This window comes from Numenius arquata, chromosome 15, assembly GCF_964106895.1.
Source record: "Numenius arquata chromosome 15, bNumArq3.hap1.1, whole genome shotgun sequence".
NCBI classification, from domain to species: domain Eukaryota; kingdom Metazoa; phylum Chordata; class Aves; order Charadriiformes; family Scolopacidae; genus Numenius; species Numenius arquata.
The window spans coordinates 8,148,842-8,291,509 of NC_133590.1; the positions used below are offsets into that span (position 1 = coordinate 8,148,842).

General features: G+C 41.3%; 4 protein-coding genes across 5 annotated transcripts; 3 read left to right on the forward strand and 1 right to left on the reverse strand.

Moving 5' to 3' along the window:
• The first annotated feature begins 1,798 nt into the window (after positions 1-1,798).
• Positions 1,799-24,082, forward strand: HABP2 (hyaluronan binding protein 2). The gene is made up of 13 exons (XM_074159182.1): positions 1,799-1,867; positions 10,258-10,294; positions 15,317-15,445; positions 16,545-16,655; positions 17,093-17,209; positions 17,585-17,704; positions 18,458-18,629; positions 19,069-19,163; positions 19,293-19,536; positions 20,417-20,559; positions 20,909-21,043; positions 22,541-22,686; positions 23,906-24,082. Exons 1-13 carry the CDS (start codon positions 1,799-1,801, stop codon positions 24,080-24,082), a joined length of 1,695 nt encoding a protein of 564 aa, XP_074015283.1.
• An 11-nt stretch (positions 24,083-24,093) lies between these two features.
• Positions 24,094-77,896, reverse strand: NRAP (nebulin related anchoring protein). The gene is made up of 42 exons (XM_074159183.1): positions 77,360-77,896; positions 76,999-77,093; positions 76,209-76,296; positions 73,040-73,144; positions 72,391-72,495; positions 71,636-71,743; positions 70,659-70,763; positions 70,055-70,162; positions 68,395-68,499; positions 65,551-65,655; positions 63,756-63,872; positions 61,908-62,012; positions 60,862-60,969; positions 60,062-60,166; positions 57,513-57,611; positions 56,891-56,995; positions 55,190-55,297; positions 54,528-54,629; positions 53,826-54,023; positions 53,498-53,602; positions 51,088-51,186; positions 50,355-50,459; positions 49,772-49,879; positions 48,834-49,145; positions 47,678-47,782; positions 45,410-45,508; positions 43,480-43,584; positions 42,978-43,085; positions 42,069-42,182; positions 38,811-39,008; positions 36,859-36,963; positions 35,715-35,813; positions 34,819-34,923; positions 34,347-34,454; positions 32,370-32,681; positions 30,338-30,442; positions 29,555-29,653; positions 29,334-29,438; positions 27,683-27,790; positions 26,757-27,068; positions 26,363-26,515; positions 24,094-25,141 (listed from the first exon to the last, which is right to left on the reverse strand). Exons 1-42 carry the CDS (start codon positions 77,429-77,431, stop codon positions 25,040-25,042), a joined length of 5,214 nt encoding a protein of 1,737 aa, XP_074015284.1. The 5' UTR covers positions 77,432-77,896; the 3' UTR covers positions 24,094-25,039.
• A 7,847-nt stretch (positions 77,897-85,743) lies between these two features.
• On the forward strand, positions 85,744-108,774 carry CASP7 (caspase 7). Of its 2 annotated transcripts, XM_074158926.1 has the most exons (7): positions 85,744-85,856; positions 86,658-86,660; positions 102,946-103,094; positions 103,966-104,094; positions 104,583-104,758; positions 106,441-106,579; positions 107,193-108,774. In XM_074158926.1, exons 1-7 carry the CDS (start codon positions 85,744-85,746, stop codon positions 107,414-107,416), a joined length of 933 nt encoding a protein of 310 aa, XP_074015027.1. In that variant the 3' UTR covers positions 107,417-108,774. The 2 variants fall into 2 exon arrangements, with proteins under 2 accessions (XP_074015027.1, XP_074015028.1); XM_074158927.1 differs by lacking the exon at positions 86,658-86,660.
• A 4,232-nt stretch (positions 108,775-113,006) lies between these two features.
• PLEKHS1 (pleckstrin homology domain containing S1) lies at positions 113,007-130,930 on the forward strand. Its single transcript, XM_074159108.1, has 14 exons — positions 113,007-113,037; positions 114,060-114,151; positions 114,257-114,363; positions 115,744-115,878; positions 117,017-117,092; positions 117,760-117,867; positions 118,553-118,636; positions 122,177-122,287; positions 123,305-123,420; positions 124,712-124,921; positions 125,032-125,133; positions 127,023-127,158; positions 127,951-128,039; positions 129,726-130,930. Exons 1-13 carry the CDS (start codon positions 113,007-113,009, stop codon positions 128,017-128,019), a joined length of 1,377 nt encoding a protein of 458 aa, XP_074015209.1. The 3' UTR covers positions 128,020-128,039; positions 129,726-130,930.
• Positions 130,931-142,668: the final 11,738 nt, after the last annotated feature.

Genomic DNA, 142,668 nt, shown 5'->3' on the forward strand with positions numbered 1-142,668 from the left:
TCACCCAGCAGCTTGAGAAGGTCAGTTAAGTTTTAAATAGCTCCCAGGATAACAGGGTAAGATGACTATGTGCCTTGTAACATTTTTTTATGTACCATGAGTTGTGCGCAAGGGCATATCTAAATAAAATGCATAGGAAATAGCATCACGCAAATATGATCTACATTTTTTCTTGATCAAAGAGGCTGAGGGGAAAAAAATAATTAAAAAGTAAAAGCCTTATGCAATGAGATTTAAAAGAAAACTTTGGAGGCTGACAAGACGCATCTGGCACAACTTCAAAGTCCATCAAAGTACATATAATCAATGTTTGTCAATAGCAGTTTTGCATCCTTTAATTTATCTTTCATGGATATAAAGCATGATGTTATTAGGATCCAGTCCATACCTTAATTCTGTTTGAGATTTGATGAATCAGGGCTCTATTAAAATTCAGTGCAAATCAGCTTACTCAAGGACACATTACATAAAGTCGTGCGTTATCTAACTCCTTTTATCTTGCTGTCTTTCTAACTAGTTAAAGAATCTGGAATCTCTTAAACTTATATGTGTGGCCACCAACATACTAAATCTCAAACACGTTTTGCTTGTAAGCACCTGCTTAAATTATGCACATGTGGAATAATTAGCATACCTAAATTCTTTGTGTGTTTTTTCATGTATAAAATCTCCTTTAGGATGTTCAGGCTCCAAAGTGAGGAATCATCAGAAATAAGGTTCGCTGACATCCAAATTTCAGCACTTGTCACAGAGCCTGTTATCAAGTGCTCACATATTATATTTTTTCATGAGAAAATCCCATTCAGGATGGGAAATGATGAGGCCCTTGTGATTTCACTTCCTTGTGATTTCACTTCCTTGTGATTTTCTTCCTCATATTTCAACATTTGGACACCCCACCCATTCATTTTATTTACGGTACACTATTCAGGTCCTCCTGAGCAGACAACCGTATTCATTTTCCTCCTGGCATTGTGTAATGTGCTCAGCACTACCCCATTTAACTGTTTTATAACCATAGAGAAACCATATTGCTAGGGACTTCCTTCTGAATTTGGGTTGTGGTGTGAAAACACTGTATTTCCATCACCCTCTTCCTTCTTCCTACTCAATCTCTAAACTATCTGGGAGAAAGAACATGTCTTTTCACTTGTTTTCATATTAGGTAGCACAAACAAGATGTGATCAGTAAATGTTTGTCAGCATTTCCGCAACAGAGGGTTGTTTATTCTTGCAATAATATTGTGATTTCCTCTGTTACAAATGCTTCAGCTTCTGGAGACTGGGGTTACTCAAAAATTTCAATTTTTATTAAAAAAAATATTCCAGGTTCTCACATTTGTGGACAAACACTTGAGAACATGAACCTTGATGTCTGAAATTTAGGAAATAATAAAAATCACACTTTCATGTTTTTAAAATCTTATATTTTATAACTAGATCTCAGTATTTTTTCAGGTGTAAGGGCGAGAAATAAGTCTGATTCATACTTTTTTTTCAATTGACAATAATAGTAAAAAAATAATTCTAATACAAGGAAAATCCTTTGTTTCATTGTTAATTTATGTTATTACCATCTTTGATACTTACTGATTTGAAACATTTACCAGCGGTCAATGTAGTGATTATCTGGACAGGATGCGCTTGTTTGATCAGGGCAATCTGTTGAACATTAAACAATATTTGAAGCACAGTTAATTATTTGCGCTGAATTAGCTCACCCTCGAATGATTGTGGCTCATCTGAAAAAACGTAGGCAAGAAGAAAAAGCTAATTTCAAGAAAAAAAGAGTGTAAGGATGGTTAACAGTGCTTCAACCCTTCAGGTTCTTCCACTGCTCATTCTCCTAGGGAACACCCATTTGTGCGTGAGTATGTTTTTATATATTACTTTTCTTGCCATGTGCCAGCTCTGCTCCTTGCTGAGCCCTTCCCAGGCAGCTGGAACATTTAGCTGAATATTGGCATTTCAGGACAGTGAGGTTCCCAAGTGAAAACTGCATTAGTGGGAAGCCTCATGGTTTTTTGGAGAAGATATCTCCAGTGACAAGGAACGGCCCATCTGGGTGGGCTTGGTGGCCACCCATCTCCCAGCAGTGTGCGGTGGGGAGTGCAGTCTCTCCCCCAGCCCTGGGTCTTTGAGCAATGCTGAAGGGACTAGATATCAAGATTAAACAGGTCAGGGATATGCACTGGCTTGGTGGTTTTGCAAGCTTTTTCGTCAAAGGTAAAATTTACCCTGGCCATATGTTTTGGATGGGTGAATTATCATTGCCACTTACGTGTAAGGAAGGTTAACAGCAAAATATTCAACACAGCTAGAGAAGGCCAGAGCCCTGCTCCGGCAGAGTTTGATATACTTTCCCAAATCTCAGGGGATACCTTATTGCTCTCTACAACTACCTGGAAGGAAGTTGTAGACTAGTGAGGGTTCATCTCTTCTCCCAAGTAATAAGCAATAAGACAAGAGGAAATGGCCTCAAGTTGCGCCAGGGGAGGTTTAGAGTGGATATTAGGAGAAATTTCTTCACCAAAAGGGTTATCAAACATTGGAACAGGCTGCCCAGGGAAGTGACAGAAACGCCATCCCTGGAGGTATTTAAAAGATGGGTAGACGTGCTTAGGGACATGGTGTAGTGGTAGACTTGGTGGTGTTAGGTTGATGATTGGACTTGATTACCTTAAAGGTTCCTTCCAACCTAGATGATTCTATGATTCTATCTTGTTTTTAAAGAAGACTGAAAGAATGACTTGTAACCAAAGAAAAGTTAAAAGTCAGTTTTAAAAACATTTCTTTTGTTCCTCCAAGCACTGCAATCAAGTAGATTGTCTTATGAAGGAATTTGAGGTTCTTTCAAACCTCTGCTTTCTTAATGACAGTTCCTGTGCATGCAGGTTCATATTTACTGAAATGCATTGCAAAATTTCAGATGTTGACATCTTTAAATTGAGTCCTTTGGGAAAAATATATAGTAAGGGATTTTAATAGGCTATAGATCTTGTTGAAGAGCTCCGTGAACTTACAATCAGTGATTTTCAAAACACAATAGGGTATTTATTAATTAGTGTATCATCAGGACTATCTGTCTGCCAACAGCAGTGGATGTGGCATACTTGATCCACTGGCACACTTGGCAGCTTACTGGGGGGATCAGTTCTAGGGTAGACCAATGCCAGTTTTACAGACATTGTGGGAACCCAGTCTAACGTAAATAAGCTCATAATGAATCAGTTGTGTTAATTGACCCTCAGTGAGGAAGATGTAGGTGCAGTCTTAGACAACATGAAGTCTTGCACAGACTTTTCCTGGCTAGTCCTAAGTGTTAGATTGATTCATTAGCTTTGACAATCCTAATCTGAGTTTGCTCTAAATATTGCTGTGGAAAATGTAGTGTATATCTCCCCCCCGCCCCTGAAAATTCATTAACATTGCTAAAATGCAAAAGCAATTCTGCTGTCACTGAAAAGCAGCATGACAGAATATTCAGCAGGCTAGTTTTTAATAAAACATGTTTTTTCTTCATAATTAATATAACAAGGTTTTCTGGCTTAGCGCTTGGCATGGATCCCAGAAAAAAAAAAAAAAAAGAGGGGAATGAGTCGCTGTGACGTGACCATTGCATGACAAACATGTTATGAGAGGACATTTTTGCCTTAATGATTTGTTCCAAAGAAAAAGTTACACTGAAAGTTTAAATGAAAAAAGAACAGACTTTGCACTTCTCTGAAACTGTGGCAAACACTCTTAAATTCCAATTTCCATCCTTTCCCAGAAGCATTTATCTTCATCATTCTCATTTTTATTCAAATCTGGTTTTATAAGTTTTTATAAGTAATACTGATTAATAGATGTTATTGGTGAAATATAGAAGTCATCAAATGGAGTTTTAGGCAGTAGCTCATATCTTGGGTCGGTCAAAGTGGAACAGGAAAGCATTCAGACATTCATGGATCAGGTGGGTTTGGAGCAGGACCTTAAGGCAAAAATTTCCATTCTGTTCTTTCATATTACCTGAAAAGAAACTGATTTCACCCTCATGAACTCAAACTATTTCCATAAAAGGCAGGAAGCTGCATGACGGCTGCAAGCGAGAACAAAATTTGGTCCTTTATTTTAGCATATATGATGCAAGTGCACCAAAGCTCGCTTTCAGACATGAAGTCTTCTCAGGTTGGGTTTTCTGCTGGTTTGTTTTTTTTTTGTTTTAGTTACAGTAGATCCTCACTGTGTGATACACACATCAGCGTTGTATGAAGAGCAACTTTTAGAGAAATCAGTATGCTTTTGCTCAGCAAGATACTGCAGTGGAAATGTGCCTGCCATAAGGTGTTGTATCATTAAGTATTCCTTATTTTGCCAGAAAGAAATCCAAAGGGCTCTGCTGCAGCAGGTTGTATCAACATTCAGACACAGCAATTCAGCTGCCTGTGCTCCCTGGCTTGGGCTTGTACTGAAGCAACTTTTCTGAAATACACATAGATTTAATGGTATGCTTAAACGCTGTGCTGAGTCGAGCTAGAAAAATACGCAGCAGAATGAGACCAATTCAGGTCCCAAAACACTCCTGTGATGGAGCTGCTCATAGACCAGGATCGAGCTTCCGTTTAACAACACTCTAAAGTGCTTCAAATATGCTTGCAAAAAAATTTAAGAAGGTGATTTTTAAATCAACAGATGTCCAGATTAGGCTCTTTTGTTGCATCATTGTTCCCTCCAAACCCAACACCCCCAGCAGCGGAGAGGAAGAAATGCGGGAGTCAGAGCAGCAGAGGTGGCTCTTCAGTGAGTATTTTGGAACTTCAAGAAATTGGTGTCCTTAGTTGTGATGGAAAGTGTTTTGAAGTCACTAGCCATGCCCAGTCCAATATCCAAGTGCACTTAGTAGCCGAAAGAGAAGGATTAAAGTATCCCATTAAGATCAAACAACTGCATAGAAAAGTTATCACTAGCGCCTGTCTCCTAGCTGGCTGCAGCAGATATGAAGCTGTTACCAGCAGTACAGGTCTTTCCTTGCCTCAGGTGCTTGGAGACCAATGTTTTAGGGTGTCTTAAAGTCAACTCTGTCTGACGTCTTTTTCTACCCACCAACGGATCTATTCCTGTAGTAAACTCCCACTTCTGCTGCACTGCTCACGCGAGGGCTTTATGCTCTGCTGCATCACCAACCCATCACTGCAAAGAGCAGTGAATCCTGTCAAGCCCCTCTCAATTTGTGGCCCATCAGGTGTAATGCCCTTCTGCAGCACTCGCCTAAATTTGCCTGATGCAGCAGGAAAGCAACAGAGCCCTGGGAGCGCCCCCAGCTAATTGTGCACCGCGCTGGCGGGGAGGGAAGCGTTCCTGGCTGACCCCCGAAGGCAATCAGCTCATGCCCTGAAGCGTGCAGGTTGGTATCCCGTGTAACTAAAGGGACTTAATGACTTTGCATAAGCTTTAAGTCTAGCAGTATAACCCGCATTCCCGGCACCGGCTGCAAAAGCGTTTGATAGCCCGGCGCAGTGGCGTTCCTGCGACAAGGCTGGCTCCTGCTGCCCCCATGAAACAGATTTTGTAGCTTCCCCTTGCTGAGGCATCCAAGGCTGACCCCATTTTCCACCTGGGAGCACAAGCACACCTTATCCACCAGCGAGCGACTTTAAAAACAGCCAGCTGCTACCAGGCCATCTCTCACGGTGCAAAGATTAATTTAGAAACTTTGATCTCTTGGAAAACAGGAGCAGGTAACTCCTGTGCAGAGAACCAAGCTGGTTTGAGGAGCACCTCCAAGGGCTCTTGCTTTTTTCCTGGATCCCTGTGGTTTTTGTATCAGGTGCTACCATGGGAAAGGTTCACAACTAAATAATCAGCAAAATAAAGCCTTTAAATGTAAAGTTCTCTGGGTACCCTGGAACCAGTCAATAGGGAGCGTGTCATTTGCTCTGAGGCACACATTGCTGTTCAGCGTGGAGGCAGGAGATGTCTTGCTAGCAGAGAGGTGAAGAACTCAGAGGTTTTGGTGGAATCTTTTCAGAGAATGGTTTCCCAGGCTAAAAATACAACGTGTTGCATGTGTGCTCCAGATGATAATATGCCCTGCTTTCATTATACTGCAGCCATGGCCTTGGCTGAGAAATACAATGTCATTGCTAGAAAAGCCACTTTCCCTTGAAGTTCAAAGACTGTCACTACCCAAGATGGTTGCAGGCAAAAATCTGGCCGATTGTAAGAGCATCAGAACTGTCGATTCCCTCCTCCTTTGGCGAGAAGCCCAGACAAAGGTTCCCACTGAGAGCTGTCAGCAGGATCAAGGGGTTCACTACGAAAAGGCAGTAGTTGTGTCTGCCCTCATGGCTCCTTCATGCCTTATGTCAGCCGTGGATGGAAGTTGATCAAATATCCATCCTCGTTCTCCAGTTCATCCCCACCCCACCTCCTTCTTGGCTGCAAAGCTGTGACTGCACAGAAGAACAAATGAAAGGGGTCATATTTGTTTTGCTGCCGTAGAGGCTACTTCATGGCAAGTTGCAGGAGAATTTGCACAACTTGGTGCAATTAAGTGAACAGGCCAGTTCCTACCAATGCACTTCAATGTTTGAAGTCCCCTAGCACTTCAAAGCAAGGTGTGTGTATGTGTAGTGGGCAATTTTCATCCCCGTGCTCCTCTGTCAAGCCAGCTTGAGTAGCTACACTGTTTTGTCTGGAATTACTTGTTTTGCACACATGTAAATTCACAGCCTAACCCTGGATTGTCGCCTTTGTGCTGCCTGTTTCCTCCTGCTTTTGTGTTTTAATTATTCATTTTGATTGTAATAAGGGGTAGCAAATGTACCCGAGACACAATCAACAGTTCAGCTGCAGAATGCCCTTGGCAGATGTAAATAATTTCCCTTGAATTTGGGGTCAAATCTTCCTGTCTTTATTCAGAAAGAATCACCAGAGATTAACTGGACATTTTTTTGTCTGAGAAAGAGCTGTAGGATTCTGTCCTGAGACCAAGAAAGCTCACGGTTCTGGCATGACTGTTTGAAATCTATTACATTTCATTAGTCTCCCTTTCTTGAGGAGTTGAAATGGAAAAATGGAGAGTATCATCTATCTGCAGTGTTTAACCTTGGTACAAAGCCTAATTAGCAAAGTTTTGATGGTTCTTTGGAGAAATGAAGCTTTAGTGAAGTGCTAATCATTACGATGATGACGACAACAAAGGTCAGGTGAAATTAGGATATTTTGAATTTCAGCCATTCTTCTACTATTTTTTCTAAGAGCCGTATAAACGCAATCAGCTCCACACTCAGCAGTGCACTGGTACCCATGTAAAATGTCTCTCCTAGATTTTTTTTTTTTGCAGTGTTTCTTTTTTATGACCCTAAAGTAATAAAATTCAAAATTGCTCTCCGCAAATTCTTCTAGCTTCGTCCCCTGTCTCTGCGGACCTGCAACGAACAGGATCCAGCGAATTTATTCCCTCTTGAGAGAGCGCACAAAGTGTCGGTGTCGGGCTGCAGCAAGGAGACTGTTTGGTGAAACCAGCCCCACAGTCTAATTTCTTCTTTCCTCCCCCCCATCCTCCTCCTTTTGTTTGAATCCTGAGCCTGGCTGGGCTCAGTATTGCACCTCGTCGGAAGGACAAGATCCTCCTCTGCTGGCCATGAGCAATACGGCACGGCAGGCAGGAGACCCTGCCTTCACTGCCCCTGCCTGCACCCTCTGCCTGCACCCCCTCCTGCAGTCCCCCCACCTCCAGCCCCCTCCTGGACCCCCCCACTCTGTGCCCCTCCTTCTGCATCCCACCTCCTGCATCCCGTGTCCCTTATCCTACATCCTTCCTCCTGCAGCCCCTCAAGGCAGGGTGGAAAGGATGGGCTCCCACATCCCCCATCCTGCATCCCACCTCCTGCAGCCCCTCATGGCATGGGAGGAAAGGACAAGCTCATACTGGCAGAAGAGGCTTGAAGGTGGCATACCCCCATGGAAAGCTTCCTGCAGGGAGCCAAAAGGCTAAAATTTGTCCCTGTGCTGGCTGGCGGGGGTGAAAAAGCTTCAAGACCAGTGTGGTCTGGTGGGTGGTCCAGTGGATGTCAGAGTGGAGGAGAAAAGTCTCCATGCCAAGAGGTCAGCTCTGCCTGGGGTTTTGTCCCCTGTGGCTCTGCTGTTGCAGCTTGTGACAGGCACATGAGGGGTAAAAGCCTAAATGTTACTGGAAACCTGCACGTTTTCTAGGGCACCAGTTTATCGTTAGAGCGAGTTCAGGGCATGTGCCCTTTTGCAGCCAGCTCTGCCCATGGAGGAGTGCGTGGGTGGGAGGGGTAGGTGGGTAACCTGGAAAAGAAAGCAGTGTAGCAAAGCGATAGGTCTTTCATCTTTCTTCTTTTCTTGGTGTGCAGGCCATCGCCTTGGGCGTTGTGAGACTATCATGTCTGCTCCACAGCTAGGGGAAACTGAGGCACAGAAGAGCAGGGTGCAGTCATGTCCTGCACCTCCCTCAGCCCAGGCTGAAACCCTCTGGCATTCCCCTGTGGTGCCAAGGGCTGCCCTGAGTGCAGGGAAGGTTTAGCAACCTACTGAAGTCAAACCCTTCTGCCCCCAAACCCTTTCCAACCCCATCAGGCAAAACAGCACAACGGGGCACAGCAGAGACCGGGGAGGGAGCTGGAATATTTCTTGCTTCATCCTGCCACCGTTGCTGCTTCCTTGTTCTTTGTTTCATCTATTCCTCCAAAAGAAAGGAGCACACTCGCAGGGTTTGTTTTGGTCTGTGTTTATGGATGAATGCTACCACTAATTGTAAGTGGAGCAATTAGACCTTTTCCTTCTACAGCCTCCGTTGGGGTCTGGCAAAGGATCTGACAAACCCTGTACCTGCTCTCAGGAAACATATACACCCAGGGCAGAGCTTTTGCAGCCTTCTCATTTACCATCATCTCTGCTCTCATTCAGGAGGGGCAATCACGGGAGCGTGTGTGTGTCCTTCCAGCTGCAAAGGATTTAGTTATGTGTGTGTGTGGCTCACTTAAGTGCACCTGGAAAGGGGCTCCGCTGAGCGGTTCAGGGGACATCGCTCTCATTAAAGTCAGTGGGAAGGGAAGGGGAGTGCTGGAGAGTCTGTTCTCCCCGGCTCAAACACAAGAGGGACGCAAGCATGCCTGAAGCAAAAACTCATTTATATATTCCAGATAATATTCGCAAATGTGAATTCCGAGCTTTTTTTTGTCCTGTTTCTTATTCATTGCTTCTGATTCATCCGTTCTTAGTCACAGTGTTAGCTGAGAATCTCTTTCTTCTATATACTGTTTCTATATATATTGTGCAACTAAACAGGGTGTATATTTACAGTTAATTGTGTCTGTTGCAATGCACAGGTGCACACAATCATATGTGAGAGTGTGTGTGTATACTGTCTTGATTGGGAGTGTTAAATTGTTTGGAAATACATTTCCTTCTGACAAATCATGTGAGGGATGAAGAACAGCAGCTCTAAATCTCCTTCTTTACACCCGCTGTTAGCACACGTATTCTCGTCACAGGCAGGTAATCCTGGGATTTAGAGCAAGAGGGAAAGCAAGCTGAAATCTTCATCCCGGTGTGGAGTCAGTGCGTCTCCTTTCAGACCAGCCTCACTCACACTCTTCTGAGGCTGAGAGCTGGTTTCCTCCTTCTTCTGTTCCCCTTTGTCGCTTGCCCTTGATCGTGAGCCAAACAGGAAAGGCTGGAGCTCCACATCGGAGGTCGGACCCACAGCATTTCCTCATGGGAAGAGCTAGAAATGTTCTCTTCTATCCAAAGGTTGTTGACAGCCTTCCAGCTCAGAGGTCCAGATCCCACTGGCTGGACCATGCATAGGGTCCTGGGCCAGGCTGTGCTGCCCAACCTCCTCTGTGCCCTGCCGGAGCACATCCCAGCCTCCTGCTTCGGCAGCCAGCATTGGCCTCTGCACCTCTCTCCGAAAAGTTAGACAAGTAGCCAGTCTGTGGTCACTTAATAAGCAAAGAGGCAATTTAACCCATTCAGGACAGGTTTTTCCCAAAGGACAGCAGCCCCATGGCTTGGGCTGGATGCTCAGAAAAGCCAGAGCTCCCACAGGGGTTGTTGGGAGCAGTGGATGTTAATTTTGTTAATCTTTGGAAAGATCTCTTAAAATCCAGCCCAGAGCTAATAGCTCTGAAGTGGGTAACGAGCTGATCTGGATGTCCAGTACTGAGCGCAAACGGAAACTTTGTGCCATAAACTGGCTTTTGTTTTTCCAGAAACTGACTCTCTGTCCTTTTTTATCTCCTTCAGGCTTCCCATTTCTTCTTCCTGGCTGACCTGCTGCATGGTAAGTGGTTTCAATTTCTTCATTTTAACTTCTGCATACAAAACTGAGAGGCTGGCAACCTGGTCCATCAAAAGCCTTCGCTAGTGCCCAGAGCTGAGTTTTATTAACTTCATGCGTGGCTTTGCTGAGCCTAGAATAAAGCTTGTGATCAAGCAGAAAGTCTGTTTGACTTCAGACAAGTAATACGGTGAGCACTTTCAGACCTCCACGTGTGCTCTGTGTCGGTGCAGGAGACAACACTGCATTGGGTCCCAGCCAGGAGCATCTCTGGCAGGCTGGAGCCCAAACCAGAGGTAAAGCAGCAGCACCAGTTTGCAGCTGATCACGGGGTACTCCTAGACCACACCTGCAACTCACAGCTCTCTTCTAACCCAGGACCTTTTGGCCACTCTGTGGCCTCATGTGCTCAGCACAGCTTTGGGGACCCATGGGTGACACAGTGGGTCACGGGCTGGAGGACAAGTCATGGTGCTGGGCTGCAAACCTCACGGGAGGATAAGCAGAGTCTATCTGCGTGCCCAAATCCAATAAATGAAGGGTAACTTTCCCTTGCAGCATACAACTAACTGGAATTTATTTCTATAAGGTTTTCTCCTAAGTGCAAGAATGTTCAAAAAGTGTTTGCAAGCCCACGCAAGTAAAAATTATTGAAAGTTATGTAGCATTAAGATGTTGATAAGAGAAAAGCTGTAATGCATGTTGTGTGAGGATCTGTAAATATTGTACAAGGATTTTTACATCCTTTCGCAGCTCCTTAGTCCACGTAAAGGATTATGGTTTTATTGCTAAGTTTAGTAGTTTAGGTTAAGACCTGGTCCTCCTTTTCTTGATTTCAGTGGCTTTTAGATCTGAGTTTATAATTTATAGCTAATAGGTATTAAATTAATTTTGCTCCTTTTCCTGAAAAAAAAAACAAACAAACAAAAAAAAAAAAACAGACTGTGGCTTTTACTCTGCATTCGTTATTTAGCCACATTCCTGTTCATTCCAGTGGCGTTCTGGCTTCCAGGTCAAACCTGTGAGTCTAGCAGCCTTGTAGCTCGTACAGCCCTGCTTCTTTCCCCAAATCAACGTTGCTCTTCTAACACAATGTGTGCGGAAAACAAATTTCCAAATCATTTATGTATCTGAGCTCAGCATTTAGCTTCTGCAATTATTTGACCACAGAGCCGTGCACCTGGCTTTAGGCACCAGCCTTCTGCAAACCGGCTGATTTGCTTTTTTAGTGGTGGAGCTTTCACAATTTCTTAATTCATTCCCCCTCCCTATGCTTTATGGTCCTTTCCTCTGTCCCTCCGCTGTCCCTGCAATCTCCTGCTCCCCATCCTGCAAGTCCCTCCTCCTTCAGCCATCATCGGCGCCCATCCCTCCGAGGAAAAGGCACAGCAAAACTTCTTTTAAGTAGCAGCCACAAAGCTATTTGAAAGGCTCGCTGCTCTCACTTCTTTTGCAATTTCTTTCTGAAGCCGCAGATACTCCCAGCCACAGCCCGCATGGAAAGGAGCAAATACCATGAGGTCTCGTCTCTGCAGAATTAAACGGAGGACAACTCGTTATTTAAAATACAGTCAGGATTTCAGCCTCATAAAAATAACACTACGTTATTCTCAGAGCTGGAGACAAAAAGTATTTAGAAAGGTGGCAGGAAAACTCATCCTGCTTAAATTAGGGCAGATTTCAGTCAATCCCCAGAGGTTCAGAGAGCTTGAATAAATGCTGGGTACTTTCTGGCGCTCTTGATGTGTGTTGGCAATAGACTTTAACTTTGTACATCACTCATCTTGACAACTGCAGTCCAACAAAGTTACCTCGCAATTCAGGTCACTCGATGGCATCCTAATGCATCACTTTCCCACTCGGAACATTAGTCATGACTTGATTCAGCGAAGGTTTTGAAAACAGTGTGACTGCCGGTGTTGGGGTATCTGTTCTCTCCGTAACAGAGAAGCCCGTGGAAGCTAATGAACAAGGGGATATTGATCAGAAATCCATCGCTTGATTGACAGCTCTTGGCAATGTGAAAAACTGCAGATGAAAGCTTGAGCAGTTTAAAAGATCACCCAGACCTCAAAGCTGATTTGAAGCTTTAAAAGTCAATCTCTGCCTATCAATTATGGGGGGATTTTTTTGTACTACACAGAGAAAAGTTATTCTTTGAAAATTTGCATGCAGGATGTCTAATTTAATTTCATGTAATAGTCACATTTCAGTGACAAATGTCAGATCACTGCTTTTTTAAAGCATGTTAAGGTTTTCCAGCACTTACAAAGAATGAACACTCTGATTTAGTAATATGTTTAAATCAACCAGTGTATCAGACTTTGTGCGTTAATTATGTGCTCAGATAAAAAAAAGTGTTGTTTTTGCTTTACTAAACCTATGGCTTGTTATGAATAATTAAAAAAATGGAATGGGAGCACTTCTTAAATAAGAGATGTGGAAGCCAAATAGTTATTTAGTATCGAAGCAATGATAAATAAGAAGACATCTTTTAGTTGGATGTCATGTACCCAAGTCAGGGTTCTCTGTTCTTTGTTTTTCACTGCTTCGTGCGGCTGGGGAGGACACAGCGTAGCTGGGAGATGGGAAGCATCACTCATGTGACCTGTAGAAGACATTTCCCTTCCATAGTTTCATAAAGAGGGATGGTGGTGGAGAAAGGAGGGACACTGGTGATTTCTCAGGTCAGCTGCACTCCCATGTCACCTTGGCTGGTCTCCTGGCCAGGCAGCTCAGCTTTCCAACTCCCACTATTCACATGGGGGGCCAGGGTACCCAAAAGGCTTTGCTGATGTTTTCCGAGCCTTTTCTGCATGCGTCCTTAACTCCACAGCTTGGTCATAAAGTTTCACCTAATGGTACTTGCCAGCCCATGAGGGGGTTGCTTGCTGCCACCCAATTGACCTCAGCCTTGGCCACCCAAAAGTGTCCTCCTCGAGGGCTGCCGGGTGCCAGCCTGGCCTCAGGTGTGCATTAGCCTGTCCCAAAACTGCCCGGAGGTCATCTGCCTCCTCAGGGCAAAGGGGGGTTTGTGCTCCTCCACCTCACAGAGCTGCCAGAAGCAGATGTCCTGCAAAATGTGCATTGCATCTTGGCCAGCTTGGGTTTTACCACAGAGATATGCTTAAAATAGCCCACAATGGATCAACAAATAATTTTATAAGCATTGTTAATAAACAATTAATCTATTGCTAAGAAGTGATGGCAATGTAACAAGATGAAGTGACAGTATTGTCATTTCTTAACACCATACTTACACTTAGCAGTTGATTTAAAAATCATGGCAGGTGCTTCTACAATGACATAGCTATTTGTGCTCATTCAGAGCACTTGTTTTTCCTCTGTCGACTCAAGACAGTCCCCACCGGCCTCTGTAAAGCACGCTGGGTGTGTTTGCAGTCTGCTTTTGGCAGCTGTAACTCCCCCGTTCATCCTTCGTAACTTTTAACAGGTATATCTTTTCTATCCAAAGGGCTACCCCATCCCTCAGAATACTTCTATAAAGCATCTGTGGAATAAAAGCCAACACTCCCCACCAAGATTTTGAAAATAAACAGGGGAAACAAAATCAGACTCCTTCAGAAAATTCCCTCAAACTCAAGTCCATTTGCAAAATCTCCCCTCCGACAAAGTGAGCTTGCAGGCTGCATTTCAGGCAAAACCCTCTTTTTGTTTTCCTTTCTTAACTACATCACATTAAATTTAATTTTGTTCACTGTAGACAATGTCCTTATCTTCCAGCAAGATCCTTCTGTTCCTCAGCAAGGCACACACTTCTGCAACACTTGCACACTGTCGAGACTCAGCTCCTGTGGAAATAATGAGCTGAGGAAAAGGAGTCTTGACTTGACATAGCAATAAATGAGGTGAAACTTTCCTCTTTTTTTTTTTCTTGGTGAGAAACGAGAGTTGGCATGTAGAAAAAAAAAAAAGAAGAAAAAAAGACGGTTCTATTTTAATATGAAATATAAAACACCCATTGTACAAAAGTGGAATTTCTTTTTTTTTTTTCCAGAAGCAAAGAAAGAATAAAGATAAAGGCTGCAAGCGTATGAATGAGGAGAGAAAACTAAGATAATGCAGTCGATAATCAGTTCAAGGCAGAGCATTATCCATGGGGCCATCGGTCCGGCCCTAGGGGAGAGCTTTTTAAAATGTCTCTGTACGTAGCTTAGCTTTGCTCATTACCATAGCTTGTCTTTGAAACACCAGAGTGGCTTCCACTGGCAGCAGCCGTACCTGTGCGAGGGGCTGCCAGCCCACTTTAATCAACCCCCCCCCAAAACGCGGGCTGGCAAAGCTGCGGGTCCCACCGGCGCCGGGCTCCGGGGAGGATGCTGGCTGGGTTTCGGCAAGGATGGGCTCTTCAGCACACGTCTGCTGCGCCGGGCCCTCCATCCTCCAAAGGGATTTTGTGGATGGGGAGCCACATAGGTCTGCAGGTGCCGTGGGCCTTCATGCCTCTCTGATTTTCCTCAAAACGGGTTTCCGTGTCCCCACACGCAGCAGGTACCCACATGCCGGTGAAGGTCATGTTTCGCGCTGCATCAGGGGTGATGGTGGGGCTCAAAGCAGCTGGACAAAGAAAAGCCGCCTTCTTGTAAGGATCCAGATCTCCTTTTCTCACTGTGCTGGCAACAGCCATCAGCATCCCCCCAGCTGTGGTACCATGCAGGGAACTTGTGCCCATGCCGACAGAGCCCCCCAGCTGTGTCCCCTCCAGGGTGTCCCAGCTGCCACCGCAGGAGCTGGCTGAGCCCTGTAGGGGCTGGGACAAGGCAGAGTGGGGCCAGTGGTGCTCAGGGGTGGCTGTGCTGGGCGCTGGGTGAGCTCTGCCCACGCCAAGGAAGAGCTGAACAGCATCTTTGATCCCCAATATGATGTGAGCTCTGGACCCACTGACGTCCAAGCTCAAGGAGAAAAGGATTGTCCATCCCAGGGAATAAGTTCTTTCGTACCTTCTCTCCTTCTAACACTTTTAATTCCTCTCTTCTTCCACCCTCTTCTCACCCCTCCCTGCAGATGAGGCTGATGACTACGAGTACTATGACGAGTACACGCAACCAGAGCAGGACCCCATCCTCCAGCAGCAGCCCTCAGAGGACCCTGATTGGTTTGAGGCATTTTTTGGCTACAGCGATACCAGGAAAGGTACCACTGAGGGGTGGGCAGGGAGGAGAGGAAGGGGTAAAATCCCAACCCTGCACTTGCAGCCTCGGCTGCCAGCCTGCTCTCGAAATGCCTGCATCAAAGGGATGAGTTAGGAGGATTGTTTGCAGTGTTCTCCTTTGTATTTCTCTTGTAAGGAGCCTGTGTTTTATCTCTGGGTTTCACAGGATGGATTCTGATCATGCAGAACATTTCTGATTGCTACTACAAAAAAGCACAGACTTATTTGTCTATAGACACTGTAAGATGTAATTGCTGTTTTCATGGGATATATGTTCTGTATTTATGCTGGGAACCAAATGTAGTGCAGGTTTCCTTTTTTTTCTTCTTTTTTTCCTCAGTTGCAGGGTTTTTTTTCTTTTCTTTTCTTTTTCTGTTTTGCCAAACTTCTGGAGAGCAGGGAAGCATCCTAGAGATTGCTCAGGGGACACAAAAGGAGAGACAGGGAAGTTGCCTGTAACATCCCCTGGTACAAAGAAAGCAGAGCTGGAATGGGGCTGCCCCCAACACCAATCGCTCCTAGCAGCCAGGAGGGGAGTGGAGAGGTGGAGCATGGTGTGAGGAGCAGCACTCAGGTGATTACCAGCAGGTGCCTGCTCCCTTGAAACAATAGCCACCTGGGGGTATTATACAGTATAATGGTGGTGGGTGGCTTTTCCAGGGGAGATTTAGTGCCACTTTGCAACCAGGGCAATGCCAAACCCAGACCCCTCCACGCTAAATGCATGAAGGCAGATGCCCAGGGCCAGCTCTGGCTCTTAAGGTTGCTGCTTCTGCTGCTGCTATGGAGGCAAATCTGGCCCTGAGCAAAGGAAGGGACTTGCCCCATTACAGCTCCATCGGAGATGCAGCAAAGGGAGCTGAGGATCTCCAGACCCAAAGCCATGAGCTGTTACAGCTTGCAAGAGACTCTGCAGCAATCCTGTGGCTGCTGGGCTGATGCGTAAATGAGGTACCTGCTACAGGGGATGCTGTGGCCAGGAAGGCAGCCTTCTGCAGTCAGCAAACGCAAGAAGAAAAAGCAGGTGATGGAGGTGGAGAAGCTGAAAGTAAAACTAAAAGATCTCTGTCCTTACCCCAGCAGACTCATGCTCCTCCAACCCCTGCAAGAACAATGGTAGGTGTGAAAACAAAGGAAGTGGCTTCAGCTGTCTCTGCCCCGAGCCCTATGCTGGGACTACCTGCGAGGAAGGTAATGGCTCTGTTCCTAAATTATACTCCTTATTTTGGTAACTAATGTCACTGTCACAGCTCTGCCAGTGGAAGTAAGCACAGGGCTTTATAAATCCAAGGTTTGCTGGGGTGAGGGTTTTGGCAGCCCACCACAGTCATGTTCACAGGTCTCACACTTAGCTCTCATCTAGGCCAAAGGCTGTCTGAAGTGGTATCCAGTAAAACAGACTTCAGGCGTGCAGAAAGTGCTCCTCTGTCCCCTGCCAGGTGGGCAGTGGTGAGCTGCTCACTGGTCCTGCAGATTTTTTGCCACAGATACTATGAACAAGAAGGGAAATCCCACATCCATGCCAGCCAGATGAAAGCTTCCCCAAGGTGCTGGGAGAAAACATGTCTTCCTCTCTCTTGTGCACAAGCAGACACTGATGAAGCACCTCATATCTCTGTTTTCCACAGTGAAGGACATGTGTCTGGAGAAGAGGTGCCACAGGGGAGACTGCCTGATTACATTAACCCCACCTTATTTCCAGTGCAGCTGCAATCACCCCTACAAACTACCTGACTGCCATCGAGGTGAGCATGGCCCCATCAGAAAAGGCTCCTGCTTGGCAGGGTGCTGAGTAAATTGTGGTGGGAATGGCACAGTGAGATCACCTCACCGCAGACAGCCAGCAGTGGGAGACCACATGCAGGCCACCGCAGAGGGTGGTCCTGCCCTGGTCACCCAGCCTGCGCCGCCCATGGCTCCCACCTGTGGGGCTGGTCAGTGATGAGCCGTGCTTGATTTTCAGGGTGGTGGTTCACTTGCTGGTGAGACCTCCAGTGTTTCTCAAGAGTTCATAAGAACTTGAAGCCAACAGGCTAAGTGGGAGCTCTCCCCAGCTTCCATCAGGCATGTATAGTGTTCAGCAGAGTGACAAGGCTGTTTTGTGTTTTCCACCCTGGCAGCATCTTCACCGTGCAGACCAAACCCGTGTAAAAATGGAGGCACCTGCATACGGCACAGAATCAGATCCAAATTCACCTGCGAGTGCCCTGAACCTTTCAGAGGGAGGTTCTGTGAGATCGGTAGGTCACAGCTCCAGGGGACAGGGTAGGGGTGAAGCCTCTAGACAGTTCCTATGGAGAAGGAACATTAGGCTTTATCCTTAGACATCTGAAAGCTGATGTGGTGAAGATTTATGTCCAGCTGCCTGTGACTCCTCAGGCTTGCGGGGACAGCCACTGGGACATGGATGGGTGGCCAAGGGCATGGGAATACCCCAGGCTGCATGGAGACCCTTCTGCCTCTGCAGCACCACCACGGTAACCGCATCCCACACAAGTTTCCAAGGAGAAGGATTTGTTCCTTTCTCTTTTAAGAGTTGGTTGCACTTCAAACTCCATCTACCACTAGATGCTTCACATTGCAGGTGACTTTTCCTCCATCTCGCCTACAGGTTAGGTTCACAGCCCCACAACCTTCCTTTTGGCACATCCCTTGCCCTAGCATGATAGCAGCTCTGTGCCAACTTCTGTCTAATCCTCCCAATACCATTTCTTGCCCAGGCCACTGAGAGGAGAGGTTCTGCTTTGGCATTAAGACACCTCTTGGCTGCTAAGTCTTTACTATGCAAGTCAATCAAGCTTCAAGCTGCACACATGTTGAGACATTACTCTTATTTCTGGCCTATGCAGGATAAGGGATATCATTATATGACCCAGTAGGTCCTTCTGATCCTCCATAAAATGAACGTAGGGCAAGGAAGGGAAGGAAGAGGAACAACTTTGGGCAAGGAACAACACAAAAGTAATTTTCATATCAGCATTGTCTTCCTACAGGACCGGATGATTGTTATGAAGAGGACTCCTCTACATACAGAGGAAGAGTGAACCAAGCAGTGAATGGCAAGACCTGCCTTCACTGGAATTCCCACATTCTCTTGAACCACCCTATTAATGCCTTTATGGAGGATGCTGACTCTTATGGCATCGGTGAACATAACTTCTGCAGGTAATATTTTGAAGAAGCAGCTGTAGAGGTTTATATCAAAGAGAGCACTGAGGACAAACTGCTCATGAATTTAGCAAACTGACGGTGTTAAGATCTCACACCTTTCTCAACACTGCCTGTCTAAAAAATACCAGGATGTTCGAGGTGCATTCCCTAAGTCACTGTACTGATGTGAGGCTTCCAGAAGCAGCCCTCCTTTCCCTAAATCAGTTCCTCATTTTTCTTAGGGTTAAGATAGATATGGGGATAGTAAAATGGCAGAAGCCCCACTCCCCCATCTCAGGCATGTTCTTTGTCAAATCTTATGAAAGAGTGTCTTTGGAAGTTTGGCTCTCATATGGGAGCATGAAACTTCTCCCCTCAGCATCCTCAGCTCCTTCGCTGTTTTCATGGAGATTTCCCCATTCCATTGGCTGACATTCTCAACCGTTCTCTTCAGGAATCCTGATGAGGACAAAAAACCCTGGTGCTACATCAGAAAAAATCACAAAGTGGAGTGGGACTTCTGTGACATTTCACCCTGCTCAGGAACAGGTAAAGAATTAAAAGTGAGCTGTTTGGCAGTGTGTAGGAGGTCCAGAGCAGCAGGTGACCCCCTGTGACTTAACTTCTCCAATCTGATGTTATCTCTGCATTATACATCTGCTGTCCCTTCCATTGCAGCTGAAAAGAGCCCATGGCCAACAGACAGCCCAACGCACCCACCTGGATCAGATGACATGTTCCAAACGTGTGGACAACCCGAAATTCAAACACTCAAGAGAATCTATGGTGGAGCTAAGACTACAGCTGGCAAACATCCCTGGATGGCATCTCTGCAGATAAAGACTTCAAAAAGGAGCAGGCATTTCTGTGGTGGAGTGCTAATTAAAGCATGCTGGGTTCTTACTGCTGCGCACTGCATTGAGTAGGTGCATGTCCTGTGCCTCGGGTAGATAAACCAGGATATAAAAATCAAGATGGTTATTAAAGATAGCTCGGAATCCAAATTATTTGCAATCCAAATCATTGCTGGGAATCGAATTGAAAGGAAAACATATATGTGAAAAAATGAGCACATACATGAAAATACATATACTTAAAATTGGTGCTTGCTGGAGTAACAAATTAAATTTACCCCCCCACTCACCTAAAATGAGCTAAAATAGTTGTTTGAGAGGAAAAGAGGGGGAATGTAGCAAAGTTTTGCAATGTATGAAAGAAGGATGCCATGAAAACCTCAGGGGATATTGGGATACCATAAGCAATGCCACATATTGCATCACAATTAAGATCTCCAGAACAGCCAAAATATGCTTTTCACTTTCAATTGTTTATATGCCTGCAAGCTCAGAATACAACATTTCCTTCAACATTTTTATCGAACAGGTTGGAAACCACTATCCTTGGAAATTAATAAATTACACACTGGAGATGATTCTAGCACAGATGGTTTTAAGTATACCCAGACAATGGCAAGCAACTGGACTCCCATTATTCCATGACTCATCATCCCAGCCACAGTAACAGACTGTGTGCACACTGCTACTCACCCCAAAATGCAAAGAAAAGAGTATTCATGCAGCTTTAAATCATTTTATTCCATGACTGCAACAAGTTAAGAGCACATGGATTGTCCTACACCACCACTTCCCTGACTAAGCCCTCCTTTAACAATCTTAGGGAATCTTCTGGCCATGTTCTACAAGAGGAAGCAATCTCTTGACTTCCAGATACTAAAGACGCAGGTTTTCACCACCGCTAATAGACAATGTTTGCATGTAATTTACTTTTGTTTTTTTTTGCAGACATCCAGCAGAAAATCTCCAAGTAGCCCTTGGAAAGCAAGACCTCAAGAAGAGAGAGCATCAAGAGCAAATATTTGATGTGGAGAAGACCATCGTACATTACAGATACAAAGAGAAGGACAGTGTCCCACACAATGATATTGGTAAATCCCTTTTATTGAATATTCATGTGGCTCACCTCCAACCCCAGTTGTCTGAAGCTCCTCTCTCCAACTAAAACTAGTGTGAAATTTCCATTTAGACTATATCCTGGAAATAATTAGGCCAAATTGTGGTTTAGACCCATTTGAATCTTTGGGATGTGAATTGTGATGGGTAGGCAGAAGTTCCTGTGTGGGGGGAGCAAAACAACAGGGACAGATGCAGCACGTAGTGCAAAGAGCATGACAGGTGTATGCAGCTTTGCAGAGGGTGGGGTCACAGACTGGTGATGATGGTCAGGGATTAAAATCAGCTGCAAACACTGTCTGTTCTTGCTTATCTTCTCTCCAGCACTACTTAAACTGAAGCCAGTTGATGGTCATTGTGCCATGGAAACGAAGTATGTGAAAACAGCGTGTCTGCCTAACTCCTTCTTTCCCACTGGGACTGACTGCTTCATCTCAGGATGGGGCACGACAGAAACAGGTATTTACGGGCTAGCTGGATTTTGGTGGGTACTTCTGTGGCAAGGTGGGCTGGTACTTTCAGTAGCTGGTACTTTCAGGACCAAACGTGGACCTAGGCACTTAGTGAAACCAAGACATGGAATTCAAAGCTAAGGATGGCTAAACCCTGCCATGGAAATTACTCATTAGCAGAAATCTCCAGCTGCTAGACCAACCAAACCTTTCAGAGTTCTGAAAAAATCCCCGACGTATTTTTTTTTGCTTGCCATCTGACACACCATGTCATGGTTTCATCTGAAGCCAGAAACAGAAGCAAGACGGTATCAAGAGAGAGGCTATTGTATAGTTTGTGTGTTTCAAGACAGGACCAAGAAAGACGGGAACTTTCACACGGTTTTCCAGCCCATTGGGTCAGATAAAGCTTTTAAGAAGCAGCATCTGGATCTTCAGATGCACTGAAAAATAAAAAAAAATCCAAAGCTTTTCAAGTTCAACCAGCTCCATCCAAAACCTTTCTTGCCCGCGGTAAATCCTAAGGGGAGAAATTACTATGCTTAAAAAAAGATAATGGCAATTTTCTGAAAAATGCATTGTCTCATGTTCTGATTGATGTGTTGCTGTAAAGCAGCAGAAGGAAAATGTGTCACGGAGGCTGCAGTAGGTGTCCTAGTGCTTTGTGACTGATACAGCCTGATACGATACATAGGACCAAATTCTCCCTTCTGATGTAACTCTCATTGAAGTCCACAAGAGACAAGCGTGTTCATTTGATCAGAATGCACCAACAGAATTTAATGGACATTTTTTAAAAGTTCCAAATAAAAAGTCTCTCTTAAAAAGGGTACGGGGAAATTTTTTTTCCCCGACAAAGAATATCAAGTACCCTGTACGTGTTCAAACTAGATGGCTCCTTCTTTGAGCAGAGCTATTATTAGCATTTCAGGAAATCATTGCAGAAATGGAATATTTCCTGAAACTCAAGCAGAACCAAACTTATAAACCACCTTTAATTAGCTGCAGATGTAGTGCTTTGAAATTCTGGCTATTGCCTTTAGATGTCAAGTTATGTCTTTAGATTCACTATAATTAATCATTGCCCTTAAATATTGTATGATTTTCAGTTTTCATCTGTTTCATTAGCCCGCGTGTTAAAACATCTAATGGCACCAGCCCGAGAAATGCTGAGCGGCTCTAAGTCCCATTGGGACCCGGGGGAGCTGCAGAAACCAGCACCTTTGAAAAGCAGGATGCCACGGGTAGAGCTGATCCGAACCAAACTCTTGACTTTGTTTTCATTCAGGCAGCAACTTGGTGTCCTGAGTGAAGCCTCCACACTCCAACTCTAACCCTTATTGTTTCAGACAGATACTTCTTTTCTTCCCAGGCTAGCCCATGCATCCCCCCTGCTCTTCCCCCCTCCCATCCAAATGGCAAGCGGGCTCCTATTTTGAACAAAGACAACCTGTAACAGGATTGGGAGGAAGGTGACTCCATTTTTTTGGTGCACATCCCGTAGATGATCTATCCCGTCAGCTGTTAGACGCCAACGTCAAGCTGATTTCGCAAACGAAATGCAACGCACCCAGGGCATATGATGGCAGACTGGATGAAAGCATGTTTTGTGCAGGAAATCTTCGGAGGCACGGAGTTGATTCTTGTCAGGTCTGTTGCTTTTTCTGGGTTTGAACACTAATTTTTTTGTGTAAACGGTCAGGCTGTGCAGGGTAATAGCTTTGGCAGGCTGCTGCACAGGTATCTGTTTCTCCCATCAGTGTGTTTCAACAGCCATCGTCCTCCTCCTGTGCCGTTTGAGACGTGGATCCCCAGAGCTAATGTTGTCACTGTCAGCCACGGGCATATCTATGGAAGCTAGAGAACTAGCCTGGAAAGTTTGGCTTCTGAGGCAGTTTGTTGCAATAACTTGACAACTTGCCTTTTTTTCTCTCAATTTCATTATGGCCTCTGCCATGAGCACCAATTCTAATCTGATTTTCACTATCGGAGTTAAGACTTGCAGGGAAAGTCAGGGTTGATACTTCTTTTCCTTACAGCTAGTGCAAATGTGAAGCAAGTTCATATCTTGCTTCTTCAAGAAGCATACTCTTCTCTCAAATCAAGAGAGGGAAGAGTTTGAACAATGCTTCCTGAGATGCTGACTACCCCTGCAAGCATACTTTACAAGAGAAATCGCCAATAAAACAAAAAATGAGACCAACCAGTTCAGAATAAAGTTATTTTGAGGTGTGTGGGAGAGATCAAGTGTTTTTATTTATGCCAAGGATCACATCTTCAGATTTCTGAGCTCAGGCTGCGGAATGCCTGGTACTTTCATGCCTGGGAAATTGCATGTGACCTTGTCAGATATATGTCACAGATTTGAACAAACCAAAAATTTCACCCAAAAAGTTTGGTATCATTTGACCTGGTTCCAGAACTGCAAGCCTACGCAGGAACCGAGCAGCACCTGATGGTACATCCAAAAAACCCATCGTTAGCTTCAAAGTCTTATGATGGGAGAGGAGCGTTCTTATCACTGTTTATCAGGGAGTGTAGTGAGAGGATGGGGGGGGTAATGGTTTTAAACTGAAAGAAGGGAGTTATTAGATGAGATATTAGGAAGAAATTCTTTCCTGTGAGGGTGGTGAGACACTGGAACAGGTTGCCCAGAGAAGCTGTGGATGCCCCATCCCTGGAGGTGTTCAAGGCCAGGGTGGATGGGGCTTTGAGCAACCTGGTCTGGTGGGAGGTGTCCCTGCCCATGGCAGGGGGGTTGGAACTAGATGATCTTTAAGGTTCCTTCCTACCCGAACCATTCTCTGATTCTATGATTTTGGTTAACATTTTTTTTCTGGTTTTGAATACGTGTAATTTTTCTCACCAGGGAGACTCTGGAGGCCCACTAACTTGTGTAGAAAACGGCTCATACTACGTATATGGCCTTGTGAGCTGGGGCGAAGAGTGCGGGTTAAAAAACAAGCCAGGAGTTTATACCCAGGTGACAACATTTCTCAGCTGGATTAAATCCAAAATTCGATCTGAGTCAAGGTCACTTCATTAGGAGACAGCTTTGGAATGACAAATGGTAAGCTTGAGATATTTATTTACATTTATCATTTCTCCGAATGCCTCCTTTTTGACTAAAACATCATTGATACTTCCTCATGGCCTACATGGGACATCCCTCATCACCATCTTGAAAATAGAGTTAGAGCATTTGCTAGAATGTCGACGACAGTTTTCCTGTTGGGGACTTTGAAATAAGCCTACATTTCGTAGGCAAAACAGATCAGAAAGAAAAGCAGCTCCAGTTCTTCCCCAAATCAATCAGAGCTGCAGTTGCCAATGTTTTGAGTTCTGCTCTTCAAGCACTGAAAATTCTGCAGGCTCAGCTGCTGCCACCCTTTCCCTCTTCAGCACTTATTGGACCCTGACATCTTAAAGCTATTGGTGTGTGCTCCTAAAGGCAGTGCCATTTTTCACATATGTAAAAATTATCATGTGCCTATGTTTGCAAGACTGCAGCCATTGGAATTACCTGAGGAGCGTGCCCTTGGTTAGTCAATGATAACTTGGCTTCCACTGGCCTTTGTCTTGTTCATCTGTTAAGCCACCTGAATCATGCTTTTGTGTTTTCTTAGGTCAATGGTGCCAATAATCCAGGAACATAAAAATCTACAAAGATTACAAGTATGGAATAAGATTAATTTGATTTATTCATTACAAATTATTTTAAATTCTACCAGTCAGTTTCATTCATCTGTAGTACAAAGCTGAGCCTGCCAGTCACCTAGTACTAATTTCATTTACAGCTTTAAATAAATATCATATCCTGCAATACATACAGTGATAAAATATCCACACAAAAATAGAAAGATGTTGTAAATTGCAATGTTTAGGTTGCTTTCTAAAACAAAAAGTTCTTAGACGCCATCTATTGTGCTTCCCAGAAAACTGGAAAAGCTACAGGATTTGCAGGACAATATGAAAATCTATTTGTGTTATGTCACGTTCCTGTTTACTTCTGATACAGCTGCATTTTCCTTCTCTTGACTTGCAGAATTTCTGAAGCATCAGGGTTTACTGTGTCCTGCTGAGATCCTTCCGTCTCCAATTGGTCCTGTAAAATCAAAACCAACTATATTGTGAGCACAGCCAGTGGACAGGAGAAGGTTTTAACAGTTATTCTATAAAAATATTTGCATATTAAAAATTACCTCATCTGGCAAACAAATGAGTAAAATCTTAATCACTGCCCTGCACTGAGCAAATATCTACAATGGAAAAGTGCAATGAATGGAGCCATTCATCTTTTAGATACTACACATATCGAAGAACTGAATTTGCTCAACTCCTAATTTCTAGTTTGAGCACTAAATAAAGAGCAAACCAGCAAACACCTGAGTCCCAGGTGGATTGCACACCTGTAGATTTCCCTGGGACCATCAGATCATTATCATAGGTAGGACTTAAGAAGATATTGCCTGCAGTCCCCACTGCCTGCATTCCTCAATCACAGTCATAATTTATTTCCTGAGTAACTTTTCAGATGGGAATGTAAATCATGGATAAGTTCTGTTTTTCTTGGGCTGGCTTATTGTTTGACTTGTTGCCAAAGTTAAAAATTAAATGAAACAAATATTTGAAGTGCAGAACCTCTCTTTTATTGTAACTTAATGCTTCCTAACTGTAGGGTCTACAAAGTCCCTGTATGGACTTTTGCTCTCTTGTGCTGGGACACTGCAGACTGGGAGTCATCCCTGTGGAGGTCAAGAGAAGGAAAACATGGAAGACCCCAACTTGTAATCTCTTGCACCTTGGGCTGGACAGAGATGGAGGAGGGTAGACCCCTTTGCAAAAAGCTTCCCACAGCACACGTTACTCTGTTAGGAGTCTACACCGAGCCTGTCAACACAGTTGCTAGTGGAGATTACACAGCAAAACAGATGTCTCTTGCTGAAATTAGGAAAAGAGAAGGGGAGTTGTACAGAGAGTCCCTTCCTCATCTACTTCTGCTTTCCATGGAGGTATCAGGACACTAGGAGATCTGACAACATCCACAAGTTAAGGGAAACACATCCCATAGTATAAGTAAATCCTATCCCATGGTACTTCCTGATCCCTCCAGGAATTCTTCAGCTGCTGAATTCTCTTGAAAGGTTCCTTCAAATTAAGATGTATACAAAGCATCATGAGGGAAGTATATATATTCTGTTCAAATAATGGGGAGAAGTGTAGACTCCAGGGAGCATTCAAAAGCATCAAACAGGATGTGTGCCTGTCTGCCTTCTAGAGAGCAGAGCTGTTGGGATTTGTGAGAAGAATGGTTTACTCTACTTACAACTCCAGGTCCATACTGAGCAGAAGCACCCTGCAGTCCCATTTCCCGAAGGTATGCCAACTCAGCAGCTCTTCTTGCCATTTCGACTTTGTGAGAACCCGGGGGAGTCCAGCCAATGCCTCTGAGCCAGTTCAAGTCAGACTTGTATTTTACCTGAGAGAATGAAACATACACCAGTGTGCATTATTTTGTTTGGCTCTAATCAAGCCACATGCCCTGGGTATTCAAGAGAGAGCATATAAAGCGCAACAGAGTCCATAATAAACAATTATTATTCCAGTTCAGCGAACAGATTAGTTCTTGCCAGAATGTGATTTTGTTGATAGGTAAGGTCTGAGAAGCACATTTCCACAAACGGCTCCTTGGAAGGACAGTGTCACTCAGCTATACTCACATCACTCTGCAGCTTGTAGGCCTGCTTTGCATGCTTCACGTTCAGCTGCTCAGGATCACAAGTGTATTGGTGCAAAGGCTGCCTGTAGTTAACATTGCTTGCAAGCTGCTGGCTTCTCTTAGCATGGAGGAATCCTGGCTGGTTGAGGTGGCTCTGGAACTGTGCCATGTTTTGGGCATATCCACTCCTGTATTGGTTGTCACTCTGGAGTTTCCCCACTCTGAGGACATGCCTGATTTTGGGATCATCATTTGCACTGAGGAATCCAATCCGCTGGCCTCTGTCTCTCAGAAAAGCTTCTCTGTACTTGTACTGTAGGAAGCACAGCGGAAAATCTCATTTTCCTATTCAGATGATCTCCAAATTCAGTTATGAAATAACTTACCCTCCCCTAGCTATCAATAATGCATCCTGTAGTGCACAAAGACCAAGGGTTTGTTTGATATCAAATTACATCTCTTGACCTTACAAGACACTTTAGAAGAATGCCCTTTGTGCTAATTTTTAAAGGAGTAGAAAGACTTAGGGAGCCCAAAATACTCATCTCTCAAAAGCAATCAGAGGTCCTCTTATTGTTGCTCCCTCGTGTGCACCCGAAACACAGCTCAGGCAATGAAGCTTCTCCATCTTCAGCTTTCTTGGTGACCCATTTTATTCTAGACTATGCTTTAACTATTCATAGCCTAGTACCTATTTCATTAAACACATCATAATATGCTTCCTTCTCAAGAATAACTCTTTAAAGTGAAACAGAGCAGCCTAGTATTGGACATTAATCTTTCCACTTAATTGGCATTTGGTTTCACTGGGTCACCAATTTTCCAAACCAGAACAAGGTTCACTTATGTCAGAATTCACCCATTTTTACAGGGAGGGGGTGACACGGGAAGAGGGTTGGGAATTTTTTGAAATAGAATAATTCTTACATCACTAGCAATCTCTCTTGAAGCCTTTGCTGTCTGGAATGGGATGGCGTCAATCCTAAAATCATAGCCAGATGCCCTTGTCTGTTCCCAAGATGTTTTATAAAATTTCTGTGTTGAAAAGAAAAGAACAAAACAGTCATTTCCCCCTGCAGTTTCTTAAACGCAGTCCCATAACTGCAATAATAAATGTTTTATCCTACTGGGTTTATTTGTATCAAGAGTCATCAGTACCATCTCTAAGGTTTTGATCCAGTTCTACAGCACTTCAACTTCTTTTCTATTCACCATAATGATAAAATGCCTCATCTGAAAAGTGCCACCAGGGTTTCCTTTTGTACTTGAATGTGGTTGTTTTTGATGTGACTTAATTTCTATTAGAAACTGTGATGCATCAGTCACATCAATATTGCATTGATATAGCCCTTATTCTCTCTTTTGATGCATCCAGTTGCAGTGTCTTGGGTTTCGTGGCATCATAATTTCAACACCAGTTATTTCAAGCTTTTGAAATGATCCCTGTCTCTATCCCCAGCCACATGTGGCTTCATTAACTCATATGGAATAACAGCCGGTTCTAACATATTTAATGTGACTTTGAGGATTTGAAATACATTTACATCCTGAAAAGAATTTGCTCTAGATTTGACTCTTCTTCCATTCTTCCAATAGCTTTTTTTAAAATAGCTTCCAGGTCTTGCTATACAGCCATGGTACCTTAGCTGACACTTTTGGCTGTCCCTTTCTGATCATATTAATTTGCTTTCTGTAAGACTTTGATTCATCCTTTCTGGGGTTTGTGACCATACGAAAACAAGCACAAAATCCACTTCACATGTTAAGAGATAATCTTCTGTTTCACTAGTGTGAATTTAGTGATGGTGGTGCTTAGTTTGAAGGTAAACTGAGATGCCAGAAATCCTGCAAGACAGCCTGCAAGCATTACCATAACCCTGCTAACAGGTCTGGGTCTGATCTTCCATTTGTGTGAAAGCACCCCTCTGCCTTTTCACTTTTTCCTCTATCGCTTCGAAGAATATAAATCCTATTTATTTCTTTCACCTACACAGTACCTATCCCCAAACAAAGAACTAAAAGCTTCTTATAAACTAAGGTCACACTGACCCTTAACTGTAGTTAAGTTAATCAGGGAACAGTAGATTAGGAACAGACTGAGTGCTTCTGTCTGGGATAATGTGGAAACAAAATCCCTTTAAACCAATTCCACTCACTGATTCAGGCACAGTTGTCATCAACCTGGACGCAACTAAAGGATCTGTTCAACACAGCGTTGCAGCTTCAGGAAGATTATATAGGCCAGGAAAGAGGACCTCTCCCTCCTCCCCTACCCAAGTGTAGATATAAATTTGTAATTAACCATATCTAGACTGAAGGACTGAAATCCTTAATAATAGCTTCCTGCCCTAAAACACTGAACCAATTCTCAAAAGAATAATCAACAGACTTCTCCTGCTGCCTCCAGCCCAAATATAGCAACATGTTGGCTTTTCCACAGCCTCTGCCTATTCCAGGTTTGGTCAGGCTCAGAGAACCTGGCTTTTACATACACATGAAAGTTTTTCATTCCAAAGCAAGTTTGTTTTCCTTGATGACAGTTACCAAGTCAACTCCCCAAAGTGAAAGGCTTACTTACATCACTGATGTGAAGTGCATTCTGGCGGGCTCGGATAAAATCTGGATGATCAGGAGGCAGGGTATACCTGTGCCTGGCTTCGGGGTCTCCAGCCTTGTACAGTCTCTGTGGAGTCAAAAGTCATTGAATGCAACTGATACTGGAAGCAATGTTGAGATCATTTCTTTTATGAATTACAGTACAATAAAAGTTAAGATCACTTATAGTAAATTGAAACCTACGTCACTGCACTGGAGGTAGCTGGTTTTAGCGTGAATCAAATCTGGAGAGTCAACCACTGCAGTGAACTTCAAACTTTCTGGCTTCTGACGGTACTTTATCTGAGGGGAGGAGGCAACAAAAACAAACAAAGGAAAAAAAAACACAGGATGTTTCTGTTAATGATATATCACAATTCCAAGTGTGTGATAACTGGAGTAAAACATAAAGCCACCTTCCTGAAACCACAGTATTAAAAACATTACTGTTCTGCTTTAGTCTCAGTTGCTCTTTCAGCTGGGGAATAGGGATGCTGCTGTATCATTCTGTGGTGCCCAGGCACCAAACTTCTTTTTTTTGAGTGTGTGCGAGAAGGACTTCCCACTGAAAATTCACATGCAAAACACTTTCAAACACTACACTTTTGACAGCTCATAATTTTGCTCCATTAATGCATGATACTGAGCAGGCAAATGCCCCTTCAATGCAGTTGTCAATGCTGTATCCTTCTATATCACTTCCATAACCACCTGCTTAGAATTTCATAATGGAGTTTACTGCATTTATTTATTGCTACATGTTTTGTTTATACTCTTGTGTTTCATTTGGAATGGAAAATATTCAGCAGGTGTCACACAGTGGACTTGCATCTCCCGTACTGCTTCCTGGTAACTTACACCTTGTATAAACAGGCTCCCACATCAAAAGGAAATGATAAGCTACATTCGTAAATGTCATGTAACGAGGAGCCTTGATGGTAAACAATTCCTACAGACGTGCTATCCCATGAAAGATTTATCAGTTACCTCACTGATGAGCTCTCCAGCCTTCTTTACACTTTCTATCTGCGGAGATCTCAGAGCCATCCAACCAACTCCTTTCATGAAGTTCAGGTCTGATTTATAGCGATGCTGTTAAAAATGAAAATCGTTAGCTATCAGTTTTGTATCCACAGCTATTAAGGTTTTTTAAAAAGACTCCCTGATTCATATTAACATTTTGAGGTTTTTCATTTGCCATGCACATATCATATCGTAAAGCCAAACTGTTTGCATTTGTTCATTCCACTAGGAATTAAATAATGTATCATATGCAAGTTACAAGAGAAGGCCCCATGAGTGAATTAGTATGACTCAAAGCAGTAAGTAATAACCTGTTTGTACTGGGCGTAAAAGAACCCCTTTTGAAATAATTTTCTGAGGTGAGTTCAAGTCAGGAATACTAATTATTTTATCTGGTGCATGCTTCCTCATTAACCCCATTTCTAGGAGGACCCATTACTCTTTCTCTACTCACGCTAAAGGCTTGCTCTACCTCCTAATCCAGCAAAGAAAACAAGGCAGACCCAATAAAAAGTAAAAGCCAGCAAAGTACCCCTGGTCCCAATAATTCTGACTTCTCCTTCAGAGTGACAGTGGCTCACTGTGTGACTTTAATCCAGTCATCTATTTTTTAAGGTTGTTTTTTTTTTTTTTTTCTCTATATGCAAAAGGACTAACAGCCATCTAGCTCAAGCATGCAATATGTTACTCTCACTAGACAGTGAGAGTATTGGACAAAACCACCTACATAATTTCTCTGGATTCTGAACCGGTGGGGTCTAAAGGCAAAGAGCCAAGTGCTGAGGTTCTTACTCATCTCCTGTCCCTTGCAGGCAAGCTCTGAAGCACATGCCGTTAGGGTCCCAGGACTAGGTCCCTGGAAATGGCACTTTCCTATCAGGTGAGTCACCATCACGTATCAGTAAATTGTAAGGTAGCCTGCCTGGATCTGACTACCTGTATGCCATCTGTTGTTAGCTATTTCAGGAGAAGGCAGGAATGGGAGCTGGAAAAGCAAAAAACTGCATCTAGCAACAGCTGCTGTACCATCCCAAGAATATCCAAAAAAAGTTCTGGCAATGAAGAGTAAACATGGGATAACAGATAGCAAGTACACTGAGTAAGAAAGGATACAAGCTCTCCAGTGCTTTGATTGCTGCTCTGATTTTCATAGCTGGAATATCTGTTTATAACTGCTCATCAAATCTGACTAAATCCAACAAATATCCCATCACTTTGTTTCATAATAAAATCCAGCTCTCTAAAGACCTATAAGGACTTAGCATAACAGTCTGTACAAAATTTTTTCACTTCCTTGCTGAAACACTCAGTCAAAACAAAAAAACACCCAAAAAGAAGTTCCTGCTACAAAGCAGTTAATGACACTAGATCCTAAATTGTCAAAATCCAGCTACCTGAATCCATGCAGCTTTATACATGCACTCAATATCTCCATCTGTTTGAAAGCACATGCAGACAATGGCTCATCCCTGAACAAAGGTACTAAGGCAAAGTGAGCACGGATGTGGTCCATGCTGAGATTCCATCATTTCTGTCATCAAAGTTTGTCTGAACTTGCATTTGCATAAGCAATTTCTGTGAACACATCTGGGAAACTGGTTATTTGATATGACCACTTCTGTTTGCAAAATGACCTACTAACATACCCCAAGTCAATCTCTGAGCATTTAACATTCTGCTCAAAGAATTCTGCATGAAGAGCAGAGGCTGTCAAACCACTGACTGGCTGTGATGAGATGACTGTGTGTATCCCTCGGCTCTAGAAGAAGTAACATGGACCACAGTGATTTTCTGTCAGGTTCGTAACATAAGTACCTCTAATTCACATATATTTCGTATGTCAGGAGCAATCAGATATCTTGCTGCTGCACATACATAAGTTTACAAATGGTCTTTCCAAAAACACTGGGCAACGTCAACATAAAATTTGTGGCAGTCACTCAAAGCTTTGTTATTGCTAAATTCAATTTGCCATTAACAGCAGGAAAGCCTTTACCTCGCTCTGTAGCATGTGGGCTCTTTTGGCCCACTTCATCTTCATGTCTTCTGGGAGTGCTGTAAATTCATGGAGTCTCTTTCTGTAATCTTGATCACTCGCTAAGGCCTGGGCTTTCCTGGCATGGACAAGATTCACCATGTCCATGGGCAGATGGTACTGAGACCACACTTCTTGGGATCCCTTCTTATACTCCTGTTCGCTCTGTAATTTGGCAGCATGCAAGCAATGCAGCAACCTGGTGTCATCCAGAACACTTCTGGCACCAATGTGCTTTCCTCTCTCCATCACAAAGTTGTGTTTATATTGGTACTAAAAATAAAAAAAGGGTAAAAGTGAAAAAGCGCCAGAGACTGGCCGCTCTCGCTAACTAACTTAGGATAAGTCACTGAAACATCTATGCAGTCTGTAAAAACAGCCAAGGCATGCAGCACTAGAAAGTAATTGTTCAAATCTCTCATTGCTCTCAAATTTAAATACCACAGTAGCTGCAGCATTACAGTTAAGTGCATCTCAATACATTCTCTGAATATGCCCAAAGCATTGACCATGTTTAACCTCAGATCATGTACTTTTATTATCTCTCACAGAATTTTATTCCCTTCACTAGGAATGAGAACATAAGAGAAACAAACAAAAGGCAGAAGAAGAAAAAAAAAAATCTATACAAAAGAGAAACATCACGCACTCTGTAGCCTTCAGATTTGCAAATGCCACCCAGCTATTTTAAAGAGTAAATTCAGTTTTCTTGGATCAATAACCATGTTGAGAAGCCTAAGATGGTGGTCTGAGCACAAGAATAAGCACCAGCAACCCCTCATTCTCATCTTAGCTGGGACTGTGACTCTCCCTATGATCTTGCATTTATCCTCTCTGTGAAATAGTGATGATGATGATAATGATTATTTATACAGCATCAACAGGGTGCTTGGAACTTTAAAGGGAAGGCCTGGGCCCTGAAGAGTTCATAATGTAGTTGAAATGGGATAATAACACTTATCTACCACACAAGAGAGTTGTGGGGATTAAATTACAGTAGCTAATGTTTATAAAGTGCTTCCAAGATGAAGGGCCAAATTCAGATCTGTTGTAAGTGGATGTAATTCTATTATGGACTTGTACCCTTTAGAGCAGATCTGAAGCTGTAACCAAAAGCACTCTGCAAAATACAGTTAAGTATACATTATAAATTACAGCTGGAAATAGTTGCTTCACAAAACAAATACACATGAAAGATATTCATATTTTATCACAGTAGAGATAAAATACGCAACTAAATACTACACAAAATGAAGACTTTTTTACTAAATTTAGCTTAATTGTCATTTTTTTCTAGAATTTATTAAATTTCTTGTGAGGAAGGGATGAACTTAGGCTTTTCTAAGAAATGGATACCATCGTGTCTGAGCATTTTGCAAACAACAACGGAAGTGAGGAGATATTTTTCAGGGTAAGAAGATTTGTATCCTCTATTTCGGAAATTAAGGGGACACATATTTACAGGAGCATCCACTGCTTTTCATTTTCTAACCAGACAGGCAACTCCTGATTTTCAGAGATTCAACGGACGCTCAGCTACTTCTGATTTCATTTCAATTCAGGAGCACTAACCACTTCCAAAAGTCAGCTCAAAGCAGAGTGGACGGAATTAGTGAGCACTTTATACTATGAGGAGTTGAAAGCCTGGAAAAGAGCAGAATCCCCCTGATTTGTCTATCTGCAAATACTTTAATTCACTAGCTATTTCCCACTGGAAGATGTTTAACCGAGCTTGGTTCCCGATTAGCAGCGATTCTTCCTCTTCTTTCTTTTTTTAAATTCACACAAAGAGTCTCATTCATAAGTAATATATTCTGTCTCACACTTGTCTCACATGGTTATGGAGTTGCTTTAATTCAGTAAAATCTGCTTTAGACATTGTTTTACATGAAGTTAACAGAAATTAGGCAAGAAGGAAGGTTGAATCATTCAACTCACATCACTGGCAATTTCTCTGGAGGCCCTGGCAGTCTGGAACGGCAGTGCTTCCGTTGTCAGCTTGTAGCCTTGAGCACGTAGATTATGCCAAGATTCCCTGTATTTTGCCTAAAGTAGGAAAGGCACATGTAGATTGCTGTTTCACTTTTAAATGCACAAAGGAACAAACAAAGGAACCCTCTTTCATTTGTTATTCTGCATTACAGTCTCATTCTTCACAATCAAAGGATTTTTTTTTAAATTATCTTTGGGAAATCCTACTAACTCAGACAAAACATGTCTCGTTCTTTATGTAGATTTAATTTACTCACAACCGTATATATGTTAATGGAGATAAATATCATTATAATCAAATCAGGGAAAGCATAAACAGAGTAGATCTAAAAAGTACTCTACTTATTCGTCTTCCTTGCCACTGCACAATTCATCCTCCATCCCAAATATGTATAAGAAATACAGAACAAATTCTTACATCACTGAGGTTGGCTGCATTTATTCTTGCCCGTGTAAACTCAGGCAGACCCAGTGTCGGTGTATAGTGATGCTGACTGTCCTCTCCTGCTGCTTTATACAGGCGCTAGGAAAGAGATCAAAAAAGACAATTGCCATTAATTTTCTCTACTGTTTCAATAATATAACAGCAGTACTTAAGTTGTTCATGGTTATGACAACTATAGTCAGCCAGCACAAAAACCACCTATGAATATACCATTGCAATTGCATGGGGTTTTTCTTCTGGGCGTAAAAAAACTTGTACGTTATTTTTTATACATATATCATGATGCCAACCCACTACATTCGGAGCCTTGCACTGATATGTTCCCAGCAGGCTAAAAGTGGACTTAAGAACCTTAAGGGCACCATGAATGCATGTTAAAAAAAAGGCCAGGCATTTCTGGTAGACTGGCCATATTTTCTAGCTTGAATTTTTCCTCATATTATTACAAATTATTTTGATAATTCACTTGGGTTTTGTCAGTGGGGTTTGTCTTGCTTTTCAAAAATTAGAAAACTGATTCTTATTTTAGGAGCCCTCTAAAGTGGACCATACTATGCAAATGAGCTGCCTCAAGAACACGCCGCAGACCTGATCTTTTGAGGCTCTGTTTCATGTAAAAAAGCCTGATAACGGGACTCTATCATATGGGCATTATTCAAGCTTTTCAAAAGAGATTGAATTGAAAATGGTATTAAATGTTTGGAAATAATAAAATGTGATCTAACTGGGAAAAAGCACAAATCAGCGATGCTTTCTTTCTTTTTGATGCATTTTGCTTTCAGAACAGGGTTGTCTCTTTCCCACTCCTCCATCCCTTGCTCTCTGCATTTTGAAAAGCATATTTTCTGATTCACGTTAGGAGAGCCTACCTCATTAGCAATCATATTGCTGAATTTTGCATGAAGGAGGCCAGGAGAGTCTGTCACCGACGTGTACTTGAAGGAATGTGGCTGCTGACGATATTTACTCTGAGTTCACACACAAAGAAAAACGAACAGAATAACTAAATTGTCTTGTCAGATAAGGGACTTTTTCCAATACCAGTGGTCTAGTATTGCTTCTTGTGCTTAAAACTCTACTTTGCAAAGGTTAATGTGTCCATTAACCATTAGACTAATTTACCTTTTGCTACTCTGAATTTGATGCATTCAAGTCTCACAGGGGAAATGAAAAGTAAATAAGGAATAAGGTTAAAAAAAAAAAAAAAAAAGTGCTGTTCTGCTGAATACAGCAATGAGGTTATTTCCCTCCTTGGTGTCATTAATCCTGGCTAGTAGAATTACAGCAAAGGCAATCTGATTGAGGGATATCACAAGCCTGCTGAACTTTTTTGGGGGAAAAATTAGATTCCACATGGCCCGTGATCCTATGCCAGAATTGTGGGCAAAAGAACTGCAAGACCACTGCAAGCAGGGATCCATTCACTAGCATACAACTAGGAAGAGCACTCTTATTTTTCTTAATTTCACATCTATGTGAATATGGGCAATAGATCCAAGATTTGAAACTAGCAGAGACTGTAAGCACAGAACACAAGAGAGAAAATAAAAATCCAGTTACAGAGGGGGAAAACCAATAGCACAAGAAGGCAGTAAGGAAAAAACAGACCAAGACTGTAAAGCAGGAGCAGAGCTGAGGACAGTGTAATGTATTGGGCACTCCGCAGGTCAGTCTAATTTTGGAGAAACAGTACAAGGTACTTATTAGAGATAGACCCAGACTTATTTTTAGTTGAAAAAAAAAACATTTTAAATCTAAAATAAATAACATTAAAAACAACCTCCTGGGTCTGAAACACAGGAGAAAAGATTTACCGAAACAGTTAGCAAAGCCTGCAAAACCTTGAACTCCATCAGGTTCACCCATCTGCAGTTAGGGCACGAATGGAATGATCAAACGCAAGGGGAGGGAGCCTAGCATTATCCAGTGAGTCACTTTGCCAGCCCAGTTTAATAGAAAGACATCTGGCAAACCCTTGTTTGTAGTGGAGAAATCAAAACCCTCTTTTGTTACCTCGCTGATGAGTTCAGAAGCTTTCTTCTTTCCTTCAATCTCTAGGGCCCCTGGAGTAATACATCCAACTCCTCGCATGAAGTTCATGTCAGACCGGTATAAATTCTAAGGAAAACCAAGCAGAAGTAATTACAAGTTTGCATTTGAGATGCCCTATATTTATTCATCAAAAAATACACAATAACAGTATTCAAATAAATCCATTAAAATTAGTACCTACCACAGACAGTTCATATACATTACCCTATGTTCTTGTGTTTATGTATGTGTCTTTGTGCGTACAGCCCTGACAGACCTACAGTACAGATGTAAGATTCCCAAAGTCTCAAGAACACTGAATGATACCTGGGCTCCTAACTTCCATTCGTAACCTTGAAAAAATTTTTCCTAGATGCATGAATTTCATTCATATATACTACCTAAATCACAGCTATATATTATTTATTTATAAATATATATATAATAAGACCAGTTTAGAAAAGTGTATTAAAATATTTTTAAATAAAAGCTGGTAACTTTTTAGTAAGTAGAATTATGGACAAAATACCCTTGTTTGTAAAAAGTTCTGAATGGTCATAATATAAGTAGGGAACACTAAAGGAAAAATAGCACTGCAGCACTGTGCAGATTTTGTTTAAGTATTTTCTAGTCCACCAAATCCAGCAGTGACTCACTGTAAATATTGAAATTTTTTTTTTTTTTTCAAAATTTACCAACTGGTTAAGGGTAGATATATTCCAACAAATATTTGTTTTGATGATGAGAATAGTGAGGAGGAGGAGGAGGATCATCTTATTTTCTGCTTCAAAAGAATTATAAATGCTAAACAACTAGTAAAGAACAGATATGCCTACGCAATGGATATGTGGAAACTGCTACCGCTTACTGAGGGAAGAACTAGCTCTAGTTAATGAGGCATTTTGGTTCAGCCAACCACTTATAATGGAAATGGACTATGCCTTCATTTCATTCAGCCACCTAGGAGAACAGAAACAGCTCCTCTTCTATTCATGTCTGTCCAGCGCTAATCTCTAGTCTCAAAGGCATCACAGTGTTGTGTACAGGAAATATCCTTTGTGAGTCAGAAGGTAAGAGAGGACAGTGCTAGAGTCTGGTCCTCAGCCCTTGCCAGCTATTAGCACCAGCTGGTAAGAGAGTTCAATTCCACACTCTGAGATGTGTTGCTGGCAACCAGCATTTCATTCCCAATTCAGAAGAGAGGCACGGATGGAAACCTGCCTCAGAATCACTGATTACATGTGTTTTCACCCAAGTTAGGGCAGCACAACTGGCGTATGATATTTACATTTGTTTGAGCACAGTGTGCCATCTTTAAGACTGTTGGCTGAAAGTATTAAACTGACATACAGTAGCATTTTGGGGCGAGACTTGTTTTTAAGATACAGCCCCTCCTGAGGTCTCTGGAGGCTACAGACACAGCCTACCCTTGAATTTGTAAGGCATTATCCAGTTAATTTTACTCAAGGTTACATAGAGAACTAAACTTGTCCTTCTTAGAATTTCAGTAGATATGTCTTGGGCCAGAGTTTCTAAGTGTCCTACAAATCAGTTTTTAACAATAAGCATCTTTCTTGTGGAAGTACACACAAATTTCACCCACATGCAAACCAACTCAAATACCAGTTGGTAAATATTTAGCAAGATCTTAAAAGGGTATTTCACCAACAATGCAAACATCCTCACTTGCAAACACTTCTCTGCCTGACCATCAAAGACTACCATACTTTATATCTTGGTATAGTGTGATCACACACATTGTACAACTGCCCAATAAGATAAATGTCTCATTCTTGAATGTAATCAAGAGGGAACAGTCATCGTTCATCCCTCAACTGCGGCTCAAATACATACTGTCAGCTGTCATGATTTGGAACAGAACTATCTTGCACCAGAACCAACGGGGAAATATCACTGGGATGTTTTGCAATTACCTCACTCTGTAGTTTGTACGCATTCTTGGCACACCGCAATCTCACATCATCAGTCAAAGAAGTGTACTGGTGCAGCAGCTGCCTGTATTCCTGTTCACTGACCAAGGACTGGGCTTTCCTGGCATGTACCAAGTTGATCATATCCAGCGGCAGGTGAAACTGAGTCTTTGTATCCTCAAAACCTTGCTTATATTTCACCTATCAAATTAAAAACAGATCACATAGATATTACAACATAGTAATTAGAATTCAGGCTTTGCTCAGAAGTGATATTCCCTATATTTCTTCCCTTTTCCAGTATAAATTATTCTTTTTAAAAGTAAGTTCCCTAACTTGTTTAAATATACTGTGAATGATCAATACTTATAATGACAATATGTGGCAGTCTATTCTTCATCAAAATAGTAGCCATCTATGTTATATTCAATTAGGCTGAAATATTATTTATATTTTTCATGTTAAAACTGGATACATTGAATCTATAAAACTGCCAAACTGATAAATGTATCCTTAATTGACTGCATTTCTAGAAAGCACAATAAAAAAGTGAAGCTACTGCCTGAGGATAAAATGCAAACAGACATATTTACACTAGAATTAGTACAAATCCTCACTCAAAATACTTGTTGGTCTCTATTGATTTGTCCAGTTTCATTTCATAGTTTTAAATGTTATTTTTAGAGCTGGGTTGGTGGGTTTTTTTCACTTCTTGTCTCCATCCAGGAAAAGAAAGGCACAGAAATCTTCAAAGAATGTTTTTTCATGTCAATTCCCTATCAGATTATGCAAATTTGAGATGTTCAGGCTGTTCATCCAGATAATGAACACCCAGAGTTATTGATGATCGTCAAACTGACTTAGACAAACCTGACAGATGGATGAATTCCTTAGACACTTCTTATTGTTACTTCTATCAGTCTAAGCATACCATCACACAAGAAAGAATCCCAGTACAAGCCCAGCACTCACTGAAATCCATGAACTCTCCCATCTATATCCACAGTCGAGCTCATTATGGACAGTTTAGGTAAGAAGACTGGTAAATTCTTAGATTATTCATGTGCTTCAAGTCAGGCAAATATTTCAATGCTTTCTGGATCAAGCCACTGTGTTCAAAATGCGCTGAACAGTTACAATTCTTATTACAAAATGCTCACATCTTCTTGTCATGGGGAACTTAGTGGGACAAATCCCATGACTGGAATGCAGCTATTGATGGCCACAGGCTGTTCAGAAGGGACAGGTGAGGAAGGAGGGATGGAGCCATTGCCCTCTACATCAAGAAATGAATAGAGTGTGAAGAGTTGTCTCTAAAGAATAGCCATGAGCAGGTTGAAAGCTTATGGGTAAGCATTAGAGACCGAGGCAACAAGGAAACCTTGTGGTTGGTGTGTACTACAGGCCACCTGATCAAGGGGAGCCTATTGATGAAGCCTTCTTACTCCAGCTACAGAAGGCATCACACTCACAGGCTCTTGTCCTGCTGGGGGACTTCAACCACCCTGACACCTGCTGGAAAAGTAGCACAGCAAGCTCTAGGCAATCCAGGAGACTCCTGCAGTGCACTGAGGATCACTTCTTAAGCCAGGTAATAGACAGACCTACCATAGGGGATGCAATACTGAACTTGTTGGTCACCAATGCAAGCAAGCTCATTGATGACGTCAAGACTGTAGGCAGCCCGGGCTGCAGTGATCATGCACTGGTGGAGTTCAGAGTCCTGAGGGATATGGGTCAGAGGAACAGTAAAGTGAAGACCCTGCATTTTAGGAAAGCGAAATTCCAGCTCTTCAAGGAGTTAGTCAATAGGACTCCCTTGGAAACTGCCCTCAGGGACAAGGGAGCACAACAGAACTGGCAGATCTTTAAGGATGCTTTCCACACAGCACAAGAGCTCTCGATGCCCTTGTGTAAGAAATCAGGAAAGGAAGGCAAGAGTCCAGCATGGCTGAGTTGAGACCTGCTGGTCAAATTAAAGGGCAAGAAGGAAATGCACAGGCAGTGGAAGTAGGGACAGGTATCCTGGGAAGAGTATAGGGATGCTGCCTGGTTGTGTAGGGATGGGGGTCAGGAAGGGCAAGGCACAGCTGGAGCTGAACTTGGTGAGAGATGCAAAGAATAATAATAAGGGCTTCTACAGGTATGTCAGCCAGAAAGGAAAGGTGAAAGAAAGCATACGGCCCCTGATGAGCAAGACTGGCAAACTGGTAACAACGGCCGAGGAGAAGGCTAAGGCACTCAGCAACTTTTGTGCCTCAGTCTTCACTGGAAACTCTCTCCCCACACCTCTCAAGTGGACGGACCAAAATGCAGAGACTGAGGGAGCAAAGTCCCTCCCACTGTAAAAGGTTCGTGACCTCAGCAAGTTTACAGATGACCCTGACTAGTGCAGTTGACAATGCCTCAGGAACAGGATGACATCCAGAATGATCTAGACAAGCTCAAGAAGTGGGCCTGCGTGAACCTCACGAGGTTCGACAAGGCCAAGAGCAAGGTCCTGCACCTGGGTTGAGGCAACCCCTGGTATAAATACAGGCTGAGGGATGAAGGGATTGAGAGTAGCCCTGCCAAAAAGGACTTGGGGGTACTGATGGATGAAAAGCTGGACATGAGCCAACAATGTGCACTTGAAGCCCAGAAGGCCAACTGTATCCTGAGCTGATTTAAAAAAAGTGTGGCCAGCAGGTTGAGGGAGGTGATTCTGCCCCTCCACTCTGCTCTCATGAGACCCCACCTGGAGTACTGCATCCAGTTCTGGAGCCCTCAGCACAGGAAAGACCTGGAGTTGTTGGAGTGGGTCCAGAGGAGGGCCACAAAAAGGATCAGAGGGAAGGAACACCTCTCCTGTAAGGACTGGCTGAGATAGTTGGGGTTGTTCAGCCTGGAGAAGGCTCCAGGGAGACCTTATTGCAGCCTTTCAGTACTTAAAGAGGGCTTATAAGGAAGATGGGGACAAACTTTTTAGCAGGGCCTGTTGCAATTGGACAAGGGGTAATGGTTTTAAACTAAAAAAGGGTACATTTAGACTGGATATAGGGAAGAATGTTTTTACAATGAGGGTGGCGAAACACTCAAACAGGTTGCCCAGAGAGGTGGTAGATGCCCTGTCCCTGGAAACATTCAAGGTCAGGTTGGACAGGGCTTTGAGCCACCTGATCTAGCTGCAAATGTCCCTGGTCATTGCAGGGGGAGTGGACTAGGTGACCTTTAAAGGTCTCTTCCAACCCAAACTATTCTATGATTCATTCTTGTACTTACATCACTCTGCAGCGATGCTGCACGGACTGAATGAGCAATATGAATATCACCATCCAGGCCATGTGAGCCAACCATCTGTCCTTTCATCTTCTGGAATGCCTCCTTATACTTGTGCTAAAAAGGAAATAAGAATAGAAATGTGAATAGGAGTGAAGAGGAATAAGTATTAGTCAGATTGTTAAAGCCTGAATAAAAGGGTTTTCATGTTACAGAAAGAGAGCCATGGACAATAAATTCTGGCTATACTCAATATGACAATAAACCTGAATAAACCTTGAGTGGATGCTAGGAAGATCTCACTTGTAAAAATATTTTAATATTTTTATCCTATTTAGAGAAAAACAAAAAAATCCACCAATGAACACTTAGAAATAGCTTGGGTTAGTTACCTGCTATTACACAGGTGGTGGAAGAGAAGAACCTGGTGCAGGTGCTCAGAATCAACCTCTGAGGAGCCTCTCTCCAACAGCTCTCTAGCAAAGTGAGAACAACTGGTCTCCTGAATGCTTGAAATTAATCTGTATATCTCTACAAACTTTAAAGCACACCCAAGAGAAACCCTGAATGGTAAAACTTCCTGAATAAGCTCTCTCTTCCAAAGCTTGCCTAGCTAACAGTGCCTGACAGCTCCTGGACAATCCCTGTGATTGTCCAGTCACTACAGCAGATAAGTTGGTCAGCTTTGCTAACGGATGTTTGCTTTCACAAACCTTCCTTTGCTTAGTTACCAATAACACTTAATTGTGGCTGCATCTCCAAAAGCACAACTAACTAGACCACGGCCAGATGTCTCCCAGATGTAGAGCTGGCTGGACATGCTGTTTCCATCCAGAGTCACTCAGCAAAGCAGAAACAGCCTGGCGTGACTGACATATCCTACTGGACAATATCAGCAGTAAGTTCACATACATCACTTATGATTTCACCCGAAGCCTTTGCTGCCCGGAAGGGAATGGCATCTAGTTTCAGTTGATAGCCACCATCTTTCATCTTTCCCCAGGACTCCTTATAGCGAATCTAGGAAACATGGAACAGGATTAAAGCAGACTTGCTGTTCAGAGGGTTGACACCGCAGCATTATTGCCATTCAAGCAATGTTACCACATCAGTTTCATTCCATTCTAACGCAGAGGGCTAACATAATTGAAACTATGAATACACAACAGGAATAACTACATGACAAGTGTCCATTATAAAAACATATTTGTTTGTTAATTCTTAATCTTTCTAACTTAGGAGAAGTTTGATAAGAAGTTGGATTTCTCATATTACTTCAGAAACATTTAGACCATAGAATGATTGTATACTGGGGAAAGGAAAGAAATTTAGTATGATTTCCTGTAGAGGAGAAATAGCAAAGTACTATCAACTTTTCCACTTCACTTTAAAATATTAAAGGTCAGATTTATACCTCACTGATATTCATAGCATTTAATTTGGCCTGAAGGATTTCAGGAAGATCTGTCGTTGGTGTATACTGATGCTTTACACTCTCTCCATGTTCCTTGTACAGCCTCTGTAAATAGAGATGAATTTCAGTAGCAAGTACTCACTACACATTCAATCACTAGTTCAGACAAAACCATTAACAAATAGGTTTATGGAAAGCAAAGACTACAGAAAAGTGACAGCAGCATTAATAAATACAGGCAAATGTATTAGTCACAAAGTATTCGGGAAGAATTGTGAGTCTGATACACCTATCAGCTAGAGTATGCTAGAGAGGAACTCCTTGAAGGTTTGAGTGTATAAAACAATGTATATGAAAACTCAGATATTTGAATATTAATCTGATAAGACTTCCAACACATGTTAATAGGGAGAATAAATAGCATTTATTAAGGATGTGCAGTCATGAGTGGCCCGCCAACATTTTGAAATTCCACAGATATCTGGGGAGTTGAAGTTCCCCAAACACATCTCTCCAAAGTTGTTCATTTTTAGCAGATAAATGTGATGGTAATTATCTGTGCAATTACTCCAAATTTATTTCCAGAGCTAGTTGCAAGGGGGTGCTCAATAGTCAATGGCAAGACACTAAAAAAAACTCAGAAAGTGACTGATCCCACCATAGAATGGTCTGATCCCACCATAGTCTACGTGGGCTACTCATATCAAGCCTTGGAGAAAGAATATAGGGTTGGCCCAGGACGAGTTAACTTCCAGGTGTCTGCAGATAAGAGGAGTTCTGGGGACAGTTATCTGGAACTTCCCCTACAATAACTATGCAGAGTTCACCTCTTTCACATCATTTTTCTTTCCTAGCTTAGTTTCTTCTTACTTTGACACCATAATTTTCAGATGAATACAGAGAGTCACCGCTTTTTTGGCCTTGGATATGACCCATGTCTGGACCACCCAACTTGCCTTTCCCAGGCTGTAATTTCTGTGTGAGGGTTTGAGACCTTCTAGATTAGAATGAATCTCTCCATTTGACCCTGCTGCTGCTCTCTTTAGCAAGTTGGCCCACTTGTAGTGCAGATCCAGAAGAGGAAAATTAATGACAACCCCATGTGTGAAGAAGTAGAGCAGCAGACTGATTTTGACTGTGTCTCAGTGAAAGACACTGACTTATATTTATCCTGCCTGAGATGTAAGCCTTTTGGATCTTATTAATTAAACCAAAGACATAGACACTATAAGTATTACAATAGCATGTGTTTTACACAACATCTTTCATCTTCTTCTTCACTTTAAAAATATCTATTTTCACAATAAAACATCCTCTCATGTTTGAAACTTGTCTTTTTTGAGTGACTTTTGCTTATTATTCTCTTCTGTATTATCCCAGTTAAGTCTACAATATTTTTAAATCGCTCTTCTATTAAAAATAAACATGTTTAAACACCAAACAGCCTCAATTCTTCCCTTTAAGGTTTCCCCTCCTGGATTTCTCTCTCAGCAGGATGACAGCTTGAAATAATTTATTTTTTCTTCCTTGTCATGCTGCCTTACATTTTGTTTCCAAAAAATATGAAGAAACTGAAATTTGAAAGATCTGTTTGACAAGGGAGAAGAACCCCAAGTGTGTTCTTTCTCAATGAATCTCAAAAGGCCAAAAGACTCAAAGGTCAGTCTTACTCCTAAATTTTACTTCTGGAAAAAAAATTGGTCAGAAAGTCATTTTTACATGAAACTCCCATTCACTGCAGTGGGATCTCTATGACTTCCCATTCCAAGTTAGAAACATGCTCTTTGTGAGATGTACCACACCAGAACACAGAAATTTCATGGTTCCCAAGGATAATCTCAGAGAGAGAGAGAGAAAGCCAGTGCTTCAATCAGGTCGTTCAAAGAGGATACCACTCTTATAATCATAATGTATATACATTATAACTTACATCCACAGCCTGGTTATAACTAATTCTAGCCTGGATCATCTCAGGAGTGTCTTTAATACTGGTAAACTTCAAAGCATATGGATGCTGACGGTACTTCTTCTGTTGAGCAGAAAAAGATCAAAGCTGTGAATTTTGTGCTGCTCTTTCATGCTATTTGAAAGAGAAAAATCATAGGTTGCTGGAGATTAGAGTGAATTTGTGAACATAATTATTATTCCTCTTTCCTCATCTTTATGTCCTAGGTACTTTCAGATTAATATTTGTTTCAATTTAACAATAACCTTTTGCCGATTAATATTAAAGTATTTCTCCCTAAATATAAGGAAAACATTTCAAAATCAGATTCTGCCTACCTAAATACTCCAGGACTCAGGATTTGAAAATCATTTTCAGACTACTTCAAATACAATATGACTGAATATATTTTTTTATTTACAGTTTTTTTAAGCAAGAAATTATATACAATTGCAGTGTGTTAATAATGGAAACTGTTAAACTTACTGTTTCATGTTTTAGGTTTCCTCCTAACACCTATAGTAAATCTGTGCAGCCATTAACACTGTGACTAATTGTTATGGTATATCTTCTAGAGAATGATATTAATTCTGCTTGTTTGAAAGGACCCATAGTAGCTTCTGAGAGATCTTATTATACGTATATGATTAAATGAAGAGTGATGGCAAAAATGACACTTTTTCTATATGGCCAAGTCATAAAAGCTTCCCTTCCTGCGCGAGTTGTCCTATACCCACCAATATTCTTACATCTTCTCCAGGTTGTGCATACTAAGTTTTCCCAATGCCTCTGATGAACTCCCAAGTCAATAAGTATGTTCATGGCTCTTCCAGAAACTGTTTATATCTCAGTGTTCAAGTCTAAAGGCATTTCATTCTCCTTTAAATTGAGCTGTGATCCACAGAAGTTTATTTGAGGGGACATCTTGATTAGTCAGGGACTCAAAACTCCGATGTAAAAAATGTTAACTCTTTTAAGGTATTACAATCTTATGAACAATGTTTCAGTTTCAGAAAGAAATCCCTTAAGAGTGAGCAATCTTACTGAGTTTAACTGGGGACAGAAGTGGCTTATGCTTTGCCCTGATCAGCTGTAGAGACAAATAAGAGTTGACCAGAACATCTCTACATAAAATTCCTAGACATTATATTCTGGCAATTGCTTTTTAGCAGTATTACAAGGGCTAGTCACTGTGTGTATGTAAGAACAGAGGAGGCTCATAGCCACCTGAAATAATTTAGTACTCACAAAAAGGTTGAGATGAACAACCTGGCAGGTCAAATTTCTACTGGGCAGTTTTCACTGCTATACCATCAAAATGCTATACCTATACAGATTCACAGTGACTATTCGAGCCGGCAGTTCTGTACTAGCTTTTAGTAAGCTACCTTGCTTTGCACTAGCTGAGGATCTGGTTTATTGTGTCTAAAAAAATCATCCTTCTTCACTGTAGATGATTGCCTGGGAAAAATGTAGTGTTAGCAATCAGGCCCATGTGAACGGATGACCATATTTTTCTACAGACACTACACCAGTGGTTATGCTGTTGTTCTCATTGAGTGAACGGACAGACGATTCCTATATCACCAGTGGTTATCTAAAAAATCACAATATTCAGTCTCCTACTGCCCCAGATTTGGCCAGTAGGACTCTCTCTGAAATAACACAAACAGAATACTATGAAACTTTTAACCATTTCCAGCAGAACCTCCTTTGAAGGTTTCATGGGACTGACACAAAGGATTACAGAGTTCATCTTTTTCTGTAAGTGATATCGGTTATAGGGAGAAGTAAGGATGAAAACTACTTGGGCCAATAGATGGCTACCGACAGAGATACCTATATGAATTTCAATACCTAACGTGAATATATATGAAAAAGGAGCAAGGAAGAACGTGTATCTGTTACAAAAGAAGGTTCTGGGTCCAATAACTGCATCTTTTCATCATCTCTCCTGTTTTGCTTCATTAAAAAGGTAGGCTAGTAGGTAGCAATTGAGCACTGTTTGATTGCCATTATTATTCATAATATCATTTGTCACCTACTTTGTTTTTGCAAAGGCTATATGGACTCCTACTGGTGTGTGTTTGGTATCCGGTTTCCCTCTAATTACCAGTCCTATCCCTGGTTTTGAGGGCTTTCATGTGGTATGCCTTTTTCTTTCCCCTTTGAGTGGAAATTATTTTAATTTTATACAGACATTTTGCACACATTATGCAGCAAATTCTGTTACATGCTGTCATGAAATCTCACCTCACTAATGAGTTCTCCTGCCTTCTTAGCCTGCTCCACATTTAATGACCCAGTGGCTATCCATCCAGCTCCTTTCATCCAGTTCAAATCTGCTCTGTATCGGTTCTGACAAAGAAAAAAAAAAAAAGTCCTATTGTTGGTGTTCATACACTTAAAATGCCATTAAAGGATTCAGACATCTCAGGAACATCCACCAAGTCAAATTAGTGCCTGCTTTTGTTTTATTCACTATTGCACACTTGCAAGGGAAGCAAAAAAAACTACAGAATGCAACAGAAATATCAGGACCCACTAGCACTTGTGCAATATGCTTTGCAAGGTAATTTTTAGAAGTGGCCTACACCTTACTGTCATTTGTAATTTTTACTCTAACGTGGCAAAACTTCAGTTTTATTGCACTGTTTAAAAGATCATTAATGATTTGCAATGATAAGAAAATGATACCTAGCATTTCCCAACCCCTGTCCTTTTGTTATACTGGAGGGAAAGCACTTTGGTTTGTTTTCTCCATGTGTCTTTAAGGAGGAAGAGTACAGGATTACTTCTCGCTTTCCTCACAAAATCTCTCCTATGAAGTCTACTGAATTCCAAAAGCTTATACAGGCACTACAGCTGGGCTTCTCAACGAAGACAGAAGGGTTTCAGCACCTATACCTCAACAAGACCTGAACACATATCTATCTTAGTCTCCTTAAAAAGTTTGGACTTAAAACCTCAGAATGGAAAGTCTGACTTACAGTAACCATTTACAGTATCAGGTAGTTCATCTTATGGTTACAGCTGAGCATGTGGTCTCTATATGGAATTTTATCACTATAAATTATTTAACATCCCTGCAAATTAGGTAAAAAAAGTAATTCTATATCATACATGAATTCTGGTGTTTTATTAACATTTTAAATAGGCTTTGAAGAAGCCGTGTTCATAAACAGGATTATAACTCCTCTCAAAAACACTACACACCTCAAATATATCTCTCTTGAGCAAATAAGTGGTTAATATTTACTGCTTTAATATATAGCTGTTTAATAGTTGAAAAATCAGGTGTATAACTATGTCATGGTATTAAAACCATAAACATCTGAAGAAACTGAGCCCTATGTGTCTGAAGGGGTTGAATGAAAGCGTGCTGAAATACATTAAGCTCTGGACTTACATCACTTTGCAATCCATAGGCCCACTTGGCCCACGCAACTTTCATGTCACTAGGCAGGGCTGTGTAGTGATGGAGAGCTGTCTTGTATCCTCTGTCAGTGGCCAAATTCTGAGCCTTTTTGGCATGGACAAGGTTAACCATATCCATGGAGACCTGGAACTGATTCTTCGTGTCCTCAAATGCCTTCTTGTACTCCAGATCACTCTGCAACTTGGACATCTGAAGGGAATGAGCCATCTGCGAATCTTCCTCCACAGCTTTTACTCCAATCATCTTACCCTTCATCTTCTCATAACCTTCCTTATACTTAATCTGTGAGGAAAAAAAGTAGACCACAAGTAAAATGATCTAAGCTGTCAAACTGACAGCTCTACTAGTAGTAAAGCAATGGTCTATCACCGTTGTGACGTGCTTGATCCTTGATACAAGCAAGAATGTCCATTTGCAAAAGAGAACCGGAGTACCTTAGAAATTAGTAACTGTTTATAAAGAATAAACCCTCTCTCAATAATAACATGTTCACAAAAAGCTGCAGGAAATCTTTTCCTTTTTGTTCTTTCTAGGAAAAACAACATTCTTTAAACACTGAGGTCAGAAGGTTCTTTCAGGAATTTTCTGGCCAGGCATAGATGTATTAAGTTACCGTGTTTCACAGGAGATTTCCACTTAATTTTGAGTTCTAAAATTCACCCTTGGGTCAAAATGAGAATAGGAAAACACAGTCATCATGTGGGGGAAAGCTCTGAATTGCTCAGAGGAAACCTGACTAATTACGGAACGCCAATCATGCAGACAACTCCTCCACTGCTCCTTAGCATGAATTGAGTGGGGGTGGCTCAGGGCTCCGAGACATATGTGACACATCCCCAACACTCTGGTAGCAACCTGGACTGTCAGTTGTTCTAAGGATAAAGAAGGTTGATGGAGTCCATACTCACATCACTTGCCAGATCCCGCTTTGCCTTAGCTGTCAAGAATGACAAAGCATCCAGACGAAGCACAAATCCTTTTTCCTTCTGCTTCTCCCAGCTACTCTTGTAGAGTTTCTAAAGAGATGACAATAACACAGTCTTTTTATTACTATCAATATATTCTATTTGTTTTATAGTCACAGGAAAGCTTGCAAGTAACATCAGACCAGTGTACACTCCATGCCCAGCAACAGTATGTCTAAGGATAAGATCCTGGTGTCTTCACTTACATACTGTTACTGTGGATATGGTGGATAATGTGTAACCCCATTATCTCACTGGTTCCAGTGAAACTGTCAATGTGCCACTCATCTGGAAACATGTGGAAAATACACAGCTTCAAACTCTAAAAGCAACAAGTCTTCAGAACAGCAGATGTGACTCATATTTGAGAGCAGGTAATTAAATTTAGATACAAAGTTTTTACATCTAAAACATTTGAACCTTCTCAGAGAAGGAACCTAACTTTTACCTACAGAACAAACATTTCAACAGCAGCTGTAACCATTCACAGGAGTGAGGGAACCCAAACCTCTGTCTCACACAGTACCTCACTGATGTTGGCAGCATTCGCTTTGGCCAGTGTGAAGACAGGATCATCTTTGCTGATGGTGTACTGATGAAGAAACTGCTCTTTTCCTGACCTGTAGGCAACCTGTCCGCAAAAAGCAAAGCATGGTTAACAAGCAGATGTCTGTGGTTAATGTTAAAGGAATACTAATTAAACCATCCGAAATATTCAAGGATTTGTTAAGGTTAATTTGGTGAGTTACCGTCTTCAGCATCATGACTGTTTTTTTGCCAAATTTGATTAATCCCTCCAGCTTGCTTCCCTACTTTTACTACCTCATGGATAACCAAATTTTGTGCAGATGATAATACTGTCTCAGGAAGACTCAGATGTCCTCTCATGAGTGCATTTCAGTCATGCTTGAATCCAGCTTGCACAACCTACAAGTTTATCGCCCAGACTGTCTTGCAGAGACATCCCCCTCTTTCTTTCTGGCCTTTGACATCATTTATGAGAAGCCTCACTTGCATATTTCCATTCCCATTGGGGTTTGATTTTTGTTGTTGTCATTCTAGTTCAGAGAATTCAATGAGAGAATTCATCAAGTAAACAAATAAAACCCCTCAGAAATAAATGTCAAGAAATTTTATATATCGAAAGATTTCATGACTAGGTTCTCTTCCACCACCACCTCAATGCACATATCTCAGGCATCACCACATTATGAGTAAACTACTTGCAAAGAGAAAAATTCATTCAGTCAAGGACTCACATCACTTTGCAGTTCCTGGCACTTCTTGGCATGCTTGATCTGAGAACTGTCAGCCACACTGGTGAACTTCAGAGCATCAGCCTTCTGTCTGTATTTTTTCTACATCAAATTAAAGCAGGTTACACAAAATTTTCCACAATATACACCTTCCCCCCAAAACGTAGTGCTTTCAAAAAGTACATGACTGATAGAGCCAAAAGTACGTTGTAAATTCCCCAGAGAGTTTTAGCACAGGTATCAACAAAATAAGCTTCCAAATACTACCCAGTGCTCGTATTTTCTACTGGGAGGACCCCAGTGGCAAGGAGGGTAGTGCAAGACTATGCCAAATGCCTTGTTGCTGACACTGCAAGCAGGGATACTCTTTGGTGCCAGATGTACTAGCTACATATTTTACAAGATCTTGGTTGCACACCAACAAGAGTGTCCTTCACAAACTGTGTATAACTTAAGTCAGGACCCAAGAGAGCTCACAAGCTACACAGGTACCATCTCATTTTCTTACATGAGACTTCTCAAGCACACGCACGTGCTGTTCAAATTACCGAACATATGTTACTGAGATAATTTTAAATTATTAAGATATTTCTCAATTATCAATTAAATTACAACAGGCAGTTTCAGTGTCCTGAAAGTAACTTAAATTCAAAATCTTCCCCACCATCTCCCAGTTCTTTTCAAAGCAGAGCTCAGCATAGACACTGCAGTCAAGCCCTCCTGGGAGCAACATCTATGAGAGCCCTCCACAAGGCTCAGGCCTTGGATGCGTGAAAAAACATCATGCTCCATTCATTCTCTGGTACCAGTACTTCTATAAAATCTATTTGAACTGACAAATTTGCACAGAGTCTAACATTTCTAGTTTGGTAAATAAGACTGCCCTTACTTTCATTCCATGTTATTTTTTGGTTTTCCTCTGAAACACACCAAAGTGAACGGAAAACTTCCATTGACTTCATCAGGCTTTGGATCAGGCCTGTTCTGAATCAATGTCTCTGCCTGAGTCTTTTGCATCACTTATTTAAGAGCAAGCTAAGTGTCTCTTTTTATCTTTGAGACAGTACAAGGAAATGCAGCACCCTATTTCAAGACCACAGTATGATAGGGCAGCCCAAGCAAACACTTCCTGTATACTTTAGTCGAATTCTTATTCTAACAGTTCAGCCACGAAGTGGGGCATTCCACCTAGCAAGAGTGTCAATGCATTTTTTCATTATCTAGCATTTCAGGAGAGAAATCCTTCTGTTTGAACTGATGGGTGAACAGATCAGTTTACACTGTGTCTCTGCTAGGGGAACACAAAATAGAAGTTAAACAAGCATGCAGCACTTCAAAGAGGTGCTCATCGCTTTATTTTAGGAACCTGGAAGGGAGGGAGGCAGATTAAAAACAGCATGTTTTGTCACATTGCATGGAACACAAAGTAGTGACATTTTGCAAAGAAACGACAAAATGCCAGGCTCTGTATGGCAATAAAGATCTCTAAAATAATATCCACCAGTCGCCAGTTTAAGTGACTGTCAGCCATCTCTTGGCCTTACACAGCACTGGAATGAAAAGGTAGATCATTATGAATTAAATATTTGTGGAAATGATTATTACTACAGCATACCACAGCAGCAGATGTCAGTCTATCTCTAGCAAGACACTGGATCTGAGAGTAGCTGCTCCTCTTTTGTTTCTAAGATGTATTTTTTCCCCTTGCAGGAGCAGTGAGAGGATGTCAGAGACCCAAGGTATCAGAGAGTGTGATCTCCAGTAACTAGCTGGCTTCTGTTCCTTCCTCCAGCACTAAGTGGGATTTTATCCTTCTTGTCAAAACCTCTCCTAATTTATTCTTTTCTCTGTCCTCTAGTTTTCCTAGCATTAGTGAGACAACTCAACCATAGCTAAGCAGCTGAGGAAGTGTACTTCCATAAGGTTAATGGCAGTGTGAAACTGTGAATTAATCAAGGGAAAGCAAAGAAAGGCACCACAAGTTGAAGTTGCCAGTAAAGTCGCAGCCCTTATTTGCCAAAGAGCAAAGAAATTTCCAACATGGCTAACAAATGTCTAATTTTTCAGCACTGTTCCTTAAAACTCTATGCACTTCATGTACTATAGGAATTTCTGATTCTTTTCAATGCTACTCTGCAAAATGGGCAGGTGAATGAAAAGAGGTGGAAGCACAATTATAGGGACTTCTCCACAAACTTGACAGAAATTAATAATCATATAATGGGAACACATATTTTTAACCTCTAACCCAGGATTTCCTAAACTGTATAATACCTAAGCAATGTCCATCAGTTCCTCCATTTCTCAGATTTTCTGAATTAGGAATTTCTTACTGATTCCCCATAATGTAGCGGAGTAAGTGTGCATAAGCATTTGAATAACCAACAGACAGAAGCCTGAGCACTTTGCTTACCTCACTGACCAAATCTCCTGCCTTTTTGGCTTGTTGTATATTAAGACTTCCTTCTGTGATACACCCAGCTCCTTTCATCCACGTCAGATCTGCCCTATATCGAAGCTGTAGAGGAAAATGACACTTATTGGCATGGGGAACGCAGATGCAATGTTTGCATGTGAACACGTGCACACTTTCCAGTTTCAAAGACATTTCAAAGACATTCTGAAAACTCAGAGTGCAAATCAAGCACTGTCCATATGAAATAAGAAATAACGTCAAACTGAAGAAGTTTATAAACACTTTTACTGCTTGTAACAGTTAAGCTGAGTATATATCATCTTACATCACTCTGAAGACCATAGGCCTTCTTTGCCCATTTGGTCTTCATGTCTTCTGGAACCACGGTGTATTCGTGGAGTCTCTTTCTATAGTCTAGGTCACTAGCAAGCGCCTGGGCTTTCTTAGCGTGTCTCAGGTTTACCATATCCATAGGCAGGTGGAATTGGGTCTTACTCTCCTCAAAACCTTTTTTGTACGCAATCTAGAAATAGAAGGAATGAAAATAAGTTGTCTGTATCAGTGTATTGCAAAGCCAAAACTATCTTAATTCTCTACTCTTGTTTGGATCCTTATGCAGATTAAGCAAAAAACACATGTAGAAATCAGTTCCTACCAGGGATGAGCAAAACAGACGGAAGGATAACTTTTGCAGACTCTAGAGACATCTTCTCTATTACAGTACATCTTACCTTTGACATACTTTTATCTGCTTGAAAGTTTTATGTAGAAGTGTTTATATTGGGGTTTTAATAGGATGTTATTTTCCTGCCCCAAAATAAGGACCATCAACCCAAAATTCCCTATGAGAACAAAAATACTGTGCAATCATTGCAGATTAACAGACTGAGAAAGGAAACCAATTTTTGTTAAATGCTTCCAAGAATTTCTTCTAGTGAAAGCAGTAAGAGTGGCAGATCACATGTTGTTGCTGTAAGTTTAATAATTATGAAAAACACCTTTTAAGTGAAAGAAATAAATAATTTACCTCACTACTCATCTTGGCCACCTGCAGAGAGTGCAAGAGTCTTGAATCTTTGGTTCCAGTTGCTTTTCCTTTTGTTTTTTCATATTCTTCTTTGTATTTAACCTGTGAAAAAAAATAGTTTAAGTCAAAGAACATTTCCAATTACCCACAAGATAAGAAAAATGTTTTTGACTGGGGATTTGGATGGTCAAAATTTACAAGGGCTTAGTCTGAGTCTCACTTTGTCACTTCAGATTTCCCAGATTTTCTCAGAAATTCCAAAAGGTGCCCGGTTGGTTTCATTTATGTTGTCTTTAACCTCATTCTTTAAGGCTCGTTTCTCAGAGGTGGATATGCTTATAAATTTAAAGTCTTCTGATTAGCTAAATTATTTGGTTCTTACAGAATCATGGAATGGTTACAGATGGAAGAGACCTTAAAGAGTCATTGTTATCTTGCAAAATTTGCTTCCTTTTGTACACTTGTATTTAAAAAAATAATTTTCAGAGAGTGAAATTTCATAGCAGAGTCTGAAAAAGTTTCCAACTGTTCATCAGCCATTGAGAAAGATGAACAGCCAAACGCAGGACTTTAAAATCCAGGTGAAGTGAGCTAAGCTTTATTTCCCTGTGCTATAGCAACTTATATGAAGAATAATTCCTAGGTAATTAAATACAACATACATCACTGGCAAGATCCCTTGAAGCTTTGGCGGCAAGTAAAGGCAGAGAATCAAGTTTCATTTCAAAGCCCCGACCCTTACTCTTCTCCCAGCCTTCTTTGTACTTAATCTGAGAAAGAAAAGACAGCAACATGTCACTAACACATAAACACACAAGATTTTCAAATTAACATGAAAATAACTAAGAGCAAAATAGAACTATAAATATGCTCAGTCCGTAAACTGGAACCTTCTTAAGTCAGAGTTCATTATCATTTTGTGCTAATTAATTGGCCAGGATTGAGTCAAGAATTTTATTCTTGGCGTTTACAGGCACTTTAAATCCCAGAACATGCACCAATAGCTCTCGATTTTAAACAGGCATGGGGGAGGGAAGGCTTTTCAAAAGTGACTGTGGTTATGTCTGCATACGCAAATACTGTAGATCAATGGGAGCTGATCTGTAGGGTGGAACAGCTGGTGCTCAGAATCAGACACCACACCACTCATTTCAGGATTTTTCTTCCCCCTCCCTGCCAAACTAGAGCTAGTCAGGTCCCATGCACTGAATGCCTATTTGTAGCTGCAGTTTTTTTATGTGAGCTGCTGGAGAGCATCTTTCAGTTTGGCTTCATTCAAAAGGAATCCAGCTCATGTGCTCTCAGACCACCCCACAAAGTGAAGCAAAGCTCAGTGAAGCAACCCTTATGATCAGGAGATTTGCTTCAAAAGCACACTCATGAGCCACACAATATGACAAACGCAGATGAAATGCATGAGATTCACATGCTTAACTTCTGAAAGTTAATAGAAGTTAAAGTACTAGTTGTTTAAGCTCTATTTCAAGGTTCCACTTGAAATTCTGTTAGAGCAGGATCAAGTATGCCTTCATGCCTACTATGCATGCACCTAATGAAGTACCCAGGAAACCTCTATTTCTGTATTTGGCTTTTTGTGTGGTTATATCTAACAACGAGGGTGCATCCCAACACATGAGAGCCACAAAGTGCTGGTCCACAGCACTCCACCGAGGTAACTCAAATGAAACTTAGGGAAAGAACACAAGGTATAGATATCCCAGGAAAAACTTGCAGTAATGCCAACTCAAAACCATGAAAAATTATGAAACTGGCTCAAAAACAACAGTCACACCAGTAATAAGTCTGGAGGTTTTTCTGGTTTTGCATTTATTTGTCCTGTTGGGCTTTTTTTCCTCCAAAACCATCTACAACAATGGAAGCTTGAAAAGTACTTTAAAAAAAATAAATAAATTAAACTTTTCCTGCAAGTGCTTGATTTTCACACCCAGGTCTCTAAGTAAATCTCTACCTATTGTGAATTACGAATGGCAGCAACAGTGGGCTTGATCCAAGCTCGCTGAAGTCACTGGGTTTCTTTCCATTGAGTTCAGTGAGCTGTGAATTATTAAGACTGTGCAAATGTTGGTTCTTCACACAAATACCACCTCAGAAGCAGTTAATTTTGTGAAGTGAACACTGATTTACTAAACAAATTCAAATAATTTGAAAAGGTCTTTAAAAAAACGTCCAGCAGTTTCACCGTACTTGAGATTGTAACCCTACCCATTCGGGTTACCATACCTCATACTATTTAGTAAAGACCGATGATAAATGTTAAATGATTTCAGAAGCAGTGTCAGGATCTTCACATTAATTTCTCTCAATTAAAATGAATACCAATACTTCCACATCGCTTGACTCACCTCACTGTATAGCTCAGCATTGGCTTTTGCCTTGACTAACTGAGGTACGTCCTGAGGTAGAGTGTAATTTGTTTTTGTCTTCTCGTACTCCGCTCGGTAGTTCAACTGCCATATATTGAAAAAGTCAACAAGAAACTCAGTTATTTTTAACTCACTAAAAATATGACCATTACACTGATTGACTGTTGAATTTCAGGCTATTAGTGCCATATGTTATAGATACACTCCTAGGTATGGCTGACATAAGTATAAGGGCAATAAAGCGATTATAACTTTTACCTAGGTACTAGGAAGTAGAAAAATTATTATATAAATAGAATAGTTACTGATTGCCTAAAAGTAGAAAATATCTGATTAACAAAACATGCATTAATAAATACACAGAAGATAAATGTCTAAAAAAGCACACTAATACAATTCTTTAAAATGAGGAAAACATGAAATCTACTGGTATGTTTTCCACATTTTTGGAAGTTATTTCATTCAGTTTGTATTCTTGTTTTGGTTGTAAATCTGCTGTTGAACAATCAACAACAAAAACAGTGAAGTGCTACAAATGCTATGAAATAAAATTATCTCATAATTCTAATTAACAATGATAGCTAATGATGACAAAACTTACATCACTGAGCTGCTGCGCATTTATTTTGGCTTGAGCCATTTGTGGAGTGCTGGCAACAGAGCTGTACTTCAGCTTGTCTATGCTTTGCCTGTAGTTTACCTAATATAAATTAAAATAATAAAAAAAAGATTTAATAAAGGAAGAAACATTCAGACTGGAAAATGAGAGATTAAGTAGACAAAATTTTGTTAGTTAATACTCTGGATAAATCTTTACTTAAACCATAATAAGTTGAGGTGAGGAAAACCGCCAGGATCTCTTGGATGAGATCTGAATTAATGCTCTGAAAATTTCCTACTCTGAGGTCACAGGTTTTATCCCACTTTAAAATGAATTTCACTTATAACTCCTTCCCCTCAAAACCATCAATTCTTAAAAAGATGCAGTTTCAGCTGGTGCCCAAAGCATTCCTATAAAATGGATATCCTTAACCATCACTCAGCCTTTTTTTATGTTTATCAGATTATTTCTATAAAGGAACATTGTAACTGTCTATTAAGAGGTCTGCCCATCGCAATGCTGTGCTGAGCAAATGAAATTTCTTACATTTTAGTTTTACTGAGTTTTAAAGTAATAATTAAATTACTTACAGAATTTCCCTGTGTGGTAAGAGTCTTGTGTAGATGATGAGAGAGGAAACATATATATTTATGGTACAAAAAAAGTCATTTAAATGTCAGCCATTGATAGTATTGGAGCCCACTAAATTCCTAATTCTAAATTCCTAAATTCCAAAATTACCACATTATCATGGTAGCAGGAATAATAAGCTACGAAATTAATATATTGAATCCCAAAATCACGCAAGATAAATCATGGAGAAGCTTTCTTTCAAAACTGTTACTGCCAAAGGACTCAGTGCTACATTGCAGGACACAGTCATTATTCTCTGTAGGCATTAATTAATATTCACTGTAGTTAATCATCAGTTTGCAAACATTGCACATTGCTTAAAACTAGTTTCTTAAGAACACGTGTTGGTTTGTTTTTTTTTTCCCAGTAAAGTGGAGTATATTTCTAGAGACTTTGAGTTACTGAAACCATTTTAATGTGGCCTCTCTTATCTCAGGTACCCTCCCATAAACTTCATTCTTTCTGCCAGAATCACAAAAACTGGGAAAAAAGGCCTGAATTTTCTCACAAGTCTAAAGTGATCACTTTAAAACAGTGTGTTTACTTCTTTACAGAGAGAATTTTACTTCCACAGTAAGGGATCATTTCTTTCTAACCGAAACTCTGTCTTTATTGCCACTTGTGATTACCTAGTGTGTGAGAGGGTTGTATTCTGAAAGAGTTCAAGGTAAGCGTGTGGTTAGCAGTGAGCAGACGAACCCTGGGACTGATTCAAACTACTGGATGATGGTCATGACTAGTGCAACCGAGTCTCTGTGGCCACTAGATTTACTCTAGAGGCCACTAGATGCTCCAAAACCAGATGCTGCCTATGAATTGTAGAGCCACAGGTAGCGCTGAAACGTTTAGAGTTGATAGAACTAATTCATACATTTTGGACACAAATTTGTGCTTACTTTGAACTCTTTTAAGAATACAACTGTCTCACACGCTAAGCAATCAAACAGTGAATGTTTTTTAAGCTTTTTCAAAGACAAAGCTGAAATTACTGCTCAAGAGGCAATAGCACATCTCACAGTCAAGGTATATCAAGTACTTTCTCAAAAACATAAGGGTTCTCAATTCTACCTCTTCACGCTAAAATCTTTTTCTTGGAAGAGGTATTTAGGCCCAGATAAATCTCGTATAATGCTAATGGCCTCTCTAAAGCATCTTACGCCTGGTTTCTTGCAATCTCAATGGAAAGACAGGTTATCTACATCTTAGGTAGTCAGAAATGCCCTGCAGAGGTGCTGCTCTCTTCCTGTTGATTTTATAAATACTGCCTGGTGACTGTGCTCCTAACTAAGGCACAAGTTAAGTTCCCAAAGGTAGATGAGATCAATCAAGCCTTTAACACTTGCGAGAGGTGAAAGAATGGTATCCTCTACCATCTGATGTCCTTCATTTATCTGTAGAGCACACGTAACCACAGCTGTACACAAATTTCTTCACATTGTTCCATCAGTAGCTCAACCCCAAGCACGGAGGGCACCTCTCTCACATGGACCACAGGCATAAGGAAGTTTATGTAACCAATTAGTTCCCCTTCAAAGGTGAACACCTATCTTCAGGGAATTCCCAAAGGATGAGAAGCCTATTTAAGTCTCCCTGTTCTTTCAGTGCTTGATGCTGCTGTTGAAGCTGCCCAGGATGGTGAGAGGTTTTGCAACACAGACTAGGGATGGGGCAGAACTCACTCATTCCACATCACCGTACAATCCGTGCTGAACTGAAGCCAGTGACAGGAGGTGGCAGCACTTTCCATTCCCCTGAGCCTTCTTGACTCCCTGCACTTTTTTGCTTTTTGTTATCACTGGCTGTTTTCTCCCATGATTAAATCATCATTTGACACAAGCAATCTACCACAATCTTTCCACAGAGAGATGATGAGCCATGCAAGTCATAGGAAAAAAAAAATCCATAAAATTATTTACATCTTTCAAAGGGACCAACTTCCTTGTTGTCTGATATGAAGGAGTGAGAGTAGCTGGGTAATTGTAGTCAACACCGTCATGTTTGTAATCAGATTTATAGGCTATCTGAAATACAGGGAGAACAAAAAAAAAAAAAAATCATTCTTTTTTTTTAAGCTGTCATTTGTTTGAATAATTATCAGTCAAGAGGAAAGGAGAAACAATAATATTAATATTAAATGCAGGAAACAAAGTAAGTTCAATGTCATGAGTGACAAAGAAAATGAAATTATTTGCATAGTTTAGCCACTAATTGATTCTTTTTCAGCTCCTCAATTAATCCAATGCCAACAGTGGGAGCATTAACTTAACTTCCACCTATGACACATCTCTTTTATCTTTCTGCTTAGTTCTCAAGCTTCTTACAGATTTGTAAATAATGTACTTGAAGGAATGGTATGTAACAAAATAGCTTCTTGACTAACCCAGTAAATTAAATTGGAATCCAGAAATCTTCATTAAAGGCTGTTTTTTCAGCAAAAGTCTGACCCTGGGGGTGGTGGCAAGCAACCTTCAGCATCCTACTGATCTCAAAGGGAGTCAGTATGTTGCCAGATCACTGAATTTGCTTATTTTAACTTCTTCCACACAGTAAGCTATAAATCAGTACAAAAGGGTCTCCAGAATTTCCCCTCTTCTCAACATATTTATCCCTCAGATCCCCAGTACAATATGATCTAAAGTTTTCTATCAACTTAACTCTGGAAAAACTTACAAACAAGAAAGCAAAACCCATACAAGTGTGATTAAAAAAGACTTACATTGCTTGCCAGGCTGCCAACTTTCATGGCATGTAGCATTCGCTTGTCCATGCCAATACCTATGTAATGGCCTTTCATCTCGTTCTGGTAGGTTTCTTTGTATTTAAGCTGTACAAAAAAAAGAAAAAATACTCTGAGAAAATATATTTAGGTTTTCTATGAGTTTCCATATGTTATAGCAGTGAGATAAATTATTACAGCTGTGGTCTACTACCGTTTCCTTACTTCAGAAATTCATGACAACTTTGGTGCTTAAAAAAATAAAAACTAAAACCCTCTATGAGTTTCCCATTTTAAAAGATGTCATTTACATATTATTCAGATCACCTGAATGCCACATAAAGGAGATACCTCCGCATTCTATTGCTGCATATTATTTCATCAGATATAAATATTAGAATGAAGTTGCAGGGAAGAGTTATTTGCACATAAACAAATGAACACATAATCATCTACCAAAACTGGACTGTTTAGGTGCAGCTTTCACCAAGCCCAGAGTAGGGAATTCAACAACAAGATAAATTAACCACTCTACCATCTCGTCTGTATGGCAAGAGATTTACCTCTCCTGGATTTCACGGAATGATAGCAAGCAGTATAAAGATAAATTATATTTCCATATCATGAGATACAAGCAGTAGAATTATTAATATTGATTACTTTCACACAGTAAACATGTTCCTCTGACATTAACTCTGTTAAAGGATCTTCTGCCTACTTATCCAGTCACAAAATGGATATATGCAATGAAATAAATAATAATTATGATAGGTAACAGTAACAGCTGACAGCTACTTGTCTAGATTAGCAGTCCACTCTAAGTAACCTCTCTTTCATACATCATAATAGTTCTTTTCATAATCCTACATAAAATGAGCCCCAGCTATCCATCAGAACAGACTAGGGCACGTGCTGTACAGACATGGGTTAAAATCAGTTATAATCAGATTCCAAGCGCACGCTTATCTTAAATACATACACAGATGACTTGCGATTCCAGCGGCTACCAGGCTAAGCAAGCCACAAACTACATACTGAAAACTTACATCACTGGTGAATTTTGAGATCTTGCTCACATTCTTGAATTGCGGAGTCTCACAGTAGTTCATGCTATAGCCTCTGTTGTTTCCAAGATCCTTCTTATACTCCACCTTAGCGACAAAAATGCACAAAGGAAAGATATGGTGAAACCTTAACCTTCACTGTCAAGTTCTCCCCCACACTTTTTATTTGCCAGACCCATTGTTCAGCAATTTTGATACATGGCTTTCATCAGATGGCATATGATGAAAACTAATATGAAGATGCTTTTCATATACTCAGTTCACATTTCATAGGCAAAAGAAATGCAATCACTTTCGTCCATTTGGACCTATGAGACAGTGCCATGGGGAAAATTATCAAACAAACAAGGATCTACAAAGGTATTTTGAGGTGAGCGTGGAGCAAATGAAAGCAGAAAAAGCAATGGGTGCTTTTCAACAGGAAGGATTGAACAGGGGGAAGTTTACAAGCAGAATTCTTCAGAGTAATTTTAAATACAGAATTGGTTTAATGTTTTCATTAAGTACTTTTGCTCTGAAGTAGAAATGTTGGGGGTGATATTAAAAGGGGTAATAGGAATGGGACAAAATTCAGCAATGTAGAGGTTAAAATACGTGGGGACTAGCCATCAAAATTTAAGCTACAAGAGCTCATCACCTGCAAAGGCTAAGAAAGAGAAAACTGTTCATGTGTAGGCTGACCACAGTAAGATGGCCAGATGCCAAAGTAACGCAGCCATGAGAAAGGCAAATACAGTCCAAAGCAGAAGCAAGAGGAGACCTTTGAGCAGGCACCGGGAAGCGTGCGTGCCATGTACCAGGTTCCAGCAAGACCTCATCAAGAACTTATGTACTCTCACAGTTACTCCTGTTTAAGGAACATGCACTCAGCCTGTAACAGCTGCAATGAAAGACTGCGAGAGACGAGAAGAATTTGGCTTGCTTAGTCTAGGTAAACAAAGGCAGAGAAAATGATAGCCGCTTGTACACATCTCAGAAGGTAATCATGCAGGAAGAAGAACTTTTTAAACTAAAGGGCAATGTTGGCTCAAAACACAATACTAATAAAGTGGATAGGAATAAATGTAGGCTAGAAATTAGAAGAGGAGGATTATGTGATACTGTGCCGAAACAGCAGGAGCCAGGAATCATTGGCCCAGGAGGCCCCTTCCAGTCCTATTTCCAGGGGTTTTTCATTATTGAAGGTTTTATACTTTGACATCTCAAGAGTATAAGTTTTTAAACTGCCATGGGGAAGCTCTAGAAACTCACATTTATTAATAGCTTTATAACTGATATGACACTATAAATAAATTAATAATTCAGAATCTACTGAGAATTCCCTAGCAATCTTCCCTTGGCAAGCAGAAGAAGAATGCATTATCAGTAACTCACAGGCTTTCACATGATGGAAGAAAACAGAAATCTGCATTAATAGAATGGTACAAATTTTGGCTCTGTTGGTGTTATATTTTAATTATCAGTAGAACCTTCTTTGAAACACTCTAATGTACATGCCCAAGTCATCCTAAAGCATTTATGGTTATAACTTCATAGCACATTAGCAGGACAACTCAGGGCAGGGGGTTAGATTTCTCTTCTTCATCTGGACAGAATTAGAATTACTCTTCTAGGGTTAATTTCCCACACTTTCATACAGATCATTGGAAGTGTCAAATAACAGCACCCGAAGATCTACTCCCATACCTTTCTCTCCAGTTCCAGTGCTACACACAGATCATCATACAGGGCAATAAGAACAACAGCTTTTTATATTTGTAGTCCTTACCCATCACACATGTTTGTACGAGCTGCTCTCAAACTTGTTAACAGATCGATTCAACCCCTTACCTCACTGACAAGCCTGTTAACACTTTGGGCTTGTTTAAGGACTAAGTTGTCTTCAGCTGTTAGGGAGTGAAAGTGAGCTGCACCTTTCATCTTGGAAAGATCTTTCTTGTATTTTATCTGAAAAGAAGTAGGGAAAATTATAAAATAGATGTCTGCATTTTCATTATTGCTATTTAGACTGGCTTCATGAATAGGGTTAAGATTTTTCCTATTCGTGCTTTGATAAGCAAATAGAACTTGCTAACTTGAAACACTGCAAGCTGTTACTTCCTGAAATAAATCACAAATAAAAGCAGAGCCCTAACAATCCCTGCTAAGCCACTCCACTAGGCAGCATTTTTTTTAAATTCAGTTTTACATAGATTGAACAGCACTGGTTGTTGTTCATAGCCTGAACAGATAACTAACAGATTCTTGGCTAGTGACTGGTTGGAGCTTGTGTGCTCTTTTATTACTGAAGTTAATTCTCAGTACTTTAATTTTAGACTTCTAGTCAGAGTATTAAAGATAGCCAACAAGTGCTCTGCAAACCTTTCCTTTTGTGGAAAGCAGCTTTTTGAGAAAGCTATATATTTTTGCATTTATAATGTTTTAAGACAAGTATATTTCTCTACCAAATCAAATTGAAATAAGATAAAGATATGAAGCAGCTTGATATAGAATCATAGGCTAATGATCATTCTAATCATAGAATGGTTAGAGTTGGAAGGGACCTTGAAGATCATAAGTACTCTAGTATGTTAAGGTTACTGCCATGTACCAACACTTCTCCTTGCTCCAGGTATTATAAATTAATAAGGAAACTGTTGACCATCAGCACTTTGAAAAATTACGAAACTGCCATCTTTATCTGGAAAGGTTAAATATTCCATGTTTAAACAGGGGATCAATGAGTTTGACACCAAAATAGGGATTGGTCTCAGAAGGTTTCAAGTTTTTTATAATCTCTCAGTCATAAGCTCAAGCAACAGAGCATGACTGACCCTTTCACTCTAGTTTACTGCTAGTGTCTAGTCCAGGCTAGTACAAGCTGAAAGACTCAACCATCTGTAAGCTCCTCAGAAAACAAACTGAGCCCATCAGCTCAGATGGCCCCGTGGAGGACAGGTGTCCACTCTACAAAGGTTGTGACTTGCAGGAACCTTTCACAGCAGCCACAGGGTAGTGACCTACAGAGTGACCCATTTTTTGTCACTACTGGAAACCATCTCCTCAAATAGGACTGAGCCTCTATAATCAGTGGGCTGCAAGCAAGTATCGAACATCACCACCTTTTTTGCCAATTCTTTAGCTTGCCACCCAAAAACGAAAAACCCACAGCCTAGAAATAAGCTGAGTGTTGCAAAGTGACAATGTTGTACTTTATGGTATCTTTTCCTCCATATGACTTGCTTTGTGCTAGAGGCATGATACATCAAAATATCAAAACCAGTTCAGCTCATTCATCCTCCATTTATTCGCTACTGGGAATACCACAGTAGTCCACAGGATGATTAAGGCAGTTGAAGGTTTCATTAATAATACAGGTGCAGATATGCCAGGAGGGTTAACCTAACAGTAGGGATCCCCATTAGTTGCTACATCCATCTCCTCCCTCATGGAAGTTGGAGCTGTGTCCCCTTCTATTAATGGATATTATTAATCCCCTGAGCCATCCACTTCCCAGCAATGCAGTGAAATGTCATTGTTGTTTACTTCTCAAGTGTAATTTTAGCATTCTCCTCCCAGGCACTGCTCTGACAAACTGCTGGTTTTAATTGTTTATGAATTGTATTGATTCAGGTTTCATACTTACATCACTTGCCAATTCATTTGCTTTCTTGGCATTTTGATAAGCTGGAGTGATCATAGCAGGAAAGCTTCCTTTCCCTCTGCGTTCTTCGTACTCATCCATATAATCCTAAAAAAAATTCAGAGTGTTTACTCATTGTATATGAGCAGGTGGGGCCCTGGGTGATTTCACAAAGCCCCATAGTCCTTGTTAGTAGGAAAGTTCATTGCTTCATTTCATTATTTTTTTTTAATGATAAAGAGAATAAAATGACCAACTGTAAGAATAAAATCACCCATTAAATAAACTGTGCCTGTAATACTACTTGTGTTGCATTGCAAGACAAATTTAGATAGCAATTAGCTGTGGTCAAGATAGCATGCAAGTATACAATGATATACATCCTCCTAATCTCATCTCAACTCTTACAGAGATGATATCTGCTAGCCCCTCTCTTTGTCAGTATATGTTTCCCTGGAAAACTGTAAAAAAATCTAATGGTTTGGGCAGCCAGGAGATTTGCTTAAACTGTCCAAGTGTGGCGTATGGTCAACCTTCCTCTGTGAAGTGACAGAAGTCTCTTGATCTCTCCATGGCCATTTCTCACATCATAACTGACCAAAAATAATATTATTCTAGTGTAGTGATATACTGTGAAGGGATTCATTAATATCTAGATATTTCTGCTTCATTAAACTGATAAACTCCTAAGGGAACAAAATCACAAAATTCCATTTGCTTGATTAAAAAAAAAAAATTCTTGCAGGATTAATGCTCTTAAGTCTATCTATAAATAAGTTTATGTGTAAAAGTTTGACAATTTTAAAAGACTTTTGATAATTTGGTAACAAAACACTGGAGCTTTTTTAAAAATAGTAATAGACAATGACCATGCCAAAGCTTTCTATGGCAAGATCTGGGGAGAATAGAGTAAGTATACAAACATGTAAGATATGGTGTAATGTGTCTTCTCTGTAATATTTTGTAAATCCTTTGTAGTAAAGAGCCAGTTTAAGTGAAAAAAGAATGTGTGGCACGTCAAGAATGTCACAGAGAGCACAGATAGAAAGGACTATAAATATTTGGGGTATTTCTCTTGTGACTTCTCAAATGCAAAACAATCCATTGTACATCATTTTGTGCACCATCAGTGACACATGATGATATGTCATATCATAAGTTTGTGAACAATATAATGTAATTATAGTTATTGCATCTAAATTACTCTATAAACAGGCACAGAACATAAAAAATATCCTTGACTAATCTGCTGAGTTAGTTTTTTAAAATGCCATTCATGAGTCTGACTTCTTCAGACTAACATCATTTTCTTTTTCTGCTTTCTCAAATACATTTTTATATTGTATCTAATATTGCTCATACTACAAAACAGTATTTTCAAAGTTCCAGATAATTAATTTTAGCCACTTCTAGGGTTTTTTAAACATGAACAAAACAGGTGTTCAGCACACAGGAATTTTACAGTAAGATTCTTTAAATTGTCTTATGTTATATAGAGATCTGTATGATGTACCCTCATGATCTCAACATTTAGAAATCTAATGCATTTACCCATGTTAAGTCACTCTTGCTTCACTCAGAAAGCTCCATTAATTTCAGTGCCTCTATTTTATTTGAATAAAAATATCAGAATACAATCTATGAAGATTAAAACTCAAATTAAATTTGAAGTCTGTGACTGAAGTTTCAAAGATACTTTCAAAGAAAAAAAAACTTAAATTAATTATAAAGATAGCAGCATTCCAATGCTTGAAAATGCAATTAGCACTTTTTCAAATTCATTTTATTTGTTTATTCTTACTAAAACTTGTAGTAGTTCAAAAGACAGAAACTAATTGAAGGCTTCAATGCTACATATTCTAGACTCATATTATTCAAGGATGGTTTGCTTTTCACACATTACAAGATGTAGGTTTGGACAGAAGAAGCGAAGGAACATAAAACTCCCAAATGTCTTAGGACAATATATTCCCTGTTCCTTCATTTCTCCAAAGTATATGGGTCTCATGAGGAGCTAGGATGAAAAGCCAAAGACTAAACATACAGTTTTGTTTATACAAAACCACTATTCAATTCCTTTTAAATTCCCTTTGGCTGTATTCAATTCTATTTAACTGTACTATTTCCCTAACTTAATTAGAATAGAACTTTGGATGCATTTTGGGAGACCAGAAAAATAATTGCATTCCCTTAACAATTAAATAAAAGCAAAATTAATACCACAGACCAAAACAGAACTAAAGCCTATTTGGTTCCACAAATGCAGAACTACAACTTGTCTAGCCTACAATGCCACTTTAGTAGAAAAGCTGAAATCTAAGAGATCGTGTATGATCAGCCGTGCCACTTGCATATATTTAGAGCTGCAAAGCCCCTAAGATTTCTAAAAATACCGGAAGGAAAAAGACACTTTATCTACTCATTTTCTACCATTTCACAGCCCTTTCACTTTTTCACCTAACTGAATTTACATTTTCTTTCTCATGGATTGGGAAAGTTTCCACAAGTAAACACGTCAGTGTGATATCTAACAACACCCCAATAGAAATGTATAGTTCATATATGCACCCAGATAAAGTTTGCCAGGGTAAGGCTTACCTTTTGGAATGATACTACCATAAGGATCATGCAGCAACAGTGCATGGACCTTGTAGTCTCATCCTGTAAGTGGCAATTCCAGATATATTACACATTCAGAGCACGGTGCTGTTGCACACCATTTTTCCCTTTGAAACCTTGCTTTCTTATACAAAGTGAAAATAGGCCTTACTGCAGTTTCTAAAGTCCTGAGCAATCAGCCATATTAATGATCAACATCAGCACGGGTATCTCTTGGATGTTGCATACCTGGCCACATTGATCTACATTTTCTCTTGCAAAAGTAACATCTGTTCCAGCTGTATGGCTTGCTTTTCCCTTGATCTCTTTTTCATATCTTTGATGATACTTTACCTAACAGGAAAAAAGAAAAGGAAAAGAATCATCTGGATGAGTTTAGTCTGGTACACAGATGCTGCATAATAAATAATAATCAACAACATGCACATGTTGACAATAAAAGATTGCCAACATTCCCATGGCCACTGATCTACAGAAGTCAAATATGCCACTTGAAGATATAAAAACAAAAATAGTATTGTACTTTTTAATAATGCACTAGGAACATGGGACTTGCCATTTCAACCCAGACCATTAGTTCAGCGTGTTCAGTACCCCCTGCTCATCAGTGGCTAATCCCTGATGTTCTAGCAGGTTAAAAAAACAGAACTGATTGTAATGTAAATTCACGGTTACCACAGAGCATTTTTTTTTACCACAGGGTCATCTGAATGCCATTAATAAATGGGCTTGTTTCTGAAAGATGCTGATCTCCTCAATGATCAAGGGAATTTTAGACAATCAACCTTCAAGTTTAGACCAAGATTTGCACTACTTTTGCTGAAGTCAAAATAGCACCTATGACCTGATCCTGCCCTTTAATCACCAGCTGTGTTTGCTCACATAAATGAAGTTTTCCACAGATCAAAGGCAAACAAAAACATTTAAATGTTTTAGTCAGCTGCTTTTGCCTTCAAAATTACAGATCTCTTCCTATTTTCTTCAGTGACTCTTAATAATATTTTAAATTCAATTCCATTGAGTTAGCACAATATGTTATCTTCTCCAACAAAAAGAGCTTTCCTTTCAGCCTCCAAAGACAAAACATAATTAACTGTACAGTTTGAAGCAATACTGATGTCCTTTTACAATGCTTTTTAAACAACAGAGGGGTGATGTGGTTTTGCTATGTTTGGAGAGGAAAAGAAAGCCAATAAAGATCAGTACACCAACTGAGTTAAAAAAACCCCACAACAGTAAGGAGAGTAAAATGAGTAGAATAGAAAGTTATATTTATAAATCTATACCTATGTCAAATGTATGCATGTATTTATTTGTGTGTGTATATACTTTATATATATAATTGCTATTCAAGAAGCTAGTTTCTTGCGTTCATAAAAGCCTCATCCTGCAACAGCACAAAAGAAGAAATAGAAGAATGAACCGCAGGAACCCACTGGGAGCATGGAAAGTCACAGCAAAGCTCTGCAAACACAGCCCTCCCCTGATACAAGGTCACCCAGAAATATTGTGGCTGTGTAAATCAGAGCAGCACTTCAGCCCCTCTAATTCATAGTGGGTTGGGCAGAAAGAAATCAAAGACCTCCAGCTGACTCCTTATTGTCTTCCTTCTCGGTTCTATGCAACAGGAGGCTGGGTAAAAGGGTTGCTTTTGCCCACAAAACTCCACAGTGTTGATTCACAAATAAAATGTCTTATTTTCTCTTTGTGCACAAAACTCAACTTTGTCCCTGCAAAAGACAATCACTTGAAAATCTATGTATGAAGTCCACTGCTAGCATAACTCCACAATGCTCATGGAATTTCTGCTGGTAAACATTTTAATCCAAAACTTGTGCAAGAATGTACTCTTTTCTTCCCCAAAATGGACTTTGCTTTGGACACTTACATCACTGGCTAATTCATTTGCTCTCTTGGCTATTTGATAAGCTGGAGTGATCATAGCAGGGAAGCTGCCTTTCCCTTTCCGTTCTTCAAAGTCTTCTGTGTATTTCAACTGTAAAAATCCAAGACAGTTCAGGATTAATTAGGTTAAATGTATCTTGACTGCACACATAATCGATTCTTAAAGTTGCAAAGTCAGGGGTTCGATTACTGTCATCTGCCAAAAGGAAGATAACTATGAAGTCTGAATCTTTACAACGTAGTCTTTAACTACATGATCATGTTATCTTATGTGGGACCTCTGTCTCATTCAGGGTATAGGATGGATCACAGTTGTTTAAGAATTTATATTAGAGTCAGGTAGCTTCCTCCTTTACTGTGTGTGGCACCCAATTGCTGCGTATAGAACAGACTAGTTCTCTGCCTTCAGTTCTGACAGCCAGCTAGTCCCTAAAATGGCCTAAAACTGAATACGGTCTTTATAACTGGAAGCATTAAATATTTTGATTTTTTACTTTTCTTTAGGTTCACATTTTTAAATGATTTATAAATGTCCTAAGAGTCACTCACGGAGTCAAAACCAGGTCAACCTATTTTGTTTTACTTACATCACTTGAAAGCTGTCCTCCAGCCTTTGCATGAAGTATATCTGGAGTGTCTACAACAGAGGTGAACTTCGAAACTCTCTCTTCATGTCCCCGCTTATATTCTACCTGAGGGAGAAAACATATAAAATACATATTACAAACAATAAGCAGCAAATATGCATTTTCTATCAGAAGACTTCCAAAAGAAAATGAGCAACAGCAGTCAGGACACTCCCCACTGTACAGTCAACGCTATCAGTATACTTAAGGCCCAATTTCCTTAAAGTGGATGCCAGAAGCAGACAGAAACGGACCCAGATAATCAAATTTTCAAATTATACTAGATTTATGTGAGTCAAAACATTTGATTTAAATATTATGAGAATAGTCATTAATGGCCCCAAACGGTAAGACCATACTGCAATGACAATGCAGACAGTGTTTGCAGAGAACAACGCAATACTTTAAAATCATTTCCACAGGATTTATTTTTACTAGATCTTTCTCAGTTGAATTGTTATTTTTATTAATAAGCAATTTTCAGTGCATATATTTAAAGTAGCTTGTCTATGAATTAAATTCAGTATTACAGTATTTTTATTCAATATTATGGATTTAATTTGAAATAATAAAGAAAGCAAAAAACATCAGATATGAATAAACAGATTAATAAAGCCATAAAGTGAAAGTAAAGGTAACAAATTAAATTAACATTTTAGAGTGATTCACGATTTCTTTCAGGTTGTGATAAATTACAGAAAAAGTTGTGACATCTTTCAGGAAATATCTATATTGCCATTTATCCTATATGATTGTCTTCCCAAGCCAAGTAGCTTGTTAACCCTGTTTCCTGCAGCACATTATTTTCTCACTTTGTAGAATTAACAGTACAACAAATATCCATCATAGAACCTACTGTCTGAAGTGCCTGGCCTAAACCCAGGATTCTCCAAATTCAGAAGAATTCAGAATTACAATTGAAAAAAACTGTGACTTACATTACTGCTTAGTTGGCTTGCTCTCTTAGCAACCTGATAACCTGGAGTGATCATAGCGGGAAAGCTGCCTTTGCCTCTCCGCGGCTCATATTCTTCTGTATATTGAAACTACAAAATGAACATTTTCTGTTTTATTGTTACAGAAGAACCCACTGTAGTTTAATGTGATTCCTCTTTTAATGCCTGATTGCTAAAAGTATGTATAACTTTATTTAAAAGTAAACAAATTAAAGAATTTATGCCTTATACGTTTGTTAGGTAGAAATATTTCCTACATACAACAGAAAACATTCTCCATTCATATAAATTATCCACTGTTAATTGGCTATGTTGAATCACTAACCCATTGTATGGGCATAGACAAGCTGTAAAAATTCAGAAGTGATTTTCATCAGTCATGGAAATACAGTCAATGAAAAGTCTACTCTACGGAAAATAAGACAGGTTTTCCATCATGAGTTCTGCTCTACTGAGGGAAACACCAGTGCCTGCTACATCAGGATATAATCAGATATCATTGGTCAGTAGTTGAAGTGTTTCTCAATTACATAAATATATAAATGTATGATTTCTAGGATGGGTAATAGCTTTGTTATGCGACTTTAATCATAGTTAAATATTGTTATTGACCAAAGTAAACATGTCAGTCTCTCCTTTAGTAACATCTCACCAAAGGTTGGCTTTGATGCACTGGTAAGTCTTCAGAATATGCTATCCCATGAAAATAAAGCTATTTGGAACATCAGCCAACTTACATCACTCAGGGTCTTCTGTGCTTGTGTTATCCTGACTATCTCAGGATCTGGGATGGTTCCCGAGTACCACGATTTTCCCTCCTCATAGGCAGCATAATAAGCATTCTACAAAATAAAAATTAAATAACTACCAATCTTCACCCATGTTTTAATACACAAACAGCTGATGTGACAGAAAAAAAGGAAATACACATAATGCTGTGGAAGTGAAATTTACTCTCTGCAGATGTACAACACAAGGCCTACACTCCACATACCTACAGAATACCAGGGCAGAGCTTGTATAGCAAGAACTGACATCAAGATGTCAGGATCTAGGATGCCAGAGTGAGACTCAAAAAATTCCCCCTGGAAATCAGACCACTTGTTGTGAAGCGTCAGCATCAGTAGAAAGAAGACACGTTGAGTATGGCTGTACGTGCAGCAGTCCAAACAGCTAACTGTATCGAAACACCCTTCCTCACCTTCTGATTCTTGCACTCTAAGCTATTAACAAGCTATGCTGGCTTGAAAAGTTTATCCAAATGAGAAACAGTGGCTTTTTTACCATTGAAATGCTGTGAGTAAAACCCTAACAATCAGGAATGCCAAGGCTGATCCTCAGTCTTCTGCAGGCTAGTGGCTTGGAGACTTGAGGGGTATTTCTTACCTGGGTGGCCAGCTGTTGGGCTTTATAGGCAGCTTCAATTTCTCTGGACCTTACATCCCATTGAAAGACTGATTTGAATTGTTCACCCTCTTCTCGATATTTTATCTAAAAAAAAAATGGACTTGGTCTTAGTAATTTGTTAGTTCAGACTAACACATCCCAGTCTTAGGAGAAGAACAAGAAGGGATACAAACGAGGTGAACACAGTATCTTAGTCCACAGTTACATGGAGTCTGCATGAACTGCAGCAACAAAAGGAGATGAATGCAAGACAAAACAACAAAAACAATGCAGTTCCCACCATAATAAATCCACTTCAGTGCCTGCTAGTTTTGGTTGCACCTTAAAACCAGTCTAAAGGAAGGCTACTTCCAAAAACACCTCTGCCCCTGCTAGGCAACCCTTCTTCTTGTCTATCACACACTGACACCATCAGACAGGCAGCCGTGGCGCAAATTAGATCAGGGAATTAGTATGTAGCCTTCACTGTGTTAGCTTTCAGCCATGGAAGTTCCTTCATCTGCCTCACTGCAAAAATCGTCAATACCAACACAAGAGGATGATTGTGACAGCACAGAACTAACTCTCTGGGTGGCAGCATCAACACGGCTCAGTTTAAGATGATTTACTCTAGTCATAATGCTTACCTGTGTCTGTGTGTTAGATCTGCAGTTGCTACAGACCAGCCTAGTTTTCGGTGCCAACTAATAATTTCACCCTGAAGACATATTTATATATTATATGAATGCAGAAACCAAGGAACTATGACAAGCACACCTAATGCACCAAATCTCCACAGCCCACAAGAAAATACCAACCACCTTCTGAGAGCTTGCAAAAGTCTCCATCTTTTCCTCCTTCTCCCTCTTTAGACCAACACCACTTACACCCTATTTATGTACAAAAAGGCTGCGTAGCCATAGGTCTACACTATGCAAAGGCTACATAAGTACTTCCTTCATGCCACCCATTCCTGGCAAAGGAGTTTTCATGGAAGGGAAGATTGCATTTAGCCCTAAGGTCAAAACTCTACTCTAAGCCACACCCAGCTTCCACCTAAGACTTCTGCTATTATTGGAGCTGCACATCTGTAAAAGAGCAGCATATTAGACCTGAAATTAGGAACAAAGTTCTGAAAGAATAATTCAGTCTTTAGATAATACTTTTGGGGGAAATAATCTATGAGGATTGAAATCCCTAAGAAATTTTAAGCAGAACATATCAATGCAGCATTAGATGAAAGAACTATTACCTGGTGGGCAATATTCTACTCTCCTATTTTCCTGCACAGTGTCCACAAAGTATTATGACTGTGTAAATGTAAATGACTGCTATATTTAGTCCTGGGTCATCCTTTTTGTACTGTTACTTTTATCGTGACAGCATACAGAAATCCAACTGAAATCACAGCTCTGTTATACAACTCACCCTACAGATGCAAAGAATAACAGTCCCTGTCCTGAAGAGTGCAAAATCTAAGCTGACTGGACAGAAAAATCACTGAGCATGTGTATCATTATTCCCATTTTACAAATTAAGTACAGAGGTACAGAGGGATGAATGATTTGTCTGCTCACATAGAAAATCTGTGTAGAGGGAGTGAGATGAAATTTTATCTCTGCATTCGAGTCGGTGTCTCAATATAAGACACGTGAGAACATCGCGTTAGTATTGAAGAAACATGTTACATTTTCTGCATAAGAAAGAATCTTACCTAAAAAATCCTAACAAACTACAGTAGCAATTGAGACCTTCTCCCAAGTTAGTGTTATTTTATACATTTACCAATGAAAAAGTTTTCCTGCACTCAAAATTTCTACAGAAGTACTCCCTTTAAGTAAGTAGTGCAGAATCAGCTTCTTTACTACCCTTAGCAATTTTCTCTCTGGAGCAGAACCTCATTATGTGATTGAAAAGGACAGAAGGTGCTTTAGGTGTAAAAAAACAAGGGAAAGTGATCTTTGAGCTATAATTTGTCTGGCGTGTATATTCACATGCACTGGAAGTATCAGAGTCTCATATCACTGCCTAAAACCAGAAATAGAACCTGCGGTAATTCCAAACTCATTCCTGACCAGATCTGTCACACACAGTTTAAAGTAAGTGTGATAGTCGCTGCGGAAATAGTTACCGCCTGTGATGTTGCAAAAACTGCTGCCTAAGAACACTGTACAAGAACGACAAAAGATACAATGTCTGATAAAGGCTATTAATGTGCATCAACCTTGTACAGCTAATACAGAACAGCAGAATTAATTTAATGCACTATAATCTAAGAAATACAACTTCCTTCTCTTATTTTAACGATGGCTAATCACATTGAAACACACTGGTTTACTTAGCCACGCAATGAATAGCACTACTTTAGAGAATCAAAAGACGTGACATTCAAGAAAACAGTATTGTACATGGAAGTGAGATAGCTATCAATTATTGGCTGATTCTGTGTTTCTCATTTAATGAGATTCTTAGAAATCCAAGTTTGAAACAAACGTATCTGGAGGAAAACGATGCAAGACGGAAAAGAATGGCATTTGGAAAGAAAGAAGACTTTGAGCACCCCCAGAGGTTCGCCGGGGCACAGCAGCCATTTAGGGGATAGATGCAGCGAACAGGGCATGGAACATGGAAAGCCATTCCATCCTTAACGCTTCCGCAAAACCACGCAAAGTTCCCCGGGCTTTGGGTTTTCTCACAGAAGGGAAACAGCATCTCAGGTTTGTCAGAAATACTTGACAAAGTATTTAGGAGAACTTTTTTCTACATCCTACTAAGATAGAATTTATTTTTTGTTTTGTGCACTCAGAAGAGATCATAAAGCAAGTAGGTCATTCTTGTTTCAAATGGCTGTGTAAGCCCCCTTGATTTAGTTACTAAATTTACATAGCTCTGGGCAGTTTATGTGAGTGATGTTTCCATGTAGATTATCAGATATGGGAGGTGAAAGTAGAAGCAAATTCAGATTTAAACTTTCCTTCTTATGAGTGAATGCATTTTAAAAATTACAATTCAAACCCAGGCTGAGATCTTACTGCTCTAAAAAAACACAGGAGGGTAAGTAAAGAATATGTACCTTCATTATGTAAAGAATACATTTCTAAAACAAGACACGAACAAGATATCAAAATGTAAAACAAAGCCAAATACATTTGGCCCTCAAGCTTCTTACCTCACTTACCACTTCTGACAATTTTTTTGCATTTATATTTACTGGTGTCTCAAATACGCTTGTGAACGCATTGTTTTTTGGATTATGCCTAAAAAAGGGAAGTGTAAAAGAATATTAGGAATGTGTCAGACAGCCCACCAGAAAGGTTCTCTTTGAGCACTCAAAAACACAATACCAGCCTCCACCCCTCTATACATAACTTTTCCCCACTCACACACAGATCTCAGATTACATTCAAGTTATTATTGTATGGAGTAGGTGCCTAGAGCAAAATTAATTTTAATGATCATCATATCAATGCTGTGTTTCTAATAACAAAAGAGAATAATAGAATAAAAAACAACTGTCATCTCTCCTTTTTCTGCTGACAAATTTGACAGGAATTGATCATTATAAAATAAAAACTTCCTAGAACAAACTAACTCCAAAATCTGCATTTTATACATTTTCTTGATGATTAGCTCAACCTTGTTAACCCTTCACCGCAGAGTTGGAAAGCACTGAATTTTATGGTTCGGTTTATTTTCTTCCCATAATACTGAAATGGAACTTAATTTGGGATCTTTTAACGCACTAGACAAATACAGTAACAAGAGTTTCCCACCATTTGTGATTCACATAAATCCAAGGATATGAACGAAGGCACTAAGAATACATAATTTCACATCACACATCGGACCAGGCTGAGTCCAAATGCTGAGCATCTATTACATTAAAATGACTTGGCATTTTAAGCCTTTGCTTTAAAAAAAAAAAAAAGGAAAAGAAAAGGAAACACAAACACACTTACGCTTGACAGTAAGGCTTTTTCTCATGGCTAACAAAGTTGTTTACTGTTAACATCATCTTGCATACTTCGCAGTGAAAACAGGCTTTATGCCATGTCTGGAAATACCACAAAACAGAAACCAAACAGACATGATTTGTATTTCATTATTATTCTGTTGAGTTTTAAATCTCAGTATTGATCTTTAACATTCATTTCATGAATTTTAAAAATTTTTCTTCAAATATATGCCCATTATTAACTCGTTTCAGTTCTGAACCCAGTTATGAGTAAAGAATTTTTGGAACCGAGAGATTGGCACTGTGTTAAAAGTGCCAATCTATACATTTATTATAGTCCAAAATAATAAAGAAAGAGAACTGACCTGATCTATACAGTTAATCTTCTCAGCAGGGTAAACCCCATAGCCACATCTAGCACACGGCTGCACATTCATCTTGAAATCCAGAGAGTGAAAAATATATAGGTTTATACAAAAGGTTCAAAGAGTATGAAAGTGACTTTTTGGCCTGTGCAAAGCACACTCTAGACACTCCAGTCAAGGCCTTTTGCTGTGGTCAATGGCTCCCATTAAAGCTCTGAATTGAAGTCTGTTGCTCCGTTTGCTGACCTTCTGTTTCAAAGTCAGCTGCAGGCTGGCTTTTAAAGCTGCCAGTTAGTAAGAGCGGTTATTTTGGCAACTGTGTCAGTGCGTAAGGGAGGGTAGCAATATCTTTCTCTAAATAGAAGAATGAACTCACAGAAACGAATCATGTCCATGTGAATGTGAGAGTCTGATCATTTAGTATTTCAGTTTTGCTGTAAAGCCAGTTGTCATAAGCCCAGGATGAAAAGTATATACAGCAGCAGCAGCAACTTATCATAGTCTCTCCTCACCCTGATATACAGCCAGTGACCTCATGGAGAACCACTCTGTTTGGGAACAGACTCATATTATAAGGAGGTACCACCAGAGACACAGGCCAGAGATGGGTTTGGAGCTTCCTGACCCTTTGCTGGATCTAGAAGAGGTGCACCATCATTGTCCCAGCCAAGTTATTTTTTTCCCTTGATGCCAGCTCAGTTTCAGCTTGTACATTACGGGCAGCAGAGCAGAGCACGCTCATTTGTCATGTCTTTCTGTTTCATCAACCTACCACTCCATCTCCAGGTGTAGGAGGACACACAGTGAAATGGGCAGAGGCTCTTATCTCAAAAGGTTCTAAACATGATGGGTACAAATACAAGCATCTATCTCCTACAGGGAAAACTTCAGAAAGGAACCATTTAGTTTTGAATAGAATGAATGAAGCAGCAATTTAACAGTGTTCACAAACAGTAGACTGGCATAGATCAGAATATAAAATTTCCTTAGCTAAATAATGATAAGGAATTATTATGCCTGATATAAGGATTCAAGCAAGTTATTAGGGTTGTGAAGTCTGCTCTGAACAAAAGAAGCTATTACATTCTACCAGCTACAAACGGTCAGGATTTGAGACTTACATCTCACCTAATCATAATACCTCCAGCTGCAGAGCTTTATAACCCTGGGACACAGCTAAGAGTTATCTCCATCCAAGTAAAAGTCTCCCTAGTTGTCCATGCATCTGCACCACTTCCCCTGCCTGCAGCAGTCCTGGGATATTTCTAAGCACTTTCCTTTTCTATAAATTACAAACAATTCAATCAAAATCATTTCTGTCTAAACCTTCTGGGTATGCTTAGAGAGCCTCCTATTCATCTCTCCATGGAGATACACAGTTCTGCTTAACTTCTTATTATTACTACTTTTACTGAATGCTGACAATGTACTGGCACAATGTACTGTCAGCAACTGGTGCGCTGAAAATAGAGTCTCTAATCTGAAGAGCAATGGATATGGCACAAAGTCTTGAAAACACTTGAGGCCTTTCAAAGTAACTAATATCAGTATATAAACAGACGTATTTTCATTTAAAAATAATGTTCACAGAACATAATTTGTTGTATTTAAACAACTGCTGAGTTACCTCATTTTCTTTCTTTTGGGATCAGGAGCAATTTTATGTTGACTGAGTTACATCATAATAATATTTACCATGCTCACACCTGTGAACCAAAATAGTTTGGAAGTCTTCCAGTTCCCTTCTCACACAGCTTTTCATCTTGTCCAAGATTGCCATTCTGTTTATGCAAGTGACCTATGATAGGGTCACAGTGGCCAGGCTGTCCCCTCCTTATTTAGCACTGGGGCACACTACCAGCTGCTGCCTCTTTGTGTTCATCTACTCCAAGAGTCACCATATTGTATATTTTCTAGATGGTCCTAGTTGTCTTCATTCCATTCTGAATCCATGCTAGAGCCCTTGTTTCACACTTCAGCAAGAATAAGGATGCATGACCTGCTCATGTCCTAGCACAGACAATACATTGCTTAATGCCCTCCTGAAATGAGTTCTGGGAGGTGCTGAAAGCAGGATATCCCTGAACCACACAAAACCATAAAAACTTGGTAACTACAGAACAAATGATACATCTAGGAGTCACCTGAACACTGGTGATGCAGACAGGATTCCCAGCCTGGAGCATCAGTGTACACAGTCCATAGGCACTGTGTACCCAGAGGGCATATCAGAGGTCCCTGAGAAGAATGAGACCATGTGTTCCTTCCAAGAGGCCTGTCAGACAGCTAGGAGCCCTTTCTTTCACAGATAAAACTTACTCCATTTCAAGATATACAAAGCCTGTTTGCTTCTTTTCACAGCGACACATATTACTGGCTTGGATGGAAGTCATCAAATACATGTTCCAAGTTCTTCTGCTTCTCCCACGTTACAGCATGTTCAAGAAAAGAAGTCAGAATGCCCTATACAGCTACTGTCTTTCCCAGCCACGCTACTTCCCTCACATCCATTGTGCGCCAGTTCTGCTGGAGTCTATTGAAGACTTCCCCACTTCCAAGCACCTCAAAACTGTCCTGTTGCATGGTCTGTTCTTCACCACCCTGGATTAAAACTGAGTTGCTAATAGAAAAGAGAGTTTATTGAAAAACAAGCATTGTATGGTCTCATTACAAAGAACGCACTGCATTTTGATCTTGCAAGGAATTAAATCACAAAACCAGCACAAGTTTGTTATCTTGACAAATCTTAGCAAGACATTTTCTCTTCAGTTAAAAGCTCATTGTGGCTTTTTTCCTCCTTTAGTAAGGCCCCATAAAGGCTTTTTGATATCAATGAAAATCTTAAAAGGCTTTACTTAACAGTAGAACCTTAATCAATGTGGTTTAAAAGTACTGCAGTTACTTGTAAAGTACAAGGAGACAGTACCTTGAAAGTGCAAATTAGTAGGAAGAAACATTGTTACCTCTCCAACCTCCTTAAATTCATTGAATTAACTGCATAGAAAACTTGGAGCGTGTCTGCATCGTGAATGTGAATCTAAAAGGCACGCATTAGTTACACAAAGTAACCTCTTAACAGACATTCAAGTCAGGCCCACCTTCCCTGTCGCTGCTGAATAGCCGCTGTGCCCTCCCAGCCACATGAAAAGTGGGAAGCCAGCCACTGCAAATTATGGCAACCCTATCTTCCTTGTTTGCCAAAAAATGGTGCTGTTTCACTACACAGACCGGGAGTGTTATCCACCGTTAAAAGCTGCCTTGAAAAGTTCAAACACCAGACCAGCCTCGTCACAACCTCCTCTGAACCAGGTGGTTAATTAGTTACCCCGGCTCAGGGCCTTTTGTCTCAACTGGCCTCTCTCCATGCTAATCAAATGTAGCATAGTAGCAAATTCAGCTTGCAAAAATACCAAAAGAAAGCTGGAAAAGATTTATCAACTCTAGGATCTCCCAAGACTTGAGGAAAAACCTCTAAGGGGCTTTGCTTTCCAAACTTGTAGAGTAGCTTTTTACATTTTTGCTGTTTTGGAAACCAACCAACAACTGTTCACATTTCCTGAGTAAAAGGATTTGTGCTTACACTTTCCCTTTGTTGCCAGTGTCGGGAAAACTTGAGAGTGTAGGGATTTTGTAAACACTTCTAATAGAGCAAGAGAAAGCGAGAGAGGGAACAGAGAGAAATGGAAAAAAGAACCATCGGGTCAAGAAGGCATCACTGTTACAGAGCAGAGAAAGAACTGGTGAGGGTGTGCTATAATTTAAGTTGAAAGCTTGAAGAAATGTGTGCAAAGCATGCACAGCACAGCCCATGTGCATACAATGAGACCTCCAGTGTCCAAATGTTCCCATTTATCATGTATTACAACCTAAAAATGACCCAAGTTTAAAATTCGTAGAACATAGCATGTGCAACAGATCATCCCTGACTGATTACAGAGAAATCCCACCCAAACACAGACACTAAACTGAACTGAGATGCATTATTCTACCGAATTTCATAAAGTTGTGGTGTGCCAAATCAGAGGGCATGGCCCCCATATTCCCCACAGCATATCAAACCCATCCATCCTTTCTTGCAAAATATGTGAAATTCTAACAGCTGTCATTTAGGAGGGAACACCTTGTGAGTCGCTCAAATTCTCCATCTTGAAAGTATCTCCACACCCGCCTCCCAGGTCTCAGCGAAGCCCCATCCTTGTTTTCACAGATGTTATGCAGAACACAACACAGTTATTATTCCAGACAGGTACTATTTAGTTGCCTCAAGCCTTCTAGTTTGTACCTGCCATCTACCTTTCAGTTTCCCAAAGGCACACTCCGTTGTCATCCTGCGGCTGCTTACTGGGTAGTTAAACACTTATTTTCTACATTGCAAATATCCAGTCAAAGGCTTCATTGTTAATGTTTTTAGGGAGCAGAGTGAGTCTCCGGGGAGAGAAAAGGAATGCTGATGCTATAGGTATCACACTGCTGGCTCTTCCCCCTTCCCAGTAATGCATACAGCCAGCTGTGCAATATTATATATGAGAAATTTTTTCCTTCCTGACCTTTCCCCAGGTAGCAATCACTCCATGCCCTGAAGCAAGATACTTCCTTCTACTTCTACTTTTTAATTTCTCCCTTACTCATTACTGAAAGCAAGCAAGATTTTCTGAAAAAATCTAGCACCTTATACAGCATTAAAATTGGTTAATCTAACATGTAGTTAAGAAAGGTATTGCAGGACACTGAGGAATCAACTGTTTGTCAATGCCAGCAACCGACACGAAAAGAAAATAGAAATAGGGGTTTCATCAACAGTTTGAGTCAGAAATTCCCCATACACAAATCTATTAGTAATCTCTTGAAAATTGGCAAGCATTATCAGATACAATACCACTTTTTCAACAGCAATACAATGACTCTTAGAAAAAAAAAAAGACATTCCTAGGTCTGCTAATCTGGCTGTGAGGACCAGATGGCAATGGATAAACATTTTCATCAAGATACAAAAGTCACAGCTGGCAAACAGCTTCTGGATTTCCTAAGTAACCCAAATGCACATCATCAGGAAAGCACATTCGGTTCAGGTGCCACTGCCACCCATTGCCGGTTATGGCACAGTCTCCCTCATCTCCTCTCCATGCATTTACTTGAAGATCTATATATTTCCAGTATCTCTGTTGTCCATAACAATCCATTATGGATTTGGAAGTGGTGCTGGCTTCTTGAAAAGAAGCAGCCTAGCAGACGGTGTGAGAGGAACCGTGGGATTCTGTTAGTTTGACTTTCAGGATAAAACTTTGGCTACATATCCAACCAGGAGCTACAGGCGCAATCCCAGGAAGCAGAGACCAGCCCCGTCAGCAGCACACAGACACACGGCAAGAGCCACCGCGCCGTTCAGACGCTCCTCCATCACATCGAAGCAGTGACCTGTCGGGAAGCAAAAGGCTGTTTTGTTACCATGCCTGTGTTTTGTGCCAATTATGAGGCAGTTGCACTGGAAAAATGTCGCTTTGATGTAAATCTCTTCAGGTAGTGAATGTTAAACACCACGCACTGCTGGGGAGGTGTATGATTTTGCAGGATTGGAGCCCGCATCCAGGAGTAATTAGCAAGATTGTGCCAATCTTCAGTCCGTGTACTGGACTGCTGGGCCTGATGCAGCGGCTGCACAGTAGGATATCGTAATTAGCAGAGATGCAACACACTGAATAATTGGAAAGATAAGGAAATGCCACTGAAGTTTACACACGTGGAAAAATTTCCTTAGATCTAGACAATCTCGTGTCACCATGAAACTTGAGGCTCTTTTTTTCGCGAGAGTGTGCCCGAGCCCAGCCATTAAAACGTGGCGATTTCCTTTTCGCTGTGATGAAGCCGTCGTTACCCGGGCAGCGAGGAGAGATCCCAGGGGCAGGGCCCGAGCCCCTCTGCCGGGGCAGCCGCCCGGGGAACGGGCCGGAAGGGCCCCTCGCTTCCCACAAGCCCGCCGCCGGGCGAAGGCCGAGGCCAAGCCCTCGCCGCTCCGGGGGATGGGCCCGCCGCACGGCTGCCCGGCCCACCCCGCCGCTTTCGCTTTCCCTTCGACTTCTCGGGAGCCCAGCGTCAAGGCAAGCCTTAGCCCCTTCCCCTCCGCGACCCGCCGCTCGCCCGCCCTCCGTCCCTCCCTCCCCGCTCGCCTCAGCCTGCCCGCTCCGCTCCCCTGCCCGCTGCCTTCCCGCCCTCCCCTCAGCCGACCGCTGCCTTCCCGCCCTCCCCTCAGCCGACCGCCGCCTTCCCGCCCCCCCGCGCCTTCTCCTACCCTGTCCCCTTCGGCCGGCGGGCCCGGGGCCCTACCCGCTGATCTCACCTGAATCCCGGGGTCAGAGGGGTGGAAGGAAGCGGCTCTCCCTCCGCCCTGCACCCTTGGGCCCTTCGGGCGGCTGCACTCGCTCCACAGCCGTGTCCTGAGGGCAGAAGCGCTGGCAGTGGGGTGTCCCCCGGTGGGTCTGGCTTCCCCCGTGCCCCCTCGTCGCTGTGGGGCAGCCTCCCACGCTCCGCCTCAGCGCCTCACTGCCCACCTGCGGCCTGCGCGCTCCTCCAGTCTTATTTTTTTTTTTTTTTAAATGACAAAAAAAATGTATTTGTTTGTCAAAGCCGAATCTAGACTCCAGCTTTCAGGAGCTGCTGTTGCTCTCGGGGAGCTCAAAAACCTGGGTCAGTGTCCCGGACCCGCGCAGGGGCAGTGCTGGTGGCCATGTAGCCGCAGGGCCCAGCAGGCGGCCTCTGAGCTGCCGCTGCTAGGTCACCAGGGTGGTTTGCAATCTAGATGTAAAGTTACTCTGATGAGTACAAGTTTCTCTGCACAAGGACGTGGATGTGGACCTGTTGGAGCGAGTCCAGAGGAGGGCTATGAAGATGATCCAAGGGCTGGAGCACCTCTCCTATGAGGACAGGCTGAGAGAGTTGGGGTTGTTCAGCCTGGAGAAGGCCCCAGGGAGATCTTATAGCCCCTTCCAGTCCCTAAAAGGGACCTACAGGAGACATGGGGAGGGACTCTTTATCAGGGAGCACAGCAATAGGAGGAGAGGTAACGGTTTTAAACTGAAAGAGGGGAAATTTAGATTAGATATCGGGAAGAAATTTTTCACTATGAGGGTGGTAAGACACAGACCCAGGTTGCCCAGAGAAGCTGTGGATGCCCCATCCCTGGAGGTGTTCAAGGCCAGGCTGGATGGGGCTTTGAGCAACCTGGTCTAGTGGGAGGTGTCCCTGCCCATGGCAGGGGGGTTGGAACTTGATGGTCTTTAGGGTCCCTTCCAACCCAAACTGTTCCATGGTTCTGATTAAAAAAGCAAGTTTAATCTGCCTAAATATGGGGGAGGGGGTGCTTTTCCTGAAAACCTGGGGCTGGAGTTGGACAAAGTGGCTCAGCGCATCCCACCACAAGAGAGGGTGGGAGTCCCACACTGCCTTCTCTTCTCGCCCCGCTCTGGGCTTGTGCAGATCACCACATTGTCAGGAAAAATGACTCCTTTCTTCTTGTAGTTTTCTGCTGGCTTAATGATCTAAGTAGCCTTCCCGAGTGGGCAACTCGGTACATGGAAGAAGAGGAGAGAGACCATTTTTTCATCAGGAAAAAGTCATTAGTCATTAGGTCAGCTCAGCCTTGTTGTCTAGCAGTGCCCTGTGTCGCTTTTGAGACGAATGAAGATGTTCCAAGCTTACACTAGAGTAGCAGGAAAAAAAATTGGCTGAAATACAGAAATTTGTGTAAGAGGCTGCTTTATGTAATGAAAATACCTTTTAATTTCCAAGAAACACTTCACAACTGTTTTTTTTCCTAACAACTGTACACATGTGTTAATTAATCATTAGAAGAATATAAAATTTGTATTGTGTTGATATAGACAAAACAGAAATGAAAGCGTAAGATCCCGTCCATAAAAGATAATCCTTTTTTTTTTTCCTCTTATGTACGTTTGACTGGGTATACACAATTGAAAAACAGGAGCTCTCTGGGTGTCTTAGTAATGGATAAGATTGCAGTTACAAATATTTTGATGTTAGTTGTCTTTGCTTTCTTCCCAACATACTTCTTTCCAGATCATGAAAAATTTTCTAGGAATTACTCGTAAGATATTTCACCATAAAATGATTTTTAGTTTTGTTCTTATCTGCATTTTTGAGAGTGATATAGACAAGTCACTTTTGGTAACACCGACGGCTAAGCGTGTGCAATGTCATGTTAATTCAGGGCCAGAAACCTGTAGCCACTCTCACTTGATGAAGTATTATACGGTGCAACTGACTAACAACCTCACAGGAGGTATCTGGTGTAACTGTTTGGTTTATAGAAATATTTCCAAAACGATGGTGTTCATTGAGGGACAGTTACATTCTTGTACCTTTATTTGTAGATGTCAGGAGATCAGCATGCTGAGCACTCTACTCAAGAGACAAGTGATGAAGTCCACGGTGATGTCGTCGATGCAAGGCCAGACAGAAGTAGCAGATTCTCACTTTTTGGAAAGTAGGTTACTACTTTTATTCCTGTTACTGTTTTATCAGCTGTGATAATACCCTTCTAATGGAATTTTGGTGTTCAGTTTGCCGTATCCACAATGCCATAGACGGTCTGGATAGGAAGATGGTTTATGTTGTATAGGTTTAATGTACCTAGTCTGTATCATCTTTCTATAGTATCTTCCTATAGGGGGACCTACAGTAGCTCCCATAAGCTTTATTTGGTAGTCAAGAGACCACTAAGTTCATTTAGCATCAATTACAGTCCTTCATCTTAAACATTGCCCTTTGGTGGAGCTGGGAATTCAATATGCCATTAATTATCTATTTTACTGCATTCAGCTCAGCTAATCTCCTGCATCATTGGAATCCCCTGCTGACTATTTAAGTTAGTTTAAAGCCTGGATGTGCCATTTAGGTTGTAGCACAAAGAAGCCTCACTGAGTCTAGACATGTAACCCATTACAGAATAAATTAAAAGCCTTTCATTTTAAAACATAGTAGTCTCACTGAAACATAAGCTCACTTTCATTAAATGTATAGGAAGCAAGAACTATGTACTGCTTGTCTGTATATTTGAAAACACTAGATAAATGTGATTGAAAATGCAAAAGATGAAAAATGAACATGCAAAATTTACAAATGCTGTTGAATGTCAGCAAATGACTACTTCACATTGTGAACTTCATGGATTTAGAAATATTTTATTAAATAATAATTTTAAAAAGACATATTTACAGAGAGGTTTTGATTTATTTTTTTTTTTACGATTTGACATTCTTACTCAAGTGAACAGTATAATCCAGAGGAAGTACATGGAGAGTATAATTTTATTTTTGCTGCTTATTGTATGAGTCTAATGGGTGTAACAAATCTGTGAGAGAAGTGAAGATGCTTCAGTCTTAGAAGACTTTTGATGTGCTGCTAAGCAAGTCACTTTACTTTCATTTTCTCATTCTTCAAATGTATTTTATGATGTCTATGTGTATTATTAATTTTAACAGAATCACGTCATGCAAAATAGACAATGTAACATTTGTTTCTAAATCTTGCCAAACATTTTGGAAAGGTTTCTTTTAAACTTTATAAAATGTTTGTTTTAATATGTGAATTGGTCTTCTACTATTCTTAGTACTATTACTAATTTATGCGAATTACTAATACTGATGCTATTAGTATTAGTAATACTAATGCTAATACTATTATTAAATTATGCAACTCAAAGTAAATCATTCCTGAAGGAAAGGCTGTAATCAGCATTTTCTGTCACTTTTTTCCTGTAAGAAAATTTTGAAATAATTTGGCTATGCATCAGTGTGAGGCATTCATCTTTTGGGAACTCCTTGAAGATACAATTTGAAACATTTTCCTTTAGAAGTAAAAAATAGCTCAGATTAAATGTTAGGTAATTGAGAAGATTCAACTTAGATTTTATAGAAAAAAAATAAGTCTGAGAAATCTATCAGAGTTTGTTAAGAAGGTGATGACTGTGCAAAGAGGAATGAGCTGGTTGACAGAGAAGTTCTTAAAAATCCAAGCACAGTGACAAGGTTTTTGTCTTATAGAAATTAAAATTCTTTGGCATGAAAGAAGATAGGAGAGGAATGCAAGAGGATAAAGGAAGATGGGATATGATCTAAAATAATGATGTAATGGAGGAGAAAGTGAATAGAGAATGATCATTCCTTGTGTCTCACAGGAAATCTAGGGGACACTCAATGAAAAATTCATGCAGTAGGTTTAAAAGAATTCGTTCATCAGTAAGACGTAGTTTTCACATAGTTCGCAGAACGCAATTGTAGAACTCAAAAGTCACAAGATATGCAGATGACAAGTTTTTACATGAGTTCAGAAGAAATTAAATGTATTTGTAGAAGAAAAGTCCAGTGAGAATATTATTGTTAAAATCTTTGGTGCAAGATGTTCCTAAATCAGGTTTACTGTGAGAATATATCCTGTTTACAAGTACCTAAAGGGTGGGTTGAAGGATGATGGAGCTGGACTCTTTTCAGTGGTTTCCAGTGATAGGACGAGGGGCAACGGGAACAAGCTGGAACATAGGAAGTTCCATTCAAATATGAGGAAAAACTTCTTTACAGTGAGGGTGACAGAGCCCTGGAACAGGCTGCCCGGGGAGGTCGTGGAGTCCCCTTCTTTGGAGATTTTCAAGACCCGCCTTGATGCAGTCCTGAGTAATGTGCTCTAGTCAATCCTGCTTTAGCAGGAGGGTTGGACTAGATGATCTCTAGAGGTCCCTTCCAACTCTGACAATTCCACGATTCCATATCCAATTTCTTTTGTTCATTTCCTTAAAACTCAGTACTAGTCGAGTACCAGATACTAGCCTAGATGTACTTTTAGTTGGAACCAGCATGGTTCTATGTCTTGATTGCCAAGGCTTCATTTTGGCAACATGAAATTAATACTTGTAAAATAAGATGTCCAGAAAGCTTTAGATTGACTACAGTTTTATACTGTAGTCCCTCTCCCTATAAACGAGTCCCTCATTTTGCTTTAGCAACCCAGTTTTTACCAGCTATGCAGTACTTCCAATGAAATTCTACGTAGTATTTCATTTATTTTAGCTTAAAATACATAAGCTCAATAGGAAAACGAGTAACTTGTACTGTTAAATAAGCATGTCTATTTTAAGACAACAGAGCAGTGAGAAGTGAGAAACTGAATTCAAAGCCGTGCAGAAAGACCAGCTGTTTCCAGTAGCTTCAAAGCTCCAATTCACCGTTCTCTGGCTGTGACTGGAGATTTATCTAGCAAGAGCAGTAAGCAGATGTAAGTGAAAATCTTCTTCACTTCAGCATGTTTCTGTGCAAGAAGACTGTGAGCCTGCTTTACCATGGAGGCCATGAGGCTCAGAACAAACCACAGAGTGGGCAGGTTCTTCTACCTGCACCACAGTTTAGGGGAATTATCTTCTATGTATTTCCTTTTCTTTGAAAATTACTTAGTTAATTTTGAGGGGCAAAAACTTTTCACTGAGCAAAAAAGTTGACAGAAATAAGTTTAGAATTAATATCTACCAGTCATGTTTGGTGCAGGGTTTTTTTTAGCCACTAGATGGCAGGAGGGTATCAATTTTGTTTACTGCAAAAACGTGGACAGAAAAGTTAGAGTTACGGTTGAGCAGAAATAGCTGGATACGCTCTGGCAAGGCTGTGTGCAATAAAGTTTTAAAAAATTATTAAGCAAAGATTGAGCTGGGGATTCCAAACGTGTATTTTAGTTCTTTATGTGATTGTTAGACACTAATAAATTTTTTTGCATAGAAATTTTTCTTTTCCATGCTGTATATACTCCTGAAGGCTTTAAAAATAGTCTCACTTCTCCACAGGATAATTTGTCTTCATTTGGTATCTTTTGTCTTTTATTGGAGAACTCTGTTAGGGAGTTTGATATTTTAGCATCCAGGAAACATAGTATAACATGAAACGGAATAAAATTGTAGTTTCAATGTATTAAGTGGAACTAAGATTTCTCTTACTCCTAATGAGAGTTGTTCATATTTAAAAAGCTGCATCTGAAAATTCCCGAGGCTTGGTAGACAAGCACTTGCACTGTCAATAATGATGACTTTGTGGGCTTCACAGGTGGTTGTTAGTAGTATTTAAGTACAAGTTTTATTCTAATTTGCTTGTATAGAACCATTTGTCCTCTGGATATTTTTATCTGCTCCAGCCCTACTGTTTACAGTCAGTATTATTCTCATCTGGAAACAGGAAAACATAATTTAAATATCTATTGAAGAATTCTTACAAATACCTAGTTGTGATTGAAACTGTGTGATTCTGTAGTGCCCTTAATGCAGAAACATAAAATATATTGTAAGAAAATCTCACTGAGGAATTGGAGAGGCTTGCAGGGTACACTGATGTATAGTCACCAAGAGTACTTCTGCTGTTTAACACTGCAAACCCCAAGTATCTAGAAGGTATTTATTTCTACCAAGTCAGGCCAGTATAAAGTTTGAGACCTTTCATTTTAATTAATTTGAAAGTTTATCAATGGAAACATCAATGTGTATCTTGCCTTCTGTAATTCAACAGTTATGATAGTTACGTTGTTACGATATCTAACGGGTTTGTAAACTGGTATTTAGATCAAAAAGATTCACAAATACATAGGTTTTCTTTTCATTTGTATGGTGTTTATTTGGGTTGCAGACTGTCGAAGTGGGGAAGCAGAGACGTTACCAAAGCTGTCTGTTTTAACTTCATGTCTTTTATCTCAGTATAGCTGTACTTCTCAAAATAAATAGCCTTGTCCTTCAAAGAATAGATACTCATTTTTGAGGTTCAGTCTCAGCTGAACCTCAGCTTTGGAGCTGCAACAGGTGTGGAAAATTGTTTTTGTTTCAGCTTTCCTCTTCTGTTATTATTCCGTCTTCTGGGGAGCTATTTTCCATCCACTTTTGATTACCAACAGCTAATTTTTATTGTGGTTTGTAAGAAGCTGCTTTGCAAGGTAGAACTGTATGAAGAGCAGTTTCACAGTGATGCAGAGGCATACCATTTCCAGAGTTGCCCATTTTGTACTTTTTGGGCCATTTGAGAACACTGAGCCTGATCTTATAAATTGCTTGCTTTGTAGAAAAAGTGCTACTGCTGGCTTATGAAGAAACTGTATTGGCCTCCACTGCCTGAATTTGGCTGTTCTGCCTTGAAATTAATGTGTTCATATCCAGATGATGCTTTGAATTATACTTCATCTTTTATCTTAACTTTTACAGTTTTAAAATAAAAAACGCAGTTCTGTTACAGGTTTTTCAGTGACAGAATGTTAAAGACCTTTCAAAAAGAAATACTGCTAAGAAAAGTATCTCTTATATCCTTAAATTAGGTAGAATAAAAAATAGCAAGTTACTTTAAAACAAATAACAGCTGATGAATCATCTGAAGTTATGCTCTAGGCTGCAACTCAGGTTTGAACTGAGCTCTTGGTTCAGCCCCAGGTTTCCTTTATACCTCTAATCAAATTACTGTGTGCCTTTAGTCTATCCTGTAAATGGATTATGATCTTTCCTTTTACTATCCTAACACCCAAGTCACAATATCATTTTAATTTTGTTTGGAGTTTGTGGGTTCTGCTTTGCACAAGCTAAATATCAGTGTATGTTTTTCCCCCAAAGCACTGAACATAAAATTCAGAAGCAATAGGTTCTGGCATCTGTAGTCTGTTAACATTAATTCCTACAAAGACAATAAAGAGATTTTAACATAGTGCAATAGGGATGGTTCATTTTCATTACTGTCTTTTAAGTTAGAGGTGTTTTTTTTATTTTTTGTTATTGCAGTTTTTGTTAGATCCAGAACTTAGCTTCTGGAGAACATTCCTGGATTATTTAACAATTGGTGAAAAATTGTGTCAGTGCTTGTACTTTCCCTTGGACGCTTACTGGAAGTACCATATAGGAAATTCCCAGGTATCTTGAAATAGCATCTGATCTAAAGTGTAAAAGTCATTAATTCACAGTCAGTGTTTGTTTCCAGTCTCCTTAGAGACTTTATCTTGTGAAGCACAGGAAATACTGGGTTATCCATGAACTGTATCTGTAGCAATCACAACTGTGAGGCAAGTATCCTAATTCCTTTTTAGTATAGTAATTTATTTCCTTCATTACAACAAATTCTGGACTGTCATCATACAAAATTTGGAGGAAAGCTACTATATAGTGTCATTTTTAAGCTTTCAAAGGAATCAAAACCAAATGGAGCCAAATTTGTAATCATAGAATCATAGAATTGTCTAGGTTGGAAGGGATCTTGCATATCATTGAGTCCAACCGTCAACTAACACCGACAAAAACCATCACTAAACCATATCACTAAGCAACCATATTGCTAATAATAAACCAAAACCGTTCAAGAGTAAATGTATAGGCAATAGTTTTATGAATTAGAATACAAAGAGGTTTTGTAAACTATGCATGTTAATTTGCATTATTTTCTTAGAAATATTCATTGTGTAAATATTGTAGTCGTGGTTTTGGGAGAAAGAAGAAAGACGCATTAAAAAGTGAAGTCTGCTGTCCCACCTCCGTCTCAAGATCTGCGGTGTTTTCCTACACTCTTACATAGGGACAGTGACAGAATCAGAGCGATGGGAGTGTGTTTTCTGCTTGTCAGCAAAGGTAGATCAGGCCTGCATGACCTCAGCTTGCAGGGTGATAGCTGTGAGGGTTTGAATAGCCCCATAGAAAAGTCCAGCGTGACCCACTGCTGACACATGCGAATCTTTGGGCCTGAGCAGAGAGAGCATCCTGTTTCACTCTCCGATGTAGCCCTGAGCATGGTGGGCCCATAGCATTAGCAAAGACGATTAGACTTGTTCTTGAGGACAAGCTGAAGCTGTTTTCAGATGCAGTGTGGAGTACTGTTTGATGATGAGCCAAGGTACTGTAAAATGTTATTTATCTCCTTCCTTCTCTGCCACCTGTTTGGAAATCTCATGAATGAATACCCTGAATGAGTTTAGTTTCAGTGCTTATATCAAGTTAATTATAACTCTACTGGCATTTTGCAATTGCTAATCCTAGCCACAGTGTTCTCTGAGAAATAGTATTTGAGGGGGGGGATGGTTTATTTTGACTCATTTTCCAAGCAGTCTATATAGCAACCTGTTAATTGCTCTTAGTACCTATGACAGTTAAGAGAGGCTTAATATTTTTTTCATATAATTGGCAATTGCCTATGTACATTATACTGCCTAGGACATGGTCATGCAAGATTTCAATTTCCAGAACACCCATGGAAGGTGTGTACGTGCAGGTTTTCCAGAAATGAGCAGAAAGCCTTTCAGCAAGCAATATTGTTTATTTGTAAAATTTTGCCTTTTGAATGTTATTGTTTGAATATTATGTTGCATACAATATCGTGAGGCCTGCACAGCAGATAGCTTCAGCTTCCTGCTTAGCTGCATGGTGAAATACAAATTGATGGTTGAGAGTTTAGAACTTGCTCTGTTTTGGTCCTTTCTGCTGCAAGCATTACACCCCAAAATTGTCATGGAGGCCGTAAGTGATACTTAAAATATTAAGTTCACAAAGACTAGGATACTGTTGTGAAATGTGGACAATATTAGACATAATAGTCTGTGTTGAAACCTTTTTTTTTTTTTTTTCAAAGTGTAGCTGGCTTAGCCCCAGTGCACTTCATCTGCTTCACTTGTATGTAATAAGTAAAATTGCAGCCAGGGTTTTGATTTGAATTGCGCTAAGGCCATTGCTAACACACAGTTAAAAAGAGAGGATGACATATTTAGATGTAACTATTCGAACTCCGAAGATATATAATTTTCAAAGTAGAGTCATAGAATAGTTTGGGTTGGAAGGGACCTTTAAAGGTCATCTAGTCCAACCCCCAATGCCCAAAGTTGTACTCTGAGGCTGGCTCTTTCAAACAGCTCAACTCCTTTCATTACACAGTGACTTTCCCATTGTCCTGGACTGGGTTTCTCTGTTTTCCAAGTTCTTAGAGAAGATTCTCCCTCCTAATTGGAGAAGGATCTGAAACTAAAATGGAACAAAAAAGCTACAAGAGTAGCCTCAGGGTCTGAAAAATGTTTTATAATGAGGGATTTAAAATGTATTTAGTTTCTCTGACTAAAGTTGAAAAATAATTTGCTTGTATTTTACAAATACATAGTGTACTATATACTGGAAAGGAGCCATGAGATCTGCAATTGTTTTAAGAAATAAGTTTGTTTAGGCTCCATTTTGTAATGGAAAAGCTAAGACCAAGAGATGCGGAGTTACTTTCCCAAAGTTATTCAATAGCAGAAGCAGGATTCACACTCGATTCTCCATCCAAAGCACAACTAAGTGGCTCTTACTCCCTACCTCCCAACTGAGCATTTTGGTTTGTTTAATACTTTTCATCAAGTTAACTGAGCAAAGCATAGCTAGCATATAAATAAACATAAATATTTTAATAAATATGTTTATGGCTTGTGTTCTGCTGTCGGGGCTGATATAGCATGCTACAGGAAACTTAGGGAAATGCCAGAATTTCTTTAAAGGAATTAAAGCATTTTATTTTGCAAATTTTCTGCCAAATCTGTAGCAGTACTGGTTCATATGTCATAGTAAGAACAAAAGTAGGTTTTTATTACGATATTGTTCTATTGAATGAATGTCTTGGGCAAAGAATTTGTTAATGATAGTTTAGGTCCCTCCCAGCTCTGTTATTATCTTTATAAGTTCAAGGAAATAAAGCCATTGTTTGCTTAACTCCTTTCTTTCAAGACTGCTACAGCAATATTTTCCTTTCAAAATTAGTTTGTTTACAGTTATAAGGAGGGCCTGGGACATGGGTTTCCAAGGAAAGTAGAGGTACCATCTCCATTAGCTTCATAGTTTCAGGTTCATTCAAGCAAAAGGCTTTGCCTCTGGTGACTTTGAAACTGGCTTTGTGTAGTCAGCTGACAATCTAATTCCAAAGATGTCATTAAGAAGTCATGAACTAATTGGCAGTTCAAAAAGAAGCTGGAGGCTAAATAATAACTATGGCCCTGATCTTGAGAACAGTTACGAATAGGCATTTATGGTACTGCCTGACTGGTCCTGTTGCTTTTAGTAGGTCAGTTTCCAGTCGGAAAGCGGAGCGTATTTATTAGGGGCTGCGGTGCTCGAGTAAGGACACTTGCCGTTTCCTTTTACTCCATCCACCCCTTCCTAAAAATGACTTTCAAGGTTTAGGCACTTTGGCAGAGTAGTATATGAAGATGCAAGGGTTGCACATAATTTATGTCATTGATAAATATGAACTGTAGACTCTGGTATTATCAATTTGGCATGTTTTACCATTATTTAAAATTTCTTTAACAGGCAAAACAAGACCATTAGAGGGAACAGGTTTTTAGGACCATTTCTGTGTTTTAGAGTTCGGGGGGAGGGGATTGTATTATGTTTATGTTTGCTATTCTAAATTGCAGCTTTCGGTTTTCATGGCTTTTGTGTAAGACACCTCGTTGCCATAGTAAGCAGTATAGGTGAAATAATGTTTAGATGCTTTAGGGGAAACTATTATGTTCATTTTTGTAGGACCGACTTTCTTCTCTCTTCTAAATGAAGACTTTCTGTTATGACAGTCTGATTTTTCTTCTCTCTTCTAAATGAAGACTTTCTGTTATGACAGTCTGACTTGAATGTTAGAAATTTTTTAAATTTTCTTTTGAGCATATTTAAAAATAGCCTTCTAAGGACTGGTTGTTTTGGTCATGCTAGTCTATCAAAGTCAGCAGGCATTTGCTAATCACTTTCAGTAGGGAAACTGAAAGTATGCAATTTTCTTGAACTTCCTCTTATATAGTTAGTATTGTTTAGTTCCATCTAAACTTCTTCCTCAGGAGGCTTTTTGCTTCAACTATTAAGCTGTTTTTCAGTTTATTTACTGACACAAAATTTGTAAGCCCAAGTAACCTTTGTTTAAACAAAAAAAGATTGTGAAGGATAGTATTTATTTTCTTGCTTTACAATTATATTTAACCTCTTTCAAGAGAGTCCTTGATAAGGTGTTAACTGTCTGAAAAAAGAGGGTTAGAAATTGCACCTGCCATTGGAGTATATTCAGGAGAAAAGGTTTGTGAGCCCATAGTGTATGACAGTCAGGTTGGAAACAGAACTGAGATCTCCCAACTGCCAGTGTCTTCTGCAGTGCCTCCTGTTAGTGTTTATCATAGGCTCCACTTAGTGTTCTAATATATATTTTCTTGTTCAATATATTCATCAATGACCTGGATGAAGGGATAGAGTGTACCCTCAGCAAGTTTGCTGATGACGCTGGGAGGGGTGGCTGACACACCAGAAGGCGGTGCCACCATACAGCGAGACCTGGACAGGCTGGAGAGTTGGGCAGAGAGAAACCTGATGAAATTCAATAAAGGAATGTGTAAGGTGCTGCACCTGGGGAGGAATAACCCTGTACACTGATACAGGTTGGGGGCTGACCTGCTGGAGAGCAGCTCTGTGGAAAAAGGCCTGGGAGTTCAGGTGGACAACAGGATGACCATGAGTCAGCAATGTGCCCTTGTGGCCAAGAAGACCAATGGCATCCTGGGGTGCATCAAGAAGAGTGTGGCCAGCAGGTTGAGGGAGGTCATCCTCCCCCTCGGCTCTGCCCTGGTGAGGCTGCATCTGGAGTACTGTGTCCAATTCTGGGCTCCCCGGATCAAGGGGCTGCTGGACAGGATACAGCAGAGGGCTACGAAGATGATTAGGGTATTAGAACATCTCTCTTAGGAGGAAAGGCTGAGGGACTTGTGTCTTTTTAGTCTGGAGAAGAGAAGACTGAAGGTGGATCTGATCAACGCCTATAAATACTTAAAGGGTGGGTGTCAGGAGGATGGGACCAGTCTTTTTTCAGTGGTGTCCAGTGATAGGACAGGAGGTAATGGGCACAAACTTGAACATAGGAAGATCCATCTAAACATGAGGAGGAACTTCTTTACTTTGAGGGTGGCAGAGCCCTGGGACAGGCTGCCCAGAGGGGTGGTGGAGTCTCTGGAGACATTCAAAACCTGCCCAGACATGTTCCTGTGCAACCTGCTCTGGGTGGACCTGCTCTGGCAGGGGTGTTGGACTAGATGGTCTCCAGAGGTCCCTTCCAACCCCATATTCTGTGATTCTAGGATGCTGCTTTCTTAGTGTGTGACCCAGGATCACACCATCAAATGCAGCGTAATACAGTTTTAGTATTTGGTCTAGCTCTGGTTAATGCTTAGTCCTTGTCCCATATAATTTATGCTTTCTGATTTTTAGCAGAAAACGAATATTCATTTTTATAAAAGACAATTCAAGTAGTGACACATTCTTCTTGTCCAGAAATGTTGCTGCTCTGCAAACCTGATGCAATATTAATAAGAAAAGGCAACAGGATAATCTATTATTTGCATGCAGCTTTAAATCTGCGTGACACGTTACCAAAACAGATCTGACAAAGAACAAAGAGTCTGCCTTAAAGAACTTAAGATCTAAAAAGCTCTAGTCAGGTTTAACAAGTGTCTTTTGCTTCTTATTGCCAATAGGTTTCAAGAGAAAAAAAGTACAAAGAGGAGAGAGTATACAGTAATTAGAGGGGTACTAAATATGGTGGAATTAGACTGGATAAAAGTATTAAAGCTGGATAAAAGTATTAAAACTGGCAGTTTGGAGAAAAGGTTATATAGGAGTGAGACATATTAATGCATGATCATCAGAAAACATCAGACATATAAATAGACCACTAATTATTGAGACTAAGGTAGAAACGTAGAACACAATATTGAACCTTGATATGTCTAATTTATGAATTCTGTTTCCTGTTCACTTTTGGAAAAATAACCCTGAATTGGTCTCCAGCACACTCAGTTTTACTACACATAGCTTGGTGATGCTTCGTGAATTCAAACACAATCCTCTTTGCATTTTCATTGTTCCCATCTGTTCCCTAACTACCTATTAAAAAAAAAAAAAAATAAATCCAGTCCAGGGTTTTTTTCCAGGAGAGCAAACGTAGCACTTATGTTTGTGACTACTGCTCATCACCCTTTATACCGTGCATGCAATAATGGAAGGAGTGGGGGTTTTTAGTCAGAAAATGCAGCATAGAGCCACACAAACTGCATAAAATTAAATCAGCAATATAGGTCACGTAAGTTTCTTCAGAGGTCTTAAAACTAATGTATTGTCCCCTACACTTTCTCCACAGTATTGTAATTCAATGGAGAATTTATTCAAATGAAGCCTTTAAAGAGATCCCCAAATTTAATAGTCATGAGGGGAGGGAAGCATCTCAGTTGTTGGCGATAGAATAAAGAGCACTGCAGTTTTGAGATGCCTTGCATCCCACAACATTAAGTGTGTGGAAGTTCCAGGAGATGTTGATGTGTTACCTGAGAAGATTCGTACTGTGGACTTTGTCTCTGTAGCACTGCTACAATCTTCTTGCCTGGACTCAACAGAAAGGCTGACAATGTGATGGAAACTAGAATAAAACTATTCTCCAGTGCCAAAAAGCACTCCAGGAGGGATCCTGAGGTGTTGTGTTCTGTAAAGATAGCATGTTTTTTAAGGCAAGTTTTCTTTTTAACAGAAAGCAGTCATTCAAAAATTATATATGATTGTACGTTGAATTAAAGAAGCATGCCAGAGTAAAAACTATCACAATGTTCTGTGATATTCCTTATCAAGTAAAGCCCAAATTTACTGAACTTCATAAAGCAAGACAGAGGTCTCTTCTTCTGTGTACTTTGAATAGAAATGAATGTAATCAGTTTAGCCTTTTCCACTCACCTCTGACCGTCTACTTCCTTAAATTGAATAGTATCATAATTGTAGAATATTTTAATCTCCTTACATTTTTCAGTACAGCAACAAAAGTCCCTAACTTTCCTGGGAGAGAAAGGGACTATAGCTCTTTTCAAAACCCGGATATCTCTCTGTAATGTAATTTTTAGAGTTCATTTTGATTAACAAATTAATTTCCTCGTAGAAAAGCAAACAAACAGGAAAAAAAACCCAAAACCAACAAACAAACAGGAAGTGGCTCCCATCATGTGACTGGGAAGCGATGATCATGAAATTTGTCTATTTCATCTAATCCTGTAAGGCGATTTAAGTGACTGTTCTTTTCCAGGAAGAGCTGTTTCTTTTGTGTGCTCTGTGTCATGTTGCTTGTAAGGCCAAGCAGCTCATGTTTTCAGAATAGCTCTGCTGTCTGTTGGTTACTATCATCCTCTTTTTAATCATTGTTAATGTTGAGTTTTAGTAAATGGATTGGTGTAACAGTTTCTACCCTAGAGATTGCGCTTTCTTCTTAATGTTTCCATTTAATCCACTCCTTGAGAACTTGCCCTGCATTATGCTGGTGCTGTTCATATAGTTACAGCAGACCAGCTTTCTTAGAGCAGAAGGTTTTTTCACAGTCACTGGCCTTTACACCTTGCACAAAGGTAGGCAATACCAGACTACACAGCTGCCATTAATTATGGAATGTGATGGAAAGTGAAGACCCTCCCCATGGAAATATGTCACGCTACACTTGAAGTAAAGCAGCTGGTTCTCACTGAAACACTTATTACTCTGGAGGGCTGGCAGAGCTGAGCCCCAGAGCCTGGCTGTAGCAGGTGGGAGAAATGATGAGAGACTGCAACACTTACAGAAGCTGTTCTCCTGCACGTGGATTCTTGGTATGTTGGTGTGTTATACTAATATACGGTAGCAAAGAAGGTGCAGGAAGATGCCAATGGAAAGGAAGCCAAAAGAGAGGAAATCTCAGCTGCTAGGAGGCACTGCTTTCAGTAAAATTGTTATTAAAAGTAATCTTTAGGTATAGTTAAATGTTAACAGTGATATTTTTATCCTTAAATCTTGATAATCTGTATATACTGAAAACATAATTTACCCACAGTGTAACAGCAAAGAAAGTTTATTGTGATAAGTAGCAGTCCTTTAGACAATCAGGTTCACTACCGGTGCAAGTGATGTATCTCCATTGACTTTGACAGAATTTTAACCACTCGTGGTGATAAGAAATTTGGCCTTTACTATTTAAAAGTTCAATAACAAAATGATAAATGGTATGGGTAACTTTCATTTTATATTTGAAAAGTGGGAAGTTGATAATAATAATTTTCCCAGGGTTGACACCGATTGAGTCTAGACTTGGTGAAATCACATTACCAGACATAACTGTTGTCAAGCCCACGGCCTGGATTTAGAGACACAGTAAGGGTGAAAATGTGCAAGCTATGTGAGGGTGCCAGAGTGGAGGTTCAATTTTGCTGAACTCTTGACCGAGGGGAGAGAACATGAAATATGCGAGAGCACTGATAGGAAGAATATTTCTGCCTAAGGGAAAGATCAGAGACCATTAGTGGAGTGAGGACTTACATCACAGTTGTAATTAAAAGCTGAAGAAAGAGTAAACAGTCATAAAATTCAAGTTTCTATTTAATCTGGGCAAGTTGGAAACCCAAAAGAGGGAAATTAAAGACGCTGGATGTCAGAGAAGCAGAATGAAATAAAACTGAGGGCAAATAGTTTAAAACATTTTATAACAGCACATAATTAACCTGTGGAAACCCTATCAGAGAATACTGTGGTTAGAAAACTTAGTAAGAACAACACGGTAAACATGTATTTTAACATGTGTCCATTCAAAGCTTGGAAAATAAAAATTTAGCTGGAAAGCTTTTGGCTTTCAGTTGTAAGCCAGGCTGTCACTGACAACGCATTTTCCCATAGGACTGATTATTGCGTATTTATTACTTTATTACAAGGTTACTACAAGGATTGATTTAGCTTTTTGGCACTGCTGAGTTGGACCTTATACTGTCAGTTTAGTCCAGCCAGGCAATTCCCTTATTGCCTGTTGCTATGTTGGCACAGAAAACAATCTTCAAAAACCAATTTCTCTCTGGACTGCAGGCCCAGGATACATACACTCCACAATCTTTGCTTCCTTATTTGTTCAGTTTGGACAGATACCAAAAGATTTCTGGAACTTTTTGTTGTCTGCCAGTAAAGAAATGATAGGCGTAACCCTAAAAAGCATGCTGTGGTTGCTTAGTATCTCGTTAGCCTGTTCAGTATGGAAGGAATCCTTAGAACAAAACCACACAACCCTCTGTAAAGGAATGGGGAAATGGTGGAGTTCTGTGTGGTACCGCACTGGCGAGGCTGGTCTGTGACGCTTCACATTGACCGGCACTGATCATCTGGGGTACTTTTGGGAATACCAGCAGTAGTAGCTAGATCCCTGAAACTCCTGATTATTTCTGCATGAATGAGTGCAAACTATTGAACTCGGAAGTGAAGTGGTTTCAGCAACGTTGTGTGGCTACATTATTATGCCACTTGACCCCAGCTGCTATTTCCAGTGAGGCTTTTTGCGGGGTAACGTGGCTGCGTGACTTCTGGACTAGAATTAGATCACTTCCAGCATTTTAGGAGAGCAGACAGTGCAAACATGGTACCCTACTGCGCTTGTGGTTCTGTCCTGAGTGTTCATAATTGTTTATTGGTTGGACATAAACAGAAAGTTGTGTACAATCACCTTGAAAATACCCTATTGTGTGTAATATCTACTGTTAGTCATACAGCTTTTTCAGGAAGTCAGTGAAGCCAGATAAATCTCTAGACACTTGAATCCAGTGTGGACTGAGGAAATGAGCTGCTTCATCGACCTGAGTGGTTATTTGTTGTTTTGAAATATCTTTTTCTCTCTTTGCCGGAGAAACGTCTAATGATGTAGGACCAGGGGGAATTTTAGGCTAAAATAAGAATCCAAGATCTCTTTGAAAGTCAAATGTAATATTAACACCATATAGCTGTGGATAATTCTTTAAAATGACTAAAATCTTTTCTTGAGGCAAAGCGTATTTAATTATTGCTCCCAGAGCCCTCGAGAAGCAATATGCAAGGAGAATACCAATACTTGCAATTTGCCAGGAAAAAAACTGTACTTCCAGAGTATCAGACAAAATCCTCAAGTAGATACAGTTCAATATCTTGTTTTGTAGTCTCTAAGTCTAAGGAGATGAAATGAGGATGGTCACATGTCAAAAGTACAGAGAAAGCCCACCAGGTGCAGCTGTTTAATTTGGCCCTTTCTAACAGAACATGAGGGCACTCAAAGATAAGAAGCAGCTGTTTGAAAATTGAATTGCAGTAGCATTTAAACACGATGAATCACCTAGAGAAGGTTTGTTATAGCTTCCAATTAGTCTTGTCCTCTAGTAATCAAAAAGAGGACACTTAAAGCTAAAAGAGAACAATTGTTAAATCAGGAAGGTAAGAAAGTAGATTACCTAAGCAACATTTTAATCAATTCACAGCAATCTCATATCTACAGGCTATTATTGAAGCAAATAGCTTAGTAATTCTTTAGAAAGATGTCAGAGTGAGAATAGTGAAAGTACTTAAATTAATTGAGATTATGGGGAAAATCTAATTTTGTTAAAAACAAACTGTATTATACAGTTATTTGTGCTGCGAAAGTAGGTTATATTTTCCTCTCAGACATCAGCAATAAATACTATTTGAAGCAGGATGCTGGACCAAATAAGTGAGAGGTGCTGATAACTTCTGCCTTTTCCTGAGCATTGCTTCCAGCTGGGCTTGCTCCAAAGCTTGTTTGTAGTTCTGAGGTTGAATCAGACCCTTCATAGGCTCTCACTGGCTTCAGTTTCTGCTTCAGGAGATCTTACCAACATCTGAAGGCACCCGCTTGGACCCAAAAAAAGCAAGTACTAAAAGCAAGTACTACTGAGTTCCTCATGCTTATACTTCAGGTGTGCATGCTGGCTGTAATCGATTTGTTCTTAATATTTCATTTAGAGTAAATTGGTGAGTAATGTCTGTGCTATCAATTTCCATCTCTTTCAAATCCAATCTAAGACCCCTGGACAAAGCAGAAAGGTCAGTGCACAGTCATATTAACAGAGAACATTTCTAGCTCATTTTGGTATTGGTTTTGTTTGTTTTTTGAAGTGAGGTTCAGATGATTACACTAAAATGTGCTTAGTTTTTTGCATAGGTTCAGACTGCTGTTGGTCAGACCAAATTAACACATGACCTGTTCACACCTATAACCTTTATCAGTAGAGACTACCTACTGCTCGGTCTTAATCTTTGGGGAATTTAGGGATGATGGTGATTGACTAAACAAATCCTGTCACGCCACTGGGTAAACTGCATATCTTCTTGTGCTTGAAATAGCTATTAAGGGAGATCTGTCTGTCCTTTCATTAATTGTTTATAGTAAAAGTAAAATATGTCCAGAACCATAGTTTGCGAAAGGTTACTGGCAGCCTGGCTTCGTGTTTAGGCCATTTGTTCTATCTGTGGGTCAGGATCTGCATATACTACTGTTGGCTGCAGTTTGCTCTAGAGTCATTTTACCATCATCGGAATCTTATCGCATCCGGTAATCACTTCACGGAAATCACAAGATCCTTATGCCTTGATCTGGAATACTAAGGAAGAAAACAAACATAAGAGATGAAAAAACATTGAGTAGGGCTGCCTGAATGATTTGAATTAAGATTAATCGGCACACTGCATGTGACTGGCCACTAACAATAGTTTCATTTCGTTCACCTAGAAAAAAGAAAAATGGAGAAGAAGAGCAGCCAAAGTCCTCTCTCAGTAATCAGTACCGAATTGTTACACCCACATTCCAGTATAATATGGACTACAAGAAAGTTGGCAAATGTATTATTATAAACAACAAAAATTTTGAAGACAAAACAGGTAATGTTCTTCCTTTGATGATACTCATTACAGACCTTAGAATTTTTATACTCTCATTAATCAGTAAGCATTTTATTTTTAGGACATAGAATTTTAATGAATATATTTATCTTTTTTGAGAAATAGTTGTTCTACAATTTATTCCTGTTCTTTAACACCTTTATTAGAGCAGCTTTTTGCAGCTTCTTTGCAGTATGTGTTTCAAAGAGCGTGTCACCTTGCTCTGCCAACTTCAAACTAAACCTTTGTCCCAGAGTTTAAGGCTGTGTTCTTAAAATTTGAACTTTGGCATCTGCAGCCCGCTTTACAACTTCTGTGTCCCTGAGCTACAGCTATGAGCTACGAAAGCTAGTAGCTGTAGCTGTGCTCTGTTCACACTCCTGCGTTTAACTTTTCAGACCATGTATGGTTTCAAAGCAGACAGATCCTTGTGTTATAGTCAACTTTATAGGTCTTTTCCTCTACACTTGGCAAAGAAGCTAAATGAAGTGTTTTCTCTGAAGAATTTCTTTTATGTGGGACTCTTTTCAACAGTTTTTCCTTGGGGTGCTTTAGGCATGTGTTAACACTGCGTAACCAAAAGGAGATAGGATCATCCATAGAGGTCCCGTGTTACAAGGTGCTGGAGGCAAGCCAACATTTTTTAGGATAAAGATACATATTAGCATTGAACCTTGCATTGTTTTGCATTGAAACAAATCTCACAATTTGTTCTCAATGCTGAGAATGTTGTTAGAGGATTGTTTTAAAATCATGTCACCATGACATTGTTTAGGTTTATTAATTATAAACCTAAAAATTTACTGTTGAACATGTGAGTTATTTTGAATTGTGTAATGTGCAATCAACAATGTTCTTTGTTTTCTGGCAGGAATGGGGACACGCAATGGCACTGATAAAGATGCTGGAGATCTAGCTAAGAGTTTTAGATTCTTAGGTTTTGATGTTTACACATATAATGACCGAAGCCGTGATGATATGGAAAAATTACTGAAGAAAGGTAAAAATTTAGAACGATAGAATAACTTAGAGTGGAAAAGACCTCTCATAGTCACTGAAACTTCCCCCTGCTCAAAGTAGGTCAAATTAGAACAGTTTGCTTAGGCGTCACTACATGCTATTTTCTATATAAAATGATTCGGTTTCTGAATGGCTTAGGCCTAATTCCCCACCTCTTCCTCCAACTCAGTTCAGAAATACACAGTTTTCTTGTCATATTAGGTGAAGCGCCTGTCCTGTGTATTAGGTGAAGAGCCTTGTCATACTAGATAGAGTCCAGCCTGTTGACTCCAGTGGGCTAGGCTCGAAGTCAAGTGAAGGATGCACTCATGTGTTCAAGGTACTTATCACATTACTAACAAGTGGGTTGTGTCATCTTTATCCACTCCTTCTTATGCCTTCCAGTAGAGGCCCAATGTATATTTAGTCTCAGAAAAATGTGTTTGCTAAATATATTTTTCTTTTGACTAAGAAGTATTTGATTTGTAGCTGCTGAGGAGAATCACAGTGATGCTGCTTGCTTTGCCTGTATCCTTCTAAGCCATGGGGAAGAAGGCCTCATCTATGGTACTGATGGACCCATGGCTATCAAGAGTCTGACTGCGCTATTCAGAGGAGACAAGTGTAAAAGCCTTATAGGCAAACCCAAGTTATTTTTCATTCAGGTAATAGCCCTAAAGTAAATACAGTATCCTACTGTTGCAGCGGGGAACACATGCTAGGTCGGTTGTCTGCCCTAGAAAAGACTTGTAGGTTAACTTACTGAATTTTGCTGGAGGTTTTATGAAAAAATGTGTTGAGAGAAGTTGAATATGGGTGACTTGTATTGTTTGTTTTTAGAAGATGATTTATATACAAGATTCACAGATGTAAAGAACACCCAGAGAAGCTGCGGATGCCCCGTCCCTGGAAGTGTTCAAGGCCAGGCTGGATGGGACTTTGAGGAACTTGGTCTGGTGGGAGGTGTCCCTGCCCATGACAGGAGGGTTGGAACTAGATGATCTTTAAGGTCTCTTCCAACTCTAGCCATTCAGTGATTCTATACTGTCATTGTAATTTTGTATATGGTTTCTCTTTGTGCTTGGTCATTTATGAACTTCATAGCAGAAAGATAAACTCCTTGTGCAGACAGAGCTGAGGACAGTACATGATTATCAGTAGAAATGATACTGTCCAGGTCTCTCTGAATAAAGGCTGTCTCTACAAATTACTGCATTCTGCTAAAAGAAGTACTTTTTCTCTCCCTCAGTAGCCTAAAAATTTATATTGCCTTATTGCATTAGCAAATAATTAATTGTATATTACTTAAGCTTTTGAAGACAGCTGTTTCAAACAGTATTAACTGGCATACCATGGGTCTGAATTCTCTTTATTTTATCACAGTACTACGTACATATGGGAGTTGCAGCAGATGTGGTTTTCCCTAGGCTGTTCCACCAATTAATCCTCAACCTCAAAGTGAAAATTGCCTATTTTAGACTCTTCATACTACTAAAGAGATATTTCTTTTAATTATAAGTCTGGAATGGGTACTTTGTTGCCTTTAAAATTATCTTAATAAAGGCAACCAACTCCTGTTACATAAGCCCATCAGACTGCTATTTTTTTGCAAAAGCTGCCAGTCAAAGCCACTGATCAAGAGCTGAAACTTGCCAACCTGGACTGTGGTCCCAGTGTGCCCTTTCGCTAAACCACACAATTAAGAATAAAAGAGAAATGGAAAAATGTCAAAGATGCAATATACCTGAAACAGGCGGTCAAACACTGGAAGAGGTTGCCCAGATTGCAGAGTCTCCATCTGTGGAGATATTCCAAACCCAACTGGACACAGTCCTGGACAACTGCTGTAGCCATCCCTGTTTGAGGAGGGGGATTGAAATAGATGATCTCAGGATGTGATATTGTTATTCTGTGAAATGCAGTGCTACAGCAGTGCATGTCAGGAACCAAAGACAATGTGGAGTCCAGTCTAATGAAAACATCCAGAAGTCACGATACAGAAGATAGTCTGTCATAATTGAGAGCTGAGGATGACTCTAGATTCGTAAAATTAATTGTGGTTAGAATAAACTGATGCTGACTTGGCACTCTGACAGCCCACGGAGATCCTCAGCCTGCAGCACCATTACCTCATTTTACTGTACGGGATGTATGTTTTAAAATGGATAAGCTAGTAACTTCATTATTGAACAATTAGATATCTCCAGAATTGCATCCCCATATTTTTCTAATACATACGAAGTACTGCTTAAAACTGTATCCATTAAAAAATGGTAACGAATACTTATTTTTATAACACCTTGTTTCTCCTTATTGGACAAGTTCTCTTTGTCTTCACTGCTTTCAGGCGTGCAGAGGCTCTGAATTTGATGAAGGTATACAAACTGACTCTGGACCTGCAAATGACACTCTGGAAACAGACGCCAATCCAAGATACAAAATCCCAGTAGAAGCAGACTTTCTGTTTGCATATTCCACAGTTCCAGGTAAAAAAAGGGAGTCAGGGTAGGGATAGAAGCTTAAAAATTTATCACCCATATTGACTTGATCGCAGACTGACTCTCATATGTTGTACATTGATGAACACTAAGGCCCAGTGGAGCCAGTGTGTTGTATCACCCCTTTTACACCAGCTATAGCAGAAACAGGAGAAAGCCCAGATTTGGCAGGTGAGAAGACACAGACATTACAGATGGCGGAGGCAGTAGTGTTTACTGTGAATCCTGCCCTTCCGTGTCCCAGTTTAGTGAGTATGTGGAATATGTGATGAAGGCAGGAAGAGGAACAGTTGCAGCTTGAAACTTGGAGGGGAAAAACATGAATCTTTTTGCAGTTTCCCAAGTGCAAAAAATATAGAATGGTTCTTTAGGAGTGTGAAGTTTGGACAGTTAATACACATTATTCTACATTTTAATGAAGTAGAATATGTGACACAAGTGAAAAGAATTAAATTTTCTGTGTGTGCATTGTTACTTTTTGCCCAGAATCTTTCACACAAATTGGTACGTATCTCTTTGCAATTCCATTTTTCAGCACAAGATAATAAGAAAAAAGCAGAAAAATAACCCTATGTACTTTCTTATCTGTCTTTCCTGTAAGGTTATTACTCCTGGAGGAATCCTGGAAGAGGCTCCTGGTTTGTGCAATCTCTGTGCTCTGTGCTAAACGAGCATGGAAAACAACTAGAGATCATGCAGATCCTCACACGGGTCAACTACGTGGTTGCCACAAATTTTGAATCACAGTCTGATGATCCACGCTTCAGTGAGAAGAAGCAGATTCCCTGTGTGGTCTCTATGCTCACTAAGGAACTTTACTTCTGAAAATGTATTTTAATGCAGCCAGTGATGAAAGATCAGGATATGGTTTTGGGTGGAGATTTGATTATAAACTGGAGTAACACATTTTTAATAACAAATGTAATTACACTAGATTTTTATATTGTATAAGCTGGGGTATCTGATGGATGGATAATATGCAAGATTTCAAAGAAGAAATAAATGCTGTGGGGTGACCTGACAGCTAATACTAATTACTGTATCTTGATTTCCCTTAGTGTGGCTGTCATGATTTATGGCTACTGAAGATGTTCTGAGAGTCAGCTACCTTGACCCATAAAGGTTTATTCCAGAAAACAGATTGTAAATTAAGAACAAAATAATTAAATCATGAGACTCCATCTTTTCTTTCACTGCTAGCTCACAGAACCATAACCTCCTTGGAAATTTCCAAAGACCATAATATTATGGGTATGTCCAGTGATGAAAAAGTTTGTAGCTATTTAAAAGGGTATTTCTTAGTCTAATATATTCATTTCCTTTTATGAACATTATTAATGAGATGATTATTAATGGTTGCTCTGTGCTTAATCTGGAAGTCAATTTACTTAGTTATCACTCTAGCATAAGTTGGGAAATAAAAAGGTCAGTATTTGTAGATGATTTACCTGAATAGTATGGAAACGTAACAAAGAGAAAAATCAAAATGAAAATCTTTGTAAAAGATTGGCAAACAGTAATTGGATGATGCCTTATTAAAGCGTCATTGTAAAGATTTTTGCATTGCAAGTTACAATTAATTGATAGAATAGCCTGAAACAGTGGTATTGCAGTTTTTCTCCTTGCAGAAATAAAAATGTCTGGTTGTTGATTCACAAGTTTTGAACCAACAGAAAGTTAATGCCAAGGCTTTGTTATAAAACATTAAAATTTAATGTTGAAATTATAAAAGTATATGTTCCAGTAACAAATGTATGTTTAGATTTAGCTTCTATTTGTGAGGAATTTTGCCAACACTGGAAATACTTGCTTGAATCAGAAACCAGAAGTGCCTTTTTATTTACTGTACAGTCTTGATTTTGTATTTTGGAGCTATGTCAGTGATGTTTATATTCCTACTTTTTATATTCTCTCTAAAGTTGGTAGCTAGCTCAAAAAAGTAAGTTCAATTATTTGGTTAAGCTGATAAATGATTAGTTGTACACCCTTTTCCCAGTTAATGTACTCTCTACTCTTTTGAAATCTTCTAAGAAAATAAGTGCATACCATTAAAGCTAAGTTACCAAATTAATAAGTTTATTTTCTTACAAATACTGTGACAGTGAGGCATATATTTTTTTTCATAAGTCAAATTTACAGTTGTTTGAATTAAATAAATTATTGTGTTATGGACGTATGAAATCAATAAAGACTTTTTTTTTTTTTTACATTTCCAATGAATACCTGCATGTTTGTCCCTCGATCTGGTGAAGTGGAAACCAACCAAAATACATCCCAAAACCTTTCTCGGGCAAGAATGCAGATGGTCTTCGGCATCTTTTCAACAAGAATTTACAGTGTCAGTTGAAAAGTAGTTTAGAAATGAGGCATTGGGTGACTTGGGTTAGACTGGCCACGTCCTCTCTTAGAGTAAACCAAAATTATTGAAAATATTGTAATGGAAATATCCTGATCTACCAGCACTTAATCTTGCCCTGTGTATAAAATATCTTTATACGGTGAACTGTGCAGTGGTCTAGCAGTTCCTACGAAAATGTTCTTCCTATTACTTCTGGCAAATAGCTCCATCTTAAACTGTTTTCTGGCATTAGAGATATTCTATATAGAGATAGAGATATAGAGAGTTTTAGCATGAGAAACGTGTCATACAATCATAGAATCATTTAGGTTGGGAAAGACCTTTAAGATCACCGAGTCCAACAGTCAACAATTGAGCATTCATTACTTCTCTGGAAGCTCTTTATAGTTCATTAGTGTCTGTTTGCTTAAGGTTTCTCCTGTTTTTAAATGTCTGATAACAATATTCCCCTGTCTCCCAAAACTATGCTTTTATTCAGATACATGGTAGCTCTGAAGCCAGAGCCTTGGGGACAAAGAATCAGCGAGTTTCAGGCTCTGAAACAGGTAATTTAAAGTTTTTAAAATAATGCCGAGGAATGTAACAGCATAACAGGTAAGGAGAACATTTCCTCTTGCGTAGCGTGTTTTTCTTTAAGGTTCTTTGAGAATGATATTTTATTTAAAAAAAATTAGCTATAGCAAATTTATCTTAGCTTAGAAGCATTGGGAAAATATAAGAATTGCTAGAAACAGTCCCTGGTCCTGCTGAGAAAGAGTCGGAGGAGTCAATGTGTTTCCTCTAGGAACAGGAAAAGCTATTTGCCCTGTGGGACATAATGTCTAAAAGAAAAAAAAAAAAAAAGGTGGACAAAGTGGGTCTTTATCAGATTTTGTTGTACATTTACCGTGACAGAATCTAAATAAGGACAGCTTGGGAATTTTCAGTGAGTAGGTGAAATGGTAGCTGCCCGTCTAAGAAAAAAGGCCAAGTAATAGGGTTACTTGAAGCTCTTCAGTGCTCTGACGTGGCAAGCAAACAAGGCACGCTCAGCTCTTCAAAGAGGTCTCCTGGTAGACCAAAGTTTTCCCAGGAAAAGGTAATAGCACGGCACAAAGAAGCATGGGAATTCTCCCTGCTGACTTACAAGGAAAGGAAGTTGAGGTTGAACCTTGACCGACCTTTGCACTCCTTCTAGTCTATGAAATATAGAGAGATCAGCATAGAATACCTGAGGGCACTGCCAGGGAGGGAAGGTGACTTACAGTGGCAGCAGAAGAGAGAGAAAGAACAGCCCCTTGTGTTGGGACCAGCGTCTCTGCTGGATGGAGCATTACTTTAGATCACGTCCAAAAAGCATTAATATTATTTAACGTATAAGAGAATCCAAACTATTGACCTATAACCGAGACAGACATTGACCCGACAATGAAAGTACGTTGTCAATACATAGGTAGCGTAAGAAATCCTGCGTCACCGTCGTATGGTTTAGTAAATGCTGTTCTTTAAATCTGAGCTTGGTTACATTTTATGGTGCTTTACGACCTTTTAGGGTTCTTAATGTTGCTTTATCTTCTGGTCATGGATATGATGTTTCAGACGCAGCTCTGGGGAAATAAAGGGACTGTTCAGAAAGCTGAACCAAGAAAAACAAGCTGTCTCCTGGCTTTTTTCTGCATGGGAGACGTTTGTGGCTGCCTTAAATGTGCATATTTTTTCGATTGCTTGTAAGTGAATATTAATCTTCTGGATTTCCCCTTTCAGAACGGTCTTTACTTTGCTTCCCGTGGCAGAAACAGGAATTTCCTTGTGGGTCATATTTCAAGGTGTTTGTTTTTATGCAGGGACTATAAGAAGGCAGTCACGGTGCAGGGCAGGGACACACCGTGTTTTGCTGCAGGAGGCAACCCAGGGCATCTGGAAACAATTCAAGGTGCATTTGTCTAAGACCTTCTACGCCATAAAGACGTTTTTCCTGTAAGTATTAACACAGTTTGTTTTCTTTATCTTGGTATTATATTTTTGAAGTTTTGTAATAGCCTTCATCTTAATCATTTGCAGCATTTTATTTGCATTTTGACTGAAGTTCTCATTGCATTTCAAAAGGTTGAAAGCAATCAAGTCTTTTAATACCAGGCATACAAAAATCTGAGGGGGTGTAATCATGGAATTGGCATTGTCTGATCTGAATTAGACATAATCTCTTTAAAATGTTGCTTTCCGTTGAAGAGAAAAGACAATGAAATGCAACAATTAAAAATTTCTGCCCAAAATGCGGAGTGAGATAGCACAACTGTAATCTATGGGCTTTTGTCTTCCCACCTGCAAATCTTGACTTTTGCTGAAACCTGGAAGAGACTTTTCTCCTGTTGTGGGCTCTTGGAACATTGTTTTGCCAGAATTGCATCGTTTGCCAGTCATGGTGGCTCTGTCGGTCACGTTGAAAAGAATATTACATTGCCTTTCATTGCAACCCCGGGCAACTATTGACACTAAAAAATTGACTTTGTGTGCAATCATTTTTTGTTTCGGAAATTGCTTTTTCTGTTCTTTTTTTTTTTTTTTTTGGTAGGCAATAGATGAAAACCCTAGCAGTAAATTTTATAACAGTCTGTCACAGCATTTCTTCAGCAAATCTTTCTCCCCAAAAGGCAAAATCACAAAAGTTTCCCCCCCAAAAAAACAAAACCAACCACCAAAAACTACAGGCAGAAATGTTCTGCAGAGATCTCCAGTGGGTCATTCTCATTGACAGCACGGTACCGCCTGGAACAGGAGGTGTGGAAGTCTGTAGTTCTAGGTGTGTGTCAGAGGTAAAATATTGTGTGTAACCCACCCCGTGTCAGGTGAGTGAGGCCAGAGAGTAGCCAGCCATTTCTGACCACCACTCCTGACCGTTACTCCTGGCACCATGGAGTAAATCACTGCAGAAACAGAAGCAAAGGAAACCCCTTAAATGTCTTAGTCCGGTCAGGGAGCTCAGCAAAGAGCTAGAGAGCAGCACTTGGAATCCTTCAAATGTTCCTGGAAGAGGCTTTGCGGCTTCAGGTAGGACACACGTGGGAGACTGTGACCTTGTCGTAGCTAATAGACAACTTCGAGCCAAGTTACTGAAAGGAAGGGATTTGATTTTGCCAGGAATGAGAGCTTTGGGGTCAAGCAAAGGGAAACTTTCGAAAAGTTTCCTAAACAATGTTACAAACAGACATGGAAACAAATTGGAAATGTAAGCATAGGAGAGAAACTAGAGCTGATTTTAAATAGAAAAGAAAGCAATTGAGAGATAATAAAGAACTGCCCAGTGTGCAAAATGTAGTGCTGTGTATGCGATTGGTTGGGAGGAGAGCAGATTCCCATTTCCCGGGTAACATTGGAGGAGACATTGCAAAAATAAGTTGACATAAATAAAACCAGATACTCTCTGTTTAACCCTCTGAACAATCATAATACTAATCCACCTCTTGGAAAAAAGGTGAAGTTTATTTCATCACTGTTTATAAGTTGCTCTGAGGGCATTGTATTAAGAATGCTACAGACTTGCTAATTATTGTAGTGACCAGAGAATTATGACTGGATTTTCTAAATAGATTTTAACCTCTTTAGGCCAAGCTATGCCTGTTTTATGCAGGGCTGATCACACTGCTGAGGCAGTGTCAGAAACATCCGGAACGTAGATGGGATGCAATATTCCTAGGTTACAGGTGCCGGCAGGTCTCACCACTTCCTAGGCAAATCAGCTCTTACTAGTCACAATTTTATAATTTAATTATAGTAGAGTAAATATAATATTATAGCATATAATGTATAATTTACTTTATAATATAAAATATTATGATGTGTAATAGTATGCTTAAATGCGTAATACTCATAATTGTTTATGTGGTTTATTATAGATTGTTCTATGTTTATATTACATAATTCAATAATCACTAGGAAAATAAAAACTCCTGAGATATTTTTTATTTTCTCAGGCAGCCGTGCATGCAGTGAAATGCTGCTTAGCAGCAAGCACAGCGGAAGGAATTAGTTTCAAGGTTTCTTACCGTCTTTACTATCTGGGTGGAAGAAACAATCAGGATGGCTTCGCCAAGTAAAAGAAATTCTGCAGGTACAAAATTTCATTTACTAAGATTTGTCAGTAGTAAGGTTGAAAACAGGTTTCACGGAATCACGATATATGATACCATTCTCTTTGTCTTCCACCAGCCAAGGATACTGTAGTAAACAGTAGGTGAAAACCAGGGGAAAATAACAAACTGAAAAATTTTGAGATCTCATCTGGACTCACGCTGGGTGCTAATTCTGCCCCTCTGCTTCCTTCCTGAAGGAATCTGTCCTAAATGCAGCATTTCCCTTTATAGCAGAATTTTTCTTGTCCCTGACACAGAGGTTGAACTGTCATTTGTAAAGAGTGTTAAAACTGTGCTCCCTTCAGTCACTGGATTCTTAAAAAAAATCTTAATTTCCCATACACAGTTTATAGCTCAAAAAATGGAATGAGATTGCCACTCCTTTCACTGGGTGTTGAAGTGCGTTAATAAAACTGAGATTTTGATCAGAAATCCACCAGTGATTATTAAATGTGAATCTTAAACTACGGCTGGGCACAGAGTACACAGGGTTGCAAATAAATACATTCAGGCATTTCCCCACCTCACCTCCCCAAAGGTTTTAGCTCATATTTTACTTGTAAGAGTTTTTCCTCTTATCTCACCACGATTCACGGTATAAGATGATCTCTCCTTAGCTGCGTTAGCAACCTGTCCAAATCTGCAAATATCATTAACCAGCTGTTTACTGTCTTTCAGATCACTAATTGTGAAGTTAAATAAGACCAGTTAAATAAAACGGAGGCTCAGGATACCTTTCGAGCCCTCTACATACAGAGTCACTATTATTTGTTGACAGTTTGGGCCAGTTGTCAGAGTGACTTTGACGTCAGGGCAGCATGGCCTGGCCCTATAGTTTGTAGCCTTGATTTTTGTTTGTCTTCTCTAATTGTAACGTGCTTTATGGACATTTAAGCACAGAAACCCAGTGTTCAGCAACAATTTCCAGTTCAAGCAGGTCTTTGGTAGAGATTAATTGGCAACAAATTAAGTAACGGCACTGTTCATTTCTCTTTGATAGTGACAACTCAAAATACGTTTTGCCCTGAGGGTGGAGTCTGCAAGCACGGATTCCTCATCAAATCCCCACCTCTTCAGCTTTTCAACTCACAGGTATACTAGCACAGATTAGTCACATCCCAGCAATCCCTCAACAAGCATCTGCTATTTCTTCTATCTTGATTTTTAATGACAGACAAATTACTTTCTCTTCGGCAGAATTCCTGGAAGAGGCGTTTTTTCATCCTGTCCAAATCCAGCAAGGGCAATTACGTCCTGAAGTACCTAAAAGGCCAGAACATAAAAGGCTCCATAGCTGTTGATCAGTAAGTAATTCAAATGCTTCACCTTTTTATCTTAAGTCATGTATCAGCGCCCTTCAATGGCCACTGATTGTATCAACAATTGCTCCTGACTGAGGTTCTTGATCCAAATCCTGCGGAAGTCCAGAAGAGTGTCCCTTGGGCTTTTGTAGGTTTTGGGTGCAACTTACAGTGTATGATATATGTAGAAGTGAAAATTCTAAATTGCTTTGATGAAATTTGACACGTTTATGTGAGTGATCGTTTATGTTTATTTGATGTTTATGTGAGTGATGTGGGATCTGCAAACCAGGCTGCTTGGCTCGGTGATCCCGAAGGCTGCATTCCTGGAGCAGAAGGTGTTTTATCTCCTGTGAGGACACTGCTGTGCATTCACTCACATGCGAGTGAGGATGGGCTATGCCACTCTTAACTGTGATACGCAGCCTTGCCCACCTTATGGCTTTACAAAGTGCTTTGGAAGTTGTGCCGAGGTCTCCTGGCTTTCAGGCAGCCCTTTGGGCTGATGCTGGCTGCCCCACTGCCTCTTGCTCCAACGAGAACTTGCTCTGCTTGGCTTGTTTGGGTTGGTCATTTCATTCCACTGCAGCAAGGCTGGGCATCGCTGGCTTTGTACCAGCAGCCTTTGCCATGTCACATGTGGTACGAGATACATAGAAAGGAAGCAGTAAGTGTAAAGGGAAACGTAAAGATTTTACCAGTCAGACCTGGAGATTAATACTCCAGGCTCCTGGAATTGTTAGGCACGGAGGTCACTGGACTCCCATTGCTGTTGAGCTTCTTCTATTAAAAGAATTTACATTGTGAAGCTTTCAAAAAAAAAAATCCAGCTTGCTCAATGGTGTGTGGTTACATTATTACCAACATTATTGTTGTTATTATTTTTACTAATTTAACTTCTTAGAAGTTAATGGAAGTAGTGCTTCCATTTAAGTATCCATTAAGAGTACTTCTTGTCTGTTCTTCCTTCCCTCCATTAAAACACTGTTAATATACAATTAGTTTCAAATCAAATGCATTATTCTGTAGTGGTTCAAAAACATATGCCAGGAATTTTTCTTACCATCATTTCTTTTCAGGATTCTGTCTTAGACCAACAGCCCCTTTTTTCAGAAATGTGGATCCAAAGTCTGGACACGAGTCTTTGCAAAAGTCGATTTTATTTTATTGCTTGGAAGTTTTCTTCGTTGAAAGACCGTCTGGTTCGAATGTGTGCGCTTATTTTCTTGAGAATTTTTTCTGTGGAAAAATGTTTACCTTTTCCCCTGCAGATCTCATCATATTGTGCTGTGCTTAGAGTAAATTACGCACATACACGCATATGTATGTGTGTATGTGTGTATGTATAGTTACATAGGATGTTCCATATGGTTATTTTAACAGAATCGTAAATATTGAAGTTGGCATAAGCAATTCTGAAATTATGGAAACGGTGAGGAAGATGTTTAAATGCCTTCCTGAACAGGTGATGTCCGTCAGTACTGGGAACAGACGTTACTACCTCATTGGGAGCAGCAGGTGGGCACAGAGGGGGTGGAAACGCAGTATGACATTACAGTTAAGCCCCAAGGCAAGGTCCCGCTCCCTCACAGCTGCTCCCATCCCTTCCTGTCTCCCAGCTACTGATGGCGCAGCTCTGGGATGAGACGATTCAGCTGGTTGATCCAATGGAAAACTGCTCTTTTCCATGTTGGTTTTTTTGCCCCTGTGGCCGGGTTAATTTTTGCTGGTTCGGGCTACAATGTCCAACATGTGGAAGTAGCGGGAGAGTGCTGCTGGGAGCGGGAATGGCAGCGGCAGCACGTCAGTGTGGCGGTGCCGTGTCAAACCATACCAGTTAAGGGTCAAGGAAGAGCAGAGAGCTTTGTCTTCTCACCCAGTGGCTCCTGGAAATTAGGAAAGCTTCTGCTCCTTATGGATAAATCACAGGAAATAACTTTGCCCTGGAAAGTAGGTTGCTAATCAAGGGAAGCAGACTTAAGGGGAAAGTTCCCCCAAGGGAGAACAGGTCCCAGAAGGAATTCCTGGGGCCGTTACTGTGGCAGGGAGGTGTGCTCCCTGCTCTCCCAGGCTGCAATCCCGTCCTCAGCCAGGGCAGAAACTGCTGCCGCTGAGACGATCAGCCAAAGCTCGGTTAGGTGAGGGAGGACATTTGGCACAGTGCTCCTCTACTGCTCCTTCCCAGCTTCTCTTCACTTTCCCAGCCACAGGCATGTCAGGGGGTTTTCTGCCTTTAGGCAGAAGAGCAGCTGAAGTGTGAAATGCTGATAAGCGCAGGAGAAAAACACATACCTCTGTGTTACTTGAGCGTGCCACCCCACACCTTCCCCCAGGACGCTGCTCTCACAGCCCTGGCTGGGTGGGAAGTGTTCCAGAATTAACCCAACTCCACCGCAGGCATGAAACAGGGCTTCAGGAGCCCTTTCATGGTGTGTTTCTCCTCCGGCTCGCCCCAATGCGTTCCCAAGCCTCGTTAGCTGTCTTTACAGCAGGACTGGGCAGAGCAGCATTACACACAGAAAACGAAGCAGAAGGCACCGTCCCTGATTTCAGGGAGTGTTATTTTGGGCCCCATGGGAAGCAGCAGGCAGGCAAGTGGGTTTTTCTTGTGTTTTACCTGGGAGTAGGTTTTCATTTCTGTTGTTCCAACCTACAGGCAGGAAACAGAGGACTGGGTCGCTGTGATATCTTCAATCTGCAGGGAGGCCAAAGGAGGTGGATGCTGCCCTCAGGTGACACGTTACTGCACTTGATTGTAGAAAGAAAGAATTTTGTATTTTCGTTAGAGACCTGTGCAAAGGAATTATCCTGATTTCCTGCTTTTGGCCTTGCCTCAGTTAATCAGAAATTCATTTTCCATATAAACCCTGTACCCTGTTTTTATGCATTAAGCAGGCATTGCACAGTCTGTCTGTGCTGGGATTGATTTTACATTGAAGGAGTCTCTTTGAAGAGTAAGCCACATGGAAATTAGGAGATGATTGACGTTATGCTGCAATGAATTGCCCCTTTGATGCATCAGAATGAAAACTGGTGTGTTATTCTTACCGTGTGCTTTTTGGTTATATTTACATGCTGTTTTACAAACTGATCCACGTCTAGTCTGTCAGTGTAGGAGCAGCTGGAAGCTCTGTTAGGTGAAGCTCAAGCCCAAGTGTGTCACTTTGTCAGCCAGCTGGGCCTGCTGGTTCAGACTCAGCACTAAGCTACTTCCATCCCTACAGCTTCCACTCAGCTCAAAGTGCAAGCAGGACAATTTATGTCTGCCTGAAAAATGCCATGTAGACAACCTCTCTGAGCCATTAGAAGTAAAATTTGGACAAGTGGGATGCGTTGGTACGTTGTAGTCCATGCCCATCAGGTGCTTGTCTTCTTATACTGCTGTCGTCTTATTTCTAGACCCAAGATCTTCCAAATCCAGAAGTCAGAAGCCGGCCCTCCTCTTTGCCGTCATTCTTGAATCCCGTAGATACAACCAGTTTCCAGGAAAGGCAAAGCTACCAGAAGGTAAACATATTCGCCATCCTTACTAGTGAGTTTGCTCCTAGGGCAAACAAGGATTGTGAAATTCGATTTGTCCAGTTGCTTTTTTGCATCAAAAGTTCTTAGAGTTTGTGCAGTGGGTGTCCGCTCTGTTCTGCTCTCTGGTGGGATTTCTCAGCAGGACCTGGATGGTAACATCAGAGAGTCCCCACAAAGGAAAGGCGTTTGAGTAAAGTCTGCATGTAAGTAGAGGCAGGTGTTGGTGGCAATAAGCAACGATACTCATTAGCTGTCTCGACTGACTGGCAAAGATTAGCGGGCATGAAATAAGCCCCTGCAGATTGGCTTTGACATGCCTCGGCAAAGCCACGCGATGATTGTTTTGGCAGCTGCCTCCCACATTCCTCCTGGCTCGTGACTGTGCTTTTCTTTGTCTCGCTCGGCTCGAGAGGAGTTCATGTCCAGTTCTGCTGTGCCTTCCAGATCTTCCCCCTCAATACTTAAATAGAAAGGAAGGAGAGCATTGCTGCTGTCCCAGAGCGATTGCAGTCCCCGTCCCCTGGCGACGGGCCGAGTGGCAGCCAAGGGAGCGTTGGTTTCCTCTGGTCACAAAGCTGTGTGCGAACGGCCCGGCTGCAGGAAGCTGAATGCAGGTGAAGCACCTCCAGTGCATCTCCAGGAGTCGTCAACACTTGTCTTTTGTATACAGGAGAATGGTCCCTCAGAAGACAAGAACAGGCCTAATTCAGATCCTGGCCCTCATCGGGCTCCAAGAGGAGTTTTTCCAAGCCAGGTGAGCAGAACAAATCAAACAGCCCTTGACTTGTTCAGTCTGCAGAAGGGACTCTTGGCTCTCATCTCACCCGAGTGTCTGTAACTATACATTGTTCGCCTGCTTTCCCAACACGCTGAGTTGGTTTTCACCATAAAAGTTTCATAAATATGGTTAGTCTGTTGTCTCGTTTAGCACTGAAAATAACTTTCTAAGAATTTGCTTGGAATACCCTTTGTTTACTTTGTCTCTTAGAGGTGGATCCTGAGAATTCCTGTGCAGTAGTTGCACTTGTAGCAGCTCTCACAAACTTGGTCAAGAAAACCGATGATTTACTCCTCCCATCACCTTTCTCAGCTGTGCCGCATTCTTCCTAAATGTTTTCTTTCTCCAGCCTCTGCCAGTAGCAATTGAATGAATGTATCTGAACTGCAGAACAAGGGCTTGTTAAATTGGGGCACACCTCAGGCCTGACCTTCTGTCAGCATAAATATAACTTCAAGCAAATTAGCTTCCATATCTGGCAGGAAGGATTTAAAAAGATGCAGTGATGGATGTTATCATCTATTATTGGCTAAGTGTTCTGACCTGTGCTCCCTGAACAAACACCTGCAGCAGTTTCAGATGGTTTTCACCATTGCTCTGGATTACTGCCTTTGCAGCAGAGTCAACAGAACAGAAGGCACAACCAGGGCCCTACCACACCAGCACACAGTTTGGCAGCTGAGTTTAAACCCATCTTTATTAACAGTTTATGCGTGGGACTATGACCTAGAGTGGCTGAGAAACAGGGAAAAGAATCTGTCCTGCTATCATAGCTAACGGGGTGGTAAATCATGTGCTGCAGTCACCATCCACGTATAGAGGCTGGCAGCAAGTATGAGATAATACAACTAAATTTAGTGGAAAGTAGTAAAAAATAGTTGAAACTAGGCTGCAGTGCTATGGGCAGTTGGCATAGCTCAGCTGATGCACAGTACTTTATGAAGCTGCAATAATTCCATTGTGAGTCTGACCTCTGAAATGCATTGAGTTTGACTTTAACTAGTGCTGCTCTGGATGCATACCAGGGCTCTCCTTCTGTCTCTTTCTTACACATGCCTTTTCTGTCTCATTCATTAACTCTTCTCATATTTATGATGCCTCAGAGATCATGTATTACATGCAGCTGTTCGGACTAGGACAGACTGACCGTGAGGGTTAAGCGATAAGGAATTTGGATTTTACCTTTCTAGCCCGAAGCAGAGGGAATAGCAGGAAGCTCATATTTCTGTTTCAGCAGGTGTGGAAATAAAAACATTTGCCATACAGCTAACAAGAAACCAAAATGTTCGTTCGTTTGATAAAAATATTTCACTTGCCTCATAAGTTTAGCATCTGCAAACATCTCTGGATCTATTCTCTGCTCGGTGATACCTACACAGCTGACTTCCAGATTAATCCCTTGTATTTACTTCCCATTAGAAGTATGACTCCACATTTCCAGTGTCTGATTCATTTTGCTTTTTATCAGTGGATCCTTCATCCAGTCCCAGATCTTGAAAACGCTTTGGTCAGTAGCTGTTAGTGATGCAAACAGGAATATCAATGTCAGCTGAGTCTCGTCACTGAGGCAGGGACCTGGGGGGGTCTGGGACCTCCCTTTCAGCCCATGTTTTGGAGCTACCAAACCACATCTGACTCAGCAGCTCAATATCAGCTATTCTGACACACAGCTTTCAATACCTGAAATACATCAAAATAAGAAGCCCTGACTGGCATCACCCCAAACTGCTCATTACTGCATTGCAGACACATAGGCATCCTCGTCAGGAGTCTGTCTTCAATATCTGTTACACACACCTGATTTTTTGAAAGAGAAGTTCCTCTGTCCAAGGGCAACACACAACTTTCCCAAAGGAGTCTGTAACTAACAACTTCTCAATTGTCTGTAACTAACAATTTCTCCGTTGTTCTCCAGGTATCATTTCCATCTTGTTCTACAGCCAATTGTCTCCATAATCTCTTTCTCTCTGATGAAGATCCACACCATGGTTCAACAGATGCTTTAAGTGCTCATTTAGCTGTATGTCTGAGAGTAATTATACACCGAGGTTAACTGCACTGCTCTGGTTGTAAAGCGCCTGGAGGATCTGAGATGTCGGCAAAGATCTTTAGAGAAATACAGTGCTTCAGGTCAACCTTCTCCTTCCCATTGTCCCTAGTATATGGGATGGTGCCAAGGAGAAACCCTGCATTTGGCAAAAGGCAGCCACTGTCAGTGACTGAAGGCTCATCAGCTGGGAAGCTGATGAGTGTCATCTGCTCTCTAGGATGACCTAGGAGACTGAGGATCTCAAACTTCATAAAATCAGCTCCTCTTCCCCCTTTTCCCCAAGTGTTTACTTGTTTGGTTGATCCAAACCCCCTGAAAAGTTCCTAGGAAATTCATTCATGGTTTTAGACCATGACCATAGAGCCAGGCTTGCTCCTGCTCTGGTTTTGTTTTGCAATTCTTGAAGGACCTTTTGCAGGTTTGCTCTGACTCCCACAGCATGAGCTGGTTTTTATATCATTTACACCAACAAGGAACAAAAATACATTCATCATCTTTAATTTTTATTCAATGCCAGTTCCTTCTCTTTACATGTAAGAAAGTAATTAGTTTAATTTACTTTACCTTGAAAATGGTAATATATTCTGTGGCATATTTAGCAATTATTAAAATGATCACCATGGAAACCAAGGATATAAGTGGAGAGATAAAAAACAGTTGCATCACAAACATGGCATGGAGGATTGCATTGGGAGGCAGCTAAATACCCATTACCATACTCTTCATTATAGTGAAGTCAACAAGGAGACATAAAAATAAATAATTTATGTTTGTGACTTAGAAAGGTAAACGTAGTGGAGCAATGAATTTCTCCTTGTCTGACCAAATTGCCACAAACTTAGGATTTCAGGTATTTATGAAGGCAGACTATCACTCGGGACACAAAGAATTCAATGTCGGATCTCCAGCCCTCCAGAGAGAGCTTCTTGATCATGGAGAATGAGTTAATAGAATTCTTGTCAGTCAGGGAAATCCCAAATTCATTCTTTACTTGGTAAAAGGTGCTTAAAAAGGACAAATATATCCCGATCCACTTCTAGATTTCCTACAGATGTTTTTCCTAGTGTAAGGACTTAAGAACTGAGCGCAAATAAAAAGTCTTTTCCGCACAAGTGACCCTAAATGCATACAGACTCATACACGAAGCGTTCAACCCACTTGATTTTTATACAAAATAACAGGTTGTGGACATGCAGTCAGTTGCAACTGCCCCGTTACCACAAATCCACCCAGGAGAAGTACAAATAACAGTGGCCGGTTTTGTCCACGAGCAGTGGATCTCAAAAGCACAAGAAGGAGCACAAATATAGAAACCTTGTTCGTAAAACAGACTGGCTCTCAGCATGTCTCACTTCAAGGAGAAACACGTCTTCCCGTGTTTGCTGTGGATATTTGCCGATTTTATTATTTTTCCATATAAATCTGTGTAACTGAACTTGTTAAATACAAATCCATTCTTTTAACAGGATGACAATGTGGGAAAGAGTGAGGAAAATCTGCTGTCGTCAGATACAGATGAAGAAGCCAAAAAGGATGAAGAAGACTATTACCAAACTCCCAGCAGTATTTTAGCAAAGGTAGGTTATCAGTTGTGAGTTCTGCTGGTTTGTTAAGAGCTCCAAGGAGATAGGAGACATTTAATGAGCCAAAAAGGAATCGGTATGAGGAACCACTAGTACCTTGCGAAAGGAATAGGTAGATAAAACAGTAGATAATGGAGCTTTCATTTGTACAAGAAAAAATACACTAAACTCATTCAAAGGATCTTTCTGGTGGAAAGCGGCATTTCGACAAAAACAAATTGCTGGTTTTGTTGAAATTCCCCAAATTGACTGTTTCATTGTAAATGGCTTTTGCCTATTGTATCGCAGGGTTGGTTGTTGGTTGTTGTTTTTTTTTTTTCCAAAAGTGAAAGCTTCATTTACAAAATGTAGTTGTATATTATTTTTATGTATTTTAAAATGTAATTCTGTTGAAGCACCATTAGGCTGCATAAAACCAAGCAGTAATTTCAAAATGCTGTGAAACATTTTGGTATCTACATTTCAGTGTGAATCAAAGGAACAGGAGGAATCATACTGGTTATTTTAAACAAATTTTGGCACCTAGTTTGGGAGGCTAATTTCTCTCGGCTTCCCATACAGCGGTCAGGACAAGCTAAGTCAGGCTTCTGGAGAAGTCACAGCCTCTCCCAAAAGACTGTCCAGCTAACTGAAGGACATTAGCAATGTGATTTTGTCATATAATCTAAGTGCTTTAAGTTAAGCACACCCAAAGTACAAGACTCTTTTCAAACTGCTTAAATTAAAACATAACAAAATTTTTGTGATCGTATATATATACCTGGAAATGTGCCAAACCGAAAGGTAAGCAAATGGTAGCATCACTAATACCAGATAACATTAACTTGTAAGTTTGAACCACCTTTCTAGTTCACGGTTTCTGGGAAGTGAGTTATTTGGGAAAAGCCAAGGTACATTAGCCAATGTGTTTAAAAAGCAAAGGACTGAACAAAGTAAGGAAATTAAGATTTTTTTTTTTCTGTAGGTAGGGCAAGGATATTTGCGTCTTATGTTGTCATGTGTTTCCAACAGTGCACTACCGAAGTATCAAAGCCCGACCATACAGCTGAGTCTGATGTTTCTGTGCAAGAGAAGCCTGTGCAGGAGAACCCAGTAAAGGAGAACATTTATATGTCAATGAAATCACTGTAAGTAAAAACTTCATTAAGGTTTGCAAATTAAAAGTGATGTAGTGGTACAGATGGACCTATCATCTGTGGTATTTATACAACAATATCTAGAGGCTGCATCTTGTTTGAGTGAGTCCTCCTTTGCTCTTGGTTCAGAAAGTTCAGAACTCGCAGAAATACCAGAGTGAAATTCAAACTCATCGAAGTGAAATTTAACTCACATTGCAAACTCACGCATTTAGACAGGCTCTGACTATAGGATGCAGCACTTTTTGTTGCCTTAACACTTTTTCTAGGTGATCATGACATAACAGCTCACCACTTTACTCAGATACCTCAGCCGAAGTCCAGCAACCTTTCACATAGGTACTCTTCAGAGCATTATCTAGTGGTTAAAAGAGAAGGGTAGACTGGGCATTAGGTCCAGTAAGAAGTTAAGAAGGTGATCCTGAGTAGGTCACCTCCTTCCTTCCCTTTTCCCATCCAAATAATGGGTTTGATGCCCTGTACTTTGAAGGTTCGGTGTTTGGCTTGACACAAAGAAAGACCTGAACCTCGTATGACAGTTGTAGGGCCACAGGGAAACTTCACAACCTCCACAATACAGCACAGTTTACTGAAGAGAAGTGTGCCTACACGGTATAAGCCTACCTCCTGAGCCCCAGGACTGGTCCTTGGCCATTAGCTATGGCCTGCCAGCCACAGACAGTCAGGTCTTATGCCACACAGTGGGAGGCAATCAGAAATGCAGACCAACAAAACAGCTTATTCCAATAGACTTATTCAAGCTCAGCTGTGTCTTTGGGAGCCCTTGGAGCGAATTACTGTAGAAACCTCACAAGCCTATGCTATCTGAGTTAAAATGTACCAAGAGTAGCTTTTGCTACTAACCCCGGTCTTGTTTGGGGCGTGGAGGGGAGTTGCCCCCAGCATTATATGGCTCATCAAACAAAAAGCATTCAAGCACATCTGAGCTGCTGCATCTCCCACGGGACAGCATTACATCCTTGCAGAAGCCAGTACAGCCAAGGCCAACGATCTGTACTCAGTTTCTTTGTCAAGGCATGTTGTTAGCTGGAATGTTTTCAGGCTTAATAAATAGTCTTTACTGAAAAGGTTTATTTTGGGCTTTACGGTCCGTTTTTAGAAGGCCTGTTTATTTTACTTAGCTGTAATTTTGTCCACTGCATATTCTACAAGAACTTGTTATTCTTTGCTTCACTGACGGCTATTTGATCCAGCTTCAAACACAGCAAGAGCACCTGGAACTGCCAAACCAGTTCATTTTTTTACCACCATTCCTCTTCAGTAGGTTGCTGGATGAGAGTTGCCAGTTCATGTGCAGACGTGACGAGCTCCCGTCTCCTCCCAAATGCCGAGACAACGGTGCACATCCAAGAGACTTGGAAGCAAACAGAGACCTAAAACTCCCAGAAAGCAGCACCAGCCAGCAGCCAGCCCTCCAGAGAAGACAAAACTCATTACCACTTTCGGTGGTTCAGTTGTCTATACTGCTCGGGTAAGTGTCCTCTCCATTTTTTGTTACAGAGAAGACAGATGTGTCTTCTTTGTGGGTTTCAGTTGAGGTACTGGTAGAGTGTGCCTGGTCTCTGATGTTTTCTCTCACAGTCAAGTTAAAGATGAGACCCAACTGCAGAAGCTGGATATTTCCGTCCCCCTGGCTGATCTTAACAGCTACCTAAAACTTACCGAAGCAGCAGGACAAATATGGTAAGTCCTGGATGTCTTCTGATGGTGCTTGTCAGATGTGAATGAGAGACAATCAGTGAAGGTACCAAAGTGAACCACCACACGCATCCATGTACAGTTTTGTCAGTGCAGGACAGTGTGTGCTGGAACTTCAGTGATTCCTTTCTGCTCTAACTCTTCATGTACTTGAGTTTCTATTTCAACTGCTGTTGAAAAGGGCTATGTAGAATCAAGATGCCTTACCATGCTGTGTAATGATTTGCAATGAAGTCCCACCCCAAAAGCTAATCTTCTGATGTTGATGTGAAATCACCTAATCGCTGCTACCCAGTTTCACCTGTCATTTGGTGAACCGTAATGACAGTGTGTCTCAGAGATACAGTGAGGGGATCTATCTTGTGAGAGGGTAAATAGGGCCTTTAGACCAAAAATCTTACAGGCTTCGGTATAGGTGGCTAGTGACCCTTTGTTATTGATGATAAAGCCAAAAATTAGGAAGCGCATACGAGCGATAGACTTCAAGTGCCTTTTATTTGACTTCTGTACCCCCTCATGTACACTTAAGAAGAAAAAGGGAATTCGTGGAAAGAGATGACAGTCCTTTGGAAAGCCATAAACCATAAAACACTGGAAAGGGTGACAACATGGAACCAGCTGGCACAGAGGGAATCATTTCCAAACCTATTAAATTCTGTGATTCGCTCTCCTTCATCTAATCCTTTCTTATCTTTTTTTTCCCTTTAACCTCTTACCCTGTGTCCCCCATATTACACACCTACATCACGTCACTTTGTCATTTAAGCAGTAGCACCTGCAAAGCGCTCTGAGGCTCTCCGGTTAAGTGTGAGCTGTAAGGGAAAATTTAACATAAATGATGTTCCATAAATCAAGCTGCCTCGAGTCAGATGCCAGCATAAAACTATCTCCAAATTAATCCCAGCACTGGTTCAGTGCTAGGCGGAGATTCTTCACAAGCAGGTGTTATGGGCCAGAGCACATACATATGTTTATTAGCCTCATTGGAAATGAGTCCCTAGACCTTCAATATCAATAACTAGGATGAAGCTGTGGGAGCAGAAAAAACGTTCAGTGCATACCCCTGTTCTGCCTGTTGATCTTTCCCTGCCACACGTCACCGAGACTGCCTTTGGCTGTTGCTCTCATGTTCACACTAATCAGATGCACTGTGTGCACAGCAAGTCACTTTGTTTCAGCCACTGTCAACAAGAAGAAAAAAATACCATTGTAAAAGGGACTGGAAATGGGCGCCCACCTCAACAATTAGATATACATCTAAATTTACAGAGCTTTCTCAGTGGAAATTTATATTGAAAGAATTTGGGGCTCCTACCAGGAGGGAACAGAGCACTAGGTCTGTCAGGTCAGCTAATCCTAAATAGCTTGTCATTAAGGAGAGTCTACCGGAGACCAGCAGGGAAGAGATACTGGAATTTCCATAAGGGTCCTGTCAGGACAGCAACAGTTCTCTCTGATCCTTGCAGTTTTATCATAGATAAAACACATGATAATAAGTTTTAATTTCGTTCTTTTGGGATGACTTTGGAAATCATCTCAGTCAAGCATTGTGCTAAAGCATCTGCAGTGCGTCTGGCCTGCTGCTTTCGGACTGGAATCCCCAACTTTCACTGCTGACGTTGCTATCACCAATCTGCCTTGTTAACCTGCTGCAACGTCAGTGTCATGTGCGCTTTTAGGAGGACACACTGGGATGGATGAAGCAGCTTGGTTTCAGTTAGAACCAAACCAAAAAGTTGTGAAGTCATTCAACCTGTGTGTTATTTCCAGAGGGCAGCACCATAAATGCAATCCTGTTGGACCATTGCCGTTCTGTTGGCAGTAACTGGATATCCCGTGTGTTTCCTTTATTGTCTGTCCTCCAAATACCCTAGCGTCTCACAGTGGACTGGTCCTCACCAGCTGGGATGTTTGTTTAACCACGGAGACCACATAGTGGCTGTGAATGATCTGCAGCCCCAGGACGTGGAGGAGGCTTACTTCTTCATCAGCAGGTCCACAAGAAAGGAGGTAAGCCTGACAGACCTGAAGGTGACAGTCATGAATCAAGCCAACTGAGAAAGTAAGTTGCTTCTTGCATTTCAAGTGGCCCCATCCAAACCAGTTTACCCTGGTTTCAGTTTGGCATGAATAACTTCAGAATGATGCTAAGGAGCTATTTGGTACTGATGTAGCATTTCTTATCACGGGGCTATTTGGGGAATGCAAGGTCAGCACTGCTGTGTTTAAGGACTTGATCTCAAAGAGTCTGAGCAATCCCAAGAGGTGCTACTGGGCAACCATAAATTAGAATTACTTGGTATTTTTTTGCTAAGGCCCAGGAATTGCAAACTTTGGAAAATAAACAATTGCCTCCAGTGGATGCGTAGTTGCTTATAGTGGTTTTAGGTATGGAGGCCAGAGCCCTCCTGGGAGAGCCCTCCTCAAGCACCACATATCTCCTTGTGTGATACCACTTTCTTTTTTTGAAGAATGTGGGCGATTTCTAAGTGGTGCCTTAACACCACTGTGATCTGCTACATGTTGACACCTATGTTCCTCTCAGATGGACCCATATTTCAGTATCCATGTTCTCTGACCCATACCTGAACACATTCCTATTTGAGTTTTGCTGAGAAAGTCGAGGTCATCAGATGCCGTTGCAATCTAAGGGAAAAAAAGCCAGTCTCAGGAAGAAAAAAATACTCGTCTCTTAACAGGGTATTTATATTTAGCTAGTTAAAGTACAAGTCAGACGGTAGCACAAACGTTGATCAGATATAACAAGCTCTGAAAGTTTCTCTTATTTTTTTCTTTTTTAAGGTGAAACTTACTGTATGTAGGATTCCACATTCAGGTGTCTTCCATGTTAAAGGCTGCTCATGTTCCTGAAAAAAGAACTCAATGATTAAGTAAGTGCCAAATTCAAGGGAAAAGATCAGGGAGACTAATGTGATATATAGTGTATGGAGGTAATCTTTATCTTCTAGAGCTGCCAGATATCTTTTGTTGCTGAAGTACAAAGAATAGAGAACGTGGATTTAATTTTCATTGTATGTCCTAATAACTTGTATTGTTGACATGAATGGCACGTGTTTGGGTTGTATTTCATGTTGGCATGTATTTCAGTTACATGAAAAAACCTGCAGGCCAAATCATTTCTTTGGCACTGTGTATACTCTGTACTTGAGTAGAAAGCACTGGTTCACGCCTCTGCCCACCTCTTTACGTTGAGTCACATTGACTTATACTGAACTCCTAATCAGTTAAGGGTGTGGAAACAACTTATATTTGGAAAAAAGCCATGTTTTCCCTTGCTTCCGCTTAGCCATGGAAAGGCAAAGGCAAGCTGAGAGCTGTGGTGTTGGAAGGGAGGCTGGTGAACCAAGTGTCGTGTAGTGATTCAGGGGGGGCCTCCTTTTGTGTTACCTCCCTCTCGTGTTACAACCACAAAAATACATTCAAGGGATGATGGGAAAAAGATCAGGTTGGAGAAAAGGAATGTGTCTGGAGCACCTTTGGTTTCACTGGCAGCCAAAAGAAGCCCTGAGTGAAGACTGAATGAATGGATTTGTGAGATGAGGGCTGGCCTGCTCTGTGAAAGTGCTACCGGTAAAGACAGCTGGGAAAACCGGGGAGAGAAACGCTGCATAGGATGCTGTGTGCACTCAGCCCAGCGCAAACAGAGTGCACGGAAAGAGTTTTGATGCTACCATGGGGATGTCACTGGTACCACAGCATTTCCAGAGCAAGTGCTCATTTTTTTTTCCCAAACAAGGACATGTCCTGTAAATATTTATTTGTGAATCTCTCTCACTTCCATTGCTGTCATAGAAACATGGCTGATTTTCAGCTAATATCACACCAAAAGGTGCCTGATACGGAACTGCCTGCAGGGGTGCCTTTCCTGGATGCCAAAGGGGAGCTTTGTCCTGTACGACAGTGACCTCTGCCGCTCGCAGAAACATGGTGTGACATGGCGTGTATGCAGAACACACCTATTCTCTATATGGATATGTACACATTTGTGTATACATGTTTGTGTGGGGGGCATATTTACATACATATATATTGCTGTAAAATAGATTGTATTAGTATTCAATGATGTGGCAATGAACCGAATCACTGTTTTTGAGTACAGATAATTTTATCTTGCCAGATACAACCAAAATAATTACTGGGTTTAGCATGCATAGTATTATTGATATTAAGAGATTTATACAAGCTTTGATTAAGGTGGTTTTGGCCCAAAGGAGGTATTTGTCCAGCTTCCAGTTGAATTAGGCCAAGTCAGTTACTACGGTAAGAGACTACACTCACTAAAATCAGCACTGGTGCCACTTACACCAGTAGAAAATTTGACAAATGTGGTTTGTATACTTCCTTTAAAATCCAGGCTGGACTTTAAAAAAAGCATTATAAATACAAATATTTATACAGTCTATTCAGACTCAGCTCCTATTCAAAAAATTAATTTCCAGGCTGAATGTTTCCACAGCCTGTCTCTTCTGCTTTTGAGATAAGAGTGTTTGGGACATGCGTATTTCTCAGGGTGGGAAAGGATCACTTTTAGATATTTCCATTTCAATTTCGTTCAGAGACCTGTTTGTGCTGAATTCTGCATAAAGGCAGAGGGAAACCCCAGTTCTGGAACTACAGAGGCTGAAAATGGAAGAAAAGACATTCCTTGGGAGCTCTCCTCCAAAGCTGCTATGGGACTCCTTTGCTCTGCACTGCCCCTTTGAGCTCAACAAATCCCTTGCTGCCTGAGGAGTCTCTGAGGGGTGGGATGGCTGGTCATCACCTCACAAGGCTTATTCCAGCGCTGTGACTGTGTCAGCCTCTAGGCCTGAATCCTAAAATCACAGATCATCTCATTCAAGAGTATCCACTGAAGATGTCACCCTTGACCTTTCCTGCCCAAGGTCTGCCCAAGCTCCTCTTCAGAACTTTAAGAAAGGGAAGTCCAAATGTTCTTGTGCTGTTCCAAGACTCATCTCTGTCTAATTAGGATGTTTCTTTCTAATATTTATCCTAGATAGTCTTTTTAGAAAACAAACCTGATTTTTTCTTGCCCTGTTTTCAGTGGGCATGGGAAATGCTGGATTTCCACTGCCTCTGGAGAAATCTTCACTCTGGAAGGTATTTTTTCTGCCTGTTCTTCCTTCTCTCTCTCTCTCGTTTTTTTTTTTTTAAACCAAACATCCTGCATTCTTTCAACATTTTTTCAACATTTCCTGAAAGTGGTCATATGTTACTGAACCGTGAGACAAATACCTCATTTTCCAGTTACGGGCGAGCAAAAGAGCTGAGACAGCTGTAAAGCAGTTTCCTGAAACTTCATAGAGAAACATTCCCAAAAAAGAGGTGAACTAGCCAAGAAGCTGTGAACCCTACGTGATGGTAGGAGGAGACCCACCACGGTGGCACCTGCACGCGGCATTGCCGCTGAAGTGGAGGTTGCACAATGCATCCTGCACCTCTCGGCCATGGAAGAACGTTACCTTTGGACAAAACCAGGATTTGGGTAGATATATATAGCCCGCACAGCGTAATTCCACAATATTTCAGAAGACTGGGGGACTAATTCTATACGTTGGTAAACAGTTACTGATGTGTTACCCCATAATTGATCATTATGTCAGTTTACACAGGGATAAATGCAGATAATTAATGTCACATGTTGGCTGATTCATAACACTAAGACAAATACAATACGGAATTGACATCGGTACAGTAAATTCTGGTAGGGTGTGTGAAGTTGTCTGCCCACATATGATTAATAAATGCCTTAACACTTTGCAACACATTGTATTCTGCAAATGCCTCACTTTCTCCTGACACTCCTCATTCTCCAAAGACTACCTGCAGCTGAGTCACCAAACAGCCCTTTTAAAAAAAGCTACCCTTAAAAAACAAGATCAATCTCATTCTGTAACATTTTTCCCAATGTGAAAAGTTTACCTTTCTTCAGATGAGCAAGTTCTGCTAAACCTCTGGGCTGCTTCTAGAAGTAACAGCAAAGGGAGATGGCTACATGGGTGGTGTTACCCAGTGCTTGCATTTAGACCTGAAGGGAATGTCCTTACACCCACGCTGTCTCAGGGGTAAGAGGTAATTTTTTAGATCACCTACAGGCATTGTAAATGTGTGGTGTAAGCACATACTCTTAAAGAAAATAGGTGATATCGTAGCTTCCTGTTGCAGCGTGCTCTCTGGTGTCAAAATCTTTTCTTAGCTGGTCTCCAGGTGAGTTTTGGACTATGGAGGGTTCCTGACACAGACGCTTAAATTCAGGTTGCCCAGGGAAGGAAGGTTGCACAGAGAAGCTGTGGATGCCCCATCCCTGGAGGGGTTCAAGGCCAGGCTGGATGGGGCTTTGAGCAACCTGGTCCAGTGGGAGGTGTCCCTGCCCATGGCAGGGGGGCTGGAACTAGATGATCTTTAAGGTCCCTTCCAATCCAAACCATTCTATGATTCTATGACATGAGGATCATGTCCGTGGATTCACCGAGTGATTTATATAGGTGTAGCAGTCTGTGGATTCACTGAGTGAATTCACTGGTATATCTATGTAAATGACAGCTGGAAGAAGGCTGCAGATCCTGAAACCTTCTTGCACTGTTGACCTCACAGTCACCTGCTTGGCAGCCGGGGCCAATGCCACCTGCAACACACACCACTTTGAATCGCTCAGCATCTGCCAACGGGGTGTATGGGAGAGAAAGCCCAAACAACCGCAACACAGATTACCTGATTAGCTAGTGATTAACATGCTCCTCACTATTTTATTTCCTGTCATTGAATACAACCGGCACCTTTAGGTTGTTTCCCTGGCTGTTAATTCACGGCACATTCCCATGCTGCACTCACTCATTAGTGGATGCTAATTTTCCCCCTCTGAATTCCCAAATGTGAATCATGCTCTTTCTACCGCTCTAGTACCCTTCTCCAGCCAGAAAATGGCAATTGTCCAGGAGAAAAGCAAGTTCCGGGACAGAGAGAAGATGGTGGTAAGAGAAGTCTCCAAATCGGTGTGAGGTCACTGAAGTTAATTAAAATAAAAAGCCCATTGTATGGCAAGCACAAACCAGACCACACAACCCCCGCGCTTCCTCTCAAGGGTAACACTACTGAGAACTGAGCTTGGAGTCATGCACTGACCAGAGAGAGAGCAGGAGTCCTGCAGGAGAACGAGTCCAGCCAGGAAAGGTTATATCTGTGCTGTCTGTGTCCATCCTGGACCGAGGTGGAGACAAGCTCTTTGCAGTGCAGTGTCTGGCCGCAGCGTCCAGGACTGGAGGTTATTGAGAGGCTGGAGGGACAGCCCAGACAGGCTTCACTGTGGCTGGACCTTCAGCAAGTGGAGTCCATAGAGGAGCGACTGCAATAAAGGAGAGCAGTGTCACCTCATATACCACGGAGTGGATCAGAGCTGGGGACACCAGGTGCTTAATCTATGTTTTGCCCCAAATTTTCTGGTGACCTCAGGAGAGCCATTTCCTCGCACACATACAGTAAAATTCAAGAAGTGTTTTCAGACACATTTGCACGGTGCTGTCTCTTACAATGAATGCGATCTCCAGCATCACATTCAATACCACAAATTGCTTTCCCTCCCAGAACATCTGCTGGAAACACCTCCAACAGACTTGTGCTCTACAGGTGTCGGGGGCTCGGTTCCCCAATGCCCCGTGCTATGGAGAGACGCTGATGTGCCCATTCAGTGCTAAGGGAGAAGCCATCCTCAGTGCCCTGCAGAAATGCAGCTTACCCTCAGTCGCCCTTCAGACAGCACCATCACGAGTGAACATCAGGTGATGCTCCCCCTTCCCTGGAGGGAACTGGCTCACCCCGTCTGTGCGCTGCTCACGGAGAGCTGCACCGAGCAGGGTCTGTAGAAATCTCCTCAGGCAAATTGATCTGTCCAGTACTTCAGGCCCCATTAGGAAAAATACTAATATCTACAAGGGTACTTCCTTGCTGGTGCTCCCTTTGCCGGTTCAGGGACTAGAAAGAGAGCGTACTCACCTTCTGCAGAAAGCCTTCACCACGGGACCATCTACCTTCATCTCTGGGGAGCTGACAATGTAACCTGAGGTGTTCTGAGGGCTTTCTTGGTTTGTTTCCCAGGGAGGAACAGCCGTCCCACGTATGTGCCTTGCCGTAGCCAGCCACTTCCCTCCTGCGAGGAACTTGGAGTGTGCTGGGCAGTTCCTAGAAACACCACTGGAATTTTAAATGTTCCCTCTGGTCCCTTATCACTTTCTAATTTATTGCATCATTTAAAGAAAAGGAGAGGCCAGCCAAGGTTGATACAAATCTTTCATTCAGCAAAAACACCTGAAGAGAAACGGGGAGGGTACTCAGCGGCCGGGAGCCCTTCGCTTGCTGCTAACAGCTGCTCGGGGACCAGCCCTCCCACTGCCATCTCACAGCAGGACCAGCTCTTCAGGGGCAACCAAGCCACTGCGGTAGGAGCGGGACTGGACATGCAGCAGCAAGTGTCTGGCCCTGTTAGTTTTCCCTCCTGGGGTGCCCAGGTCACTCTGTGCCAGGGAACTGGGTTCTTTTATAAGCCAGCACTGGAGGGTGAAGTTAAGCACTCAGTGGACACGCCAGGACCATGGCTATCAGTGGTGCTGGTCTTGTGGTTTAAAATCACAGAATGGTTAGAGTTGAAAGGGACCTTAAAGATCATCGAGTTCCAACCCCCTGCCCCAGGCAGGGACACCTCCCACCAGACCAGGTTGCTCAAAGCCCCATCCAGCCTGGCCTTAAACACCTCCAGGGATGGGGCATCCACAACTTCCCTGGGCAACCTCTTCCAGTGCCTCACCATCCTCACAGCAAAGAATTTCTTCCTAATATCTAGTCTAAATGTACCGTCTTTCAGTTTAAAACCATTACCCCTCGTCCTATCGCTCCGCTCCCTGATCAAGAGTCCCTCCCCATCTCTCCTGTAGGCCCCCTTCAGGTACTGGAAGGCCATTATAAGGTCTCCCCAGAGGCTTCTCCTCTCCAGGCTGAACCCCAACTCTCTCAGCCTGTCTTCATAGGAGAGGTGCTCCGGCCCTCTGATCATTTTCGTGGACCCATTCCAACAGGTCCGTGTCCTATGATAATGTTTGCTCTTATCATCATTCAAGAGTTGCTCCAGAGCCCTAATCACAGGCCACCAGCCCAGGGGGTCTCTTCCCTGAAGAACTCAAACCAGAACTCACCAAAACAAGCAAACCCTCTGTACGGGACCAGTCTGCAAGGTCTTCTTAGAGTCTTCTACCTGATTTGGTTCAGTTCTTCCATCATTGTGAGGAAATGGAGTTGACAAAGCTGGTTAAAGGAGATAAGAGCCAAGAACAAAGTCCGGCGAGCGGTTCCCAGGTGGCCAGAGAGCAGATGAGCCACCCACACGCCTGCTCCACCTCTGGCCCTGACACTTGCAGCAACAGAAGCCATCAATGCTGATCGTGCCAGACTAACTGCTGCTGTATAAATGCAGTTTTAAGTGTATATAATCCCGGGCAGTGCTGTAGGATAATTACATGGTTTGTAATTGTAGCCTGAAAATCTGAGACAGCTGTTGCCATGATCACTAAGGATGCTGCTGCCTCTTTCAGCAGTGTTAGAGCATGGATTGGCCAAACAGCTAGAGATGGAGACCATCTCTCCTAGGACCCCGCTTCTGCTTTAGCTCTGCTCTAGACAGCATCTACCCGGAACCACCACGGCATGGTGCAGGCCTGTCTCCACTGGCCCTGGGAACTGGAAAAACAACATGCACAAAAAAACCCAAACACAAAAACCCAAAGCAAAAAGGACTCTGACCTTTCTCCTCGGGACAGAAGTTCCTTGTACAAGCGAAATCCCCAAGACCTTGCTCCAGAAGAGAAAAACAAATCAATCTGAGCCTCCATCTCTTGTAATCCCAGAAGAAAAATGAGACAAGGGTAAAAAAGCTAGGAAGAGTTAGAGCATGTGCCTTGTCTGCCCTCACTTTTCTGTGAAAAGCGCTGAATTATTAGTTGCACGCTATGAAACCCATTTGGAAAAGGCCCACTATGTGTTTGCGTTTCTCAAACATGTCCTTTCCCACCTGGAAATGTTGTTCTGGCAGACTGAAAGGATCCTGTACGGTTGCCCAGGATTTCTGGGCACTTGAACATCCTAAATCCGTGTGTGGACCAGCTCCAGGGCATCCATCCCGGCGTGTCTGTGCTGTGCAGACACGTGAAAACCGGCAAAGCTCAGCAGCCGTGGGGTACGAGCACAGGGGCACGTCCACTGACCAGTTCCCGTGCAAATTCCCGGCTGGGGAACCCCCACCTGAAACTCCCAGCTCCCAAGTCACTGACAGGAGAGGTAAATTTGGTGAAGTGACCATTCGATGGACAGGCCAGGGGTATACATGAAGCAGCGATGGAGATGGAGGGTGCAGGGATGGGGAGGAAAGCAGACGGCACGCAGCCCGGCAATGCCCGCTGCTGTTTGCGCTGCAGGTTTTGCACAGCAGAACGGGCATCAAAACGCCACAGAACATCCTCCTGAAAGCCAGCTGACCACAGCGAGTCACCACCGTGCCCTTCAAGAGAGCTACAGCCATCTTTTTTCCTGTCTCTCTAAGTTTTCCCATGAAATCTGTTTCTGTCCGTGCCTACAAAACACAGCTTAAACACATGATTTATGCCTCCCCAAGGGCTGTTAGAAGGATACTGCCACCAGCAGCCATGAAGGTGACACAGTATTTTCACCCAGGAGGAGCCCATGTTTTCAAGTCAGCCCTACTGATCAGTTGCGTATTCCGCACCAGGACTCAATTTGCCAAACTAACCTCGTTTGCATGCTAAATGCCATCGAACTAATTAAATGCCCTCCAGGAATTCTGGCCTTCTGCCTTCCAATTTGCCTTTCTTCTACCTTATTCCATGTCCAACACCCACGTCGTTCTTCTCAGTTGTCATTTTGCTTCCAAGTGAATGTCCTTGTGCTCCTATTTCTATGAATAAAGGTGAATTCTGGCAGCATAACGTTTCTGAGAAATCCCCAGTAGTGGAAAGGCAGCTGGAGGGGGGGAGAACAGAGAGGAAGGAAAACTGAGTCACGAGGAATAGTTATAAACAGCAAGAGAGACTGAGGGTAGGAAAAAAAAAAAAAAATCAAGTCAAAGACAGTAAAACTGGAGTTCTGTGCTGGAAATATATTTTTGCTATATTTGGTGATTCAAAAAAAAAAAATATCAGCTTAAGGTTATTCTGTAGCATCAGACAAGTGGCAGCGGTACCTGCTCTTCAAGGTCAGCTAAAGCACTGAAATAACTCTGAGTAAATATCTGTCTGGTCTCTCTGGCTCTGTGGTGGAACATCCACCGCTCCGTGGTCCTGGCACCCTGGGACTTTCCATCCATTTGTCTTTGTCTCGTTTAAGTCCTGCAAATGGCACTCGCTGCTGCTGCTGCTGCCGATGGCGAGGCTGGGAATAGCGGGGGGGTGTTCGGGCACCGCAGCGAGGAGACGGGAGGATGAGGATGACTGCGCCTGTGGGTGGTTGTGGTCACCGCTCTTCTCCCTACTGGGGACCCACACGCAGCCGCGTCCCCAGGAATGCGGCACCACATCAGAACAGCAAAGAAGGGTAAAGAAAAGAAAAGTCGCAACTTCAAGGGGTACCTGGGGGGTGACCTGAACCATAGTTCTTAATCTCTGCAGGGGGGGGCCCTGGGAGTCCTGGTGGACAACAAGTTGACCGCGAGCCAGCAATGTGGCCAAGGTGGCCAATGGTCTCCTGGGCTGCATTAAAAAGACTGTGGCCAACAGGTCAAGGGAGGTCATCCTCCCCCTCTACTCTGCCCTGGTGAGGCCACATCTGGGGTATTGTGACCAGCTCTGGGCTCCCCAGTACAAGAAGGACAGGAAACTACTGGAGAGAGTCCAGCAGAGGCCTACAAAGATGATCAAAGGACTGGAACACCTCTCTTTGAGGAAAGGCTGAGAGACCTGGGTCTGTTTAACCTGGAGAAGACTGAGAGTGGACCTCATCAATGCTTATCAATATCTAAAGGGCAAGTGTCAAAGAGCATAGGGACAGACTCTTCTCAGTGGTGTTAGTGACAGGACAAGGGGCAACAGGCACAAACTGGAACACGGGAAATTCCATCTCAACATGAGGAAAAGCTTCTTTACCTTGAGGGTACTGGAGCACTGGAACAGGCTGCCCAGAGAGAGTGTGGAGTCTCCTTCTCTGGAGATATTCAAAACCGGTCAGGATGCATTCCTGTCCAACCAGCTCTAGGTGATCCTGCTTTGGCAGCAGGGTTGGACTAGATGATCTCTGAAGGTCCCTTCCAACCCCTACCATTCTGTGATCTCGGCAAGCGGCCGTCCTGCCTGATGGGCTCCTGCTCACCTTTGCCTCCTTGTGTTTGTTCTTAGCGCTTCCCAATGAACAGCCCAGGGTCACGGCCAAATCTGTAGCAGGCAGAGGTAAGATGTTTGCTGTCCCCAGCAGGCACAGGAATCGGGCTGCTCGTTTGAATGAGCATCACGGGAGCAAACTGGAAGGCACCAAACAGGGACATGAGAGCCCAAATACCTGCTGGCTTCAACTGAAGTCACTCATCATTTACTTCTGCCACTGTGTAATTCCCTAATTGATGAAGCATCGCATTCCACAGCTGGTGCAGTGTGCAACCCTCTCAGATCTTCATTCACTCCAGCACACTCTGCCACTATCAGATTTATTAGAGATGCACACGCAGCCTTTCTCTGCCTTTGGCTTGGACCCTGATTTTCATGCAAGCGCCTCCAGCCTAAATTAGCCTCCAAGCCTCCAGCCTCCAGCTCCTCCAAGGATTAACAAGGAGAGAGAAAAAAGGAAGAAAGAAGAGAGCTGTCAACAGAAGAAAATTACTTGATTTGGATCCCTTTGTGGACGAGGTGTTTTATGAGTCTGATGGTGTCCCTCAGTTCTTTTCCAGAGCTTTTGGTTTCATTCACAGGTGAGAGGGGATCAGTGGCAGCTCCTGCAGACTATTTGACCGCAGTGGCACGAATCAGGCCGTGACAGCAGCCAAGCGGAGGGCAGCTGTCCCTTTGGTTGGGCTTGGTGTGTGTGGAAACCAGGTTAATGTGGGCCACTGGATTTCCTGCGCTGTTCCACCCAGAACCCTTGCAGAGCTCACGGACCCAAGAGTGGGTGCCAGATCTCAAACTGCCGGCCTCTCTGGAAGTTCACAGCAGGTTCCTGCTCCTCCAGGTAGGACATAGCCAGGACACTGTCACCACACAGTGCTCAGCAAGGAGGTTTAGAGAGGCCATTACGGCAGGTGAGGCAGGACAAACACCCACCGAGTAACTCCAGCTGAAGTGGCCGGTGGGGGGTCTGCAGGTGCTGCTGGTGTGGGCACCATGATGAAAAGGCTGCAGAGCCCCAGCTCCAGCTGATGGTGGCTCCACAGAACCATGCCCTGCTCGCCTCCCATCCTGTTGTCCTCAGCCTGGCTTTTCCAGCATTGGAAAAGAGCTCATGCAAAGGAGCACAGGGGACAGCATTTCTGCTCCCCTCACCCCATTAACCTGTTAGGGCAGTTTGGTAGTTAGTCATTAATTAACAAGCCATCACTAGGCATAAACTGTCCTGCCACACTTGTCCCTCTCCCTTTGTCACTGCTGCCGCTTTGTCAAAAATGGAATATTTTGTCTTTATATGGCAGAAAACCAGGAACCTTCACACGCTGCTGGAAACGTTTGTCAGGGCCCTGAGGGCACCAACAGACAGTAAAGGCCCTGCCCAGCCCCTCCAGGGTGTCCCCCGTGGCACAGGACCCCATTTCCGCTCCCCCGGGGCCATCAAGTCCCTGCCCCAGTGATGTCGTGGGATGCAGCTCTCCCCTGCCCGGCCTTGGGCCCCACCGACCCTGTCCCCGGGGAAGAGCTGGAAGGAATGAGCTGTGCTGTGAGTGACCATGGAGGTGTTCGAGAGAAAACAGAGCTCAGTTCCTCAGACGGTCGCTGGAGAGCAGCACAAAGAACCAAATTACAGCTTTACCTCCCTTGTTCAACCAACAGATGCAGCCAAGAGCAGGGCACAGCGCCAGGCGGACAGCACAGCTTCGGTACCAGGTGAAATCCAACCTGCCTTTCTCTGATTGAGGAAGCCCTGCTGGGAGAAACGCCTCAAACCGTCTCTCCTCCAAAACAGGAGCTGAAAAGTGGGTTAGATCCTGCTGCCAGCAGAGCCGCATTTGAGGTCTCTGCTAAAAGGTGACAGATGACTGGAGAGATCAGAAAAAAATAAGCCTTGCTTCTCACAGCAGAGTTCACTGAAATCTGTGTCTCCCCGCACAGAGGAAGGGGGTGGGAGGCAGCGGGAGTCAGTACATGCAGAAGCTCACGGCCAGCCTGGGTCTTGCTGAACTCGGCTCCAAAGTCACCCTTGTTCACATTTGTGTCCTCGTGTCACCTTTTCCTCGGGGGCACTGCTGGTATCTTTTTCCCTGGGATGGTGAATTTTTTTCCTCTTCCATCCCTACCAACCAATACAACGTACAGAAGGAAAGGTGAACACAGTTAAATTCAAACGCCAAATGGGAAAGCTTAGAGGTTTTAAAAACTATTTGTTTTATGTAAGTACTTATTGGAAACTGGCACAAACAAGTCACTATCTGCTCTGAGATACCAGAGCAGATGTGACAGAGTGGAAAAGCCTCTTCCCTGCCAAAGTATTTGCTGGAGATTGGATAACAAGGTGCCATTGTACAGCAGCGAGTAAAGGTTCAGAGTAGAAAGGGGAAAGAGAAGGCATCCGGGGGGTGGAGAGCTCTGCCTTCCCAGGCTGCAGCTCCTGCCCATGGAGAGAAGGTCGAGCTGGGTTAGATTCAGGAGGAAGGCAGCTGGCTCCTCCAGGCTGGTGTCCCTACCTGCTAACACTGACAGCCCGTCTTGTCCCTTCATTTCATTAAATTCAGGACACCAAACGCACATTTAAAATCTGAACCAGCATCTGAAACTTAAGCACAAGAGCTCCAAACTTCTAATATTTGTATTGACAAACTGTCAAGGATTCCTGTGAAGTTCATTCATCCCTGTCATGTTTCCCCCTAGATACTAACAGTTGGGTTGGAATGGCAGGTATCAAACACAATTTCAAATTGTATCACAATAAATCCTGAAGACGTAAAGCAGCCTGTGCCCCACCCTCGAAAAAAGCTCTAATTTGTTTCAATTCTGAAATGAGAGGCGGCTGCTTTTCTGTAGCTAAGGGAAGATGGGGAAGTTTGGGATGCATTCTTTTGTTCCCAAAACTCACCTGCTTTTTGTCCCCTACCAAAAAAAACTCACCAAAAATAATTCAAGACACAGGAAACACATCAAGGCAATAACTGCATCTTCAGCCTGACATGGTAACAAGTCTCCTGCATAATCCCCCTACGTAGTCTTCAAATTCAAAACAGTCTCAGTGAAAATCAATCCAAAATTGCTTGAGGATGTATCCGAAGCCACGCTATCTTAAAAAACAAACTTAAATGGCAACTTTTCCTAATAGCCTTTACTAAGCACATATGAATAGACAGGTTTGATCAGATAAGAGAAATGCTTTAACCATCCCAGTGACATCTCAGTTCCCTTCTCCATTCCACGTTACGATCGTTATTTCACATCAAGGTTTAAAAAGATACCCAGCACCTTGAAGCTCCCTTTAATCATCCGTATGCTTTTATTTTGCAGTGTCTTTGGACCTGCCTTCCCAGAAGCCTCCTCAGAGGTGACCGTGGGCCACGGGCACATGTAGCTGCTCTCATTTATCGCAGCCAGCCTGCAACCCGCTGCCTGAGTCAGCACAGCCAGCGAGCTGCTCTCCTCCTCTCCCTTTCTCCCCCCTTTACAAACAGGGTTGCTTTTAGCTCATTTATCTGCCTATTGGGGCGATATGTAATCAGAGCAGGAGTCCTGATGGGAAATACAAAGTGATTCTTTAGAGTGGTTGGCTTTGGAAACCATTCTGGGCGCTGATCAAGCGAGTGTCACAGCTGCCCCTTTCGTTTGCTTTGCCTTCTGCCCTCAGCCTGTCAGCACCAGAAACACTGGAAGAGCCTTCAGGATGTTCACAGGCCCATCTTGCTTTACTAAAATCTGGTATTATTTATGTCAGCAGGTGACACTCATTCGATGTGATAGCAAGGACACAGACCAACTCAGCCACCCCGCTGTCCAGGGGACCCTGGTCCAGTATTTCTAAAGCACAACGGAGATGAAAAATCCCCATCTAGTGACTTTGAGAAAGTGGTACCTTCACTGTAGTTAGAGCCCTCACTCTAAACCAAAATAATGAACGCTTTCACTCCCATATCTATAGTGCCAACGCTGCCAAAAGACTGAAAAGAACATTCACTCCTTCATTACGAAAAGTGGAGCCACTCCCAAAGTCCTAATAATTACACCAGCACAATAATGCTGAAATCAGGTTTATCACAGGTCTGTGCTCCCCAGCCTGATCAGAGCACCATTCCTTGGAATAACCCAGACAAGGAAGAGAAAAGGTCCTGCTATAAATCTTCCCACAAAATTCCTGTTTTTAATTAAATAGTTTTCCATAACTGCTTATTACATCCTCCTAGGTAATCTAAGCAATCTAATCCTGTTATTCTTCCTTTACAATAAGGAAAACAAAAATAATAATTTCTTCCCAAGTTTGGATTCTGAGAAGACCTTTTTCCATACAAAGGAGGCCACCTAACTGGGTAACATGAAGATCTCCTAACATGAAGGTGGATGAAATGCTGCAGAATTCAACTCTACCCACAAAAACCAGCTGATAGAAGTGCAAATACCACCCATAAGGAGGGAGGAATGAAAGCACTCAGTGGGCTGATGCAGGAATACCTACAGCAGCGTAGGAAACTGGAACCAGACCCCAGCACACAGAGACGAAAAAAGAACCCAGCCCAAAAGCCATTCTGCTTTGCCAGCTGAAGCGAGCTCATCAGCATCTGTTCCAAATCAGGACAATACTAACTGGGTCAGTCTACCAGATGCCGACGTCAGTGTCTTCCAAGATACATCATTTTTGTGGTTAGTTTCAGAAATAAGTTTGCTTTTAAAAGAAAAATAAAACCAAAACCAACCCTTCATTCTGGGTAACAGGGTAGAAACCGATAGCAGAAGTGAGGAGCCCCAGAGGCAGCAGGTGCCTTGCACCTACCAGGTGGAGGGGGACAGCAGCAGCGTGCTGACAGCCCACACATTGACTCATCCCAGCAGGCATATCCATTCTTGAAAATACAACTATGGAAACAAGAGGATGTCAGAATCGCGATTAAGATTTTTGACTTTGGGGTGCTTACTCCAGCCTCTCATGCTTCGTGCCAAATTAGTCAGGAAAAAGATTTGGAAGGCCAAAAAGCCATGCATAATTCCTTAATGATTCACGCGGTAGAGGCATTTGTCTGCCAAACAGAATCCTCAAATTCGGTCCGACTTGTACAAGGCATTAATTCAGCTTTGGTGTTTTCAAGAGCTGTAAAAGATACTTTTTCACACACCTACT

Coding starts and splice junctions, on each gene's coding strand:
- HABP2 (XM_074159182.1), top strand. CDS start 1,799: ATGGTTAACAGTGCTTCAACCCTTCAGGTTCTTCCACTGCTCATTCTC. Junction 15,446..16,544: donor CTACAGCGATACCAGGAAAG/GTACCACTGAGG, acceptor TCCTTACCCCAG/CAGACTCATGCTCCTCCAAC. Junction 16,656..17,092: donor TGGGACTACCTGCGAGGAAG/GTAATGGCTCTG, acceptor TGTTTTCCACAG/TGAAGGACATGTGTCTGGAG.
- CASP7 (XM_074158926.1), top strand. CDS start 85,744: ATGTCAGGAGATCAGCATGCTGAGCACTCTACTCAAGAGACAAGTGAT. Junction 103,095..103,965: donor AAATTTTGAAGACAAAACAG/GTAATGTTCTTC, acceptor GTTTTCTGGCAG/GAATGGGGACACGCAATGGC. Junction 106,580..107,192: donor TGCATATTCCACAGTTCCAG/GTAAAAAAAGGG, acceptor CTTTCCTGTAAG/GTTATTACTCCTGGAGGAAT.
- PLEKHS1 (XM_074159108.1), top strand. CDS start 113,007: ATGGCTTCGCCAAGTAAAAGAAATTCTGCAG. Junction 113,038..114,059: donor AAGTAAAAGAAATTCTGCAG/GTACAAAATTTC, acceptor TCTCTTTGATAG/TGACAACTCAAAATACGTTT. Junction 125,134..127,022: donor GAAGCAGCAGGACAAATATG/GTAAGTCCTGGA, acceptor CAAATACCCTAG/CGTCTCACAGTGGACTGGTC.
- NRAP (XM_074159183.1), bottom strand. CDS start 77,431: ATGAATGTGCAGCCGTGTGCTAGATGTGGCTATGGGGTTTACCCTGCT. Junction 70,764..71,635: donor CAAGCCAACTAAGCAGTAAT/GTAAGTCACAGT, acceptor TTTCTCCCTCAG/GTAGAATATAAGCGGGGACA. Junction 51,187..53,497: donor CAGGAGATTTGGTCAGTGAG/GTAAGCAAAGTG, acceptor AATTTGATGTAG/AAAAAATACAGACAGAAGGC.